This window comes from Medicago sativa, chromosome 5, assembly GCF_051527215.1.
Source record: "Medicago sativa cultivar Bolivia chromosome 5, Bolivia_mono, whole genome shotgun sequence".
In the NCBI taxonomy this organism is placed as follows: domain Eukaryota; kingdom Viridiplantae; phylum Streptophyta; class Magnoliopsida; order Fabales; family Fabaceae; genus Medicago; species Medicago sativa.
Window position 1 is genome coordinate 21,360,718 of NC_140753.1, and position 144,179 is coordinate 21,504,896.

Consider the following 144,179-nt stretch of genomic DNA (forward strand, 5'->3'; position numbering starts at 1 on the left):
ATGTGACAAAGGAGACGAGAAAGAAACTAGGAAGTTGTTAGTTATGTGATAATGTTAGTGTTTTTTCTTTTGAGTAAAATGTTAGTGATTTCATGATATATAAGGTTTTGATGTTTATGGTTCAGAAATTGTTGGATGCAGTGGTTTGAAATAAGCATGATTCGAAGTTATCATGATGTCTCATTTTTTTGAAATGGTTTTTGAAGAATTAGCAATTGATAGCAGAATTGAGGTTCTTAAATGTCTAATATTTTCCAGAAATTTGACCACTTGCTTTTATGGAAGTGGTTGCTGCAGATTGGTTGAGATCTGACAGAAGGGAAGATGATCTTGGTGGCCGTCCTGGGAGCATTGTGCAGGTTGACTTTGGTGTTTTGGTTCTTAATTTTGATTATATTTAGCCATCAAGTAATTACTTACATATATTTTTTTTATGTTATGAAGAAAAATCAATTTAATGAATTTTGATTAAATGTTAAATTCTGGTCAATAGATGGATGATTGGTTCTTGAAATGAGATGTGAAATGGCACATTATGTTTATCCTCACAATTTTGTTTTGCAGCTGATAGATGCTCATTTCGTTTCATATTTTTACAATACATTTTATGTTGCATTGTTGATCACACTTTCTGGTGGCTATCCAGGAAATTGTAATTCCTACCTTTGAGGCATCTGATCTAGAACAAGTATGTAAAGGATCAAATTTTTATTACTGTTTCAAAATATTTGAGTAAAAATGGTATATAGATATTTCGTAACAAAATATGCTGATTTCCATGTCATATATCCGTTGCAACTTTCGAGTCACAGACACTCTGGCATGCAATTGAAAAAAATGACCTTATCATCATTCATTCATTGCTTTGATTGCATTTTTAAGCTCAAAATGTCCTGTATCTTCCAGAATTTCCAATCCAAGATGAGTTTTGAATTTTCAAAATGGGGTTTTAAAAAATATTGAATTTGATAACAAATTAAGTGTGAATGAGATGAAAAAATATATAAAGTTAAAGCTTCTGAAAGTTGCTAAAGAATTTGTTGTTCTTGCTCTTCTTTTGTTCAATGTTTGAAATTTGGTGTCTCTTTTTCCATGGTTTCAATGTTTTCAGAACATGCTGCTGCTTGCAATCTATCAGCTGAATCAATATCTTTGTTACTTCTAAATTATGGGTTACTGATAATCATCCTGAGCTCATTGTTCCTGCTCTGCAGAAATCTCGAAGGTAATTAAAAAAAAACTTCAATAATTAGCTATATTTGTAGTTTTGTTCATGAATTATGAATATTGATTTGAATGTATACGTGTTTGTTTTTGCAGGACTCTTCAACTAAAATACTTAGACCTTATTTTGATCCATTGGCCAATTACTAAACCAGGTGAAGTTAAATACCCTATTGAAGTATCAGAGATTGTGGAATTTGATATGAAGGGTGTGTGGACATCATTGGAAGAATGTCAAAAACTTGGTATATATGAGATATGGATCATCCTGTAACAACATATATAAAAGAGAGCCTACAAAGTAACCTACTACAAATATAAGTTACACCTCAAGGTAACTTATATTTCATTAAAAAACTTATATATAATCACAGTTTAAATATTTTCCAATCATAACAGTATTTTTCTTTAAACGGCTTGAAATTTTATATCAGTTTGATGAATACCTTTGATAATTAGTGTCTATCGATGAGTATGGTTTATGTGTTTACGAATTGAGGTTCTAAGATAAATTGAAGAAATAATAGTTGTTAGCTTCTGTAACTATCAGAATAAGTATTCTATTTTATGCATCAGACCTCTCCTTATATGTGTAACATCCGGAAGCACATACATAAAGTATAGCATCTCTAACTACCATGATTAGTATTCATAAAGTAATCGTATCTTGGCAGATAGAATAGTATATCTCTCATGAAAAACATGAGCAATATTTGAGACCATGCACCTATATAATAAGCACATATAACTTTTTGAAAGCAGCAGCTTTGCTTTCCGGCGTCTCAAACGTGGTTGACTTCACTGCTGTCTCAGAATATATATCAACCTTTTTCTATAGCTACCTCTTCTGCAGGTTGTTTATAATTTTACATACAGTTCAGAGTCATTACTGTAATATGTGGCTCAGCTGCATCAGAATTCATAATAGCATGTTCTCTACCCCAGCCAACAACCAAGATAAATAAATTTATTTACTTTACCATTTTGTTGACCGATGCAAATTGCTTTGTTTTTGTTGTTTTACTTGACTTTTTTTACTCTCAAATATAAGCAATCTTCAATCACATGCACTGTATTTGTTGCTATTGTTTCTATAATGCCCTTCATCGGTGCTAGCAGACAATTGAAATTAGAATGACACTTAGTTTTGTAGACAATTGATATCCATTTTCACTGTATTTTCGGGAGTGTGCTTATAAAAATTCATTTGTCTAATGGCTAATTAGAGTAGTTAATGTAGTTAAGAGTTGTTATAGTCAGTCAGTTAGTTAGAGAGTATGTGTGTAAATAGGAGAACACATTATAAAAGTTCCGCATTGATCTCGGCGAAGAAAAAGATGTGGTAAACTTACCAGGCAATTTTTTAACTGTTGTCCATGATTATTATATTTTACATACTTATTCTGAAAGTATTTTCATTTTCATAGTGGATAAGGCTGTGCTGGAAGATGATTATCTTGATCATCGAACATTACCTCTTCGAGATATTAGTAGACATGCAGAATGTATGGAGCGATCGGCGGTGAGTATTCTCAACTATAATTAGCGTGTTACATTGCTAGCATTCAAGGGCTATTAATGAGTAGTTCTAATTTCCAAATTAATGTTTATAATTTGGATTTCTCTTCTGAAACACTATTGTCTTCTTTTAAATTTTCTTCTCCAGGTGCTCTTCTGGGCAGTTCATTATTTCCTCAATCCGTCTCTTTTAAGAAGAAAGCAGCTACCACCAAAACTGTTGGTAAGAAGGCAGCGGGTTTAGCTCTAAAAATAGCCATGCGATGACCTCCTTTATGCCTTCTCCGTTATTAGATTCCGGTAGTTCTATTCTATGATCCAAGAATCGATAATGTGCGGTTCTAATTTGCAAGTCAAATTTGATAATTTCTATCACTCTTATGAAACATTGTTGTTTTCTTTTAAATTATCTTCTACAGGTTCTCCTATCATGGGTAGTTCATTATTTTCTCAATCTATCTCTTTTATGAAGAAAGCAGATGCCCCTAAGAGGTTGGTACGCGCATCCAAGCCACCGTCTGCCTCCAAAACTGTAGGTGGCAAGAAGACAACAGACAATGGCTCTAAACATAGGCATGCCACGAGCTCATCTAAGCCTTCTTGGTCATTCGATTCCGATAACTCTAAAATCCAAGAATATATAGTGGGTAGTTCTAATTTGCAAATCCAAAGGATTTCCCTTTCTGTTTTCTTCTCATTCATTATATATTATATATGTGTCTAAACCAATTAGTAAATGTCACACAAGCATGTCCTGAACCAGGAAAGGTTAGTTGTAATGGAAATGTGATGTGAAGTGGTAGTCTTTTAGTGTCTATACCGTGAGTATGGCTCTCAATTGAGTCCTTGAAAAGTAATGTGTAAGATTTATGTGAGTTTATGTTAATTATTTTTGGTTTCTTATGAGTGAGGCAATCCAGTTTCGGAAGTTTTGTTACTATCAAAAAAATTGGGTTGAAGCTATGTGTTTATATATGTGCTGTTTGGAATGTGTTAAATTAATTCTTTTCCTCTTTCTTTTCCACTTCACCAACACTCACCAATTCTGCATGACATAATTTTTTTCTTAGCAGAGATGTGAGTCTAACTGAGTCTATTTGTTCTCCTGTTATCTCTATTTGATCCTTGCTATCTGCTTTTATAGCTGCACTTTCCACTCCTGAATATTTCTGCACATGATTAGTTTGGACTTTGGATAATTAAGCTATGGTTTTGAACTGATTTTGAATTGAAAATAATTAATGGTGACAAAATCAGTGAATTTTATTACCTAAAACTCCAACTGCAATCTTCATGGCTTTGGACCTTGATTTTTGGTTGTTCATTGACACCTTGATCACTATCTTTTGCTGCAAACATTTCACAATCAAAGATATATAATTAACTTTTGTTTTGAAAGTCATCACCAACTCTCTAGCTCATCAAGTCATAGAAACTAACATATCATGTGAACTAATAAAGAAGATTAATATACTAATCTTTTCTTCGAAAGTTTTGGTGGGCTTTGTTAAGTTTTTCAAATATTGTTCACTTATTATAATGATACAAATAAAAACAAAAATATCAATCATAAGCATTCTTCTCCCTCTTTCCCTACATTTTCCCTCTCAATTTTCAAGCAAAGGATATATAATAGAAGGTACGTTAATTGAATTTATATTATATATATGTAAGAAATGTACTAACTATATATTTTAAATAAAGGAGGTAACACTACTTAGCAGGAGTTAAATTATTCATTACCTTAGCCAAAATACTTATGAGATATAAATAAATGGATTAGAAGAAGCTTTGTTACCGTGCTATATGTGATTATTTGATTCATAGCAGGAAAATCAGAACAGTGTTTGGTTTACATTTTACGATCTTTTACCAATTATTCAGATTTACATTTCAAATTGTGCAGGTTGAGATTGTGATAGGACTTGAGGAGGAATTTGGCATTAGTGTGGAAGAAGAAAGTGCCCAGACCATCACCACCATTCAAGAAGCTGATGACATGATTGACAAGCTTCTTGAGACCAAGGCTTAAACTAGCAAAGAGGAGGCCTTACATGGGCTGGATATATGATTTTGAAATTCTTATATTCTAAGTTAATTAAACACTAAACAGTTACTTGAAGACATGGTCACACAAAAATTATTTAAGTGAGGGTGGTGGGTTGGATTGGCCATCCATCCTGTTTTGTAGTTTGTCTTTCTTGATCTTCATTTCATTAATAAAGGGAAGTTTAGACTAAGTGGATTCTTTGATAATCAAATATGTAAAGCAAATTGAAATTCATCTCAAGTTTTGAAAATAACAATGCATGTAAATGTAAGCACCCCTTTTAAGGTGTGAGTCATTGCATGACTTTCACTCTTAAAAACTCTAGCAAGGTGAGAGTAACCCTAATTTTTTTTTATCGACTCCTACTTGAATATCATTTTAGCTTGATTGTCCAATGTGTATCATATAGAAGGTTTAGGACTTCCAAATTCAAGGAACATGAGTACATGAGAGTGACCATCATATGTCTCTTGAGCTTAGGACTTTTACTCATCAAAATTATTGTGCAACAAGGGAAAATAAGAGAAAAGCTTAGGGTATGTTTGGTATCACGACAAGTGTGTCGGAATCAAGGCATCCGCCATGATTCTCTCACACACACACTGTAATACCAAATATATACTTCATGCTTTGCAAGTAGATTTTCACTACTTTATTTGATTGAATTAAAACGGTAAGTTTGAGGCACAAAACGAGACATTTGAGCTTAGTATTTGCATTCGGGTTTCCAAATTTTGACAATCTCAACTAATGATACTCAATACTCTTAGCAGTAGACCGGGAAACCATGACTTTGCCAATAAAAAATGCTGAAACCGTAGGTTTGAGCTTACATTTGCGGTGTTATTTTTTCCCACTTGCATGGCTACACATTAATTGTCGATCCTAATCTTCCAAGTTTAACAACCCTAAGGGTGTGTTTGGGAAGAGGGTTTAGGAGGGGAAGGGAGGGGAGGGCTTACATTCCTTTTTTAATTTAAAGACATTATAAAATGATTTTTAAAAAATTGAATTAACAACATGATAAATGATCATATAATACTTCAAAAACACTTAATTTATCTTAAAAAGACATTTTACATTGTTCGTAATTTAAAAAATAAAAGTGAGCCCTCCCCTCCCTTCCCCTCCTAAACCCTCTTCCCAAACACACTCTAACGTGCACTCCATCATGGGTGTAATTGCGAGAGCATATATTTAATTAATTCCGAGAGCATATCATAAACATTGACACCATAATTGCCTTGCCTTTATCATCCGCAGCCAATGAATTAATTCCTCCTTAATACAATAATTTATACTAAAAGTGCATAAATACTAATATCTCGAGTTTCCCTTCAAAAAAAAAAAAAACTAATATCTCGAGCTTGATAGAATTATAAAATACGATAAAAAAATTCCTCTCATGACTATATGGTTAAATGTGATCCCATAACCGGTTAAACTAGATGAGATCCGAACCATCTTAGACAATTGAAAATTAAATAATCTAACGTGCGTACACACACAAATATATATATATATATATATATATATATATATATATATATATATATATATATAGAGGATGTATACTATGAGAATGACATGTTTATATGAGAATGGTGAGAATAACTATGAACCTTTAGATCAAAATTAAATGATTGAGATTAAAAGATCTTATTTAAACAACCATGGGCCTTCACCTATTCTATCCACCATACCCATTAAGCAAGCGCTTCATCTTCTCCAAAATTTAACTCTCAATTTTCTGCAACTTTTTCTACCAGGAAATAAAATCAAACCCAAAACTCAATCCAAATTAAAGAAAACAAAATTCCACTCAGTTTATTCATTTTTGAATCTAGATCTAGAAATTATTATGAAATTATTAAAACTTGACAATCTTTTTTGAAATTAACCACGACTAATTCACGACTGGTTTGAGCAAATCCACCATTAAGGTTATTGTTTTGTGACCTTAAACTTCTGAGTTGTATGTATTTTATGAAATCGAAATTCTAGATTTAGATGATTTTGACAAAATTGTTCAATTTTGTATTGAAAAAGGAATCCACAACCAACTACTACCTAAGAAAGATAAGCTCTGTTTCTTGTTTGCTGTCAATAGAATCCATGGGATCTCACTGCCTATGTTAACGTGGTGAAGGTGGAAACAGGTAGGTTGGAGAAGAAAAGCAGTGACTGGTTTATGAAAATTGATATGCTAAGGAGACACACATGTGTTGTTTAAAATGATGTTTTTAATCTGATCCATTTATTTTTGATCTAAAGGTTCATAATTATTCTCACCATTCTCATATAAACATGTCATTCTCATAGTATACATCCTCTATATATATATATATATATATATAGTTTTATTTTTTCTCAAAAAATCCTTCAATTATTGATAATTTATTGAGATTTTAAATAATAAATCAGAAGTATTTATTTTTTAATAAACATCAAAGGTTTGATTTTAACAAAATCAAACCTTTGATGTTTGGCTGTTATATTGTCTAAAGTCTTAAAATAACTAAATTCCGTATATTTGCTATGTGCAGTAGGTGTTACTGAAATTTTGTGATATATGAGGTGAGATTTGATAGCAATCAAGCTTTCAAGAATTGGGAAATTGACCTACAATGCAAAGTGCCCAATTTGGGCTGCTATCTATAGTAAGAAAAAATAATGTAGACTGCAGGACCATATAGAAAAAGATTGGTCATGATATACGTATGTTGTGATGTGTGATTGTGTGTAACTTTATGCGGATGAAGTTTTGCATTTGTATTTTGGTTTTTCTTACCACAAAGTTTAAATAATTTTTTAAATATAACTCATTCAAACATATAACAAAGAATTTTAAAATACGGATAAATTTAAAAAAAAAATGCGACCGACCTCAACCATTTCTTTATAAGGTATATCTAAGTGATTCGATGGTTCATCCAAAACAAGTAGAGTTGATGGTTGATCATTGGTGTATTAAGAATACTCAAAGAATATGTTCTTGATAGGATTTAGTATTGAACCTCTAACATATGGCTACTTTCAGTATTTGCATCTGCTCGAATCAATATGGAGTATTCTTAAGTAACTAAACTCTTATCGATAAGTTACAACTGTGAGTGTAATCCAAATGCTAATGTCAAATGTCAAGATTGTAAATTTGCAATTGAAAATGCTAAACATGAGTAAATGCCAAAACTGCAGATGAAAGTGTTGATTATGAAGCATATGCCGAAACTGCAAAAGAAAATGCTGATCATGAAGCAAATGTTGAAATTGCACAAGATGTTTGAGAAAACAAGTTCGATGAAAGCTGAGAATGCAGACCATGACAAGACTTAAGACTATTTCGAAAGCGCAAGAAAATGAAATGACAATTTCGAAGACATCCGAAACCGAACATGTTAGAGCAACTGTGGTGGAAAATTTGGAAACTCAAAGTAATGTAAATTTTGTTGAAAAAATGATGGTGGATAGCTTGACAAATGTTGGTAACACATGCTCTGATAGTGAATTTAATCTTGAACCAAGGAGGAGATCTAATGTTTGTGCAATATTCCTGTAAGATGCTCATTTTTCCTTTGGAACAAATTTTTTAAAGGATACGTTATTCAAACCGTCGATTATATATGCTTTAATTTTCATTTAGCAACCATACTTCAAAAATTTAAATATTAATTAGTCACCACTTTATATACACAGGAATCGGTGAATAACTCATTAGCGAACCTGAATATCCATATGTTGATAGCGAAATAAGAAACAATAACTTAGCATTAGCATTATTGGGAGGTTATTATGATTTTGTGGAAGTATAAGATTCGTGTCACTAAACCCGTTACCATCCCTCTAAAAGGCCTTGACATGACTATCTAAATCCTCAAGGAATAAAGCTTTGAACCACTATCTTAACTCTCAAGTGACATGGAAAAACCATGGTCATCATATATCTTTGTTGCGATTAGTGATTGTGTGTAAATTATTACAGATAAGGTTTTTTATTTGTATTTTTGTTTCTCTTATCAAAAAGCATGAATAATTTTATGTAACCAATATTTAACAACTTAATATCTAATGGATTATATGAGATCAAATACTTAGTTTGTAATAGTATTTATTAGCGGATACTCGAACTATAAAGTTCGCTTCAACCATAAAAAAAATAAAAAAAATTGCGTAAGATCCATAAAGAGTGTTACAAAGAAACTTCTCTCCATTCCCCTTTATTTTAGGATTCAAATAAATTTAGATGTTCAAAATTGGCTATAGTAATTATCATCCATTATTTGACAATTTTCTTTTATTCTTGGTTTTTGACTTTAGAGGATGTGGAGACACACAAGACATATAATTGCAAGGTAACAACTGCTGACATGAGGAATGCTGAGAAATCTTTAGGTGATGAATGGTCTGACTTCGTCATAGACCGCGACTTACAAGAGGGTGACAAGTTGATCTTTGATTTGGAAGATCCACCAACCAAAATGTACGTCAGACACATCCGCGACTAGTAAACAACGAAAGGTAGCGGTTACTTTTGGAATTGAAGATGATGAGGCCATTTTGGAAATTTAACTTTGTAATCCATCAAACACAACTACTTTAGAATCTATGTTGTATAACTTCTGTTTTGGTTTCGTTTATGGTAGACCTATCTAGGATTTGATATGTTATGGATCATGATTTTTTAAACCAAGCCTAACAAGAATTTAATCTTTTGAATGAAACAATAAAACTTCCGGGCGAATGCTTGAGAGCTGTTGTTTGGCAAGTTTGAATTTTCCCCATTCAAAGGTAAGACAATTGTTGTAGTTGAAATGCACCTTCCAACTATAGCAATTTTCTTACCCTGAAATGGAAATTCAATTTGGCTAAACGCCAGTTCCCCAACATTCCTATTGTTTCTTTCAAAAAATTAAATTCTTGTTAGGCTGGTTTAAATTAAGGTATTGAAGTGTCAAGGAATGGACCTCATTCGTTTGACACTTGAATACCATTATTTAAACTAACCATAACAATAATTTATTCTTTTGAATGGAACAATAGAGATGCCGGGTGAATGTTGGAGTCGTGGTGTTTAGCCAGTTTGAATTTATCATTTCAGAGGTAAGATAATTGTTGTAGTTTGAAGGTGCAACCCGAATGTAATGTAATGATAGGACATATTTATGAACATATATAGTTGACATACATGTCGTTTATCTAATGTAATGTAACTTTTATTCGAATTTATTCAATACGTAACTTTATTCGAATTCACACTGAGTTTAATTTGGCCTTTTTTTCGATATTTTTTATTACGTAACTTTATTCGAATTTATTCAATACGCAATTTTTATTCTAATTCACGCTGAATTTATTGTAATTCATTTATTTACTTTATTTGAATTTATTAATTCAATACGCAATCGTAAAATAAATGCAACAATTAACAAAAATAAAGAAACAAAAATAATAGATATAAAATATCATTTTATTAATATAATTCTTATTACATTTACAATGGGGTAAAACTAAATCTGCGAAAAAATAAAAACCACAAGAAACCCGACTTCCCTGGCATAAAACTAAAAGAAATCCACAATAAAACCAACTTTTCTATGGTAAAACTAAAAGAAAACCACTAAAAACCGACCTTCCTAGGGTAAAACTATATCTGCACATTTAATTTTATCCAATCTGGTTCTTTTCCCCAAGAAAGCTGCTCATTACTTATCATTTTATCCCCATAATTGGCATCTTTCTCTTTTTACACCAAAATAAAGAAGGAAAAAAAGAAGGAAAGAAAGAAGATTCATAGGGGGAGAGAGTGAGGAGGAGAGTGAGAATCTGAGATGGTGTGAGGAAATGAGGAAGTTTAGAGGTGTATTTATAGGGGGAGATTGTAACATAGGTTATATCTACCATAAATATAGTCAAAAAACGTGAAAAAAAACTTAACAAAAACGTGCAAAACCAATTAAAATGCATTGAACAAAGTCCAAAAAACGTGTGTTCTTGAGCTCTAACCACCGGCCAACTTGCGTGAGTTAACTCGTGCACATGCCAGTGGTGCGTGAGTTAAGTCACGCAGCGTGACTTAACTAACACATGGGCATTATTGTCTTTTTAGTTGGGTGCGAGCGAAAAGTGCAGGGGAAAGAGCAGAATTCTAATACTTAAAAGGAACATAATCTAAAATGAACACTCAAAAGAAGGGAAATATGGCCCATTTATGCTAGAAGGTCATAATATTAGATTATTAGTTCTTTTTTGGTCAAGTAGTCTAATGACTAGAGACATTCACCTTACATGTGAATATGTGGCGTGTCTGGGGTTCGAATTCCGGCTCATCTATATATTATGTATTATCCCTTAGCAAGTGAGTTAAGCTCATGTGAGAGATCATTATATATACTAGTGGTTGACGGACACTCCATATATGTCTAAATGCTCTTTTTATTGCGATAATGCATGTAAATTTTAAATAAGAAAATTTAGATTTTGATTAAAATTATATGTATAGATTTTTTGACAGAAAAATTATATGTATAGATGTTTGTGACTGATTGTAGCAAACCATGTCTTTTTTTTAATTACACAACAATATTGCAAATATAAGATAAACTCTTATCTCATTCAATGACACCAACAATATAACATTATTATAGAAAAATTTGTTTAAGAATATAACTTGAATAATTAGTGTATGTGTGTGTATATATGTTCATTCATAGTTTTTTCTTAATTTTTTTCACTTCTAAACAATTGCTTTGGTTGTTCAAGTATTTTCACGTAGCGTCTTTTGAACATTGCATTTAACTATAGAGATTAGTCCGCTGAAACCAAAACTTTTGATTTATGTTAGATTATATTTTTCCTGCCTTAAATATGATTTTTACCGATGATGTATGAGGTAGTAGGTTACCTCGCAGGGGTTCATAATTTTTCCTTTCGGTTTCGTACAAAAAAAAGCTAATGGTTTACTTTATTAGAAAGAAGAACTAGTGATATTTTGTAAAAATAAAATAAAGAACTATGGCAAAAAAAAAAATTGTTAAATAAAATACCTTGACCACACATAGTAGTATACTATATATAAATAACTGGCGGAAGTTCATCAGAAGATCCACAGTAGCACAAAAGGCAAATTCAGTTGATTTGAATCAAATTCAGTAGTTGATTTGAATTCATGAATTCCGGGTTTTCGATTCCGGGTTCGATTCCCGGCTGTGGAATTATGCAATCTTTCCTTTGGTGAATTCCTTTTTGTGCAAATCGTTTGTTGAATTCCTTTGGTGAATTCCTTTTTGTGCAAATCGTTTGTTGAATTCCTTTGTTGAATTCCTTTTTGTGCAATCTTTACTTTTTCATCTTTTTAATACCAACTCTTCCGTTTTATTTTTACTGTAATTCTTTTTATGAGGAAGTGTACCTTATTTTTTTTCTTGTGCGGGTACAAATATCACTTCTTTTTTGGGCAATTATACCTCTTAATATTTCCAACCCATTTCTCATATTTGAAGTTATACAATTTTTTATATTATAATTATTATAATAGTTTTATTTAAAAAAAAAAGTTTAGATGAGTTGGATTTTGTGATTCACTATGTGTTAGGACAGACTTTATGGTACATTGACATGTGTGCTTAACGATCAACCACAAAAAAATGGTCACGCCAACATTGAAAGTATAACCTACGTCATGCAGAATATGAGTCAATTCCTTACAAAGTGAATTAACATTCACATTTTTCTATATCATCTATAAAAATATGTAAAAATGATACATGAATGGCATGAATTTAGGTTGGATTTTATTCATTTCATTTTTATGCTGCAATGTCTGTTGATATGTTGCTGAAGTGTGGGCTGGTCTTTTGTTTCTCTTTCTTTCTTTGTCCGTAATTCCACTCAATTGGTATGCTTGGTTACGGTTTAATTTCTATATATCTATTTTAGTTTCCCTCCCTATTACATGTTTAATTATTAGCATAGGTTACAGAGAAGGAAAACTGTATGCTTGATTTGTATGTAAACCTCGATGAAAATGTTCCTTTTGGTGCCAAATTTGCTCAGGAGAGAAAGCTTGATTTTAATTTCCCTCTCTATTATAAATACCAGTTTTTATGAAATTTTAATTTTGATTTAAATTATAAATATAAATATTTTATATTTTAATATTTTAACAAACTATACCTATATTTTTCAATGATACCAACAACATATAACAAATATGAGATAAAGATAAATGCTAAAGAGTGTCTTTAGAACACTGATTAAAAGGATAAAAATGGAAATATTGCATTGAGATATTGTAAAAAGAGATGAATTTAACTTCTTAAAAATTAAAATATTGTTGAATTTAATACAAACCTACTACATTTGATTTTCTTCACAAGTGCTCTTAAGTTAACAAGCGCTCTTAAACACTTGTTAGCATAACCCTAATATAAATTCTTATCTTTTTTAATGACACCAACAATATAACATTTTATAGACAAATTGGTTTAAAAATATGATTGAAAGTAAAAAAAAGTCACTCAAAAACCATATATTTTCTTTATATGTATATATGGTATAAATAATATAGGAAAATGTCCATAAATAAATTTTTGTTCTTGTAAAAAAATAGACTCGTCCTACACTAGACATGGGTTCAAATTTTGCCATGACCACTTTTTTTATTAAGGATCTATAAACACATCTATCAGTATTTCTTAGAGTCTATTATGAGCTATGATCAGAACCGGTCTTTGGAGGGTGCAGACAGCTCTATGAAGCTGAGCCTTCAAAATTTTGGAATCCAAAATATATTTTTTGATATATTATGCAACTAAAAAAGGCATATATAATAGTAACGTGGAAACTCTATCTGCTCCGTGTATGTGGCTGAGTTGTTTTATTTGGTTTTGAAACCCCATAATCTTGGGTTCAACTTCCCAAGGTATCAGCTCTTTGTTCTTTGATTATTTTTTTTTTATTTTTATAAATAACGGATATATTTTTAATAAAAACACAATATAACCTTTTTTTCCGTCTTATTTTTGTTAGAGTAGTTCTTGTAATTTTTTGTTCATACTTTTTGTATAAAATAGTAAAGTTCTAACAATAAACATTATAATTATTTTCTGTAAAAACACGGTAATTTTTTTTCCTCTATACAAACTAAGGAAAATAACAACCTAAAATTTTGATAAAGATGTTTGTTTGAAGTTGTATTTTTTTATTGACTAAAATATAAATCTTTTTTTTGTTAGTTACATGACTATTTTTTTTGTTTAGGGATGTTATTTTCAATTAAATAAAAGATTTTTCTGTGAAATAAAAAATTATTTGATTTTATTAAAGATCTATTTTTATTATAAGAGTTGAGTCTCGAATTTCATAGAAACGGCCCTAACTCTGATGAATCTAAAATCCAATATATCGAAACATTCTTCTATCAAAATTATTGTAATATAGAAAATTAAGATAATTGTATATCTTTTTTTTGAAATTGTAATATAGAAAATTAAGATAATTGTATATCTTTTTTTTTAAGGACGATAATTGTATATCCTATCATCGAGCAAATACGAGAAAGGGATGGGAAAGAAATATTAAGCAGTACACGACAATTTCATTGTACACAATCTTGTCAAAAAAAAATTACAAAAGATTGCAAAAATAATTCCACTAAATCCTCAAGGAATAAAGCTTTGAACCACTATCTTAACTCTCAAGTGACATGGAAAAACCATGGTCATCATATATCTTTGTTGCGATTTGTGATTGTGTGTAAATTATTACAGATAAGGTTTTTTATTTGTATTTTTGTTTCTCTTATCAAAAAGCATGAATAATTTTATGTAACCAATATTTAACAACTTAATATCTAATGGATTATATGAGATCAAATACTTAGTTTGTAACAGTATTTATTAGCGGATACTCGAACTATAAAGTTCGCTTCAACCATAAAAAAAATAAAAAAATTGCGTAAGATCCATAAAGAGTGTTACAAAGAAACTTCTCTCCATTCCCCTTTATTTTAGGATTCAAATAAATTTAGATGTTCAAAATTGGCTATAGTAATTATCATCCATTATTTGACAATTTTCTTTTATTCTTGGTTTTTGACTTTAGAGGATGTGGAGACACACAAGACATATAATTGCAAGGTAACAACTGCTGACATGAGGAATGCTGAGAAATCTTTAGGTGATGAATGGTCTGACTTCGTCATAGACCGCGACTTACAAGAGGGTGACAAGTTGATCTTTGATTTGGAAGATCCACCAACCAAAATGTACGTCAGACACATCCGCGACCAGTAAACAACGAAAGGTAGCGGTTACTTTTGGAATTGAAGATGATGAGGCCATTTTGGAAATTTAACTTTGTAATCCATCAAACACAACTACTTTAGAATCTATGTTGTATAACTTCTGTTTTGGTTTCGTTTATGGTAGACCTATCTAGGATTTGATATGTTATGGATCATGATTTTTTATATTTATATGCATGTAATATCTATATTTCGAATCAGTTTACTTTTAAGCGTATTAACAAATATGTGTTTGCCAACAAAATTATCCGAAAAAAAGCAATCCACCCCGTGCGAAGCACGGGTTTGTAACTAGTTTATAGATTAATAAATTAATATTTTATTTTTTGGTCAAAATACTTAATTTCTTTTTATTTTAAAAACAAAAAGAAAAATCGAATCCATATGTTAAAAAACAAAAATATTAAAAGTGAAGAGGAAGAACAACAACAAAAAATAAAAATAAAAATCAATTGGATAATTATTATATTCGTGTACTGTTTTTTGTTTAAGAAGTTTAATTCATATTACGATTCATATTGCGTAAAACTCATTCATTGCAAAGTGTCGTAAAAAAAAATTACTTATATTGCTAAATGAAAAAAAAAATCATGTGACAAAAAAATGGGATTGAAAATTGTTTCAGCATTAACGTAAAAATATTTCAGTTTGTAATAAATTATAAAGGGTAAAAAGGGATTTTAGATAAAATAGCAAGGGCAAAAGTGGAATAAAATACAATAAGCTATAAGCTATAAGCTCAAACGCTACTTGAAGTAGCTTCTGAAAAATAGCTTATAAGCTCCTGGAAATTCGTGAAATAAGCTATAAGCTCGTGGTAAAAGAACGTTACCAAACAGAGCTTTTTTTGTCAAACGAGCTTATAAGCTATAAGCTATAAGCTCATTTGGTGGGCCTACCAAACAGAGCCGGTCACCACTCGCCAAATTCAGTTTCAAAATTATTATTACACACATCCACTGCACATATATTCTTATATATATTTGCATTATTTCTGTCTCTTCTCATGAATTCAAATCAATCAAGAATTAATCATGGTAATTATAGGTATTCATTTGCAATCGAGAATTGATCATATTGATTATCTGAAACTTACGTTTTTCACAGTAACTTACAATTGCATCATAAGGCACCTACAACAACCAAAAAAAACCAGCCTGCAATGCATGATCAAAACTTCTTGTTTTAAAATAATTCATTCAGTATTCAGTAATTTCTCACATATAATGTGCAATTAAACCATCATGTGCAGTAGTAGTACACACCAGAAAGCTAAAACAGTTAAAACTAGAATTTACTGATATGTTGCAATTTGTTCCACAACTTCTGATCCCAATAGTGCACTAAACTAACAAAAGGTAACCAACAATGAATTATTCATCACTGCTGCAATCAAACAACCCCGGATCCACACCGCAAAACAATAACTAACATAAACACAAACTGTAAAGCCACTGAAAGTACTCAACTAAGCCGACCCCGAACTTCCAATCAGCACCAAAGCATGTTGTTTCTTCTACCATTGAAAGCTGTTGACAAACAATAGGCTACAACAATAGGCTACAACAATAACATGTTGAAGTCAATAGTCTAACGAAGTGCAGTAACAACCCACAGCGAAAGGGACCGAATGTGTGCAGTAGTAGCAAACAACAAGGTGGCCAAAGAAGTGCACACAAAATTTTCTATAAAATACTCGAATGCATTAAGAATGAATACGATAAAAGTACCTCAAATCGTGATTTTGATCCCCTCAAACTAAACAAGGAGGCTTGTATGATGGTCTGGCAAAAAATGTCCGTGAAAGGTGAGCCCAGAGTGCGGCACGTGGAAGTCACACACAGGAGTTACGATTGTGGGTGGTGGTCAAGCGCCAGGAAAGAAACAGTACTTCAAGGCGTGTCTAGTGTCAGATGACAACAGTTATTTTGGCGTCTGACTTAGAATTTGATGGTGTGGTCGGCGATTTGAGATGAGTCACGGTTTATGGTGATCTGAACCGAACATTGTTGAACGCTGCAAAAATAAAAGAAAAAATACAACAAAAATCTATACACGAGTGACATAATTGTTGTAGAACGGCAAATACAACAAGGAACAATGAGTATTAAAAAAAACAACTGAGGCTTGGCCGAAGGTTGCATTAAACTGTAAAGAACAACAGTTATGTTTGGACATTTAACCTGTCGTAAATTATGTACTTGATCCCAAAATGGAACTGTGAAAAGCGGAACTTGTTCTGTTTCCTCTCCATCACCCAAAGCACCCAAGATCAACATATGTTTGCATATCTAAGTGGTGAAAGAATTAGAAAATGAAGATGCTATAACTAGCTTCTTTGATTGCCACTTTCTTTACTGGAGTCCATACTCCTGCCATATGTTTCTTCATCATATAAGGTTATGACTGGCTCGTAACATGTAAGTGCTTTTTAAATGATTGAAACTTATTGTATAACCACTTCAAGTTATCTGCATAAAAGACAAGACACCAGAAAAAACAAACATTCTATTCAGAACGGATATATGAATTTATTAATTTCAAAGTGTTAAAGTATAAAACAAAAGAATAATACCTTAACTTTTCTATATGTCAAACTAAAAATTGAAAATGAACCAGAATCAATTTTTTGCTTTTAAAAAAGTAAAATTGATTAAACAAGTTGTGCAAGAGAATAGACCAAAAAGAGTACATCCATAATACATTCTCTGAAGGAATACAATCTCAGAATGCAAATAATTTATCTAAACACATGATTATTAAGACCACTCCTTAACAATATATGACACATCAACCATCACATAACTAATATACTAGGACTCCTACAGTTTTTAAAACATAGTTTCAATCCAGCAAGAACTTTTTACTAGGTTTCTCTTGAGAGTTCTCAAAACCAAGCGACCAAGCCTATTTACATACGGTCTGTGCATTGTTGCTTCCCCATTACCCTTTTGCTTTGACAAAATTCTAACAATTGCAGCATAAGGCACATACGTACAACCAAAAAACCAGCCTGCAATGCATGATCCAAACTTCATTCTTTAAAATAACTCCTCCAGTATTCATTAATTTGTCACCTATATGTACAATTAAACCATCATGTGAAGTAGTACACACCAGAAAGATAAAACAATTAGAACTAGAATTTACTAATATGTTGCAATTTGTTCCTCAACTTTGTTCTTAAAGATCTTCTCCACCAACCCTCTTTGTTCTCAAAGATCTTCTCCGTACGCCCTTTTCAAAGAACCCAAAATACAAGCGAACCAAATAACACTAAAGCTCTCTATTTAGACCCTACCACAACCTATAAGACCTGCAAACTGGTTAAGATTTATCGAGGCAATATTATGCAAAGTAGAAGATAAATTTTGCCACAATAAATTCTTAAACCACACAAAATTAGTTAATGAGCATTAAAAAAACAAGTGTTGTATTTTCCTCCGAACTCTACATCCGTTGAGCACCCAATTTGTGTAGCACATCTTTCCAAACGGTGGGAAAATGACCTGATCCGTTACTTGTCATCAGACCTTGACCAAAAAGTAAAAATTAGATTAATCATGGTGTTGCTCCTTGTCACTTGGATACTTATATTTAAAGTACTAGTCATGCTGCTATTTTCGAAGATGCATCAACATGACTAGCTCTCTAAAGACTTGAATCAGGGCCCTGTGAGGACATGCTACTCAAATTCTTTGGGCTCTAAAATTTTTATACTTATAGGGAAAATCTTTTTCCACCCTCGCTTCTCATGCGCACTCCAAAATCCCTTTAGAAGGTGCACGAGAAAAGGGTGACGAATTTTTTTTCCCTTATATTTATAACTATTACACTTGAGACAGGATCCAAGCTCAAATCATTAAAAGGACCGGTGCCAATTTTTCTTAAACGACAACAGCGCTTGTTTTGTTTATATACAGGCTTCAGCCTCATCTCATCTCTCATATTGGCGATGTGGGACTAATTATGAGTGACTTTTGAAACTTTAGTCACCACTCGCCAAATTCAGCTCAAAAATCTTTGTTATACACATCCATCCACTGCACACGTCTTATATATATTTGCATTCTTTCTGTCTTTTCTCTTGAATTCAAATCAATTCAGAATTGAACATTGTTTTTTTTTTTGGTGGTAGAATTGAACATTGTTATTATGGCTATTCGTTGGCAATCCAGAATTGATCATATTGATTGTGTGAAGCTTAGTTAGTAGATTACTATTGTTAGAAGAACGAATCCGAATTTGAGAAAATAAAAGGTGAACAATAATCACTTATGCAACAAAAACAAAGGAAATTGAGAAGAAATTTGAGGATAAAGATAACACTGTTAAATGCAGTTTACGTAGCGCGTGTCTGTTTTTCTAACATTTCAATTCAGTGTTACGTGTTTTGAGGATTTATTATTTGGAAAAATGATTTTTGGTGTTACAACGTGGAAATTATGAAATTGGATAATTAAGAAAAACGGGGTGGTCGTGACAGTAGGGATTGGAGTTTTTATTCAAGTGAATAGAGTCATTTAGTGAAGCAGACCACTTCATTTTGTTAAGCCATTTTTTAATCAAGTGAACAAAATTGACAGTTTTATTTTAAGCAACATTTTCAGTCCATGATTGTTCTGCTGAAACTTTGCTTGTTGCATCAAATTTGCCAATAGAACATTGGCTGTGATGTCTAAACTCAAGTAAAATGTTTGATTTGTTGCCAACAATTTGGTCTCTTGCAGATGATGTAAAAACCAATGCTGCTAAATCAATTAGATGAACTGAAATTGTAACCATCCTTAGAACTAAGAATGTATGAAATGATTCTACTAAAGCTTGTGCGGGAGATATCACGTGTTCACTTACAAACATTAGTATTCCCCAGAGGACCAAGAGATTTTAGCAGAGCCCTAGGCTAAGATTTGGGCCAAAAATGTTTTTTGTTTTCTGATAGGTCAAATTTAGACTTATCTTGGAGGTTGTACTATTGTAGTGATCCTTCTTTGAATGTAACCTGAATTAGTTCATGCTTTCTCTATCTATATAGCACCAAATCCTATTCTTTTCTTATGTGCAAAGTAAGTCTAAAAACTCCTAACATGAAAAAGACCATTAATTCATGCTCTCTCTATTCTCTCTATCTATGTAGAATAGAGATCTTCATTTTTTAAAAGAACTTGACATCGTGGTTACTATAGTTTTATTGTATAAATGTCAAATTAATGTCATAAATAAATTCTACGCTAAAATATGGTTTTAGTCCCTGCAAATATGTCTCGTTTTGGTTTTAGTCCCTGTAAAAAAACTGTAGTTTTTGGTCCCTGCAAATTTTTTTGTAGTTTTTTGTTTTTTTATTGGTCCTCTTACTTAAAAGGTATTCAACCTTTACTCTTTTATCCGATGTGAGACATATAACTCACACTTGTACACAACAATTGACAGGTGATGATATGATTTTTTTTTCTTTCAAATTATTGATATGATTTTTTTCTTTTCTTTTTCAGTTTCATAGTCTATTTAAAAACTTAAAAAACTAATTATAATTAATTTAAATTCGTTTGAAGAAATTTAAGAGCTCTCCATAGAGAACTACGTCTCTTTAATCTTTGATCAAAGAACAAATTGTTTGGTTGACAAGTAGAATTTAAATTTGGTTGGAGCGTATCCTTTGTTCACTAAACATTCTTTGTACCAGAAATTTGTTTAACTTAAGAATTTAAATTTGGTTGGAGCGTATCCTTTGTTCACTAAACATTCTTTGTACCAGAAATTTGTTTAACTTAATAAAGTTTCAAACATATCATATTTTATTTAGTCAAAGTATCTTTTATCTTTAGAAACCTTTACAACCTAGAGAGTAACTAATTAAAATTTAATATGTAATATATTTCATTCACAAGTACACAACCACCGTGCTTCGTGTGGGAAGCCCAGTCAAAAACCTACCTCTTAACACTCATTTAGTATTTGTAATAGTTTAGGAAGTACCTTTATTCTTGCAAATTAAAGCATAAGTTCAATTCAATGGTTTGAGATTCAAATTCAAAACTTGTGCAACAAGAAAGAAAAAAAATACACAAAATTTTAAAAATTGGGCAACTTTTATCCATTTAAACTTTTCTTCAATTTTCCATTTAAAAAAATAAAGTCACAAAAAAATTTAAATATAATTAATGATGGCAAGACTCAATTAATAATAGAACCCACCACATATTTTTTGTATCTATAGTTTTCATAATAACAATCTCCATTTAATTTTATAAATGAGAAAGATCTCAACTGTTATGTGAAGAGGAATAATCATGATGGATTTGTGATCCACGAGAAGAAACAAGAGTAACAAAACATTTGTTTATGTGTTTCTTCTCCGCTAGATCACAAATCAACGTGATTAGCTCTCCAAATATTTAAATAAGGGCTGCCCTGTGCAGATAGGGCTACTCAATTCTTTGCACTGATAAAAATAAATTATATTTTCAGCTATTACACATGAGATGGTGTGAGTAATAACTATGCATGTTTATATATAGCCTTAAGCTTCATCTCATCTCTCATACTAGCGATGTGGGACTAAACATGAGTGAGTTGTGAAACTTTAGTCACCACTCGCCAAATTCAATTCCAAAATCATTGTTACACACATCCACAGCACAAAGTAGAAGAAGTACATTGAGGAGCTCGCCGATGATTACAAGAATAAAGGTCTATGAACTAGGAATCAGCCCCAAACACCTCAAAACTACAGACAATAGGAGATAAATGCAAACCAATTCAGCTTTCTCGACAGACACAATACCTGCTACCTAAACATACACCAAAACACACCTATGACTAAATTAAAAACCATACCAATTTATACGAATCTACCAAGACTTTGCTCTGGACCGGAATTGTAATGTGATTTGTTGAATTTATAAAGTTCTCTATATAACAACTCTGTAAGTATGAAGCAGACCCGAATAAAATATCATTGACACAAACTTCCAATCAGCACCAAAGCATGATGTTTCTTCTGCTATCGAGAGCTGTTTAAAAAACAAGAGATCTTATGCAAGCGGCCGCCGACAACCTGAAGACATTCCTCACACCAAGCTCTGAAACAAACACCCTGCTGCTTCTTAAATTTTCGACTTCAGCTATTTCCCGAGTTAATTTGATTACATATCAGATGACCAGGTACCATTTTCTGACTTGAGATAAAAAAAGATACTGATCCACATTACTCGAATACTCTCTGGCTAAACTGAGCGATGCTCCACAACCCCAAAAAACGCCCCACATCAACAAGCCAACAGAACTGCTGCCTCTCCTTCTGATACACCACATCTGATCCGAAGATACTGCTAATATCGTAGAAACAGTAGGGACAGTGACATGACTATACTAGATAATAAATAAGCCACAACATTGAACATGATTCCAAAATCCAAAACCAAGATAACCTCAACTCAACTTCTTAATCCCACAACTGCTTAGTTCTTTATACATATACCAGTCAGCCTACACAGTCCAGTTGCTGCTAAACACTGCCAAACTGATCCCACAATACAAAATCCAATTACCTCAGACAATTATTCATCCTTCTAATTTACCACCCTGTCTGCCTATACCTTCTCCTAAGACTACCGATCAACCAAAACTAATTAATCTATCATCCCAAGAAAGCATTTTACCTCTTCCACTATTGAGAAATAGTGGAAGATTGATGCTATTTGATTTAATTTTCAATCAGTTCCAAGATAGCATTTTTACCTCTTCCACTAGATTTTCCACCCTCAATTCCTTTTTACAAAAAGCTTTGTCGTTTTGTGCCTTCCATATTACCGAAATGCTTGCGAACCAAATCACTTTGACACGACCCTAAAAAACTCTGCCACCCCGACAAGACCTCCAAAATTCTCAAAATGCTTCGCGCCCTCATGATGCATAACTGATCTGACTCCAATACAACCGCATAGTTCTAACATATCATAAACTAGCGAACACCAGACTCTCAAAGAATAGACGAGACACAGATCCGTCTACGTTACATGCTGCATCACATTGGCTCGAATTTTGATCAAGGACTCATCTTTTGCAAAGGTTTTACTTCATTGCAATTTTGTTTTGGAATAACCTCCAAGCTTTTGCAATCGCTGTGTTGGACATATCTTTAAGCGCACTGGTTTAGTACAAATATATGATGACCTCGGGGAAAAAGGCTATTAAGGAATTATTAGTGTTTGGTGCTTTTTCTTACTATTTGTCTTAAACGGTGTTGACATAGGGCTTATTTGTTTAATCTTTCGGAAAGGTGATTGTAATCACTATGTCTATATCATTGCCAATATACGGCAATATCATTCAAGCTTTTGGAAAGGTGATTTTAAAATTTGGACATATTTGGTTTATATTTAGAGTTTCTACATAAAGTAGAAGTTCATTTTTGCTTGATTAATATTATAAAAAGCACTTTTATATTAAAGTAATTATACCTATAGTTGTATTCTCTAATCACATCCAAGTAGCTGATTTGAATATTTGGCTTTGCCCATGTTATGGTTTCAGTGTCAGGTTCACAAATTTCTTTTGGTTATGGAGTAAAAGCAAATTCTCTCAAATCATATTCCTTTCTCAAAGGAGGGAGCCAGAGCAGAGGCGGTGAAAATTTAACATATTCATTCCTTCCACTAAATGTCCTATGCTGGCTGCATGATCGTTCCATTTATTAACCATATGTAGTGCTCGTTTGGAACCACAACACATGTGCTTTAAACGTGTGTCTGCCAAGAAGCTACATATCGTGGCATCTCCATTTTCACGTCTACTGTGCCTCAGAACGCGATATTAAAGATGAAGACGTGCATCCAAACACTCCATTAGTTGATGCTCTAATCAAAAGTGTGAAAGGGAAAGAATACAAAGAGTGGTTGAATGTCTATTAACTCTGCATTAGTAAAGGATATTTGAGATAAAGTTTTCATGCCTTGTTTCGTTTTTAATGTCTAATATCTCAGACATTAGGTCATGAAAGATAATAACTCCTTTACCTCCATCGGCCACTTTTCTTGATGATAAATTAAGAGTTCTATGCGTCGTTCGATTTGGTAATTTTTAATTTTATTTGACGTTTTTTTAACTAATAAAATTTGAGATGAACACACGGGATGATTGTGTTTATATGTTTATGAACACCTGGAATGATCAATTTCGAAGCAACATGGCGTCGCTCCTTGTCACTTGCATACTTATATTTAAAGTACTAGTCATGCTTCATGCTGCTATTTGTTAATCGAAGATGCATGAACACTAGCTTTCCAAAGACTTCTCAACATGACTAGCTTTCCAAAGTCTTTAATTATATACTGGCCCTATGAAGACATGCTACTCAAAATCTTTGGTCCTAAAACTTCTATATTTATATTTAGGGAAGAAAAAAAGGGCAAATTGCATTGACCTCCCCCGAGTTTTGCCTAAATGTCACTCACACCCCCTCTATTTTGTAAAGTGACACTAACCTCCCTTATTTTGTTTTGAAAGCTACACATACATCCCTTGGAGTTTAACAGTGTTAAATCTCTGTGAAAACAACAACAAAAATATCGTAATAGTGAGACTCATGTCTTATCCTAATTTTACTTAGCCGCTACTCTTCTCCTGCCTTTGCAGCTGTGGTGCTCCAAGGTTTCTGATGAAATAACTCCAATAGTGGTGAGCATGTGAGATCTCACAATCACATAGTTGTAGGAGTAGCCTGCAATTATTCTTGGAAGAACAACCAAACAAAACACATGCTTACTAATTGCTATAATGTGCCATTAATATAGGCGCTTCTTTCGATTTATCCGCTCAATTAGATAAATCAATTCAATTTGGTTGATTTTATTTTTCTTAGAAGATAACATACCAATCATTTTTAAATCAATAGAAGATATTCAATCAACTACACGCATATATAATATTTTTTTAGGTTAAACATGTATCTGGAATTTGAATCAACTTTCTTCAATGCCCTAAATAATAATTAGGGAAAATTACACTCACATCCCCCGAGGTTTATTAAAACAACACTGACACCCCCTCTAGTTTCAAAACTTACACTAACCTCCCTTAAGCTTTCATATAATAGACAAGCACATCCCTTCTTTGTTAACACTGTTAAATTTCTGTTAATTTCTTTAGAGAATTTTTCATTAATATTTAATGGAGGTTCTTCAATGTTGTTTTAGCTTACTGCCTCTCCGATCTTATTCATGTTTCTTCTTCTATGAAAGCTAATTTTGATATTTTTCTTTATGTTTTGGAGGCTTTTCACGTGGCAATTTTTTTTGACAAATTCCCATCGCTAGTTATGGCAATTGGGGAATTCCAAAGCCCAATTTATCCTTGTAATCTTCTTTTGTGGTGTCTGGTTCTTGTTATGGAAAATATGTTACATCTGGATCATAGGTTTCACATGCACAATATAGCGTCTTCATCATTGGCACAATCATACCATGTATGCTTTCCAAATTCCAACTGTTCGTTAGAAACAACTTTGTCCTTCAATGCATATTTTTAAGTGAATGACGACGAGATCAACAATGTGAAAGATGATGAGAGTCATGACATGAGCGATAGCATGGTAATACCAATGATGAGGAAGGACGAGTGAAGAAGATGGATCAATATGTGTGAAAATTAACGGAAAAGTAACGGTGTTAACAAGTAAGGGATGTGTTTGTATATTTCATGAGAGCTTGAGGGAGGAAAGTGTAAGTTTTAAAATTAGAGGGGGTGTTGGTGTCATTTTCATAAACCTTAAGGGAGGTGAATGCAATTTTCCCTAATAATTAGGAAAATCTCTGTTTTAGACATTTATGATTTATGGCTTTTAGTAAAACCGAAAGTGATCGGAGAGTAACCCAGCAAAAGCCAAGATACTAGTTGCCGAATGAAATTGGCAGAGCAGACTCACAATTCTTTGTTTTGTTTTTATCACATGGGGCTAACGGTGTTAACCTTGAATTGATGTAAAAGGAAATAAGGGAGGTTACTGTCATGTTGCAAAATAAAGGGGGTGTTAGTGACATTTTGGCAAAACTTAAGGGAGGTCAGTGCAATTTGCCCAAAAAAAATTGCACTATCCAAGATCCTTTTGGAAAGAACGGAAGGGCCTAAAACTTCTAAAATTTATATTTAGGGAAAATCTTTTTCCACCCTAGCTCTCACACACCCTCCAACCTCCAAGATCCTTTTGAAGAGCACTCAAGACAAAAGGTGGAAAAAAAATTCCCTTGTTCCCTTATATTTATAATATTACATCCGAGATTGGATCCAAACTTAAATATTTTGGATCCCAAATCATTGAAGGCACACTGCCACTTTTTCTTAAACAACAACAACGCTTGTTTTGTTATATACAGGCTTCAGACTCATCTCATCTCTCATACCGGCGATGTGGGACTAAGTGTGAGTAACTTGTTAAACTTTAGTCACCACCCGCCAAATTCAGTTCCAAAATCATTGTTACACATATCCACTGCACACATCTTCTTATATATATTTACATTCTTTCTGCCTCTTCTCTTGAATTCAAATCAATTCAAAATTGATCATAGTTATAATGGGTATTCGTTTTCAATCCAGAATTGATCATATTGTTTGTGTAAAAATTACGTTTTTACTGCTTTATTTGCAGGGTTGGTAGATTACTATTGTTAGAAGAAGGAATCAGAATTTGAGAAAATAAATGGTGAACAATAATCACTTATGCAACAAAAACAAAGGAAATTGAATGGTATGGAAATTGAGAAGAAATTTGAGGATAACGATAACATTGTTAAATGCAGTTCATGTAGTGCCTGTTTGTTTTTCTAACATTTCTATTCAGTGTTACGTGTTCTGAGGATTCACTATTTAAAAAAAATGATTTTTTGTGTTACAGCATGGAAATTATGAAATTGGATAATTAAGAAAAGCGGGGTGGTTGTGACAGTAGAGTCATCTAGTGAGACAGATCACTTCATTTTTTAAAGCCATTTTTTAATCAAATGAACAAAATTGCAGTTTTATTTTAAGCAACATCATGCAGTCCATGATTGTTCTGCTGAAACTTTGCTTCTTGCATCAAATTCTTGCAGATTGAGTCGCGCGTTAGTAAAATGCAAAGGTTTTCATGACAATACCTGTAGTCTTGCAGGGCTTCGAACTTCAAATGAGGAAGATACACTGAAAGACAGTGAGGCAAAAATCGGCTAAACAGTGTTGTAGAGTTTACAACAGTGATTCTTTGCACCCAAAATCAGTTTGACAATCATAGAGAAACAATCAGCACTTCAATTAAGACTCACTAATAGAACACATTTTGAGTTTGTTACATGAGTGTCAATAACCCTTTCCTTTCAAAGATACAAAATCCTCTTACGTTTTCAATGCAAAAAAAGTTGTAAACATTCCTAACATAAAAATAGCATTAGTTCATGCTTTCTCTATCTATATAGCACCAAATCCTCTTCTTTTTTTATGTGCAAAGTAAGTCTAAATACTCCTAACATGAAAAAGACTATTAATTCATGCTCTCTCTATCCATGTAGAGTAGATATCTTTTGTGCTGATTTTTTTTGTATTCCAATTATACATTTAAATAAATTTTCCTATAATGATATTATATTGTTATTGTTATTAAAAGATATAAGAATTTTTTTTGTATTCCAATTATACATTTAAATAAATTTTCCTATAATGATATTATATTGTTATTGTTATTAAAAGATATAAGAATTTTTGTCATAGTATTTTTTATATTATTGTCATCGTTGAAAAAAAATAAATATGATTTGTTGAATTTGTTACATTTGAAAGTCACAAATATCTATACTTATAATTTTAATTTATATAAAATATCGTTTTTAATTTACACGCAAAATTTCTATAAAATATCATTGATAATCTATATATGTTAACGCAATAAAAAGAGCGAAAAACGTTGCCCATCTGTTTTTCGCTAGTGCATATAATATATTTATAATTAAGAAAAATTATATATTTTTTTAAGCAAAAGATGGGTTGCAGAGGGGTCTCCTACTGCAACACCCTAATCGTATTAAAAGCAAAGAGAAAGAACAGAAAAGAGGGGGGACATAAACCAAAACCCTCAAGAAAAGAAAAAACAAAAAAGAGAAAAATCAAAGCTTAAATTGGACACTTTTGGGAGCACCTACCCTCAGCCTGGTAGCGTAGCTTCCTTTGTTAGATTCAGCCTGCGACTTCTGCCTATTCTTCTTTTTCTTATGAACTACTAGTTGAAATTGTTGATTATCAACCAGTTTTGAATCCTTCAGTTTAATACCTTCATCATTCTGAGCCATATTTGCCCAAGATTCCTTCAGAAATTCTATATCCCGCTGGACCACATCTGGAATTGATGAAACTACAAGTTGTTGGTCAATGTTCCCCGAAGAGGGTGAATATGTTATGGCTTCGTCACGATGCTCATCGCCAACGAGAGTGTCGACTGATTCTGAATCATCATCATGATTCTTTTCAAGGTTTCCTTGACCGGAGGGGGATTCTACATTACAAACATATGTACTTTGTGTTTCAGCAAGGCTAACACCTCCCTGTTTTGATGTTGTAGCTATATCCTTCTTTTGGTGCCCTGTTTTACCAGTCCCTGCATCATGCGGTATAGACTTCCCTATTTTCTTAGCAGCAACATTATCAACACAATTCAACTTTTTACAATTAGCAATGTAATGTCCAATATTTTGACAATGGTTGCAAAAATCTGGAATTTTTTCATAAACTACTCCAACATGAAATGCATAACCTACCCTCTCAACTAAAACACAGTCATGTAGCCTTTTCGATAAATCAACATCTACAAGAACTCTTGCAAATTGACCAAACGATCTGTTTCTAGCCATAACATCTAAATCAATGGGCATTCCAACACCACAAGCAATTTCAAATAAAGTTTGGGTACTCCAATATTCTTAAGGAAGATTGGTAAGACGGATCCATACTTGAGCATTAGTTTGTTTCTGGACTCCAGGGCAGAAATCTGGAACCCACTTAGACAAACGCAAGATGCCAACCTTGAGATTCCATGCACCAGCCGAACATATTGTGCGCAAGTCATCCTGAGATGAAAAGTCAAATTCAAAGAATCCTTTTCCAATTGACCTCACATCCCAATTTGCAATTGAACTCCATAGTAACTTTAGAGATTCTCTCAACTCTTTTGTAGTGGGTGGCTTCTGCCCTTTTTTTAAAATAAGCATTCCCTGGAGATGATTTATCTCTCAACAGTCTTTAGGTATGGTTCTTCTGAAATTTGAATGGAAACCTTACCTCCCTTCATACATGGTTGAGGAAGAGGGAAGTCAGATGATGTACCGAGAGCCTGGGCAAAGGATTTCACAGCTGATTTGCCTTGTGATTGTTGTGTGTGATGTTGTGACAGGTTAGGCTCTGTGTCAAGAAAACCCCAAGGACAGATTGGCTTGGCAACCGACATAACCAGGAACAAGACAAACAATAGCGACAAAGCGAACCACGGAAACCGCAACCCAAAACCAGGAACGAAAACAAATCGGAATCACAAGAGCGAGAACCCAAACCACCACCAATCTGGATCGGGTTTTGGTGAAGGCTCTGTGTCAAGAAAAATTATATATTTATATATAAGGAAAATCTTTTTCCACCCTAATTATATTTAAAGAAAATCTTTTTCTACCCTATCTTCCCATTTGCCCTCCAAAAAATTTTGGAAGGCGTGAGAGGAAAATGAGTGGGAAAAAAAAAACTCCTTAGGGGGTGTTTGTTTGAAGGTTAGAAATATAGTTCCCAGGAATCTAAGGTTGGAATCACACATTCCTTTGTTTGGTAGATGGGAACCAGGAAAATATGCCAAGGAATAAATTATGCCCAGAAAAAAAATAACAGCAGTTATACCCACGTTCTGCCCTGTTTTATTCCTGTCAAATGAGGATGGGTAAATCATGTTCCCAGGATTGAGAACCCCACTTTCATAGTAAAAAACCATTTATACCCCTATTTCTCTTGCGGTTGCCTATTCTTCTTCTTCTTCTCTGTCTACTATTTTCTTACCCACTTCGAACCAATTGATTGCTTTGAGATTAAGAGAAACACACAACAACAATTTTTATGTGTATCAGACTGAGTTATTTTTCCATGTTTCGCTGCTGCACTGATTGGAAGGAAAATGGAAATTTACGAACTGATTTTAACATTATATATAACTCAGTCTAGTATCCATGTTCCGCTTCCACCACTCTATTATACATATGTTCCGCCGCTGCACCGATTTACTAAAAAACTACAAAGAATTATATACATATCTTCACCAACAGATTGCAGATATATAATGGAGCACTGCATCTATTCTTCCATTGATTTTTCTTGTCTTTTTACAATTTACAGCTATATAATATAATAGGGGTGTTTTTAGAATTTTAACATTAATCCCAGGAATAAACATTGCAAGCCAAACATATTTTAACTATTCCTTGGTTACTTTTTAAAAAAATTCCCAGGAATTAAAATACTAACCAAACACTTTTTTCTATGTTATCCCAGGAACAGGATTTTCCCTTCTATATTCCCGGTAAAGTTAATTTCCAGGAATAATTTGCGTATCCGCAAAACAAACGCCCCCTTATATTTATAATATTTGGAATAATTATTACATTTGAGATTGGATATTCACCACACTGCTATTTTTATATAGAACACTCACTATCTCATCTCTCATGCTAGTGATGTGGGATTAATTATGAGTGACACATATCAACTACACACACATTCTTATATATATTTGCATTCGTTCTGTCTCTTCTCTTGAATTCAATCAATTCAGAATTGATCATAGTAATTATGGGTATTCCTTTGCAATCTAGAATTGATCATAATAATTGTGTGAGTAGATTACTATTGTTCGTAATATACTAACAACAAAAAAACAATGTTAAATGCAGTTCATGTAGTGCATCTGTGTTCTTCTAACATTCAAATTCAGTGTTACGTGTTTTGAGATTTTTTTTTTTTTGAAGGATGAGAATTTATTATTTTTTAAAATTTAATTTTTGTGTTACAACGTGGAAATTATGAAATTAGATACTCCATGATTGTTCTGGTGAAACTTTGTTATAACAAAATTATGCTTCCATGATTGTTCAGAAACTTTGATATAAGTGTTCAGAAACAGATAACAAAATTTTGCGGTCCATGATTGTTCTGGCGAAACTTTGCTTGTTGCAAACATTAGTATTTTTTTGGGTACATAGAAACATAAGTATTTGATTTTTAAGTTAATCTAATTGATTAACCTGCTACTACAAGCGATCAAATCTTTGACTAACCTGCTAACTATCAACAGATGCATTAACCTGAGATCTTATGCAAGCCTCCGATGACATCTTGATTAAGACATTCCTCACGCCAGGCTCTGAAACAAACACCCTGCTGCCTCTTCAATTCTCCACTTCCGCTCTTTGCTGAGTTAATTTGATTACATATCAGATGACCAGGTATCATTGGCTGACTTGAGATAAAAAAACATATTGATCCACATTACTCGACTACTCCATGGCTAGACTGAGAGATTCTACTAATATCGTAGAAACAGTACTGACAGTGACATTGACTATACAAGTACAGTCTCAGTATATCTGCAGCATTTGAAGTTCGCAGCCCTACAAGAATTGATCATATTGATTGTGTGTAACGTACGTTTCCTACTTATTGTTAAAAAAATGAATCGGAATTGAGAAACAAACGGAAATTGAATTGGTATGGAAATTGAGAAGAAATTTGAGGATAACGATAACGCTACAACAATGAAGACGCTACAACAATAAAGAGGCTACAACAATGACATGTTGATGTCAATAGGCTAACGAAGTGCAGTAGCCACCAACAATAAAAGGGGCCACAGGTGTGAAGTAGTAGCTAACAACAAGGTGGCCAAAGAAGTGCACACAAAACGTTTTCCGTAAAATACTCAAATGCCTTAAGAATTAAGGAATCCAAAATTAGAAGTTTTTCATAGAAAAGAACAAAATTTTGACTTTAAAAAGTTGAATAAAGTTGAATGCACAATTTTTTAAGACATTTATTTCTATTTTAAATTCCTTAGCATGTGCCCTTAGGGCACATGTTAGCATTTGCCTAAGAATAAATAAGATAGAAGTACCTCAAATTGTGATTTTGATCCCCTCAAACCAAACAAGGAGACTTAGATGATGGTTCTGGCAAAAAATGTCCATGAAAGGTGAGCCCAGAGTGTGGCACGTGGATGTCACACACATGAGTTACAATTGTGGGTGGTGGTCAAGCGCTAGGAAAGAAACAGCGCGTCAAGGGGCGTCTAGTGTCAGAGCAGATGACAATAGTTATTATGGTGTCCGATTTAGAATTTGATGGTGCGGTCGGGCAATTTGAGATGAGTCATGGTTTATGGTGATCTGAACGGAACATTATTGAACGCATAAAAAAGAAAGAAAAAAGATGACAAAAATATATACGCGGGTGACATAATTGTTGTAGAATGGCAAAGACAATAAGGAACAAAGATTGTTAAAACGGCAAAGACAACAAGGAACAAAGAGTGTTAAAAAAAACAATTGAGGCTTGACCGAAGGTTGCACTAAACTGTAAAGAAGACAGTATGGTGAAAAAAGGAAAACACGCAAAGGCGGTGACTAGGATTTGGATATCTAACGCAAATTATGTACTTGAACTCAAAATGGAACTGTGAAAATCGGAACTTGTTTTGTTTCCTCTCCATCACCCACAACACCCAAAATCAACATATGTTTGTTGAAGAACAAAACTTTTTGTATATCTAAGTGGTAAAAGAATTAGAAAATGAAGATGCTATAACTACATACTTCGATTGCCACCTTCTTTACTGGAGTTCATACTCCCACCATATGTTTCCTCATCATATCGTTCTGATTGGCTTGTTCGTAAGAAAACGACCAACAAGGCATATAGATGGATTGAAACCTCTCTCATCTTGTAATACTTTTTCTTCAGGAACTTCAAACTTATCATCCTCCAGGTTTAAGCGCTTCAGGAACTTCTTCCTATCCACTCATCCACCAGCCTCTCCCTGTTCTTAAAGATCTTTTCCTTAAGCTCTGTCCAAAGTGTAACGAAAATCGGGCCTAACTCATCCCCACAAAACCGGCTTGTACGGTGAGGAGTGTCTCCTCTTTATAAACTCTTCTCAAGAATCCTATCTATCCTATGTGAGACTAAATCCCCTCGAGTGTTGGCCGCTAACACACCCCCTCACGCTTCAGCCCGGCCCAATGGGCCTAAAGCGTGGATGATGCAAGCCCAACGATGGACCCGATAGGCTCTGATACCATGTTACGAATATTGAGGCCCAACTCATCCCCACAAAACCGGCTTGTACAGTGAGGAGTGCCTCCTCTTTATAAACTCTTCTCAAAAATCCTATCTATCCGATGTTGGACTAAATCCCCTCGAGTGTTGGCCGCTAACACAAAGAACCCAAATACACCCAAACTAAATAACGCTAAATCTCTCCATTTAGACTCTACCACAAACCTATAGGACCTGAAAACTGGTTAAGATTTATCGAAACAATATTATGCAAAGTAGTAGATAAATTTAGCCACAATAAAATCTTAAACCACACACAAAATTAGTTGATGTGCATTAAAAAAACAATTGTGAAGTGAAGTATTTTTCCTCCACTCCACATCCGTTGAACACCCAATTTGTGTAGCACCTCTTTCAAACGGTGGAAAAATTGAAGTACTCGTCATGCTACTATTTGTTATTCAAAGAAGCATCAACATGACCAGCTCTCCAAGGACTTGAATCATGGCCTGCCTTGTGAAGACATGCTATTCAAATTCTTTAATTAGGCCGAAAACTTTTATATTTATATTTAGGAAAGATCTTTTTCCACCTCTACTTGTAATGCATCCTTCAAAATATTTTGAAGGAATGATTACAAAGTTTTGGCGGGAAAAAACACAATCCCCTTGTATTTCCTTTAGGGCCCGTTTGATGGTCAGAATAGGATAGAGGCAAGATATGATATAAAGCTGGATAGAGATAGGATATGATAAGGACATGATAAACATTAATCATATCATGTGTTTGATGCGCACATGATAACAAACATGATATCATTATAATTAAATGAAAAAATTGCTCTCATAATTAATTAAATATTATAAAAATGGAATGTTATTAATTATAATAGAAAATACATGCTATCATTATTTTAAAAACGACAATATTTTAAAAATGGCAGAATATCAGGATAATAAATAAGGAATGATCATCTAATCTCATCGGATAATTTCTAACCTAACCTATACTCAGGATAGAAATTACAAAGGAAAGTCGGGATAGGATAGGAAATGGTTTATTTTATCCTATCCCTTTGGTGCATCAAACATAAGATTTAAGCAGGATATGATTAATGTATCATATCCTGTCTCCCTATCCTGACCATCAAACGCACCCTTATATTCTTAAACATCAACTAAATGCTTGTTTTTATATGGATTCAGCCTCATCTCATCTCTCATACCGGCGATGTGGTACTTTATCTCGCCGAATTCAGTTTCAAAATCATTGTTACACGCTTCCACTACACACAACTTCTCATATATATATATATATATATATATATGCATTTTTTTGTCTCTTCTCTTGAATTCAAATCAATCCAGAATTCATCATAGTAATTACAGGTATTGGTTTGCAATCCAGAATTGATCATATAGATTGTGTGAAATGCGCATTTCCTGCTTATTAATGTTGGAGAAATGAATCAGAATTTGAGAAAATCAAAGGCGAACAAACAAACGAAATTGAATGGTATGGAAATTGGGAAGAAATTTGAGGATAACGATAACACTGTTGAGTGCAGTTTATGTAGTGCATGTTTATTCTTCTAAGCTCTAACAATCGAATTCAGTATTATGTGTTTTGAGAAATTATTTTAAAAAATGATTTTTTGTGTTACAGGGTGCAACATGATCAGTAGATAAGATTTGTGTGTGATTAGAAAAATATTCATTGTACTGATAGTAGACTAAATGTTTTGACATCATTCTATAGCTACCAAGAAAAAAATTTGTTTGCGAGGCAAGTAAGTTCACCTCTAAGCCTTGATAATACCCATTTCCATTACATACTTGTGTTCATCATTTGTTAGCATCATCAAAATTTTCCTCATCACTTGCAACAGCAATGAATGACGGAAACTCGACAATATGACTAATAATAATAAGAGAAATGAAATTTGTACAACAATTTTGGGACAATTTTTTAGACAACTCTCTCTCGTACTTCTATTGTGTTCTTACTCTCTCTCTTTATCTCTATTGTTTTTGTCTCAAAAGAAGAGAGAAGAAGAATGGTGTCCCAATAATTGTCCTAAAGTGGTTGTACATTTATCATTTCTCTAATAAAAATGTAATTTAAATGAAGAATGATGACTTATGATCAATAACGACAGTTCCACAGACCCTACAAAATTTCTGTTTTTATTATTTCATATTACATTTTATCTAAGATACATTGATTGTTTGTACTCAATCATGAATTTGTTTACAATTTACATCATAGTGCATAAGGTTTCAAACATAGTACCTGTTCAACAAAATAAGAAAAGTTCATGGAATGTACTGTACAGTTCCATGATTTCAATAATTACATGATTTAAATAATTCACCACTTCATTGAAAACGTATGTACCTCTCTACCATGACCTGCATGAGATGTTCATGTCTTATACTCCCACGGGTCTGGCAAGATAAATAACACACCTAATTTCAAACACTGGCATGCTTTCATATTAACACACCTTGACTTTTTTAATCCTAGCTTTTATTTCCTTGGTGACTGCGCAACCGACTCATCTTCTCAATCTGCAACGGTACATGATATGTCGCTTTGAAAGATCAGTGACAAGCTTCAACACAACTTGGATCCGACCCATTGCAACGTTATTGTGAAGATTGCCACTGGATCTTCGAAAGCGACCCATCGGAGAATAACCCAGCTTCAATCAAGCATGTCTATTTGCCATTGCCATTGTAATTTCTGTTATGGTCTATAGGCCAATATAATCACCATCTCCAATTGCATTGTAATTTCTGTTATGGTTGAGGTCAATATGATCACCACCAAATGCTTGACCTAACAATTAGAAAAATCAGTGAACTAATGGTGTAGAGATGGTCAATGCAGAAAACGTAGGCAAGACCTGAAGAGCAAGCAATGATGCATAAGTTAGAGATATTTTGTGAAAATTTTGTATCAACAGGGACATCCTAAACAGAAATGAGTCAAGGTTATATTGATCAATCACACATGCACATTATAAGCTCTATCAAAATGTTCATCAGTACAAGCTCATTATAAAAACCAAGAGTGAAGCCCAAAAGGTTAACTTCTACCATGTCCTTATAAAAAGATAATGTTGAGAATGATATACCAGCAAAAATGTTGTGAATGATTCAGAATCATTTGAACAATTTGCAAATGCAGAATAATTTGACCATACAATCGCAGATACCAAGAGTGAGAAGACCAAATCACTGTGTCACGGATAGCTTGTTTCGAGAATCTAGCTTGGCAAACGCGCCGCTTCCACCGTGCAATTAGCAGCTGGCTTCGCAAAACTAACTTCTAGAAGCGAACTTTGCAAGTGAAGGGATATTTGTCTCTGGCCACCTCATCTCCAACGACAGTTACCTACATTGATGAAAACAAAACCCATTTTAGATATAATAATAGAAAACGTAAAAAACTGAAACTTTGAACAAAGGCAATGAAAAAACACAGATATGTTCCTACAACGATAGATAGGTGATAGAAAATTAGCAAGTGTACTAACTTATATCGAAGTAATAAAATAATTCGTTCCTCAGGGACTGTTTTTAATCTCTACTTAACAAGAACATTAACATTAAGATATAATTAAATCAGGGGTTGCCGTAGGCAAGTTGGTTTTTAAGTGCAATTATAATTGAAATAACGAAAGTAAAAGTGGTTTTAGAAATATTATAGAGAGATGACTAGGTCAATCGATTCATCTGCATTTCGCTTATTCACAACCTGTACCTTATGTCTACGAGTGTTACAAAGTAAAAGACGAATTAACAAATTAACTTAGGTCAATCCCTTGATCCTAAGTCCGCTTATCTAATCATAATTCCCTAATCCCTTAGGTGAACCTATAATCATCAAAGGCTATAAAGTCCGTTAATTCAAATATCACAACCTAACAACTTTCTATCCCTAGATCATTCGTTAAGTTGAACAGTATAAATAGGTCCGAGTTATAAGCTAGTGTCAGCAGTCCTATAATCTCTAAGATCAATTATATTGGGTCAGAATCATAAAAGCATTACACATATACTGAATAAACTAGATTAACATTCATAAAACGATAAGAGTTTCAGGTCACATTAGTTTAAGCTAATACAGAATCTATCTCTTTACCTAATCACATTAGATCTAGCTACTCATGGCTAAAGCATAAATAACTAAATACAAAGGAGAATCCATTACATGAAATTGATGACTGACTATGAGTTTTGGTGGTATGCCACCGTCTGCTCCTTGATTCAGTTCCAAAAGTCCGTTTTCCTCTCCAAAATTTCGAACCCTTCCTTCATAAATCGACTTCCCTTTTATAGAACATTTTTCAGAAACGCATAAATCGTACTCCGATGCTGCAGATCGGAGCACGATTGATCATTCAAGTCAGATTTAATGCCAGGAGCGTCTTCAAATCGTAGCCCGATTCCATGAAATCGTACTCCGATTTTTTACGAGACAACATGTCTCAATTCAGCTTCCATATCGTACTACGATGTGACTAAATCGGAGTACGATTTTTCTCATCTTCAGGATTACAAAACAGTCCTTTTTCAGCTTCCAACTCATGCATAATCACTTGAACTTGACCAAAACTACATAAAAACTGAGCTAAAAGTAACGTATGTCCTAGTGTCATCAGGAGGATAAATAGGTGACGGATAAAAGAAAGCTGAAAAGGTGTGTTGAAAATGTTGGTGTGGATTTGTTGAGTGGTAGTTGAAAATTATGTTTGGTTTGATTCTCACTCAATTTAACCGATTGTTGGTAATTGTCGATCCCTTAGGCACAATAACTTTTTGCATGAGTCTTTTATTTGGCATTTAATGGTTTGGTACTGCTTTCTCTTAATGTGCATCAAATAACTTAACACTCAAAATATATTGTATTGTTTTGTTGAAAAATTATGAGATTACGACGTTAGTATTAAATTATTTTTAGGTAGTATCGATCCAATCACAACTTTATTAAATTAAGCCACTCCATGAAGTACAAGAAGCACTTTGAGGAGCCAATGATTATAAAAATAAATGTCTATGAACTAGGAATCAGCCCCAAACACCTCAAAGCTACAGACAACAAAACAAATGCACCCTGCCAGCCTATACCTTCTGCTAAGACTACCGATCAACCACACTTGATTGATCTTTCATCCCAAGAAAGCTCTTGGATTCAGACACCATTGAGCAATAGGGTAATTGATGATATTTGATTTAACTTTCAACCAGTTCCAAGCATTTTTACCTCTTCCACTAGATTTTCCACCCTCAATTCCTTATTACGAAAAGCTTTGTTGTTTCTTGCCTTCCAAATTACTGATTCTTGCCTTCCATATTACTGAAATGCTTGCGAATCAAATCACTTTGACTCGACACTTGAAAACTCTTCCACCCTCGATAAGACCTCCAATGTGCTCAAAATGCTCCCCCTCCTCATGATACAAAACTGATCTGACTCCAATCCAACCGCATATTGCATAGTGAACACCTGACACTCAGAGTAGATGAGACACCGACTCCTCTACGCTACATGCCACATCACATTGGCTTGAATTTTGATCAAGGACTCCTCTAATTCGCAAAGGTTTTCATTCACTGCAATTTTGTTTTGGAATAAACCTCCAAACAAAAATTGCAACTTTTGGAGGTATATCTTTATGTGAATCATTTGCAATCTATGTGTTGGACATATTGGAAATTCCCGACAAAAGCACCTTATAAGCGCTTCTAACCGAATACTTATTTGATTCACCTTCTGCACAATACCATCTATAAACTACATTCTCCTAAGTTAATAATACTACACCACGTCCCTTCACAGAGAACCAACAACAATACAATCAGACACCACTTCCTAATTAATCAAATACCAGCCTTCACACTATAAATTAAAATTGAGAACTTTACAAGCACGGTTTTATGTATTAAAGTAACCATTCTTTGATGTTGCATGTGATGGTAGTGATGGTAGAAGTCCAACATAACATAAAACTGTACGTGTGTGGTCCCTTCTAACAAATACTATACCATGTGATGTGCAATTAAAGCTTCTATTTGAACAAGTTTGATTTTGCTATCTTCCATTACTAACTCCCGCTTCCATTACTACAAGCTCATGTTACAGAAGATTCAATGCTCCTTCCTATATGTAAAGCTATATTAATATTATCTATTCTCTCGTGGTTCTCGTGCACAATATACGTCAATATAATAGTAACTTGTGAGAAGCTTCTCCTTCAATTACCTCTCTCTATAATCGCCACCTAAATGCCGATATCTATATCATCCTATCTATAACATTTGAGAATCATGTTTTCTTGCGGTTGTCCTGGTCGATTGGAATTGAGTTAGCAGAGCGAAGACTGATGTGTATAGATTTAGAGGCTATTCAGCGGCTTGGAACGAGAGCATCTAAGGTAAGGGCTCTTGTCTTGACCATGGTTTAAATGAAAATAATAGTTCATGATATTAAATTGGATATACTTCTTGATTTCAAAGGATGAGCGTGAAAGTATTTATTATGTTTTTCTTAGTTGTCATGATTGAAAGAATTGACGATTTGCAATTTTGTGAAAGTATATAATTTGATGAATGTGTGAATCATGATGATTGTTTATTTGTGAAATGGGAAATGTTTCTGAGTAATTAAAGTGATTTCCTTTGCTATGTATGAGGTTGTGTGAAAGTTTATTAATTTTACGTGGTTTTAAAGTCTAAACAAAAAGAAAGAGGGCATAGCGTGCATTGCATGTAATTGTGTCTATGCATTTCAACAAATTGTACACTTTCACAAAGAGCAAGTCCCTCTCTCTCTATCAGTATTAATTTAGTTTTTTTTATGAGATGCCGTGTTTCTATTAAACATTTTTTATTTTATATGCAAATTAATGATTAAAAGATTAAAAAAGATGAGAATAAATTGTTTTTCAATATAATATTTATGGCATAAGAGGAGATAATAAACCATTTTCCTATATTTGAAGAGTTTTATCGAGGGCACTCTAGGCATTTTGGTGGATATTAATTTAAAAGTATCAATAATAGAAGTAGTAGATTCAAAACAATAATAGTGTGTGTGATAGAGAGAGAACTTCTATTTCAGCGTTGAGTTGAGACACACAACACACATATATACCATCTTCCCATTCATTTCTGTTTACTCAACAACACAACCACACCACCAAAGAAAGGGAAAGCAAGGATGCAGAAAAGGAATAACTTAGGTGAGTCAACAACCCAAGTTAACAACCATGTAATGTAAACTTTGATCCACTCTCTCTTCTAGTCGGTAACGTATGCATGTTTTAACTTCTAAGACTAGTTATGTATAATATGAAATTAGTTATAAACCTTGCTATGTTATTTCTCTGAATTTGGTCATGATTTTGCCTTATAGAAAACTAGAAATTATTTAAATGAGACATTTATATTGAAAAAGATTAGTTTAAGTCATTTTTCATTTAGTGATGGACCATAGAGTTTTAATTGGCCAATATTAATGACCAAAAAAAGTAATCTTATGTTTTTCTCTTGTGAAGCTGCAACAGGAGGTGGAATTACCATTGAAGCTCGGCAACACGTTTGTGGAGCAACCTTTGGGCATGGGTGGAATTGGTACATTCCCTACTAGCTTCTCTAGTTTTTTTTTTTTTTTTGTTGGTAATTTGCACAATCAAAACCAATTTTAATTCAAACAATGCATACAACATTTTTTATATAAATCACTTTTGTTGCAAAACATCCAAACACAATATGTTGACGTACTCTTTTAACCAAAATTAATTTTTTAAAATTAAATTTTGGTCACTGCAAAACCAAAGTCAATGTACACCCTCATTGACAATGACATGTAACCTCTGCATTAATTTTTGTTTTTGAAAAGACCTAGGAGTACACTACATTACTTACACACGTATAGTTATTAGTATTTTATAATGTGAAGTTCTCAAAATGGTAACAGAATGAGAAAGCTAGAATGATTTTTCCATTTACTAAATGAGAACACAGGGAGAAAATTAATAAGTTACAATTATCGGTCATTTGTAGGAAATAAAACCGGCTAAGGTTTTGTTTGCGAGTTTTGAGGGGAAGGAAAGGAAAGGCTAAGGAGGGGAAGGGAAGGAAAGGGAGGGAAGGGAGAAAGGAGGGAAAATCTGTTGGAACAAAATGTGTTTAACAATGAACCTTAAAGAGTTTTGATGATAACAAGGTATTAAAAATTGTAAATTGGACTAGCTAATATTTGTTCAAGTGTACAGGACCATAATTATAAAGTTACATCATCATTGGTTCTGAATGAGCAAATAAAGAGCTATGGAAACAACAAAAATTTGAAGCTTGGACGCTCCTGAAGGCAACTTGCTACTGAAGAGAAAAAGCGCTCCTGAAGTCAAGCTGCTCCTGAAGAAATAGCGCTCCTGAAGTAGGCTGCTCCTGAAGAATAGTGCTTCTGAAGACAAGAGGTCCAGAAGCCACATCATCAGAAGCTGCGTCATCAGAAGCTGCAGAAGTCATATCATCAGAAGCTGCATCATCAGAAGCTGCATCATCAGAAGCCATTTCACCAGAAGCTGAATATCAACTGGATTTGCAAAGAATCAAGAATTGAAGAATTATCAATGCAAAAGCTGTCTATTGGATTCGAAAACACAAACAAAGGATTAGTGGATTTTGCAACGGTCATTTCAAAGGTGTTTGAAGGCGTGTGTTTGCAATTTGGACGAAAGCGTTGACATTGTACTTTGTACGAATTGTACAACCACGTTCTCCACTACTCTGTTTTGTGTCCGCGCTACAGGACAAGAAAACAGCTCCAGAATACGGTTTCGCCTGCATAGATGTTCCTTTGGATAAGGAATGGATTTCAAATTTGTTCTTCATAGGACAACAGCCAAATCAGGCAAAAGATTATTGGTGAAAGATCAAGCTTCAACAACGACTCTTTGGTGTGCTGGCAATTTCACAACGTCTCTCTCACACCTCTATATAAAGGAGTGAAGACCTAGAGAATTGGTAATGCAAGAACGCTGAACGAAAGACTCACAAGATTTTCACAAGTACCAAACCTCTGCTGAAATTGTTCTGCATTCACTTAGAATTTCTGTGTCTCAAAGTCATATCTTAGAAATTCTTAAGTCCATTGAGTCTGTATCTGATTTGTATTGTGAGCACCTCTGATTGTATATCAAGTGTTCAACCTTAAACAATTTTCTGTGTAATTTTGTTTAGTTAGGAAGTCTCTTGCAGTTGTGCTTGAGCAGGAAGTCTCTTGATTGTGTTCTTGAGCAAAGGAAGTCTCTTGCTTGTGTGCTTGAGCATTGGAAGTCTCTTGCTTGTGTGCTTGAGCATTTGTAATCAGATATTACTCATAGTGAAATCTCCTTGGAAGTGCAAGGGGGACTGGACTACTTCCGGATTGTGGAAGGAACCAGTATAATTGCTTTGTGTCGTTCTTCTTCTCTCTCTCTGTTTTATTCCGCTGCATTTAGATTCTGATTATCACTTCAGAAGCTGTCTCGCTTAGCTTCTGATCAGTGTGTTCAGTTTTTTAGGAGAAACGAAGAATTTTTCTAAAACACAATTCAACCCCCCTTCTTGTGTTTTTTCTCACCTTCAATTGGTATCTAGAGCCTTGGTCTGTTGTGTATCACTTAACCGTGCAACAGTCAAAGATCTGAGAAAAACATGACTACTCCTCCTCCTGATGGTGATACTAGCTATAAAAATGTCTCACATGATTATAGTGATAGTAAGAAAACCAGTGTTGGAAAAGTTCCAAAGTTCAATGGAGATGCTGAAGAGTTCTCTTGGTGGAAGACCAATTTTTACAGTTACATCATGAGCCTAGATGAAGAATTGTGGGATATTCTGGAAGACGGCGTTGGTGGTTTAGTCCTTGATGAAGAAGGAGCTGCTGTGGATAGAAAGAAACATACTCCAGAACTGAGGAAACTCTACAAGAAGCATCATATTATCAGAGGAGCTCTTGTCACGGCCATACCCAAAGCAGAATACATGAAGATGAGTGACAAATCCACTGCTAAAGCTATGTTTGCTTCTCTCTGTTCAAATTATGAAGGGAGCAAGAAGGTCAAAGAAGCAAAGGCTCTCCTGCTTGTACATCAGTATGAGTTATTCAAGATGAAGGATGATGAAACTATTGAGGAGATGTACTCAAGGTTTCAAACTTTAGTTTCTGGGCTACAGATTCTAAAGAAGAGCTATGTTGCTTCTGATCATGTAAGCAAGATACTCAGAAGCTTACCTGCTAGATGGAGACCAAAGGTGACTGCCATTGAGGAAGCTAAAGATTTAAACACTTTAAGTGTCGAAGATCTTGTTAGTTCTCTCAAAGTTCATGAGTTAAGTCTTAATGAACATGAGTCTACTAAGAAGAGTAAATCAATAGCTCTTCCATCCAAAGGCAAGTCATCAAAAGCTCTCAAAGTGGTTGAATCTGAAGAGGAAGAACAGTCAAGTTCAGGTTCTGAACCAGATGCTGCTGAAATGGCCATGCTCTCAAACAGACTTCAATATCTGGCCAAGAAGAACAGAAAGTTTCTCTCCAGAAGGGGTAACTCCAGAAGCTCAAAGAAAGAAGATCAGAAGGGATGCTTCAACTGTAAGAAGCCTGGACACTTCATTGCTGAATGCCCTGATCTTCAAAGAGAAAAGTCAAAGGACAAGTCAAAGAGGTCTACATTCAAACCAAGCAAACTCAAGAAGCAGATTAAGCAGAGTTTAATGGCAACCTGGGATGATTTGGGTAGTGAATCTGGATCTGATAAAGAGGAAGCTGATGAAGATGCAAAGGTAGCTGTTGGGTTGGTAGCAACAGCAACTTCAGAAGCTGGATCAGATTCAGACTCAGAAGATGAAAACGAGGTATATTCCAAAATTCCCAGAGATGAACTTGTTGAGTCACTTAAAGAACTTCTTACACATTTTGAAGTAAGAACCAATGAGTTGAAGGATTTAAAAGAAAAATATGCTGATTTGGTACAACAGCAAAAATCAACTCTATTGGATCTGAAAGCTTCTGAACAAGGACTTAGGGGCTTTGATTTCATGTGTAAAACATATGAAGATCAGCTCAGGTTCTTATGTCAGAAGCTACAAGAAAAGTGTAATGAAAAACCTTTAAGTAATCATGAAATTGCTCTTGAAGATTTCATTATATCTGGCATTGACAGAAGCAGAGTAGCTTCTATGATTTATAGCATTTACAAGAACAATGGCAGAGGAATTGGTTTTCCAGAAGTGAAACTTGATAAAACCAATCTAAAGTCTTGTTGTGAATGCATCAAGGAAGGTCTGAAAACATTCTTTGTATCAGAAGGGGCTGAATTGGAAACTGTTGTTCAATCAGAACCTGAAGCTTCTAGTTCTAAGGCTAAGATTACTTCAAAGCCAAAGAACTCTAAGTCAAAGGCTATGATCAAATCTGATTCCAAGACTTCAAAGGTTAGGATCCTGAAAAGATCAGAACCTATTCCTCAGAGTCTGGTGAAACCAAAATCTGGGGTTCTGAAGTCTAAGTTTCAGAAGAAGACAGTTACTGCTTCTGAAGTACCAAAACCTAAGGTGATGGTTAATCAGAAGCAACCCAACTCACAGCACAAGGTACAAGAAGTGAAGAGTAAAGCCTTAAGTACTAACCTTCCAGGACCCATAGAACAATGGGTACCTAAATCTAAAAATGTCAATGATGCAGGTATGTCTAAGAGCAGCGCCAAAGCAAAGATCATGGTACCTAGACAGCGGTTGCTCAAGACACATGACAGGAGACAAGTCCATGTTCCTCAGCCTAACAATGAAAGAGGGAGGAAATGTGAAATTTGGAGGCAACCAGTCAGGCAAGATCATAGGTACAGGAACTATTGGTAATTCCTCTACCTCAATTAATAATGTATGGTTGGTAGATGGTCTTGAACATAACCTTTTGAGCATTAGTCAATTTTGTGATAATGGTTATGATGTGCTTTTTGAAAAACCCAACTGTACAGTAATCAACAAGGAAGACAAATCCATTGTGTTCAAGGGAAAGAGAGTTGACAATGTCTATAAAATCAATTTTTCTGAACTGGCTGATCAGAAGGTGATTTGCCTACTATCAGTGAATGATAAGAAATGGATGTGGCACAGAAGGTTGGGACATGCTAACTGGAGGTTAATCTCTAAGCTTAGTAAGTTACAACTTGTGAAAGGGCTACCAGACATTGACTATCATTCAGATGCACTCTGTGGTGCATGTCAGAGAGGGAAAATTGTGAAATCATCTTTTAAAACCAAAGACATTGTTTCAACCTCAAGACCTTTAGAATTACTCCATATTGATTTATTTGGACCAGTGAGTACTGCATCCTTATATGGAAGTAGATATGGATTAGTCATTGTTGATGATTACAGCAGATGGACTTGGGTGAAATTCATAAAGAGTAAAGATGTTGCGTGTGATGTATTCAGTAGCTTCTGCACTCAAATTCAATCTGAAAAAGAATCAAAAATTTTGAAAATCAGAAGTGATCATGGTGGAGAATTTGAAAATGAGCCATTTGAAGCTTTTTGTGAAAAACATGGAATTTTCCATGAATTCTCTTCTCCTAGAACACCACAACAAAATGGGGTTGTAGAGAGAAAGAATAGAACTTTACAAGAAATGGCCAGAACCATGATTCATGAAAACTATTTACCAAAACATTTTTGGGCAGAAGCAGTGAATACAGCATGCTATGTTCAAAACAGGATCTATATTAGACCTATTTTGGAGAAAACAGCATATGAACTCTTTAAAGGAAGAAAACCCAATATCTCTTACTTTCATCAATTTGGATGTACATGTTACATTCTGAACAACAAGCTCTACCTAAAGAAATTTGATGCCAAGGCCCAAAGAGGAATCTTTTTGGGTTACTCTGAAAGGTCAAAGGCATACAGAGTGTATAATTCAGAAACACTCTGTGTTGAAGAATCTATGCACGTTAAATTTGATGACAAGGAGCTTGAAGATAAAACTTCAAAGCAAGGTGAAAGTTCTGCAGAGATACAGGTTCCTGAAGCTACTCCAGAACCTGATCAGATAGCTGAGTCTGAAGATAGTCCAGAAGCTGAACCCACATCAGAAGCGCAAGATGAAGCTGCTTCTGATGAAGCACAAGATGACTCACATCAAGAAGATCCTCCCAGAAACACATTCAAACACAAGTCTTCACATCCTGAAGAGCTAATCATTGGAAACAAAGATAGTCCAAGAAGAACAAGATCACATTTCAGACAAGAAGAGTCAATGATTGGACTAATCTCAATGATTGAACCTACAACAGTTGATGAAGCACTTTCAGATGATGGATGGATCCTAGCTATGCAAGAAGAGTTGAATCAATTTCAAAGAAATGATGTGTGGGATCTGGTACCCAAACCTCAGCACAAGAACATTATTGGAACAAAATGGGTATTCAGAAACAAGCTGAATGAGCAAGGTGAAGTAACAAGAAACAAAGCCAGACTTGTTGCACAAGGGTATAGTCAACAAGAAGGCATTGATTACACTGAAACGTTTGCTCCAGTTGCAAGATTGGAAGCAATCAGGTTACTTCTTTCCTATGCAGTTAATCATGGCATAATATTATATCAGATGGATGTCAAGAGTGCATTTCTCAATGGTGTCATAGAAGAAGAAGTGTATGTTAAGCAACCTCCTGGATTTGAGGATATTAAATATCCTGACCATGTTTTTAAATTGAAGAAATCACTATATGGCTTGAAACAAGCTCCCAGAGCTTGGTATGATAGACTAAGTAATTTCTTAATCAAAAATAACTTTAAGAGAGGACAGGTTGACACTACACTCTTCAGAAGGACCCTTGGGAAAGATATTCTTGTTGTGCAAATATATGTTGATGATATAATATTTGGTTCTACTAATGCATCTCTTTGCAAGAAATTTTCTGAGTTAATGCAGGATGAATTTGAAATGAGCATGATGGGAGAGCTGAAGTTCTTCCTGGGCATTCAAATCAATCAATGCAAAGATGGAGTCTATGTTCATCAATCAAAGTACACAAAGGAGCTTCTAAAGAAGTTCAAACTTGAAGATTGTAAAGTGATGAACACTCCAATGCACCCTACGTGCACCTTAAGCAAAGAAGATGAAGGAGCTAAAGTAGATCAGAAGCTGTATAGAGGTATGATTGGTTCTTTGTTATACCTCACTGCATCTAGGCCAGATATTTTATTCAGTGTATGCTTGTGTGCAAGATTCCAATCAGATCCTAGAGAATCTCATATGACTGCTGTCAAGAGAATCTTCAGGTATTTGAAAGGAACAACCAATCTTGGACTCCTTTATAGGAAATCCTTAGATTATAAGCTAATTGGATTCTGTGATGCTGATTATGCTGGTGATAGGATTGAAAGAAAGTCAACCAGTGGCAATTGTCAATTTCTGGGTGATAATCTTATATCCTGGGCGAGCAAAAGACAAACAACTATTGCTATGTCTACAGCAGAAGCAGAATACATTTCAGCTGCAAGTTGTTGTACACAACTACTTTGGATGAAACATCAGTTGGAAGATTATCAGATAACTGCTAACAGTATTCCCATTTATTGTGATAATACTGCTGCTATTTGTTTGTCTAAAAATCCAATTTTGCATTCAAGAGCGAAGCACATTGAAATCAAACACCATTTTATCAGAGATTATGTTCAAAAAGGAATTTTAGATATACAATTCATTGATACTGAAAATCAATGGGCTGATATATTTACTAAGCCTTTAACTGTTGAAAGATTTGATTTTATAAAGAAAAATTTGAACATGCACTTTGTATCTGATTAAATGCTTGCTTGCTCCTGAATAGGATTTTAGGTTCTGAAGTTAGTTCAGAAGCGGTAGTCCATCAGAAGCTCTTTATTGAGGTTCTGAGGAAAACTCGCTTCTGATGATGACGTCAGCATCTGAAGTCCAGAAGCTGGATTTGTTGCTTTTGAATAGTTGAATTAGTGGAAACGTTGGAAGTTACCTTTTAAAAAGTAACTTCTGGCCCACTAACTTGGTAGTTACTCTGTGAACTTCTTACGTGGCCTGTATGTGTTGGTGTATAACTAAAAGGGCAATGATGATTTAATAGCTTTGAAAGTACTTTTCACGCGCCCCCAATTTTGTCATTAATGTTATGTTTGTTTGTCTCTTTTGAATTGCAATCGTTTTACTTCTAACACTTTGTCAATTCACACACTACTCACTCACAACAAACACATTTGCTCTCAAACCTCTTGCGAAGTAAGCGCATTCTCTCAAACTTAGAACCCTAAAATCTTCATCTTCTTCAAATCTTCGTCAATCATCAAATGGCATCATCAAGCTCAAAAGTTTCAGAATCTACATCAAACAAGCAAAGCGTATCAGAATCTGGATCCATCTACAAAGAGAAGACTATGGATATTCCATGGGAATCCTTAATAGTTCAAGTAGAGTCACCGGTGGATTTTGCTTCACTCAAGAAGTATGAAGTAAACATGGAAGGATTGATAGAGACTCAGATGCTGTCTGAGTATTTCAAGATGCTAAATGGGCCAACATATGTGAACTTGGTCAAGGACTTTTGGTTAAAAGCTGAAGTGTACAATGAAAAGCCTGCAAAAGTCGTAAGCAAACAAGCTGGGTCAAAGAAAGGGAAAATGGTCATGGATATGAATCCTACATCATTTGATAGCTTAGAAATAAGGTCTGAAGTGATGGGCATTCCTATAACCATCACTGAGGACGTTATAGCTAAAGCTTGTAGGATGGATGCAGAGGGAAGATTCCAAGAAATAGTCAGGAAGGAAGATGTCCTGCTACAAGGTTACTACAACACTCTTTTGGGTGGGAAGAAAGATGCAAAGCCTTCTGAAATGGAGATTCACAACAGGATGTTGGTGAAATTCAGTAATGATTGCTTCTTTCAAAGAGCAGGAGGATCTGACCAACCCAACAATCAACAGAAGCTAGCAATTTACTTCATGGCTATTCTGGAAAAGATAAACTTCCCAAGATATGTAATGGATCATCTCTGCTGGGCCATAAATGAAAGCACTATCAGAGGAAGAAAACAAGTACCCTATGGAAGATTGTTGTCTGAAATCTTTTATCAAGGAAGGGTGCTGGAGTTCTTAAAAAGGACAAGGAGTGCTTCTGATAGATGTTTCGAAGTCTCTACTGCTGAAAGGACTATCAGTAGCAGGAGCTTATGCTCTATGAAGTTCATCAAAGAAGCCCCTAAAGATGAAAAGTGGTTAGAGATGACAACTGCTGAAACTGAGATAATCAGGGACTTTCCTCCCATCTTTAAGGAAAGTGACTCTGATTTCCTAGTTCAATCAGTAGCTGAGTATGTCCTGGAAGAAGATGCAAGCACTCAGGAGGAAGCTGTTCCTGCTAAAGTAAAGAAGGTAAAGAGTGCCACTGCATCAGAAGCAATTACTGATAAGGGCAAGCAAAAGAAGGATGTCAAAAGAAAGAGGGGGAAAGCTGAAACAGTTTATCACAAGGAAAAACTGGATGAAGCTTTGGATGAAATAGAAAAGGAGGAAGTTGAGCCCAAGCTGAAGAAGAAAAAGGCACCTGTTGATATAAAAAGCTCTATGGTTGAGCTGACTCCTGCCAAGGCCAGAATGGCTAAGGAATTTGCTGCTTTTAAGTTATCAGAGTTACAGGAGAAGAAGAGAATAAGGGCTGCTTCTATTCCTGAGAAAAGAGTGACTTCTGATATGAAGAAAGAAGATGATGAGCAAGCTGTTCAGATGCTAGCTGAGATAAAGAGGAAAGAAGCTCAGCACAATCAGGAAAGGGATCAAAGGCTCAAGGCTTCAGGACTGGAGAATTGTGATAAATTTCTCAAGAAGAAGTCTGAAGAAGTCAAGGAAGTGGCTGTTAAAGCTTCAGAAGCGGTTCTGAAAGCACCTAGTGCTACCACTTCTGTAGCTGGCTCTTCAGTCAAGGTATGTCAGATTCCAGTCACCTCTACCCCCATTTCACCCCTTTCACCACAAGCAACTGAGCAAGAAGAAGACACTTCTGTCTTAGACAGTCTTGCTCTCCACTACTCAGGTGAATTACCCATAGACAAAACTCCAGAAGCAGCTGCTTCTGAAAATGTTGTTTCAGAAAACCCCCATCAACAAACACCTGAACCACAAAAACCCACAACACCCCCACAATCACCAATAGCCATCATTGACCCCCAACTCAACAATCAAACATCAACTTCACCACAACAACCATCAACTGAAACTGACTTTCAACCTTTACCTGAACAATCCCCAGAACCAACTCCCATGGATGTTGACATCTCTCTAGTCAATGTTCAAGCCTCAACCTCCACCACACACATTGACTCTGACCAGCCTTCATCTTCAAACACACAAACACACCTTACCTTTCCAATTCCTAACCCCATTCAAGATTTAGAAATCAGTGATTCTGATCTTGAAACCCTTGATCATCCACCCACAAACATCCTGGAATCTGGATATATCAATACTGAGCTTCTCACAATCCTGAGTCAGATGCATAATCTGGTGGATCAAAGAAGGACAATTGATCTCACAGGTGCATATGAAGACTCCTGGGCATCTCTTCAAAACCGGGCAGCTGCGGTTATTGAAGAAATCAAGGCCAAATGCATCAGAGTCAAGCAAGCTTCAGTCAGAAGGCTAATGGAGCAAGTGAATCAGAGTCTTAGAGTAAGAAGTTCTACACTGCTTCTGGCAAACCAGCCTTTCTTCTTTGAAACGGATTACTTGACCAGAGAAGCAAGGCTGTGTAAGCTTCTGAAGAAACAGATGGCACAGCAGCAGCAAGAAGCTAGAGAAAGGGAACAAGCTCTTCTTCAGAGGCAACAACAACTTGAAGAACTGTTGAAGAAGAAGATTGAAGAAATGGAAGAGATGAAGAAACAACAACAAACCAACCCTTAGTTGCACACCCTTGTGTTTTTCTTTGTTTGTTGTCTGTTTTAAAATTTCTTAGTCCTTGCTTCTGAAACCATCTTGTCTTATTTCTCTTGCTTCTGAATGCTTACTGATTCTGACTGTTTAGCTGCTTCTGACAATTGATATACATGTTCATATATTTTGCTCTGATTTATTTAGTTCACTTTCTTTTATACTCTCTCCTGTTTGAGTTTTTCTCATATCTTTTTGTCTTTTATGCTTAAATTTTTTTTGATAATGACAAAAGGGGGAGTATATGTGACAAGTATTTAAAGGCTCTGAGCCCCATTAATGGCATTTGAAATTTTTGAAAACCTTCTATCATTTTTTTTACCTTATTGGTATAAGCTATGAACGAACGAAGGAGTATCAAAATTCAAGTAAAATTAATTGAACCATTCTTCTTATCTATAAGTTAATTCTTTCAATGATTCAATTTTGTTTTTAAGCTCTGATAATTTTATTGCGCGAAAAATGAATTTAATTAACCTGGATAGAACTTAGGGGGAGCTTACAAACCTCACCTTAAAGACTATCAGACTCAGGGGGAGTTTGAGCTTACAAACCTCAGATTCTGAGCTTACAAACCTCAGAACCCCAAAGTCAACTTGTTAATTAGATTAACAACAATTGATCAATTTTAAATACTTTTGTTTGTCATCATCAAAAAGGGGGAGATTGTTGGAACAAAATGTGTTTAACAATGAACCTTAAAGAGTTTTGATGATAACAAGGTATTAAAAATTGTAAATTGGACTAGCTAATATTTGTTCAAGTGTACAGGACCATAATTATAAAGTTACATCATCATTGGTTCTGAATGAGCAAATAAAGAGCTATGGAAACAACAAAAATTTGAAGCTTGGACGCTCCTGAAGGCAACTTGCTACTGAAGAGAAAAAGCGCTCCTGAAGTCAAGCTGCTCCTGAAGAAATAGCGCTCCTGAAGTAGGCTGCTCCTGAAGAATAGTGCTTCTGAAGACAAGAGGTCCAGAAGCCACATCATCAGAAGCTGCGTCATCAGAAGCTGCAGAAGTCATATCATCAGAAGCTGCATCATCAGAAGCTGCATCATCAGAAGCCATTTCACCAGAAGCTGAATATCAACTGGATTTGCAAAGAATCAAGAATTGAAGAATTATCAATGCAAAAGCTGTCTATTGGATTCGAAAACACAAACAAAGGATTAGTGGATTTTGCAACGGTCATTTCAAAGGTGTTTGAAGGCGTGTGTTTGCAATTTGGACGAAAGCGTTGACATTGTACTTTGTACGAATTGTACAACCACGTTCTCCACTACTCTGTTTTGTGTCCGCGCTACAGGACAAGAAAACAGCTCCAGAATACGGTTTCGCCTGCATAGATGTTCCTTTGGATAAGGAATGGATTTCAAATTTGTTCTTCATAGGACAACAGCCAAATCAGGCAAAAGATTATTGGTGAAAGATCAAGCTTCAACAACGACTCTTTGGTGTGCTGGCAATTTCACAACGTCTCTCTCACACCTCTATATAAAGGAGTGAAGACCTAGAGAATTGGTAATGCAAGAACGTTGAACGAAAGACTCACAAGATTTTCACAAGTACCAAACCTCTGCTGAAATTGTTCTGCATTCACTTAGAATTTCTGTGTCTCAAAGTCATATCTTAGAAATTCTTAAGTCCATTGAGTCTGTATCTGATTTGTATTGTGAGCACCTCTGATTGTATATCAAGTGTTCAACCTTAAACAATTTTCTGTGTAATTTTGTTTAGTTAGGAAGTCTCTTGGAGTTGTGCTTGAGCAGGAAGTCTCTTGATTGTGTTCTTGAGCAAAGGAAGTCTCTTGCTTGTGTGCTTGAGCATTGGAAGTCTCTTGCTTGTGTGCTTGAGCATTTGTAATCAGATATTACTCATAGTGAAATCTCCTTGGAAGTGCAAGGGGGACTGGACTACTTCCGGATTGTGGAAGGAACCAGTATAATTGCTTTGTGTCGTTCTTCTTCTCTCTCTCTGTTTTATTCCGCTGCATTTAGATTCTGATTATCACTTCAGAAGCTGTCTCGCTTAGCTTCTGATCAGTGTGTTCAGTTTTTTAGGAGAAACGAAGAATTTTTCTAAAACACAATTCAACCCCCCCTTCTTGTGTTTTTTCTCACCTTCAATTGGTATCAGAGCCTTGGTCTGTTGTGTTTCACTTAACCGTGCAACAGTCAAAGATCTGAGAAAAACATGACTACTCCTCCTCCTGATGGTGATACTAGCTATAAAAATGTCTCACATGATTATAGTGATAGTAAGAAAACCAGTGTTGGAAAAGTTCCAAAGTTCAATGGAGATGCTGAAGAGTTCTCTTGGTGGAAGACCAATTTTTACAGTTACATCATGAGCCTAGATGAAGAATTGTGGGATATTCTGGAAGACGGCGTTGGTGGTTTAGTCCTTGATGAAGAAGGAGCTGCTGTGGATAGAAAGAAACATACTCCAGAACTGAGGAAACTCTACAAGAAGCATCATATTATCAGAGGAGCTCTTGTCACGGCCATACCCAAAGCAGAATACATGAAGATGAGTGACAAATCCACTGCTAAAGCTATGTTTGCTTCTCTCTGTTCAAATTATGAAGGGAGCAAGAAGGTCAAAGAAGCAAAGGCTCTCCTGCTTGTACATCAGTATGAGTTATTCAAGATGAAGGATGATGAAACTATTGAGGAGATGTACTCAAGGTTTCAAACTTTAGTTTCTGGGCTACAGATTCTAAAGAAGAGCTATGTTGCTTCTGATCATGTAAGCAAGATACTCAGAAGCTTACCTGCTAGATGGAGACCAAAGGTGACTGCCATTGAGGAAGCTAAAGATTTAAACACTTTAAGTGTCGAAGATCTTGTTAGTTCTCTCAAAGTTCATGAGTTAAGTCTTAATGAACATGAGTCTACTAAGAAGAGTAAATCAATAGCTCTTCCATCCAAAGGCAAGTCATCAAAAGCTCTCAAAGTGGTTGAATCTGAAGAGGAAGAACAGTCAAGTTCAGGTTCTGAACCAGATGCTGCTGAAATGGCCATGCTCTCAAACAGACTTCAATATCTGGCCAAGAAGAACAGAAAGTTTCTCTCCAGAAGGGGTAACTCCAGAAGCTCAAAGAAAGAAGATCAGAAGGGATGCTTCAACTGTAAGAAGCCTGGACACTTCATTGCTGAATGCCCTGATCTTCAAAGAGAAAAGTCAAAGGACAAGTCAAAGAGGTCTACATTCAAACCAAGCAAACTCAAGAAGCAGATTAAGCAGAGTTTAATGGCAACCTGGGATGATTTGGGTAGTGAATCTGGATCTGATAAAGAGGAAGCTGATGAAGATGCAAAGGTAGCTGTTGGGTTGGTAGCAACAGCAACTTCAGAAGCTGGATCAGATTCAGACTCAGAAGATGAAAACGAGGTATATTCCAAAATTCCCAGAGATGAACTTGTTGAGTCACTTAAAGAACTTCTTACACATTTTGAAGTAAGAACCAATGAGTTGAAGGATTTAAAAGAAAAATATGCTGATTTGGTACAACAGCAAAAATCAACTCTATTGGATCTGAAAGCTTCTGAACAAGGACTTAGGGGCTTTGATTTCATGTGTAAAACATATGAAGATCAGCTCAGGTTCTTATGTCAGAAGCTACAAGAAAAGTGTAATGAAAAACCTTTAAGTAATCATGAAATTGCTCTTGAAGATTTCATTATATCTGGCATTGACAGAAGCAGAGTAGCTTCTATGATTTATAGCATTTACAAGAACAATGGCAGAGGAATTGGTTTTCCAGAAGTGAAACTTGATAAAACCAATCTAAAGTCTTGTTGTGAATGCATCAAGGAAGGTCTGAAAACATTCTTTGTACCAGAAGGGGCTGAGTTGGAAACTGTTGTTCAATCAGAACCTGAAGCTTCTAGTTCTAAGGCTAAGATTACTTCAAAGCCAAAGAACTCTAAGTCAAAGGCTATGATCAAATCTGATTCCAAGACTTCAAAGGTTAGGATCCTGAAAAGATCAGAACCTATTCCTCAGAGTCTGGTGAAACCAAAATCTGGGGTTCTGAAGTCTAAGTTTCAGAAGAAGACAGTTACTGCTTCTGAAGTACCAAAACCTAAGGTGATGGTTAATCAGAAGCAACCCAACTCACAGTACAAGGTACAAGAAGTGAAGAGTAAAGCCTTAAGTACTAACCTTCCAGGACCCATAGAACAATGGGTACCTAAATCTAAAAATGTCAATGATGCAGGTATGTCTAAGAGCAGCGCCAAAGCAAAGATCATGGTACCTAGACAGCGGTTGCTCAAGACACATGACAGGAGACAAGTCCATGTTCCTCAGCCTAACAATGAAAGAGGGAGGAAATGTGAAATTTGGAGGCAACCAGTCAGGCAAGATCATAGGTACAGGAACTATTGGTAATTCCTCTACCTCAATTAATAATGTATGGTTGGTAGATGGTCTTGAACATAACCTTTTGAGCATTAGTCAATTTTGTGATAATGGTTATGATGTGCTTTTTGAAAAACCCAACTGTACAGTAATCAACAAGGAAGACAAATCCATTGTGTTCAAGGGATAGAGAGTTGACAATGTCTATAAAATCAATTTTTCTGAACTGGCTGATCAGAAGGTGATTTGCCTACTATCAGTGAATGATAAGAAATGGATGTGGCACAGAAGGTTGGGACATGCTAACTGGAGGTTAATCTCTAAGCTTAGTAAGTTACAACTTGTGAAAGGGCTACCAGACATTGACTATCATTCAGATGCACTCTGTGGTGCATGTCAGAGAGGGAAAATTGTGAAATCATCTTTTAAAACCAAAGACATTGTTTCAACCTCAAGACCTTTAGAATTACTCCATATTGATTTATTTGGACCAGTGAATACAGCATGCTATGTTCAAAACAGGATCTATATTAGACCTATTTTGGAGAAAACAGCATATGAACTCTTTAAAGGAAGAAAACCCAATATCTCTTACTTTCATCAATTTGGATGTACATGTTACATTCTGAACAACAAGCTCTACCTAAAGAAATTTGATGCCAAGGCCCAAAGAGGAATCTTTTTAGGTTACTCTGAAAGGTCAAAGGCATACAGAGTGTATAATTCAGAAACACTCTGTGTTGAAGAATCTATGCACGTTAAATTTGATGACAAGGAGCTTGAAGATAAAACTTCAAAGCAAGGTGAAAGTTCTGCAGAGATACAGGTTCCTGAAGCTACTCCAGAACCTGATCAGATAGCTGAGTCTGAAGATAGTCCAGAAGCTGAACCCACATCAGAAGCGCAAGATGAAGCTGCTTCTGATGAAGCACAAGATGACTCACATCAAGAAGATCCTCCCAGAAACACATTCAAACACAAGTCTTCACATCCTGAAGAGCTAATCATTGGAAACAAAGATAGTCCAAGAAGAACAAGATCACATTTCAGACAAGAAGAGTCAATGATTGGACTAATCTCAATGATTGAACCTACAACAGTTGATGAAGCACTTTCAGATGATGGATGGATCCTAGCTATGCAAGAAGAGTTGAATCAATTTCAAAGAAATGATGTGTGGGATCTGGTACCCAAACCTCAGCACAAGAACATTATTGGAACAAAATGGGTATTCAGAAACAAGCTGAATGAGCAAGGTGAAGTAACAAGAAACAAAGCCAGACTTGTTGCACAAGGGTATAGTCAACAAGAAGGCATTGATTACACTGAAACGTTTGCTCCAGTTGCAAGATTGGAAGCAATCGGGTTACTTCTTTCCTATGCAGTTAATCATGGCATAATATTATATCAGATGGATGTCAAGAGTGCATTTCTCAATGGTGTCATAGAAGAAGAAGTGTATGTTAAGCAACCTCCTGGATTTGAGGATATTAAATATCCTGACCATGTTTTTAAATTGAAGAAATCACTATATGGCTTGAAACAAGCTCCCAGAGCTTGGTATGATAGACTAAGTAATTTCTTAATCAAAAATAACTTTAAGAGAGGACAGGTTGACACTACACTCTTCAGAAGGACCCTTGGGAAAGATATTCTTGTTGTGCAAATATATGTTGATGATATAATATTTGGTTCTACTAATGCATCTCTTTGCAAGGAATTTTCTGAGTTAATGCAGGATGAATTTGAAATGAGCATGATGGGAGAGCTGAAGTTCTTCCTGGGCATTCAAATCAATCAATGCAAAGATGGAGTCTATGTTCATCAATCAAAGTACACAAAGGAGCTTCTGAAGAAGTTCAAACTTGAAGATTGTAAAGTGATGAACACTCCAATGCACCCTACGTGCACCTTAAGCAAAGAAGATGAAGGAGCTAAAGTAGATCAGAAGCTGTATAGAGGTATGATTGGTTCTTTGTTATACCTCACTGCATCTAGGCCAGATATTTTATTCAGTGTATGCTTGTGTGCAAGATTCCAATCAGATCCTAGAGAATCTCATATGACTGCTGTCAAGAGAATCTTCAGGCATTTGAAAGGAACAACCAATCTTGGACTCCTTTATAGGAAATCCTTAGATTATAAGCTAATTGGATTCTGTGATGCTGATTATGCTGGTGATAGGATTGAAAGAAAGTCAACCAGTGGCAATTGTCAATTTCTGGGTGATAATCTTATATCCTGGGCCAGCAAAAGACAAACAACTATTGCTATGTCTACAGCAGAAGCAGAATACATTTCAGCTGCAAGTTGTTGTACACAACTACTTTGGATGAAACATCAGCTGGAAGATTATCAGATAACTGCTAACAGTATTCCCATTTATTGTGATAATACTGCTGCTATTTGTTTGTCTAAAAATCCAATTTTGCATTCAAGAGCGAAGCACATTGAAATCAAACACCATTTTATCAGAGATTATGTTCAAAAAGGAATTTTAGATATACAATTCATTGATACTGAAAATCAATGGGCTGATATATTTACTAAGCCTTTAACTGTTGAAAGATTTGATTTTATAAAGAAAAATTTGAACATGCACTTTGTATCTGATTAAATGCTTGCTTGCTCCTGAATAGGATTTTAGGTTCTGAAGTTAGTTCAGAAGCGGTAGTCCATCAGAAGCTCTTTATTGAGGTTCTGAGGAAAACTCGCTTCTGATGATGACGTCAGCATCTGAAGTCCAGAAGCTGGATTTGTTGCTTCTGAATAGTTGAATTAGTGGAAACGTTGGAAGTTACCTTTTAAAAAAGTAACTTCTGGCCCACTAACTTGGTAGTTACTCTGTGAACTTCTTACGTGGCCTGTATGTGTTGGTGTATAACTAAAAGGGCAATGATGATTTAATAGCTTTGAAAGTACTTTTCACGCGCCCCCAATTTTGTCATTAATGTTATGTTTGTTTGTCTCTTTTGAATTGCAATCGTTTTACTTCTAACACTTTGTCAATTCACACACTACTCACTCACAACAAACACATTTGCTCTCAAACCTCTTGCGAAGTAAGCGCATTCTCTCAAACTTAGAACCCTAAAATCTTCATCTTCTTCAAATCTTCGTCAATCATCAAATGGCATCATCAAGCTCAAAAGTTTCAGAATCTACATCAAACAAGCAAAGCGTATCAGAATCTGGGTCCATCTACAAAGAGAAGACTATGGATATTCCATGGGAATCCTTAATAGTTCAAGTAGAGTCACCGGTGGATTTTGCTTCACTCAAGAAGTATGAAGTAAACATGGAAGGATTGATAGAGACTCAGATGCTGTCTGAGTATTTCAAGATGCTAAATGGGCCAACATATGTGAACTTGGTCAAGGACTTTTGGTTAAAAGCTGAAGTGTACAATGAAAAGCCTGCAAAAGTCGTAAGCAAACAAGCTGGGTCAAAGAAAGGGAAAATGGTCATGGATATGAATCCTACATCATTTGATAGCTTAGAAATAAGGTCTGAAGTGATGGGCATTCCTATAACCATCACTGAGGACGTTATAGCTAAAGCTTGTAGGATGGATGCAGAGGGAAGATTCCAAGAAATAGTCAGGAAGGAAGATGTCCTGCTACAAGGTTACTACAACACTCTTTTGGGTGGGAAGAAAGATGCAAAGCCTTCTGAAATGGAGATTCACAACAGGATGTTGGTGAAATTCAGTAATGATTGCTTCTTTCAAAGAGCAGGAGGATCTGACCAACCCAACAATCAACAGAAGCTAGCAATTTACTTCATGGCTATTCTGGAAAAGATAAACTTCCCAAGATATGTAATGGATCATCTCTGCTGGGCCATAAATGAAAGCACTATCAGAGGAAGAAAACAAGTACCCTATGGAAGATTGCTGTCTGAAATCTTTTATCAAGGAAGGGTGCTGGAGTTCTTAAAAAGGACAAGGAGTGCTTCTGATAGATGTTTCGAAGTCTCTACTGCTGAAAGGACTATCAGTAGCAGGAGCTTATGCTCTATGAAGTTCATCAAAGAAGCCCCTAAAGATGAAAAGTGGTTAGAGATGACAACTGCTGAAACTGAGATAATCAGGGACTTTCCTCCCATCTTTAAGGAAAGTGACTCTGATTTCCTAGTTCAATCAGTAGCTGAGTATGTCCTGGAAGAAGATGCAAGCACTCAGGAGGAAGCTGTTCCTGCTAAAGTAAAGAAGGTAAAGAGTGCCACTGCATCAGAAGCAATTACTGATAAGGGCAAGCAAAAGAAGGATGTCAAAAGAAAGAGGGGGAAAGCTGAAACAGTTTATCACAAGGAAAAACTGGATGAAGCTTTGGATGAAATAGAAAAGGAGGAAGTTGAGCCCAAGCTGAAGAAGAAAAAGGCACCTGTTGATATAAAAAGCTCTATGGTTGAGCTGACTCCTGCCAAGGCCAGAATGGCTAAGGAATTTGCTGCTTTTAAGTTATCAGAGTTACAGGAGAAGAAGAGAATAAGGGCTGCTTCTATTCCTGAGAAAAGAGTGACTTCTGATATGAAGAAAGAAGATGATGAGCAAGCTGTTCAGATGCTAGCTGAGATAAAGAGGAAAGAAGCTCAGCACAATCAGGAAAGGGATCAAAGGCTCAAGGCTTCAGGACTGGAGAATTGTGATAAATTTCTCAAGAAGAAGTCTGAAGAAGTCAAGGAAGTGGCTGTTAAAGCTTCAGAAGCGGTTCTGAAAGCACCTAGTGCTACCACTTCTGTAGCTGGCTCTTCAGTCAAGGTATGTCAGATTCCAGTCACCTCTACCCCCATTTCACCCCTTTCACCACAAGCAACTGAGCAAGAAGAAGACACTTCTGTCTTAGACAGTCTTGCTCTCCACTACTCAGGTGAATTACCCATAGACAAAACTCCAGAAGCAGCTGCTTCTGAAAATGTTGTTTCAGAAAACCCCCATCAACAAACACCTGAACCACAAAAACCCACAACACCCCCACAATCACCAATAGCCATCATTGACCCCCAACTCAACAATCAAACATCAACTTCACCACAACAACCATCAACTGAAACTGACTTTCAACCTTTACCTGAACAATCCCCAGAACCAACTCCCATGGATGTTGACATCTCTCTAGTCAATGTTCAAGCCTCAACCTCTACCACTCACATTGCCTCTGACCAGCCTTCATCTTCAAACACACAAACACACCTTACCTTTCCAATTCCTAACCCCATTCAAGATTTAGAAATCAGTGATTCTGATCTTGAAACCCTTGATCATCCACCCACAAACATCCTGGAATCTGGATATATCAATACTGAGCTTCTCACAATCCTGAGTCAGATGCATAATCTGGTGGATCAAAGAAGGACAATTGATCTCACAAGTGCATATGAAGACTCCTGGGCATCTCTTCAAAACCGGGCAGCTGCGGTTATTGAAGAAATCAAGGCCAAATGCATCAGAGTCAAGCAAGCTTCAGTCAGAAGGCTAATGGAGCAAGTGAATCAGAGTCTTAGAGTAAGAAGTTCTACACTGCTTCTGGCAAACCAGCCTTTCTTCTTTGAAACGGATTACTTGACCAGAGAAGCAAGGCTGTGTAAGCTTCTGAAGAAACAGATGGCACAGCAGCAGCAAGAAGCTAGAGAAAGGGAACAAGCTCTTCTTCAGAGGCAACAACAACTTGAAGAACTGTTGAAGAAGAAGATTGAAGAAATGGAAGAGATGAAGAAACAACAACAAACCAACCCTTAGTTGCACACCCTTGTGTTTTTTCTTTGTTTGTTGTCTGTTTTAAAATTTCTTAGTCCTTGCTTCTGAAACCATCTTGTCTTATTTCTCTTGCTTCTGAATGCTTACTGATTCTGACTGTTTAGCTGCTTCTGACAATTGATATACATGTTCATATATTTTGCTCTGATTTATTTAGTTCACTTTCTTTTATACTCTCTCCTGTTTGAGTTTTTCTCATATCTTTTTGTCTTTTATGCTTAAATTTTTTTTGATAATGACAAAAGGGGGAGTATATGTGACAAGTATTTAAAGGCTCTGAGCCCCATTAATGGCATTTGAAATTTTTGAAAAACTTTCTATCATTTTTTTTACCTTATTGGTATAAGCTATGAACGAACGAAGGAGTATCAAAATTCAAGTAAAATTAATTGAACCATTCTTCTTATCTATAAGTTAATTCTTTCAATGATTCAATTTTGTTTTTAAGCTCTGATAATTTTATTGCGCGAAAAATGAATTTAATTAACCTGGATAGAACTTAGGGGGAGCTTACAAACCTCACCTTAAAGACTATCAGACTCAGGGGGAGTTTGAGCTTACAAACCTCAGATTCTGAGCTTACAAACCTCAGAACCCCAAAGTCAACTTGTTAATTAGATTAACAACAATTGATCAATTTTAAATACTTTTGTTTGTCATCATCAAAAAGGGGGAGATTGTTGGAACAAAATGTGTTTAACAATGAACCTTAAAGGGTTTTGATGATAACAAGGTATTAAAAATTGTAAATTGGACTAGCTAATATTTGTTCAAGTGTACAGGACCATAATTATAAAGTTACATCATCATTGGTTCTGAATGAGCAAATAAAGAGCTATGGAAACAACCAAAATTTGAAGCTTGGACGCTCCTGAAGGCAACTTGCTACTGAAGAGAAAAAGCGCTCCTGAAGTCAAGCTGCTCCTGAAGAAATAGCGCTCCTGAAGTAGGCTGCTCCTGAAGAATAGTGCTTCTGAAGACAAGAGGTCCAGAAGCCACATCATCAGAAGCTGCGTCATCAGAAGCTGCGGAAGTCATATCATCAGAAGCTGCATCATCAGAAGCCATTTCACCAGAAGCTGAATATCAACTGGATTTGCAAAGAATCAAGAATTGAAGAATTATCAATGCAAAAGCTGTCTATTGGATTCGAAAACACAAACAAAGGATTAGTGGAGTTTGCAACGGTCATTTCAAAGGTGTTTGAAGGCGTGTGTTTGCAATTTGAACGAAAGCGTTGACATTGTACTTTGTACGAATTGTACAACCACGTTCTCCACTACTCTGTTTTGTGTCCGCGCTACAGGACAAGAAAACAGCTCCAGAATACGGTTTCGCCTGCATAGATGTTCCTTTGGATAAGGAATGGATTTCAAATTTGTTCTTCATAGGACAACAGCCAAATCAGGCAAAAGATTATTGGTGAAAGATCAAGCTTCAACAACGACTCTTTGGTGTGCTGGCAATTTCACAACGTCTCTCTCACACCTCTATATAAAGGAGTGAAGACCTAGAGAATTGGTAATGCAAGAACGCTGAACGAAAGACTCACAAGATTTTCACAAGTACCAAACCTCTGCTGAAATTGTTCTGCATTCACTTAGAATTTCTGTGTCTCAAAGTCATATCTTAGAAATTCTTAAGTCCATTGAGTCTGTATCTGATTTGTATTGTGAGCACCTCTGATTGTATATCAAGTGTTCAACCTTAAACAATTTTCTGTGTAATTTTGTTTAGTTAGGAAGTCTCTTGCAGTTGTGCTTGAGCAGGAAGTCTCTTGATTGTGTTCTTGAGCAAAGGAAGTCTCTTGCTTGTGTGCTTGAGCATTGGAAGTCTCTTGCTTGTGTGCTTGAGCATTTGTAATCAGATATTACTCATAGTGAAATCTCCTTGGAAGTGCAAGGGGGACTGGACTACTTCCGGATTGTGGAAGGAACCAGTATAATTGCTTTGTGTCGTTCTTCTTCTCTCTCTCTGTTTTATTCCGCTGCATTTAGATTCTGATTATCACTTCAGAAGCTGTCTCGCTTAGCTTCTGATCAGTGTGTTCAGTTTTTTAGGAGAAACGAAGAATTTTTCTAAAACACAATTCAACCCCCCCTTCTTGTGTTTTTTCTCACCTTCAGAATTATCAATGCAAAAGCTGTCTATTGGATTCGAAAACACAAACAAAGGATTAGTGGATTTTGCAACGGTCATTTCAAAGGTGTTTGAAGGCGTGTGTTTGCAATTTGGACGAAAGCGTTGACATTGTACTTTGTACGAATTGTACAACCACGTTCTCCACTACTCTGTTTTGTGTCCGCGCTACAGGACAAGAAAACAGCTCCAGAATACGGTTTCGCCTGCATAGATGTTCCTTTGGATAAGGAATGGATTTCAAATTTGTTCTTCATAGGACAACAGCCAAATCAGGCAAAAGATTATTGGTGAAAGATCAAGCTTCAACAACGACTCTTTGGTGTGCTGGCAATTTCACAACGTCTCTCTCACACCTCTATATAAAGGAGTGAAGACCTAGAGAATTGGTAATGCAAGAACGCTGAACGAAAGACTCACAAGATTTTCACAAGTACCAAACCTCTGCTGAAATTGTTCTGCATTCACTTAGAATTTCTGTGTCTCAAAGTCATATCTTAGAAATTCTTAAGTCCATTGAGTCTGTATCTGATTTGTATTGTGAGCACCTCTGATTGTATATCAAGTGTTCAACCTTAAACAATTTTCTGTGTAATTTTGTTTAGTTAGGAAGTCTCTTGCAGTTGTGCTTGAGCAGGAAGTCTCTTGATTGTGTTCTTGAGCAAAGGAAGTCTCTTGCTTGTGTGCTTGAGCATTGGAAGTCTCTTGCTTGTGTGCTTGAGCATTTGTAATCAGATATTACTCATAGTGAAATCTCCTTGGAAGTGCAAGGGGGACTGGACTACTTCCGGATTGTGGAAGGAACCAGTATAATTGCTTTGTGTCGTTCTTCTTCTCTCTCTCTGTTTTATTCCGCTGCATTTAGATTCTGATTATCACTTCAGAAGCTGTCTCGCTTAGCTTCTGATCAGTGTGTTCAGTTTTTTAGGAGAAACGAAGAATTTTTCTAAAACACAATTCAACCCCCCTTCTTGTGTTTTTTCTCACCTTCAAAATCTTCCCTTTGTTTGGGAGTTAAAGAAACCAACAAGGAAAGGAGATGGAGGACTTATGTGATAATTTTACTATTTTACCATCTTTTTCTCTTAAAATCAATACATTATATTATACTTTGTAATTTATCTTGTAAATTATAATTGGAATTTTGAATTATTATGAGGAAAAAATTGTCAATTTGTATGTTTAACCCTCAAAAACCCTCCAATTTGGGGGAACTTTAAAATTGGACAAATAAAGCCCTTCAAAACCCCCCAAAACCTTTCCATTGTTTTTGTAAAACTCCCAAACAAGGGTTTACCTCTCCATAAGTCTTTCCTTTCCCTCCCCTCCCCTCCAAAACCCAACTCGCAAACAAAGTCTAAGAAGAGATAAAATATCTTGCAAAGTTTGACTAGAACACTATTAATACTTATTAAGTAGTACGCATAAAGAGACACTTACCACAAAATATTAGATCATTTTTTTTATTGTAAAAAAATAATATCTCTATGTATGTGTCTAAACACTATATATTTTTAATCTTGTTGATTAGATCAAATCGACAAATTATTATAGAAAAATTTAAAACCATTTAATACGTACTTTATAATAACTTTAAATGAATGTATAATAAGCTTTTAAAAATATAAGCAAATGTCAAGTTGCAAAACCATTTTAACTTTATGGGCTGATTTGTGTGTATTAATCAATTCTCAAATGTGAGCTTCCCAACTTGAGACTCTAATGACGTGGCAATTGGAATTTTCAATGGCTATAAATACTCTCAATCATATACATACTTATTGTTCATTCATGCCAACAAAGAGAACAGAACATTGTGTAAATTTTACTTCCTCCAACTTTTAATCTCTATTGAACTTGTGTTTGTTTCTTTATATTAACACTCTTTATTAGTTTCTGACTTTCACTTAAAAATCTTTGTTTTACGTAATTTGTTTTTGTAAAGGTTGTTTCTTACTTCCTCCCATCACTAAACCTATATTATTTAACATTAAAAACGTTTCTGACTTTCACTTAAAATCTTTGTTTTACATGATTAGTTTTTTTAAAGGTTCTTTGTTACTTATTTCCATGCAGTTTTGAACCATGCACTAATTATTTTTTGTGGTTGATATTTGCAGGAAACAATCGTGAATTTTTCAGAGAGAGAATGTTGACAGAAGGTGTGATGATGCAAGTGGTTGATATCAGCGATAATCTACCAAAGATGTCGTTTTTACCGAAAAATATATTTGCAAAATTATCACCCTTTTCAACGTCAAACATTCATAAGATGAAGAAAGTGTTATTGAATGTTTCTGTTTCTGAATATGCTCGTGTTGAAAATATGATGAGGGAGTCTCTAGGAGAGTGTGAGGGTAGTACTAGTTGAAGTGAAGTAAAAAAAATGTGTCAAGTCCACGAAGGAAATGGTTGAGTTCGTAAAATCTGTTTTGGGTAACAATGTTGTGGTTCGCATAACTGGGTCAGGGAAGATTGTGGTGATTGGTAAGGTTTGTAAACTTAATGGTGGGAATGTGACAATGCCAATAACATGTCATAAACATTTGTTCCTATACATGCTTGTATACTACCATCATTCTAACCCTATGGTGCGTCTCTATCAAGTTGATTTACTAGAACCCAAGAATATAATATATCTTTGTGTGTGCGCGCGCGTGCGTGTGTGTGTATTACTTAATATTTCATATAGTTTCAGATTAGATAGATCACACACATTAGTAATGTTCATATAGTGGGGGGGGTGTACCTCTAAGGGGGTACATCATTATGTGAATGAAGTAAACACTAGCAAAAAAAAAAATTTATATTTTATTATTTGGAAATGTTAAATTAAATAATTAATTTAATCATTATTAGATTAGAAGTGTTTTCTTAGTCCCCAAGTTTTGCTAAGACATTTTGGAACACAATCTGAAATATTTTAGTATGCAATCTAACATATTTTGATATGTGATCTGAAATATAATTTGACACTCAATAATATATTTCTGTACTCAATAATATACACCCTCCGGTCACTATTATAAGCAAAAAACAATATTGTAGGTTCATTCATTTAATGATGTATGTGATCTTTATTATAGACCACATACATCATTAAATGAATGAATCCAAAATATTGATTTTTGCTTATAATAGTGACCGGAGGGTTGATAAGTGCTAGGAAGTGATATTTTCATGTTATATTTTAAGCACTTTTGTTACTTGTTTTGCAAGAAATTTAAGGAAAAGCCGAGATAAAAGTGATAATTGCCTTATTACGCTTTAATTGCCTTACTTTACCCAATTGTGCAGGATTTAACCTCAAGACACTAAGCAAGCATGAAAAAGCCAAGAAAAGAGCAAAAGGCCGCAAGCACTACACTGCTCGCGAGGCGAGCACAGCAGCTCGCAGTGGCGAGTTTCAAATCAAGCCACAAAGCCGTGAGCACCCCCTTGCTCGCGAGGCGAGCAGAGCTACTCGCCGTTGCGAGTAAGGGCGGTTTGACCCTCCCAGGGTGACGTGGCAGAATCTTAACGGTGCAGGAAACAGCACTCGCCATGGCGAGTAAGTCTGCTCGCGAGGCGAGCTCAAGCATAGTGGGAATTCTATAAATAGCCCACTTGTTATTCTTTGTAAATATCTTATCATATCTTAGCTTGATATTTTCTTAGCTTCTCTTAGGTTTTAGTTTAGATATTTTCATAGAGAGAAGTAAGGTAGTTCTTCATTGAGTAAGATTGGTTTTGGAAGTTGGATCTTAATACTTTGTTGAGACATCACAAGTGTAATGAATCCTTCCTTTTCAATCCATCCTTGCATGGCTTCCATGATGATGAGTAGCTAAATCCCCTTTGTTGGGATGAGAGGTACTTGATCTTTGCTTAACATGTAATCTTTTGATTTTGCAAAATATGATTCTAGCAATTTATATTCAATATTGTTGTTATTTTTGTGTTAATGCTTTCAATGAGATTCAAAGATGATTTGGACACAAACTCTTGAATCTTGAGCTAGAGTAGCAATATATCTTAGGTTAACTTACTTGACATCTTTGTTAATCTTGCGATAATCACCATAATCAAGAGCTAAATGCTTTCGTATAACTTAACCAGGCTGGACACGGTCGATTAGGTTATCCGATCGACTTTGTTATCGTTTAAGGAATTTGGACACGAATGTTTAAACGATAACTTAGAAATAATTATATCACTTTGGACACGAAGGATAGTTTAGAATTGATTGTGATAATGTTGCTTATGAAGCTAGAATTCATATGGATCAATTAGGTTACGTGTGACGCTTGGTTAAGGAACGCTACTCCTAACAAGTTTCAATCCTTATTTATCTCAACTTTTACTTTTTGCAATTAGTTTAGCTAGATACATTTCAATTAAAACAAACAAGTACTCTTAATACTTTGAATGATAATCGATGTTAAACTGTCATTGATAACGCACTATTCCCTGTGGAGACGATACACAAATACTTATCTTGTTTGATGCAAAATATACTTATATCAAAATGGCGCCGTTGCCGGGGAATGGTGTTTAGTTATTATAGATAGAACGATTGATTTATCATTTTAAGCATTCGTACATATCCGTAAATAGTTTTCATTTCTTGATAGTTGTTTGTACTAACCTCTTGTTGATAAACAAAGAAAAGTTTCTTGTAAGTTGTTTCCGTTTTAGGATCACCACCTAGCCAAAATCATGGCTGATCATGGTTACTTCAACTTCTATACTCCACCCGAGTATGAATCCTATCCGCAGTATCAGCAACATTCTTATGAAGATGAGAGATACAAGGTGATAGAAAATACTTTGAATACCTTCATGCAACAATCCATGATAAACATGCAAGATACCAACCAAAGATTGAAGACTTTATCACTTCAAATTGGGTTGATTCAAGCACAAATCATGGATAACCAAGCCAACAATCAATCCACTCTTAGAGAACAAGAAAATAATCCAAACATGTTAGAGAGAGTCGGAGAGATTGTTGAAGAAATTGTTGTTCACAATGAGGTAGTTACAACTGTTGATGTTGAAGAAGCAACGGTGGTTGAGAAAAAGGAACGGTTACTAATCAAGGAAGATTTAATGGTAACAAGAGGGAAGAAGATGAACAAGGTAGAAATCGATCGATTCATTGATGAAATTTGCACCTTGTTCAAACCAATGTTAAGGAGGTCATGGACTCCACATCATCTGTTCTTAAAGTTCATGGAATTCCTCCCAAAGCAAAGGAGTACAAAGGATGATGTATTGTCCGTTTCATTTTGGCCGCCCTAACGAAAAAGGCGTCGAGCTAACGACGTTAAACAAGCGCTTGTTGGGAGGCAACCCAACTTTGTAAGTCTATTTATTGTTTTAAGGCATATTAGGTATTAGAGTCATGTGCATGCATCAAAACATCCAAACCAGGAGCCAAAAAGAAAGCACAAATTCAAAAATTGTCATCACTCGCGAGGCGAGTAAAACTGCTCGCCACTGCGAGCAAACTGTTAGTCAACACAGTCAACGACCAATTCACTCGCTGCTGCGAGTACAATTGCTCGCGAGGCGAGTAAGTGCAGTTTTGGGGCAGTTACGCATTCCTAGGCCACTAACTCACATTAACTCCCCTTTATTTTCCTTAACCACCCATTACCACCTTTTCCTTAATCATTTTCGTTTTACTTCTCTCTCTAAAAGAAAAAAATCACTAAACCTTCTTCTCTCAAAAACAACAACACAACTCTAACCCTAAAACAAACCCTCAACACAAATCAAGTGGCATTCAAGTCAAGCCATAATTCAGAACATCATCTCTGCATTTTGCATCTTATTCTAGCAAACAGGTTTGTACTTTACTTCTTTTAATCAAAGATGATTATGTATGAAACCCTAGGATAGTGGATTTGGTAATTTCTGATTATTTTTCTAAACTAAAGCCCAAATGATTGAGATGAGACCAAATCATGCAGAGATTCATTTTCTTTTCCATTTGCATCCACAATTTTGGGATTACCCTTTTGTTTAAAATTTTTTTTCATAAAATTAGGGTTTGTGGATCAAATTCGAATTTCAAGCATAGCACATGATTTAACTCATCTCTTTGGCACTATAAGGGGCGCAATTGCTTTATTTAGGGTTAGGATACTTTTTAAACTGAACCACTGTTGTAAAAATTCGATTTTGGCCAAATTCTGGGTAACTCGCCGTGGCGAGCTTCATCACTCGCGAGGCGAGTGTTCTTCTTGAACCCAGAAATTTGTCTGGTTGCTCGCCACTGCGAGTAGAGCTGCTCGCGAGGCGAGTAGCTTCAGAACCTGAAATTTTTGTTCTGGTTTGAAGTTCTAGTGATGCCAATTGTGCTGATTTGTTTCCATACAGATTTTTGACTGTTATATTGTATTGTGTATGGATTTCCTGGCTGTTTTGCAGGTATGGCTCCTAAGAATCCTCAAAAGAGAAAGAAGGGTGAAGCCTCTGCACCCCAACCCTCCCGAAACCGAAGTTTTGATATGGGTAGATTTAAATCCCGCTTTCATCAGGAGAGGTATGTCGAGTTGCTCGACCAAAACATGTGGGCTGAGAGAGTGTTTAACATTAGCCCTAACGGACCTTATGGGGAAATTGCTAAACTTTTGAAAGACCAAGGGTGGGATAGACTTTGTAACCCCATCACCAACCTAAATGCTGAGCTTGTGCGTGAGTTTTACGCCAATGCTCTTCCTGAAAACCCCCTCACTGATATCTTTCCGTATGAGACGGTTGTCCGGGGTCACACCATTAAATTTGATAGGGCAGCCATCAACAAATACCTTGGCAATCCCTTCGAACTAACCCATGACCATGAGTATGATGAATTTCACACCAAACAAAACTTGGGGCACTTTAAGGTTGATGAAACTCATGAAGAAATCAAACGATTTCTTTTGCTTGAGGGTTTCAACTATGTCAAGAGTGAAGCCGGGAGAGAACACCGCTGCCAATACAAATTCATGACTAACCCGGCCAAAATAATCCAAAAGTTTATCCTCTACAATGTCATGCCAAGTAGCCACATGTCCGATTGTGTTGTGGAAGTGTGCCCCCTCATTTACTATATCCTTAATGGCAAACCAGTGGACATAGCTCGAACCATTGCTTGGGAATTGAGGAAAGTCGCTTTACAAGGGAAGGGTGAGCCAGCAGCCCGCCTATTCTTCCCTGGTCTCATCATGGGACTCATTAAGGATACCGGTATGAAGCTTCCTTCCGCCGTTCATGAGAAAATTCGCAACCCCATCAATGATATTTTCATCACCCGTTTCATCATGGGTGAATCTAAGAAAGATAAAGGTAAGGGGAAGCAAGCTTCATCTTCTCGGGCACCTCCCCCACAAGAAGAACCCATGCCATTCCAACCCACTGCTGCCTTTGATTTTGCTAGCTACGTTCAGTGGCAACATCAAAGCAATATGCACACTTGGAATATGCTGACAGCTCAAAACCGTGCAAACACCTACTTCCAACAATCTCAGTATGTCATGTAGCAGCAAGTAGGCTACCCACAGGAGGTGATGGATCAGTTCATGACACCACAGGCTTTTCAGAACTATGTTAATTGGCCTGAGGGCATGCCAGGTCCATATGGAGGGGTTGGAGACTTTGCAGGGCATGAGAATGCAACCATGGGAGAAGATATAGGTGGTGATGAGGATGATGATAGAGATGATCCAGCAAATGTACCGAGTGCTACATCTTCTCACGATGGCTCGGATGATGATATGCAATCTTAAGGAGGAGGAAAAGTCTTGAAAGCCAGTTCTTCATAGAGTGATTTTATCAAGCTTTCATTCATTTCTTGCTGTCTTCCTTATATTTCATTTGCTTTCTCTTTTGATACTTTTTGAACAATGTTACTTCTTTTGTGTTTTGATTTAGCACTAATGACTCAGTTTATTTTTGTATTAGTACAATCGTATTGTGTTATGTTGTATTGTGTTTCGTTGGCACATTTAATTTAATTAGTATTGTGATGTTTTTATTTATCTTAGTATTATTTATTTTCGTATTATGATTAGTTAAATTCATGTTTAGCATATATTTTTTTTTGTATGATCAAGTACCTTGTGGTTTTAATAGCCAAAGCTTAAATTTCAATTCTCAGATGATTGATATTGATTCATAGTTACGATTAAAAGCGCAAAGCCAAGGTACAAGTTTCCAGTTTTTCTAGGTTTTTACTCGAATATGGAACGAGTACTTTGTGCAAATTTCATTTCATTTAGTTCTTTATAATAATTTATTTGTTTGTGAACCACTTAGTACTAGCTAAAAGTGAGGAAACCTCAAATGTTTGTACATATGCAAGGAGACCGGCTTTCATTGTTTAACTCGGTTGTTTTATGTTAAATCCAATAATTGTTTTAAATTGTGTGAAGGCATGGAAGTGATCAAGGCACATTTTTTGTTATTGAGTGAAACTTACTTGACCACAAATAGCCTACCTTGTGAGAAGAGCGAGTATTTGCTAACCCATTTGAGCCAAATGAATCGGAGTCATCAATTATGAACTGTCAATTCATAAGCACAATGCTTGATGAAGTTGCCTTTAAATTTTTCAAAATTCAGTTCATTCTTGACGCACTTTAGGACTCTGATATGTTTTTAATTGTTGAACCCTAAAATCTCAATGTTATTTGTCCCTTTTGCCTTAGAGTAGAGGAACATTCAATTAGGGTATTTGTTGATTCAAGTTGGGGAGAGAAGGTAGATGTAAATCTTATGTCAAGTACTATGGTGTAAATTTATCTTTGATCAAGACAACATGTTGTTGTAAATACAAAAGAAAAGAAAAACAATGTGTACATGAAAAGAAAAAGAAAAAGAGAAAAAGAAAGAAAAATCCAAAAAGAAAATAAGTTGTCAAGATCAAAGTGCTTCATGTTTAAGCACCAAGGGTTTGTAATGATTGGTAGGAAAGGTTGTGAAATTTAATGGTTGATACAAGGAATGTTCCTAATTGTTAGGCTTTTTGATTTCAATTGCCCCACATATGACATTTCTTTTGTAGCCAAGCCAAGTTATAACCCTCAAAGACCTTTTGATCCATGTTCTTTATGCCTTTTGAAATAATATTTGGATGGACACATAACTTGATTGGAATGTTAACTTGATTGCCGGATGTGTGTTCATAACCCTCATTCATTTGATTTCAATTGTTTATTTACTTTCATAGAAGTGTGTTAGGTGTGGTTCGTAAATAAATATATTATTGTTTTGAAATGTTTGACATGAACTTTGTACTTAGGACTCATCTCATGTTAGTAGTAGAATTCTAAATTAGTTGGAAACTTAGCCTTGCACGCACATTCATTTTGAATCATTATCTGAGAAAGTTTTCAAAACCTTTTGTACTTGTGTCTTGTTCTATTAACTTGTTTGATTTTCAATCTTTTGTTTGAGGACAAACAAAGAGTTAAGTTGGGGAGAGTTTGATAAGTGCTAGGAAGTGATATTTTCATGTTATATTTTAAGCACTTTTGTTACTTGTTTTGCAAGAAATTTAAGGAAAAGCCGAGATAAAAGTGATAATTGCCTTATTACGCTTTAATTGCCTTACTTTACCCAATTGTGCAGGATTTAACCTCAAGACACTAAGCAAGCATGAAAAAGCCAAGAAAAGAGCAAAAGGCCGCAAGCACTACACTGCTCGCGAGGCGAGCACAGCAGCTCGCAGTGGCGAGTTTCAAATCAAGCCACAAAGCCGTGAGCACCCCCTTGCTCGCGAGGCGAGCAGAGCTACTCGCCGTTGCGAGTAAGGGCGGTTTGACCCTCCCAGGGTGACGTGGCAGAATCTTAACGGTGCAGGAAACAGCACTCGCCATGGCGAGTAAGTCTGCTCGCGAGGCGAGCTCAAGCATAGTGGGAATTCTATAAATAGCCCACTTGTTATTCTTTGTAAATATCTTATCATATCTTAGCTTGATATTTTCTTAGCTTCTCTTAGGTTTTAGTTTAGATATTTTCATAGAGAGAAGTAAGGTAGTTCTTCATTGAGTAAGATTGGTTTTGGAAGTTGGATCTTAATACTTTGTTGAGACATCACAAGTGTAATGAATCCTTCCTTTTCAATCCATCCTTGCATGGCTTCCATGATGATGAGTAGCTAAATCCCCTTTGTTGGGATGAGAGGTACTTGATCTTTGCTTAACATGTAATCTTTTGATTTTGCAAAATATGATTCTAGCAATTTATATTCAATATTGTTGTTATTTTTGTGTTAATGCTTTCAATGAGATTCAAAGATGATTTGGACACAAACTCTTGAATCTTGAGCTAGAGTAGCAATATATCTTAGGTTAACTTACTTGACATCTTTGTTAATCTTGCGATAATCACCATAATCAAGAGCTAAATGCTTTCGTATAACTTAACCAGGCTGGACACGGTCGATTAGGTTATCCGATCGACTTTGTTATCGTTTAAGGAATTTGGACACGAATGTTTAAACGATAACTTAGAAATAATTATATCACTTTGGACACGAAGGATAGTTTAGAATTGATTGTGATAATGTTGCTTATGAAGCTAGAATTCATATGGATCAATTAGGTTACGTGTGACGCTTGGTTAAGGAACGCTACTCCTAACAAGTTTCAATCCTTATTTATCTCAACTTTTACTTTTTGCAATTAGTTTAGCTAGATACATTTCAATTAAAACAAACAAGTACTCTTAATACTTTGAATGATAATCGATGTTAAACTGTCATTGATAACGCACTATTCCCTGTGGAGACGATACACAAATACTTATCTTGTTTGATGCAAAATATACTTACATCAAGGGTGTATATAATTTGACACTCCATAATATATTTCTGTATTCAATAATATATTTTTGTTACTCAATGTTATAATGTGTGGTTCGCAAGATTCTGAATATAATAGGGTCAGGTGAGTGTGTTATGATAGGTCGTGTGAGCACAATTCATAAGCCAATTTCTATCTAGAGCATGAACTTTAAAAATCAATTGACCGCAAAATGAAAGAAATCAGGATCAAAAACATATTCAAAAGTCCCACAATAGGGAGAACAAATTTCAGCTTCCTGCAAGTTACGTATTATTATGAAACTAGAAAACTGAATCTTATTATTGAATAGAGCAAAGAGTACAAGGGTATTTATACTAAAAAGCAGTTGCACCATAACATACAATGGTGATGCAATAGCGTATAATACAAGAACCCTAACTAACTTGCTTGGATCCCAAGATATCCTTATTTATACTATTATCATGTAATAGCCCCCCACAAGTTAGAGGTTGGTATAAATCTAACAACCCTAACTTGGATAAGAGGAGAGTAAAAGGCTGAGGCAATAAGGACTTGGTGAAGAAATCAGCAAGTTGATTTTGAGATGAAACTGGTAAAAGCTTCATGATTCCAGATTGAAGTTTCTCTCTGACAAGGTGACAGTCAATCTCCAAGTGTTTGGTGCGCTCGTGAAAAACTGGGTTAGCAGCTATATGGAGGGCACTCTGATTGTCACAAAACAAAACAGGAAGCTTGGAGCATTGAATCTGAAGATCCTTGAGAAGATAGAGAATCCATTGAAGCTCACATGTTGCTGATGCTAGAGCACGATACTCAGCTTCAGAAGAAGATCTAGAGACAGTGGTTTGTTTCTTAGTTCTCCATGATATCAAAGATGAACCTATGAAGAAACATTGCCCAGAAATGGAACGTCTGCTATCCAAACAACCAGCCCAGTCAGCATCTGAAAAACCTTGAAGATGAAGAGAAGAGTTCCTGGGAAAGAATAAACCTTTGCCTGGGCATCCCTTAAGATATTTGAGAACTCTCAGAGCTGCATGATGATGGGATTGAGTAAGTTTAGATAGAAATTGACTTAACTGCTGTGTTATGAAGGTAATGTCTGGCCTGGTGGAATTAAGATAGAGCAGTCTCCCAACCAATCTTCTATAAGAAGGTATGTCTTCATATGGTGGAGAAGAATCATTATGAAGCTTTAAAGATGCATCAGAAGGAGTGGAGACAGGTTTGGAGCTGATTGCATGTGAATCAGACAGTAAATCTAAGCAATATTTCCTTTGACATAGTGAAATACCTTGCTTGGAGTGAGCAACTTCAAGACCAAGAAAATACTTCAATTGTCCCAAATCTTTAATCTTGAAAGAAGCATGCAGAATGGATTTGATATGTTGAAACTCAGTGAGAGAGTTGCCTGCCAATATGATATCATCCACATAGACAAGTAAAATTGTGAAGGAAGAATCAGTCTTTTTGGTAAAAAGTGAATGATCTGCAGATGCTTGAGTGTAATGTTGTTGAAGCAGGATTGAAGTTAATTTCTCATACCACTTTCTACTAGCTTGCTTTAATCCATATAAAGATTTGAATAATTTGCAAACTTGATTTGGTTTGGAAGATGTGACACCAGGAGGAAGCATCATATAAACATCCTCTTGTAGCTCTCCATGAAGAAAGGCATTGTTGACATCTAATTGATGAAGATGCCAATTGTGTATGGAGGCCAAAGCAATCACAAGCCTGATAGTGGTCATTTTGGCAACTGGAGAATAAGTATCAAAATAGTCAAGGCCTTGAATTTGAGTGTAGCCCTTGGCAACCAATCTAGCCTTGTACCTTTCAACTGAACCATCAGCATGATACTTAATTTTATAAATCCATCTGCAACCAATAGGTTTGATATGATCTGGTAAATCAACAATCTGCCAGGTACCAGTTTGCTCAAGAGCTGACAATTCAACTTGCATGGCTTTATTCCAACATTCATGCTTGCTTGCCTCAGCATAGGTTTTAGGTTCAGTGTGTGAATGTAAAGACATGACAAAATGAGAATGAGAGTTAGATAAATTTGCATGAGACAAATAATTGGAAATGGGATATGGAGAAATATGCAAATGGTTACAGACATAGTCTTGCAGATAAGCAGGTGCATTTCTAGTTCTAGTTGAGTGTCTGGGTGAAGAAGGTGTATCTGGAGATGGAACAGATGAGGAAGGAATGTTAGGGGATGGATCAGGTGAAGAAGCAGAAGGTGAAAGAGGAGGAGATGATGAATGATAATCATCATCATCAACAATGGGAGTTGGTGAAATGGTTTCCACATGATCAGAAGTGGAAATGGGAGATGAAGGAGAGGAAAAATATTCCCATTGAGTAGTGATAGAGTCTTTATTTGATGGATAAGGTAAATAATGTTCATGAAAAACAACATGTCTTGAAACAAAGACTTCTCTAGTATGAATATCCAAAAGAAGAAATCCTTTATATCCTGACTTATAGCCCAAGAAAACAGTTTTCCTGGCTCTAGCTTGGAGTTTGGTTCTATGAGATTGAAGGGAAGATGCATGACAAAGACAACCAAAAACTTTAAAAGTATTGATGTCAGGTAGTTTTTGATAAAGCATGTAATATGGAGACTGACCTTGAAGTAAAGGAGTGGGCACTCTATTAATAAGAAACACAGCATGCAATAAAGCATATGGCCAATAAGAAGCAGGAAGTTTTGATTGATACAAAAGGGCTCTTCCTACATTCAAAATATGTTGGTGTTTTCTTTCTACCCTACCATTCTGTTGGGGGGTCTCCACACATGATCTTTGATGTAAAATACCATGAGATTCATAAAATGAAGGAATGGAGAATTCAGGTCCATTGTCAGACCTAATACATTTGGGAGTGACATTAAATTGATTTTGGATCATAGTAATGAATGATTTAACATGTTGAGACACTTCAGATTTATTTTTGAGCAAGATTATCCACAAAAATCTACTATGATCATCAACAATAGTGAGGAAATATTTATGACCATGTATAGATGAAACAGATAAGGGACCCCAAATGTCTAAATGTAACAGTTCAAAGTTAAATGAAGCATTAGAGGTACTTAATGAAAAAGGTAAATGTCTTTGTTTAGCAAATTGACAAATATCACACACAGAGTTTTTATTATCTGAAACAATATCTGAATACAAAGAAGACATCATAGTCAATCTCTGATGAGAAAGATGTCCAAGCCTAAAGTGCCAAATGGCTTTATTAGGAATGATAGTACTAGAGTTACAAGAAACAGATGAAGCTAAAATAGCTTGCACTTTATTAGTAGTAACAGATGGAGCATGAAACTTGTATAATCCATCCTGCTGACTAGCCAAACCAATCATCTTCAGGGATTTGGAGTCCTGTATGATGCATTGGTCAGGTGAGAATTTAAAGAAACAAGACAATGATTCACACACTTTGGCTACAGACATGAGAATCGAAAAATGACATGGGAGCGCGAAAGATGCATAAGTGCATTTTCTTGAAGAGTATGGTAGCTGTCTTATAACCAACTGTAACAAGTAACAATGATCTAACAAGAATACAAAAAGAACTTCCAATGGCCAAACTAACATAGACTTTAATAAGAGTCTTTCCTTCAACAGGTGGCTCCACATCTGCTGAGATGGGAGTTGCCCAAGCCATCCAGTAGTTGCTTCCAATTTGAAGAGCTTGAAAAAGAATCTGAGCCAATAATATGAACGGTACGAGAGATCCTCCATATGCAGTTGTGATATACTTCCAATAGACTGAAAACCCAACTTTACCTTTCTCCCTTTCCTCTTCTTGAACAAGATGGCCTTTCAGTTCGCTTTTATCATCTGCTTTACCATTTTGCACATCTTTGTTTGCATCTTCATGAGTGCCAGGGATATTTATTTCTTGTTCTAATGTTATTATTTCATTAGATGCTTTTCCTCTATCCAATGATTCAAGTGTAGACAAAGCTTCTCTGTGTGCACCAACAAGTTCCATAAAATCGGTTCCAATGTTAAGAAGATCGACATACTTTCCACTTTGAGTAATTTTTCCATCTTTCATGACCTATAACAATGTCACGACCTAAAAAAACAATCATCGTGACCGGCGCATGAACTAGATCCTTCTAGCCCGGCAAGCCTACTAATCAAACTTGACAACTATAATAAATAAATAAAAATTCCAATTTGAATTTCATTTAAAAAAATATTCACTGAAATTTCGACAGAGTTTCCTCTGTATTTTCAACATTTCCAAGATGTAAATCCTGTTTTAAAAACCTGTTCTATCAACCAGAATCTCCAAATAACATCTTTATTTTCATACTATTTGTACAACTCAAAATAAAACATCCTAGACATCCAAATAGCTGCAGATACATCAATTGACAATAGAGTATACATAAATAAAAGAGTCGGCCATCAAGGACGAAACACCCTTACTAGAAATCACCTAGGATATCTAGCATGTGTGATAAACTTGGCGTCAGATACATTGAAATTATAAAATAAATAAATATTCTCTGAACAAATCATATAATAAATATAGTCATACTCATAACTTTAATCATAAACATAATACTAACCATAAACATATATCCGATCTATCGTATCCTGGTATAACTTATAATTTGACATACTTAATTGAGTATGTCTCTGATTCTTTTCCGATAACAACTAGTTTCGGCTAACCAAGCCGGAGCTCCATAACTAAAATTCCTCATTTCCAACGATTAGTAAAATTCCCATAAAATATTGCTTCGTAGCTAATTCATTCCAAACATAATTTTCATATTGAAACACTTCTCGTATACTTTGTCATCGCATCTCATGATGTGAATTTACTATCAATAAAATATATAAATTATTTTCTCATTTATACAACTCAATATAAATTATCCCATCAATATAAAATATTTTCTCAATTGTACCACTCAATATAAATTATTTCATCATTTTTCTCTTTCCATTATTTGTACATAAACCACATTATCTCTTCGTTGTGGCGAACGGAAATATACCACATTATCTCTTCGTTGTGGCGAACGGAATATACCACATTATCTCTTCGTTGTGGCGAACGGAAATAAAGTTCATTACTATGACCCGTACGTCATAGGCTACATTATCTCTCGTTGTAGCAAACGGATAAAAATTCATTACTATGACCCGTACGTCATAGGCTACATTATCTCTCGTTGTAGCAAACGGATAAAAATTCATTACTATGACCCGTACGTCATAGGCTACATTATCTCTCGTTGTAGCAAACGGATGTCAGTTTTAAAATACTATGAACAATTTGTTCATAGGCTGCATTATCTCTTCGTTGCAGCAAACGGAGTTTTTCTTAATATTCTCATTTTTTCTTTTTCTTTTTTTTTTCTTTCTTTTCTATGAGCATGTTACTCATTTAAATTTTCTTTCAAATCATTACTATAATTATATAAATCATTCGCGTTGATAGAATTTTCCCTCCAACCTTTATACTAACGTCAACATACTTATTAACATAAAAGATATTTTATGCATAACAAATATATCATAGAAAGATAAAATAAAATTCCTAACATAAAACAACAAAGAGATAATAGACACTTTGGTCTTTGAATGTGCAAGAGCTATATTTGGACTTATCCTCTCCTTTTGATATAAAAACTATCATTCCTACATCACTAACCACTACAAAATTGTTGAAATAAAGTAGAAAACCATACCTGACATTGGTATAATGTTCAAGAGTTCATATGTGATATGCACTATATAGCTAGTGGCAATTATTAGTTTTTATAACTCAAATTCAGGAAACATAAAACGAGGTCACTATAGAGACCAAACATCATTCATTATCTCATGACTTATTCATATTTATGAAACTTTCACATTAAGTCAATCAAATCAATATGCAAACTCAATGACACAAATAAATCCTTCACATTATTAAATAAGGTTTATATGAGAAAGACTAATCTAGCAATGAGATATCTTACACTTACAAAGACCTAACCCCGAATAACATTGACAAGCAAAACTTATGTTCTAAGAATACCACACCAACATCATTTGTCATACTTATTTGCAAGTCAGTAGCAAAATAATAGAGGGAACCAATACCTTAATAACTTAAGCTAACCAAAATTTAAAATTCTACTCATACAACTTGACATCAACCAGATTTGATGATCTAGTTCATAATTTCAAAATTAAATCCTCTTGAAATTCATTTAATACTTCAACTCTTACACTATGTTAGACACAACAATTATGAACCAAAGTTCAGTCCTTCAAAATCTTCCACTATAAAAATACAAACAAGTAGGAGAAGAAAGTAGCACATAACACTAGACAGTGATACAAAGTGTTATCTAACTCCTTCAGCAACCATAAGTAAATAAATCTAAATTCTATGCTATACGAATTTTGACTCAATTCCAGCATCAACACCAAATTCAAACTTGATAAATAACTCACCAAAGATTTATGGATTATGCCAAAACTCCAAATCCAAATACAACTCATATTCAAGTTTAACCTCAAAATCCTTGCAGCCAAAACAACTTTTGCTTTCCTTCACTTTCTTGCGTCTACACATCACAAGGTAATCTTATGCAAGGCTTCAATTAAAATTACACATGCAAAAACCACATGAATCAATTCTTGTAAAACTTCCAAAGAACAAAGGAAAGGGGAGAGCTCGGCTGGGAGTGAGAAGAGGGTAAATTGAACTTGTTTAATGAGCTTAATTGTGACAATACACAAGATAGTACCATTACTTGTGGAGTACATTAGATAGAAGGGATGAATTGGTGAAAATTAAGTGAGATGAGGGTGAGGTCGAGAGTTGCAGAGGGAGAAGTGGAGAGAAGACCAATCTAGAAATTGTTAGAAAAGAAGGTGAAAGAATGAGTGGGTAAGGTTCCACCTAAAAAAATCTTAAGCCCCAAATGACCAAAATGCCCTTTTCTACACTCTTCCTCAACTAAAATATCCGATAAAATATCGTAAAAGTTTTAAGCGAAAAATTTTCATTCCCCATAGTCCGTTGAAATAATATGAATCGGTCCTAAAAAATCTTATGCACAATTACCATTTTGTCCTTCTCTTAAATTTTCCAATGATAAAATAACTGATACTGAATTTTTTCATGCGGGGTATTACACTCTACCCCCCTTAAAAAAAATTTCGTCCTCGAAATTTTAGAAATTTAATTGCTAGTAAGCATAAACAATTTCTCCATAATTTCAACTTTAGATTCCAACATACGTCCATTACGAACTGATTCTTTCTGGCTGACTAATTTAAACTGTATAGGTACCAGCCACCACGCTTCCGCTGCGCCACTCTGAATTATTTCTTCACACCTTACATCATACTCCTTATACTGCGTCTTCTGTTAAGGTTTCATTCATCTCTCAGACATTTGTTCTAACTGTCATATACTAGTCTGAGTTGATTAGGCTCAGCCAGATATGACATTTGGAATAAATATCTGGAACACAATAGTCACACTACATCTTATTGAATTCCATTGACCCAAAGCATGATCTGAATCGACCTGCTCTGATACCAACTTTGTCACGACCTAAAAAAACAATCATCGTGACCGGCGCATGAACTAGATCCTTCTAGCCCGGCAAGCCTACTAATCAAACTTGACAACTATAATAAATAAATAAAAATTCCAATTTGAATTTCATTTAAAAAAATATTCACTGAAATTTCGACAGAGTTTCCTCTGTATTTTCAACATTTCCAAGATGTAAATCCTGTTTTAAAAACCTGTTCTATCAACCAGAATCTCCAAATAACATCTTTATTTTCATACTATTTGTACAACTCAAAATAAAACATCCTAGACATCCAAATAGCTGCAGATACATCAATTGACAATAGAGTATACATAAATAAAAGAGTCGGCCATCAAGGACGAAACACCCTTACTAGAAATCACCTAGGATATCTAGCATGTGTGATAAACTTGGCGTCAGATACATTGAAATTATAAAATAAATAAATATTCTCTGAACAAATCATATAATAAATATAGTCATACTCATAACTTTAATCATAAACATAATACTAACCATAAACATATATCCGATCTATCGTATCCTGGTATAACTTATAATTTGACATACTTAATTGAGTATGTCTCTGATTCTTTTCCGATAACAACTAGTTTCGGCTAACCAAGCCGGAGCTCCATAACTAAAATTCCTCATTTCCAACGATTAGTAAAATTCCCATAAAATATTGCTTCGTAGCTAATTCATTCCAAACATAATTTTCATATTGAAACACTTCTCGTATACTTTGTCATCGCATCTCATGATGTGAATTTACTATCAATAAAATATATAAATTATTTTCTCATTTATACAACTCAATATAAATTATCCCATCAATATAAAATATTTTCTCAATTGTACCACTCAATATAAATTATTTCATCATTTTTCTCTTTCCATTATTTGTACATAAACCACATTATCTCTTCGTTGTGGCGAACGGAAATATACCACATTATCTCTTCGTTGTGGCGAACGGAATATACCACATTATCTCTTCGTTGTGGCGAACGGAAATAAAGTTCATTACTATGACCCGTACGTCATAGGCTACATTATCTCTCGTTGTAGCAAACGGATAAAAATTCATTACTATGACCCGTACGTCATAGGCTACATTATCTCTCGTTGTAGCAAACGGATAAAAATTCATTACTATGACCCGTACGTCATAGGCTACATTATCTCTCGTTGTAGCAAACGGATGTCAGTTTTAAAATACTATGAACAATTTGTTCATAGGCTGCATTATCTCTTCGTTGCAGCAAACGGAGTTTTTCTTAATATTCTCATTTTTTCTTTTTCTTTTTTTTTTCTTTCTTTTCTATGAGCATGTTACTCATTTAAATTTTCTTTCAAATCATTACTATAATTATATAAATCATTCGCGTTGATAGAATTTTCCCTCCAACCTTTATACTAACGTCAACATACTTATTAACATAAAAGATATTTTATGCATAACAAATATATCATAGAAAGATAAAATAAAATTCCTAACATAAAACAACAAAGAGATAATAGACACTTTGGTCTTTGAATGTGCAAGAGCTATATTTGGACTTATCCTCTCCTTTTGATATAAAAACTATCATTCCTACATCACTAACCACTACAAAATTGTTGAAATAAAGTAGAAAACCATACCTGACATTGGTATAATGTTCAAGAGTTCATATGTGATATGCACTATATAGCTAGTGGCAATTATTAGTTTTTATAACTCAAATTCAGGAAACATAAAACGAGGTCACTATAGAGACCAAACATCATTCATTATCTCATGACTTATTCATATTTATGAAACTTTCACATTAAGTCAATCAAATCAATATGCAAACTCAATGACACAAATAAATCCTTCACATTATTAAATAAGGTTTATATGAGAAAGACTAATCTAGCAATGAGATATCTTACACTTACAAAGACCTAACCCCGAATAACATTGACAAGCAAAACTTATGTTCTAAGAATACCACACCAACATCATTTGTCATACTTATTTGCAAGTCAGTAGCAAAATAATAGAGGGAACCAATACCTTAATAACTTAAGCTAACCAAAATTTAAAATTCTACTCATACAACTTGACATCAACCAGATTTGATGATCTAGTTCATAATTTCAAAATTAAATCCTCTTGAAATTCATTTAATACTTCAACTCTTACACTATGTTAGACACAACAATTATGAACCAAAGTTCAGTCCTTCAAAATCTTCCACTATAAAAATACAAACAAGTAGGAGAAGAAAGTAGCACATAACACTAGACAGTGATACAAAGTGTTATCTAACTCCTTCAGCAACCATAAGTAAATAAATCTAAATTCTATGCTATACGAATTTTGACTCAATTCCAGCATCAACACCAAATTCAAACTTGATAAATAACTCACCAAAGATTTATGGATTATGCCAAAACTCCAAATCCAAATACAACTCATATTCAAGTTTAACCTCAAAATCCTTGCAGCCAAAACAACTTTTGCTTTCCTTCACTTTCTTGCGTCTACACATCACAAGGTAATCTTATGCAAGGCTTCAATTAAAATTACACATGCAAAAACCACATGAATCAATTCTTGTAAAACTTCCAAAGAACAAAGGAAAGGGGAGAGCTCGGCTGGGAGTGAGAAGAGGGTAAATTGAACTTGTTTAATGAGCTTAATTGTGACAATACACAAGATAGTACCATTACTTGTGGAGTACATTAGATAGAAGGGATGAATTGGTGAAAATTAAGTGAGATGAGGGTGAGGTCGAGAGTTGCAGAGGGAGAAGTGGAGAGAAGACCAATCTAGAAATTGTTAGAAAAGAAGGTGAAAGAATGAGTGGGTAAGGTTCCACCTAAAAAAATCTTAAGCCCCAAATGACCAAAATGCCCTTTTCTACACTCTTCCTCAACTAAAATATCCGATAAAATATCGTAAAAGTTTTAAGCGAAAAATTTTCATTCCCCATAGTCCGTTGAAATAATATGAATCGGTCCTAAAAAATCTTATGCACAATTACCATTTTGTCCTTCTCTTAAATTTTCCAATGATAAAATAACTGATACTGAATTTTTTCATGCGGGGTATTACACTCTACCCCCCTTAAAAAAAATTTCGTCCTCGAAATTTTAGAAATTTAATTGCTAGTAAGCATAAACAATTTCTCCATAATTTCAACTTTAGATTCCAACATACGTCCATTACGAACTGATTCTTTCTGGCTGACTAATTTAAACTGTATAGGTACCAGCCACCACGCTTCCGCTGCGCCACTCTGAATTATTTCTTCACACCTTACATCATACTCCTTATACTGCGTCTTCTGTTAAGGTTTCATTCATCTCTCAGACATTTGTTCTAACTGTCATATACTAGTCTGAGTTGATTAGGCTCAGCCAGATATGACATTTGGAATAAATATCTGGAACACAATAGTCACACTACATCTTATTGAATTCCATTGACCCAAAGCATGATCTGAATCGACCTGCTCTGATACCAACTTTGTCACGACCTAAAAAAACAATCATCGTGACCGGCGCATGAACTAGATCCTTCTAGCCCGGCAAGCCTACTAATCAAACTTGACAACTATAATAAATAAATAAAAATTCCAATTTGAATTTCATTTAAAAAAATATTCACTGAAATTTCGACAGAGTTTCCTCTGTATTTTCAACATTTCCAAGATGTAAATCCTGTTTTAAAAACCTGTTCTATCAACCAGAATCTCCAAATAACATCTTTATTTTCATACTATTTGTACAACTCAAAATAAAACATCCTAGACATCCAAATAGCTGCAGATACATCAATTGACAATAGAGTATACATAAATAAAAGAGTCGGCCATCAAGGACGAAACACCCTTACTAGAAATCACCTAGGATATCTAGCATGTGTGATAAACTTGGCGTCAGATACATTGAAATTATAAAATAAATAAATATTCTCTGAACAAATCATATAATAAATATAGTCATACTCATAACTTTAATCATAAACATAATACTAACCATAAACATATATCCGATCTATCGTATCCTGGTATAACTTATAATTTGACATACTTAATTGAGTATGTCTCTGATTCTTTTCCGATAACAACTAGTTTCGGCTAACCAAGCCGGAGCTCCATAACTAAAATTCCTCATTTCCAACGATTAGTAAAATTCCCATAAAATATTGCTTCGTAGCTAATTCATTCCAAACATAATTTTCATATTGAAACACTTCTCGTATACTTTGTCATCGCATCTCATGATGTGAATTTACTATCAATAAAATATATAAATTATTTTCTCATTTATACAACTCAATATAAATTATCCCATCAATATAAAATATTTTCTCAATTGTACCACATTATCTCTTCGTTGTGGCGAACGGAAATAAAGTTCATTACTATGACCCGTACGTCATAGGCTACATTATCTCTCGTTGTAGCAAACGGATAAAAATTCATTACTATGACCCGTACGTCATAGGCTACATTATCTCTCGTTGTAGCAAACGGATAAAAATTCATTACTATGACCCGTACGTCATAGGCTACATTATCTCTCGTTGTAGCAAACGGATGTCAGTTTTAAAATACTATGAACAATTTGTTCATAGGCTGCATTATCTCTTCGTTGCAGCAAACGGAGTTTTTCTTAATATTCTCATTTTTTCTTTTTCTTTTTTTTTTCTTTCTTTTCTATGAGCATGTTACTCATTTAAATTTTCTTTCAAATCATTACTATAATTATATAAATCATTCGCGTTGATAGAATTTTCCCTCCAACCTTTATACTAACGTCAACATACTTATTAACATAAAAGATATTTTATGCATAACAAATATATCATAGAAAGATAAAATAAAATTCCTAACATAAAACAACAAAGAGATAATAGACACTTTGGTCTTTGAATGTGCAAGAGCTATATTTGGACTTATCCTCTCCTTTTGATATAAAAACTATCATTCCTACATCACTAACCACTACAAAATTGTTGAAATAAAGTAGAAAACCATACCTGACATTGGTATAATGTTCAAGAGTTCATATGTGATATGCACTATATAGCTAGTGGCAATTATTAGTTTTTATAACTCAAATTCAGGAAACATAAAACGAGGTCACTATAGAGACCAAACATCATTCATTATCTCATGACTTATTCATATTTATGAAACTTTCACATTAAGTCAATCAAATCAATATGCAAACTCAATGACACAAATAAATCCTTCACATTATTAAATAAGGTTTATATGAGAAAGACTAATCTAGCAATGAGATATCTTACACTTACAAAGACCTAACCCCGAATAACATTGACAAGCAAAACTTATGTTCTAAGAATACCACACCAACATCATTTGTCATACTTATTTGCAAGTCAGTAGCAAAATAATAGAGGGAACCAATACCTTAATAACTTAAGCTAACCAAAATTTAAAATTCTACTCATACAACTTGACATCAACCAGATTTGATGATCTAGTTCATAATTTCAAAATTAAATCCTCTTGAAATTCATTTAATACTTCAACTCTTACACTATGTTAGACACAACAATTATGAACCAAAGTTCAGTCCTTCAAAATCTTCCACTATAAAAATACAAACAAGTAGGAGAAGAAAGTAGCACATAACACTAGACAGTGATACAAAGTGTTATCTAACTCCTTCAGCAACCATAAGTAAATAAATCTAAATTCTATGCTATACGAATTTTGACTCAATTCCAGCATCAACACCAAATTCAAACTTGATAAATAACTCACCAAAGATTTATGGATTATGCCAAAACTCCAAATCCAAATACAACTCATATTCAAGTTTAACCTCAAAATCCTTGCAGCCAAAACAACTTTTGCTTTCCTTCACTTTCTTGCGTCTACACATCACAAGGTAATCTTATGCAAGGCTTCAATTAAAATTACACATGCAAAAACCACATGAATCAATTCTTGTAAAACTTCCAAAGAACAAAGGAAAGGGGAGAGCTCGGCTGGGAGTGAGAAGAGGGTAAATTGAACTTGTTTAATGAGCTTAATTGTGACAATACACAAGATAGTACCATTACTTGTGGAGTACATTAGATAGAAGGGATGAATTGGTGAAAATTAAGTGAGATGAGGGTGAGGTCGAGAGTTGCAGAGGGAGAAGTGGAGAGAAGACCAATCTAGAAATTGTTAGAAAAGAAGGTGAAAGAATGAGTGGGTAAGGTTCCACCTAAAAAAATCTTAAGCCCCAAATGACCAAAATGCCCTTTTCTACACTCTTCCTCAACTAAAATATCCGATAAAATATCGTAAAAGTTTTAAGCGAAAAATTTTCATTCCCCATAGTCCGTTGAAATAATATGAATCGGTCCTAAAAAATCTTATGCACAATTACCATTTTGTCCTTCTCTTAAATTTTCCAATGATAAAATAACTGATACTGAATTTTTTCATGCGGGGTATTACAAACAAGGGCCGAAAAAGAGGTCAGTTTTAAAAGAAAATCCATCAGTTTTAAATTAATGACAATAGAATAAGAATAAATACTCACCAATATAAGGTCTGCAGTAGGTAAGAACTCGACTTGATGAGTAACGTAAACAACTGTTTTTGAACTTAAAACACCCAGCAAGCATTCCTGCCACACAATTTGAACAAACGATTTCACTGACTAAAATACTTATACAAGTGTCATCCTGTTGGAAGTAACTACATTCCAAAAGACTTAAACCAAAAATTAGTTGTACATCATGGTTATCGTATCGAGATTCAAATCCTGAATCAGAAGACATTTTTTCTTAATCGAGAATCGAATCTTATTATAAATATAAAGATACGTTGCCAAAAAAAAACATGTCATTTTTAAGTAAAAAAAATAAGTGACATAACAAAATTATAAGCTGATATTAATTATATCATATATGACTCCAAAATTCAAGTCATGGATCAAATGACATAAGAAAAATGGTGGGCTATATAAAATAGACAAAAAAAACAGGTGGTTAGCTACACTAAGTTTAGGTAGTGATTCATTAAATTAATCAGGATTCATCACAGTGAATTGGGATTCAAAATGAAATTCATGTTAGTCCATACAGAACTTTGCTCTGGCTTTAAATGGGCCCCCCGCTAGTGGACCGTAGGATTGGTCCCCTGAATTAGTCAGTCCTTTGGGCCGGATACCGAGTTTTAACAAAAAATTGGAATTCATGTCCAAGTAGATACACATTACATATTTGTATCTATTGAGTTCAATTTAAGTATCGAGTTGAGAAAATAGCCAGTTTATATTGACATAATAAACAAAACACATAAAATAAGTTACCTTAAAAAGGTCAGATCCTGTATGAGCATCCAGAGCACTAAAAGGATCATCAAATAGATATATATCAGCATCTTGGTAAAGAGCACGAGCAATTTGAATTCTTTGTTTCTGCCCACCGCTCAAATTTATTCCACGCTCGCCTATAACTGTCTGATCACCAAATGACAAGATTTCCAGATCCTTCTTCAGGGAACACGCTTCAAGTACCTTCTCATATCTTTCCCTAATGATGTGTTCACCAAACAATATATTATCCTCTATCTTCCCACTTTGAATCCATGGTGATTGAGCAACATAGGCCTTTGTTCCACAAACTTTAAGGATGCCTGATATTTTTGGTACTTCTCCCAATACACATGAAAGTAAAGTAGACTTGCCCGATCCAACAGTACCACAAACAGCAACCTTCATGCCATGAAAAACCTTCAGGTTTATGTTTTGCAAAGTTGGATTAGGTGAAGATAAATCACAAGAAAAATTCCCATCAACCACTTCAATTGCAGTATCAGAACTACCAGGAGGAAGCTTTTCGACAACATCAGACTGCAAGTCATCAAGACGAAGAAACGACCCGATCCTATCAAGAGAAACTTTAGTTTGTGCTATCATTGAAATTACATCTGGAAGACTATAAATAGGCCTTTGAAGCATCCTGAATGTTGCAAGTGCTGACAGAATCTTCCCTGATTCAAGCGGGATCCCTAAGAGCGTACAAGTGCCAAAAGAAACCACAGATGAAAGTATAGGTGTACCCCAAAGGACAAATGTAGTCGCGGCTGAAGTATATAGAAATTTTATCAGCCAACCTTGTTCGGCCTCTCTGAGCTCAGTTACTTTAGACAAAAACTTCATTTCCCATCCTTGTAGTTTGAGGACCCTCATGTTTCTTAAAATTTCAGATGTGGTCTTCATTCTAGTATCCTTTGACTCCATCAACTTGTTTTGTAACTTCTCTTGCAATGATCCCGATGGAAGAGTTGCCAACATAACGATGATGGTTGTAGCAAAAGCAGCAACTGAAGCAAGTCCAAGGTTTTTATACAAAATCAACAATGCCAATGTAACTTGCAAAGCTACTATCCACAAATCATGCATGTACCAACTGAAACTACCAACTCTTTCAGCATCAACGGTCATGAAATTGATTATTTCTCCGGAAGTCTGACACTGCCTTGATTGAGATGAAAGTGTTAAGGCTTTGTTATATATCAAAGTCACAAGCAGTGCTTGGATTCGAAGTCCGAGTTGCTGCAACCTAAAGAACTGATGCCTATTTGTTAAGCTTTCTACAAGCTTTGCAAAGAAAAAAGCAGAAACCAACACATAGCCTTGATTCTCATATAGCCTTTTTCCATTAAGGTATTGAACAAAAGAATCAATAAGATAAGGACCAACATAAGTAGAAAGAGTGTTTACCAATGCAAGAAAAGCAGTGATAAGAATCACTTTCCACCCTGAGATTATCAAAGACTTAACCAATTTAAGTGTGGTTACTTTATTGATTGCACCACAATCAGCTTCAAGTTTGTCTCTGAAAATTGGAAAAGCTCCAACTACACTATCTCTACTATCTAGCTGAGGAACATCCTCAAGGTCTAAGGTCTTCTTATTGCCAAATGTTATAAGTGGACCCACCCAAGTGAAGGTGAGAAGACTCCAAATTCCAGCATTTGAAAAAGGAGTAACAGTGTCACTCCCTTTAGTCTCTTTTAACTCTAAAGCATTACCATTATCATTACCATTACCACCATGTGTATCACCATTCAAAAGATGCTCTTGAAGAGTTCTATCACCTTCTTCACTCTCATTTTTCACACAATACCCCACATAACAGAAGAACAAACCAACACAAAAGGATACCACATCAGAAACCATGCATTGAGGTGTTAACTCAATATGATTTTCATACAAAACGAGTATGTCAATAACAAAGCACCAACAAGAAACAAACAGATAGAAAACACACCAAGCTCTAAAGAAGAATGGAAACTTTCTTTTTCTTTGACCTGAGCTCAAGAAAAAGAAGAACCCTTTGTGGAAACAAGCATATACAACACACCAAGTAACTGTTTTGAGAGCTAAATCAAAAAGGGTAACAACTTTTTCTTCTGACCAACCACTTCTATACCAGTAAAGGTAATTGAACAGAAACAGAACAAAATTGAAAGAAGAGAAACCAATAGAACAAAACTCTGTGACTTTAAACCAAGTGCTGGCAGGTGTCTCCTTAGGCTCATTGACAACACTAGTTGTGATTTTTTTCCAAACCCATGAGACTAAAACCGCAACAAGCAACAGTACATGAATTAAGCTAGATAACCCATGAAGGAAAATGGGTTCCAGAAGAAAATTGGTTCCAAGGTTCATGAGTAAAGAGGAAGACAAAATAAACAGCATAGTTATAAGATGAAACAGAAAAAATAAAAATTGAATTTTTTTTTCAGATGGAGATGAAGATGGTATTGGATGGTTTTTAATAATGTGATATACTTTCACAAGTCCTACTCAACCGGCAAAAATGCTGAAATTGCTGGGCCAGACGCTGTGACGAACGCTGCTCCACCACTTTAGTGTGTAAATTCTCAAGTGGCTATTGTCATTTCGTCTATCTAACAAAAAAATAAAATAATAGTGATGTGAGATTATTAGGCTGAAATCTTGCATACTGTAATTGCAAATTAATGTTATGGAGATATGTATGATATCAACATGATATGCTACATGATATACATTCCTTTATTATATGATTCATGGTGGCATTCATGATGTAATTGAAGGAAGATTAATGTTATGGAGATATGTATGATATGAACATATGATAGCATAGCAGCTGTACATACTTTTATTATATGATTCATACAGAGTCTCAATGAAAGGTGATGATGACACCCTGTATAATTTCTAGAATTTTATACCATATATTACAATCTGATATCGGAAAATAAAAAATTTGAGTCGAATTATGAATGTAAATAAAAATCTTGACCTAAAATAAGGATAATTAGGTACAATAATACGGAATTACATGAAAACAAGTTTCATTTGTGAGCGGTATAGAATGACATCTACTGCAGCCACTGGCATCCAGGTCTCGTTACCTTTTTATCCGAAGAAAACAATAACGTGGGATAAGATCTACTTATCTCAGTGAGTTCCTACACCTGTACAACCTTATGATTTCATGCATGTCAATAATACATATATGTTCCAACATGTATACATTCATATACATATATGTTATCAATTTAGAAAGATATGAATGTGAATCGAACAATGCATGTTGGTAAATTTTATTACATACGTGAATATTGTCGAGTGTGAGGGTTCCCAACAATATTGATCGCTGGCAAAGCGTTAGATATAATAAAACGATACTTTTGCCGGCTACGTGACCTCCCAATTTAAACTGTCAATCAATTCACACCGTACCTATCAATACCATCATGATCATCTAAACTCCAAACTAACCACTTAATTTATCTTTTTTGTTTTGCTTTGGCATACAGTACTTGATACAAAATTCAGCCTATTAAGTAAATAAGGGAAACACTAACAAAGTAATGATCAACTAATTTTCATCTAATTCATGAATTAAGTAAACTTACTTGCTCAAGTATGGTTGTGAATCGTGAATCGTGAATGTGAGTTGATGAGGAAAGGGGACGATTTGCTCTGTCTATTACTTGCTCTGTCTTTTTGGTTGCTTTGCTTGAGGAACAAGGGGACGATTTTTCTCGTATGACAGGAAGAGGAAAGATGAGGGAATGAAATTTTAGGTGCTAAATTTAAACAATTTTAGGGACAAAAAAGTCATTACAAAAGAAAAGATTCTAGATTTTTTTTTAATATCTATTATATACATTTTTTTAAGAATATAATAGCAATACGTGGTTTTTCAGTTACGATTAAACCCTTAAACAAATTTATTTATAAAAATATTATGTTATTTGTGTCATTCAAAAAATAAAAATGTAGATTATATTTGTTATATTGTTGGTGTATTTGAAAAAGATAAATATAATTTGTTACAATCCTTCAAAAAAAATATTGTTTGTTACAAATTAAGTGTTAATTTTTGAAATAGTCTCGTAGACAAAGATTCGTAATTTGAGATTCTTTCTATTTTATTCCTCAAACACTTCGGTCACACATGAAGCGATGACGTGGCAGTCGTGGATTATTTATAAGAGGAATTCTAGGGAAACTCTTTTTCCAACACTTTAAGGGAACCAATTTCTAAAGTGTGAGAGTCACTTTACTTTAAACCAATAAGAAAATGAGTGTTTGAGAGAGTGTTGAAAAGATAGTGTTGCTAGCACTACTCTTATTTATAAAGTTGCAAAAAAAGAATTGGCCCTAAAATATTTTTCCAATTTTTTTCTAACATTAATTAACAAGCTGAAATTAAAAAAAAAAAAAAGACTATTTTTTTCCCTCATAAACATAGAGTCCGTAAAAGTGATCAAGATGTTGAATTTTTTTAATGATTTTTTGTAGACATAATTAGAAAAAAATGTTTAAGAAGCTAAAGGGGTTTTTTTTTCCTTAAACGTTTTATTTTTTACTAAAATGAAATTATATTAACCAACTTTCATGACTAACTTCACACAAGAAGTGCTAGAGAGAAACAAAGAGAAAAACAATGTTACATCACACACAAATATGGTACACCAATAAAAAAACAAAGAGAACCATTACACGAAATAAAAAGGATTTAGCCACCGCATGTGGTGGTCAAAAGCAAGGTTATTTTATTGTACTTCACTTTCAACCGGCCAAAAGATTGTACATTGATGTTGTCGAGCAAGTGGTGGATATTATCGATTTTATTTTTGAATATTCTTGCATTTCTTTCTTTTCATAACACCGAAACTTTAGAAAACCAAATTAAGTGAATAATGTGCATTTAGAGAAACCGCTGAATGACTCGAATTGGTCTAAATTATCTGAAATACGAAACGGAGTAACCATGACGAGCCTAACCAATCGGAAACAATGATCCATATTTGACAGAAAAAGTCGTAGTGAAACCAAAAAAAAAAGGGATAAGCTTTGTTCTCTAAATTACCACATCCTCCCACACAAGATTGAGAAGTAGTCGGAATCACCCTCTCTAGAACATATTGTCATTCATTTGAAGACAAGTGAAGGAGATGCCACACAAATAGATTGACTTTTAGAGGAACGTCTTTATGTCAAAATACAAGATTGTCATCTGCAATGATATGTTGATTTGCTTATTGTTAAAGAAAATTATAAACATTGTTGAATTGTGAATTTTTAAGCGCCAAAAACTCAAAAACCAAAGCAACACAAATTTCGATCTAGAAATTAATTTTTGAGATAATATTTTTCACAAACCTCTATTAAGATACATATAAAGGATCTGGAAAATTTCATAGTATTGCGAATACGCATATATTTATTTTAATTTTTCAATAAAACGTGTAAAATTGCAATTTTATTCCGAGTAATCACATACTCACGGGTCAAATTTTGTTTCTCAATTTTGCAAGAAATTTTATAACATCATAAGACCATTGACCATAAAGTTTTGGCATTTTTAAAGGAGACATTAATTATGAAATTTTTCAGAAATTCATAATTATGGACAAAAAAAATTCATAATTATTCCGTCTCTCGTTTAAAAACTTCAAAATTTCATGGTGGAGGTTCTTATAATATTCTAAATAAACCTTCAAAATTAGGAAACAAAGTTTGACTCGTGAGTATATACTTACACGGAAAAAAAAATACAATTTTGTACATTTTGGTCAAAATAATTAAAATAAGCAAAGCTTCTTCATAATGCTATAAAACTTTGCAAATCCTTTGTATATATTTGTATAGAGTTCTTTGCAAAAAAATTCGCTCAAAATTCGATTTTTAGTTTGAGGTATCTGTTGTTTGTGTTTGAGTTTTTGACAATTTAAAAATTTATAGTTAATGTCCCTGTTCGAAAAATTTTGATTTTATATTTATGGTGAAGGCCTTATTTTAACGTCTTAAACATTCACAAAAAAAAAATGAAAAATGTGACTTGTAGGTCAATTTTTTGGACTTTATGTCTGCATGATTCATTTTTTCCATATCAACGCCTCTTGTGTGATTGGACTGTTGCAAGGTCAAAATGGAAAGAATCTCAAATTACAAGTAAAATCTTTGTTTCTATTTTTACAAAGGCTAATTTCAGACTTCGTGTATATTCAACAAATTCATTTTTTATGCTCTATTTCTTTGTTCTCATAGTATTACTATATAGTATATCACAGATTGTGTTCTTTAGATTTTTACTACTACTTTTATTTGCTAATTTTCTTTGTTTAAATAATAATAGCCATGATGACTAAAATCAATACTCTTCTCCATAAACACTCTTGGGTTGGTGTGGTGGTGTTGGTTTGGAGCTTTAGAGTGTGTTTCTTTTAAGTTTTCAGATTCGATTTCACCCGATGTCAATTTTGTGGGCTAATTAACTTTTTTTAAAAAATACTCTTCCACATAATAGTTTCATTTGATGCATTAAGTGTAGTTTACTTTTGGATATGCCAATGAATATTAATTTGAAATAAAAGAGTAAAAAGTTACGCAAGGTCCGCTACACATTTGCGGTCCCTTTGTCCCATGTTAATCGATATAGTTTGACCATATGCATTATTCATATAATCTACTTGACAAATATATAATATAAGTGCTACAACTCAATTTTTTTTTTTTTAAGAACTCAATTGTTAGTTTCTTTAAAGCGTGATGTGTTCCTTAAAAACGAAAAAATACATTGGGACTTTTTTCCTGATACTAACGTCCTAATATTAACAATTCTTTAGAAAGAAAAAAAAGTCCTAATATTAACAAGAGGACAATAATCTTTTGTAACTTCAAGAAACTGAAAAAAAAAAAATTATATCAACATACAAATAACAATCTCTTGTGCTACCTACGTCAATATGCATGATCTCTTACATTTATGGACAACAATCCTCGATCGTTCAATTTGAACTACTTTTCATCTATCTCATGGTTGCCTATTTTTTATGACACTGCCCCTTAAAGGTAGCACAAGAGGTTAAGATATCATGGATTAAATGCCAATTTTTTATGACATTGTCCTATAAGGATACATTAAACATATCAACACTAGATAAACAAGTGACGATCTAGACTAAAAGAAGTCATTTTAGAAATATCATGGATTAATAAGCAAAAATAGATTTCCAGATAGTAAAAATGAAAAACTCCAGCATATTTAGGCCGAAAATATAAAACTCTCTTGACTAAATATATGTTATTTTTGAGAAACATCAAAGAATTTGTTTCATGGGTTGTATGAATTGTACACAAGAAAATGCAAGTTGATTTCCCTATATTGTAATAGACTGATAATTCTTATGCAGGACTTGCTTACTACTGGTAGCGAAACATCGTCAGGGATTGTGTTATGAGTGATGTCTGAGATGGTAAAAAACCCTAGGGGTGATGGAAGAAGCACAAGCTGAGGTAAGAAAGGAGTTTTATAGAAAGGGATATGTTACATATTGTAATATCCCATGAGATTTTTTTTTAAGCCAAGGGCAATTTAGACATTTTGGTGGCCAAGTATATTTTTATTTAGGAAAACACCATAATTTTCTATACACTTCTTTTCACTTCTCTCTTTCCAACACATTTTTCACAAATTTTCTCTCCTCCTTTCTTGGTATACCTCACGCCTCTCACACACAAACATTCATTACCACCCTTTCTTGAATTTAAGTACTCAAAATTAACATACAATGGAACCCACATGATCCTCACCCCATTTAAGCCATAAGACAAGTTTAAATCACCCTTTTATATCCAAAACCGAGCCACACCACCATCTATTGCAATTCTGGAATCTTGTGGTTTTAAGCTTCAAAAAAACTCATGAATGTTTGGCTTAGCACTGGTTATGGGTATTTTTGGTGAAGTAGAAACAAGAAGTGAAGGAAAGAATCAGATTTGAAGCTTGGGTGTTGGGCTTGGAATTGGCAGCACTGAAAGTACTCAAAAGATCTTATGTGAGTTCCTTTAGTTGGTAAAATCCTCCTTTTTGGTAATTTAATTATGTCATTAGAATGATAATATATGATTTTGATACATTAGGACATAATTAGTGATGTTATAACATTAGATTAATTCCCTTTGATAGTATACTCTAGAAAATTTGAAATGTGGTATATTCCGTTCGCCACAACGAAGAGATAATGTGGTATATTCCGTTCGCCACAACGAAGAGATAATGTGGTATATTCCGTTCGCCACAACGAAGAGATAATGTGGTATATTTCCGTTCGCCACAACGAAGAGATAATGTGGTTTATGTACAAATAATGGAAAGAGAAAAATGATGAAATAATTTATAGAGTGGTACCAATGAGAACATATTTTATATGGATGAGATAATGTATATTGAGTTGTATAAATGAGGAATTTTAGTTATGGAACTCCGGCTTAGCCGAAATTAGTTATTATCGAAAAAGGATCAGAGACATACTCAGATAAGTATGTCAAAGTATAAGTTATATCAGAATACGATATTGGATATATGATTGTGATTGATATGATTGTGGTGATTATGATTATATTTGTTATATGATTTGTTTATTGTTGCTAAAATGAATTTTAGGATTTGTGCCGAGCGGAGCATTGCTTCCTCTGAGGAAATGGGGAGGAAGGACTCACTTTATCATTGCCATTGTTAATGGAATTCATGAGGTTCCATTCTATTATGTGGATATTGCCATTAGTTTAGATTATTGAATTGATTGACGTTAATATTGACGCATTTTGATGACATAGGAAATGATTATAGATTAATGTCAAAATTTATATATATGAAATTTATGATAGAAATTTTGAATCAGAAGTATTTATCTGATAGGATGTTTTATTTTGAGGTGTACGTAGTATGAAAATAAAGATGTTATTTGGAGATTCTGGCTGATATAACAGGTTTTTTTAAAAACAGGATTTACATCTTGGGAATGTTGAAAATACAGAGGAAACTCTGTCGAAATTTCAGTGAATATTTTTTTTAAATGAAAGTTTAAAAATTTAAATTTTTATGTATTATAGTTGTCAAGTTTGATTAATAGGCTTGCCGGGCTAGAATGATCTAGTTCGTGCGCCGGTCACGATGATTGTTTTTGGGTCGTGACAAAGTTGGTATCAGAGCAGGTAGATTCAGATCGTGCCTTGGGTCAACGGATTTCAATAAGATGTAGTGTGATTATTGGGTTCCAGATATTTATTCCAAATGTCATGTCTGGCTGAGCCTGATCAACTCAGACTAGTATATGACAGTTAGAACAAATGTCTGAGAGCTGAATAGGACCTTGGAGGAATGAAGTACGAGAAGAAGAAAGGTCTGGAAGCTTACAATGAATTTTGTTAAGGAAGTAATCAACGCCACCAGTGTCTGGTGATTTATGAAGATGAATTTTTTTTTTTTTTCAAGAAGGGATATAAATTGTTATGGGTAAGACGGAGTACTTTAATATTATTGAACGTTACATCGTATGTGGATACAAGAAAAGTAAGAAATTTAGGAATGAATGAAACCTTAACAGAAGACGCGGTATAAGGAGTATGATGTAAGGTGTGAAGAAATAAATCAGAGTGACGCAGCGGAAGCGTGGTGGCTGGTACCTATGCAGTTTAAATTAGTTAGTCAGAAAGAATCAGTTCGTAATGGACGTATGTTGGAATCTAAAGTTGAAATTATGGAGAAATTGTTTATGCTTATTAGCAAATAAATTTCTAAAATTTCGAGGACGAAATTTCTTTAAGGGGGGTAGAATGTAATATCCCATGAGATTTTTTTTTAAGCCAAGGGCAATTTAGACATTTTGGTGGCCAAGTATATTTTTATTTAGGAAAACACCATAATTTTCTATACACTTCTTTTCACTTCTCTCTTTCCAACACATTTTTCACAAATTTTCTCTCCTCCTTTCTTGGTATACCTCACGCCTCTCACACACAAACATTCATTACCACCCTTTCTTGAATTTAAGTACTCAAAATTAACATACAATGGAACCCACATGATCCTCACCCCATTTAAGCCATAAGACAAGTTTAAATCACCCTTTTATATCCAAAACCGAGCCACACCACCATCTATTGCAATTCTGGAATCTTGTGGTTTTAAGCTTCAAAAAAACTCATGAATGTTTGGCTTAGCACTGGTTATGGGTATTTTTGGTGAAGTAGAAACAAGAAGTGAAGGAAAGAATCAGATTTGAAGCTTGGGTGTTGGGCTTGGAATTGGCAGCACTGAAAGTACTCAAAAGATCTTATGTGAGTTCCTTTAGTTGGTAAAATCCTCCTTTTTGGTAATTTAATTATGTCATTAGAATGATAATATATGATTTTGATACATTAGGACATAATTAGTGATGTTATAACATTAGATTAATTCCCTTTGATAGTATACTCTAAAAAATAGCTCTTACGAGGTTAAACATGTTTATGGTAGTGTTGAAATTGGAGTAAAGATAATTTAATAAGTTTTAGTGTATGTCTGCACAATTTCGGCTAGTGCTCTGGAAAGTAAATTTGTTAGATTTTTATAGCTTTGACACAATTCTTTGATAGTGTAAATGAAGCTTTTATGGAAATAAATGGCTTTAGCTTGGTTAAGAATTTTAACACTCATTTTATCGAATTTGTAGCCGAAATGTGTATAATGTCCTATGTGAGTATTGGGGTGTAGATTAGATGGATTATTAGAGTTTATTAGTAGTAATGATATCGTTACTTGTGTATTGACATTGATAGTTCGTGGATTTAAAGAAGTATATGGATGATTAGTAATAAAAAGAACATATAAAGTTATACGATATGTGTATAGATAATGTAAGAACTTGTTTGGAATTGGATTAAGATGGTGATTGATGGAATGTCTATAAATTATTAGAATAAGTTGGCATAATTATAGCATGACTATTATGCCATATGAACGGTACATTTGGAACAGAATAAATATGAGATAGTAGAATGGTTATTTCTGAATTAGTGTATCCAAAAATCTCTTTTATGTTAATAAGTATGTTTATGCTAGTATAAATGTTGGAGGGAAATTCTATCAAGACAATTGATGTATAAAATTATAGAAATGATTTTAAAGAAAATTTGAAATGTAATCTATGAGTAATATGCTCACAGTGAATTATAGAAAGTCACAGAAAAATGGAAATGATGAGAAAAATTGAAATGAGTAATATGCTCATAGAAAAAGAAAGAAAGAAAGAAAAAAATAAAAATGAGAAAATTGATGAAAACTCCGTTTGCTGCAACGAAGAGATAATGCAGCCTATGAACAAGTTGTTCATAGTATTTTAAAACTGACATCCGTTTGCTGCAACGAAGAGATAATGCAGCCTATGAGTTAAGTGCTCATAGTATTTTAAAATTTATATTTCCGTTCGCCACAACGAAGAGATAATGTGGTATATTCCGTTCGCCACAACGAAGAGATAATGTGGTATATTTCCGTTCGCCACAACGAAGAGATAATGTGGTATATTCCGTTCGCCACAACGAAGAGATAATGTGGTATATTCCGTTCGCCACAACGAAGAGATAATGTGGTATATTTCCGTTCGCCACAACGAAGAGATAATGTGGTTTATGTACAAATAATGGAAAGAGAAAAATGATGAAATAATTTATAGAGTGGTACCAATGAGAACATATTTTATATGGATGAGATAATGTATATTGAGTTGTATAAATGAGGAATTTTAGTTATGGAACTCCGGCTTAGCCGAAATTAGTTATTATCGAAAAAGGATCAGAGACATACTCAGATAAGTATGTCAAAGTATAAGTTATATCAGAATACGATATTGGATATATGATTGTGATTGATATGATTGTGGTGATTATGATTATATTTGTTATATGATTTGTTTATTGTTGCTAAAATGAATTTTAGGATTTGTGCCGAGCGGAGCATTGCTTCCTCTGAGGAAATGGGGAGGAAGGACTCACTTTATCATTGCCATTGTTAATGGAATTCATGAGGTTCCATTCTATTATGTGGATATTGCCATTAGTTTAGATTATTGAATTGATTGACGTTAATATTGACGCATTTTGATGACATAGGAAATGATTATAGATTAATGTCAAAATTTATATATATGAAATTTATGATAGAAATTATGAATCAGAAGTATTTATCTGATAGGATGTTTTATTTTGAGGTGTACGTAGTATGAAAATAAAGATGTTATTTGGAGATTCTGGCTGATATAACAGGTTTTTTTAAAAACAGGATTTACATCTTGGGAATGTTGAAAATACAGAGGAAACTCTGTCGAAATTTCAGTGAATATTTTTTTTAAATGAAAGTTTAAAAATTTAAATTTTTATGTATTATAGTTGTCAAGTTTGATTAATAGGCTTGCCGGGCTAGAATGATCTAGTTCGTGCGCCGGTCACGATGATTGTTTTTGGGTCGTGACAAAGTTGGTATCAGAGCAGGTAGATTCAGATCGTGCCTTGGGTCAATGGATTTCAATAAGATGTAGTGTGATTATTGGGTTCCAGATATTTATTCCAAATGTCATATCTGGCTGAGCCTGATCAACTCAGACTAGTATATGACAGTTAGAACAAATGTCTGAGAGCTGAATAGGACCTTGGAGGAATGAAGTACGAGAAGAAGAAAGGTCTGGAAGCTTACAATGAATTTTGTTAAGGAAGTAATCAACGCCACCAGTGTCTGGTGATTTATGAAGATGAATTTTTTTTTTTTTTCAAGAAGGGATATAAATTGTTATGGGTAAGACGGAGTACTTTAATATTATTGAACGTTACATCGTATGTGGATACAAGAAAAGTAAGAAATTTAGGAATGAATGAAACCTTAACAGAAGACGCGGTATAAGGAGTATGATGTAAGGTGTGAAGAAATAAATCAGAGTGACGCAGCGGAAGCGTGGTGGCTGGTACCTATGCAGTTTAAATTAGTTAGTCAGAAAGAATCAGTTCGTAATGGACGTATGTTGGAATCTAAAGTTGAAATTATGGAGAAATTGTTTATGCTTATTAGCAAATAAATTTCTAAAATTTCGAGGACGAAATTTCTTTAAGGGGGGTAGAATGTAATATCCCATGAGATTTTTTTTTAAGCCAAGGGCAATTTAGACATTTTGGTGGCCAAGTATATTTTTATTTAGGAAAACACCATAATTTTCTATACACTTCTTTTCACTTCTCTCTTTCCAACACATTTTTCACAAATTTTCTCTCCTCCTTTCTTGGTATACCTCACGCCTCTCACACACAAACATTCATTACCACCCTTTCTTGAATTTAAGTACTCAAAATTAACATACAATGGAACCCACATGATCCTCACCCCATTTAAGCCATAAGACAAGTTTAAATCACCCTTTTATATCCAAAACCGAGCCACACCACCATCTATTGCAATTCTGGAATCTTGTGGTTTTAAGCTTCAAAAAAACTCATGAATGTTTGGCTTAGCACTGGTTATGGGTATTTTTGGTGAAGTAGAAACAAGAAGTGAAGGAAAGAATCAGATTTGAAGCTTGGGTGTTGGGCTTGGAATTGGCAGCACTGAAAGTACTCAAAAGATCTTATGTGAGTTCCTTTAGTTGGTAAAATCCTCCTTTTTGGTAATTTAATTATGTCATTAGAATGATAATATATGATTTTGATACATTAGGACATAATTAGTGATGTTATAACATTAGATTAATTCCCTTTGATAGTATACTCTAAAAAATAGCTCTTACGAGGTTAAACATGTTTATGGTAGTGTTGAAATTGGAGTAAAGATAATTTAATAAGTTTTAGTGTATGTCTGCACAATTTCGGCTAGTGCTCTGGAAAGTAAATTTGTTAGATTTTTATAGCTTTGACACAATTCTTTGATAGTGTAAATGAAGCTTTTATGGAAATAAATGGCTTTAGCTTGGTTAAGAATTTTAACACTCATTTTATCGAATTTGTAGCCGAAATGTGTATAATGTCCTATGTGAGTATTGGGGTGTAGATTAGATGGATTATTAGAGTTTATTAGTAGTAATGATATCGTTACTTGTGTATTGACATTGATAGTTCGTGGATTTAAAGAAGTATATGGATGATTAGTAATAAAAAGAACATATAAAGTTATACGATATGTGTATAGATAATGTAAGAACTTGTTTGGAATTGGATTAAGATGGTGATTGATGGAATGTCTATAAATTATTAGAATAAGTTGGCATAATTATAGCATGACTATTATGCCATATGAACGGTACATTTGGAACAGAATAAATATGAGATAGTAGAATGGTTATTTCTGAATTAGTGTATCCAAAAATCTCTTTTATGTTAATAAGTATGTTTATGCTAGTATAAATGTTGGAGGGAAATTCTATCAAGACAATTGATGTATAAAATTATAGAAATGATTTTAAAGAAAATTTGAAATGTAATCTATGAGTAATATGCTCACAGTGAATTATAGAAAGTCACAGAAAAATGGAAATGATGAGAAAAATTGAAATGAGTAATATGCTCATAGAAAAAGAAAGAAAGAAAGAAAAAAATAAAAATGAGAAAATTGATGAAAACTCCGTTTGCTGCAACGAAGAGATAATGCAGCCTATGAACAAGTTGTTCATAGTATTTTAAAACTGACATCCGTTTGCTGCAACGAAGAGATAATGCAGCCTATGAGTTAAGTGCTCATAGTATTTTAAAATTTATATTTCCGTTCGCCACAACGAAGAGATAATGTGGTATATTCCGTTCGCCACAACGAAGAGATAATGTGGTATATTTCCGTTCGCCACAACGAAGAGATAATGTGGTATATTCCGTTCGCCACAACGAAGAGATAATGTGGTATATTCCGTTCGCCACAACGAAGAGATAATGTGGTATATTTCCGTTCGCCACAACGAAGAGATAATGTGGTTTATGTACAAATAATGGAAAGAGAAAAATGATGAAATAATTTATAGAGTGGTACCAATGAGAACATATTTTATATGGATGAGATAATGTATATTGAGTTGTATAAATGAGGAATTTTAGTTATGGAACTCCGGCTTAGCCGAAATTAGTTATTATCGAAAAAGGATCAGAGACATACTCAGATAAGTATGTCAAAGTATAAGTTATATCAGAATACGATATTGGATATATGATTGTGATTGATATGATTGTGGTGATTATGATTATATTTGTTATATGATTTGTTTATTGTTGCTAAAATGAATTTTAGGATTTGTGCCGAGCGGAGCATTGCTTCCTCTGAGGAAATGGGGAGGAAGGACTCACTTTATCATTGCCATTGTTAATGGAATTCATGAGGTTCCATTCTATTATGTGGATATTGCCATTAGTTTAGATTATTGAATTGATTGACGTTAATATTGACGCATTTTGATGACATAGGAAATGATTATAGATTAATGTCAAAATTTATATATATGAAATTTATGATAGAAATTTTGAATCAGAAGTATTTATCTGATAGGATGTTTTATTTTGAGGTGTACGTAGTATGAAAATAAAGATGTTATTTGGAGATTCTGGCTGATATAACAGGTTTTTTTAAAAACAGGATTTACATCTTGGGAATGTTGAAAATACAGAGGAAACTCTGTCGAAATTTCAGTGAATATTTTTTTTAAATGAAAGTTTAAAAATTTAAATTTTTATGTATTATAGTTGTCAAGTTTGATTAATAGGCTTGCCGGGCTAGAATGATCTAGTTCGTGCGCCGGTCACGATGATTGTTTTTGGGTCGTGACAAAGTTGGTATCAGAGCAGGTAGATTCAGATCGTGCCTTGGGTCAACGGATTTCAATAAGATGTAGTGTGATTATTGGGTTCCAGATATTTATTCCAAATGTCATGTCTGGCTGAGCCTGATCAACTCAGACTAGTATATGACAGTTAGAACAAATGTCTGAGAGCTGAATAGGACCTTGGAGGAATGAAGTACGAGAAGAAGAAAGGTCTGGAAGCTTACAATGAATTTTGTTAAGGAAGTAATCAACGCCACCAGTGTCTGGTGATTTATGAAGATGAATTTTTTTTTTTTTTCAAGAAGGGATATAAATTGTTATGGGTAAGACGGAGTACTTTAATATTATTGAACGTTACATCGTATGTGGATACAAGAAAAGTAAGAAATTTAGGAATGAATGAAACCTTAACAGAAGACGCGGTATAAGGAGTATGATGTAAGGTGTGAAGAAATAAATCAGAGTGACGCAGCGGAAGCGTGGTGGCTGGTACCTATGCAGTTTAAATTAGTTAGTCAGAAAGAATCAGTTCGTAATGGACGTATGTTGGAATCTAAAGTTGAAATTATGGAGAAATTGTTTATGCTTATTAGCAAATAAATTTCTAAAATTTCGAGGACGAAATTTCTTTAAGGGGGGTAGAATGTAATATCCCATGAGATTTTTTTTTAAGCCAAGGGCAATTTAGACATTTTGGTGGCCAAGTATATTTTTATTTAGGAAAACACCATAATTTTCTATACACTTCTTTTCACTTCTCTCTTTCCAACACATTTTTCACAAATTTTCTCTCCTCCTTTCTTGGTATACCTCACGCCTCTCACACACAAACATTCATTACCACCCTTTCTTGAATTTAAGTACTCAAAATTAACATACAATGGAACCCACATGATCCTCACCCCATTTAAGCCATAAGACAAGTTTAAATCACCCTTTTATATCCAAAACCGAGCCACACCACCATCTATTGCAATTCTGGAATCTTGTGGTTTTAAGCTTCAAAAAAACTCATGAATGTTTGGCTTAGCACTGGTTATGGGTATTTTTGGTGAAGTAGAAACAAGAAGTGAAGGAAAGAATCAGATTTGAAGCTTGGGTGTTGGGCTTGGAATTGGCAGCACTGAAAGTACTCAAAAGATCTTATGTGAGTTCCTTTAGTTGGTAAAATCCTCCTTTTTGGTAATTTAATTATGTCATTAGAATGATAATATATGATTTTGATACATTAGGACATAATTAGTGATGTTATAACATTAGATTAATTCCCTTTGATAGTATACTCTAAAAAATAGCTCTTACGAGGTTAAACATGTTTATGGTAGTGTTGAAATTGGAGTAAAGATAATTTAATAAGTTTTAGTGTATGTCTGCACAATTTCGGCTAGTGCTCTGGAAAGTAAATTTGTTAGATTTTTATAGCTTTGACACAATTCTTTGATAGTGTAAATGAAGCTTTTATGGAAATAAATGGCTTTAGCTTGGTTAAGAATTTTAACACTCATTTTATCGAATTTGTAGCCGAAATGTGTATAATGTCCTATGTGAGTATTGGGGTGTAGATTAGATGGATTATTAGAGTTTATTAGTAGTAATGATATCGTTACTTGTGTATTGACATTGATAGTTCGTGGATTTAAAGAAGTATATGGATGATTAGTAATAAAAAGAACATATAAAGTTATACGATATGTGTATAGATAATGTAAGAACTTGTTTGGAATTGGATTAAGATGGTGATTGATGGAATGTCTATAAATTATTAGAATAAGTTGGCATAATTATAGCATGACTATTATGCCATATGAACGGTACATTTGGAACAGAATAAATATGAGATAGTAGAATGGTTATTTCTGAATTAGTGTATCCAAAAATCTCTTTTATGTTAATAAGTATGTTTATGCTAGTATAAATGTTGGAGGGAAATTCTATCAAGACAATTGATGTATAAAATTATAGAAATGATTTTAAAGAAAATTTGAAATGTAATCTATGAGTAATATGCTCACAGTGAATTATAGAAAGTCACAGAAAAATGGAAATGATGAGAAAAATTGAAATGAGTAATATGCTCATAGAAAAAGAAAGAAAGAAAGAAAAAAATAAAAATGAGAAAATTGATGAAAACTCCGTTTGCTGCAACGAAGAGATAATGCAGCCTATGAACAAGTTGTTCATAGTATTTTAAAACTGACATCCGTTTGCTGCAACGAAGAGATAATGCAGCCTATGAGTTAAGTGCTCATAGTATTTTAAAATTTATATTTCCGTTCGCCACAACGAAGAGATAATGTGGTATATTCCGTTCGCCACAACGAAGAGATAATGTGGTATATTTCCGTTCGCCACAACGAAGAGATAATGTGGTATATTCCGTTCGCCACAACGAAGAGATAATGTGGTATATTCCGTTCGCCACAACGAAGAGATAATGTGGTATATTTCCGTTCGCCACAACGAAGAGATAATGTGGTTTATGTACAAATAATGGAAAGAGAAAAATGATGAAATAATTTATAGAGTGGTACCAATGAGAACATATTTTATATGGATGAGATAATGTATATTGAGTTGTATAAATGAGGAATTTTAGTTATGGAACTCCGGCTTAGCCGAAATTAGTTATTATCGAAAAAGGATCAGAGACATACTCAGATAAGTATGTCAAAGTATAAGTTATATCAGAATACGATATTGGATATATGATTGTGATTGATATGATTGTGGTGATTATGATTATATTTGTTATATGATTTGTTTATTGTTGCTAAAATGAATTTTAGGATTTGTGCCGAGCGGAGCATTGCTTCCTCTGAGGAAATGGGGAGGAAGGACTCACTTTATCATTGCCATTGTTAATGGAATTCATGAGGTTCCATTCTATTATGTGGATATTGCCATTAGTTTAGATTATTGAATTGATTGACGTTAATATTGACGCATTTTGATGACATAGGAAATGATTATAGATTAATGTCAAAATTTATATATATGAAATTTATGATAGAAATTTTGAATCAGAAGTATTTATCTGATAGGATGTTTTATTTTGAGGTGTACGTAGTATGAAAATAAAGATGTTATTTGGAGATTCTGGCTGATATAACAGGTTTTTTTAAAAACAGGATTTACATCTTGGGAATGTTGAAAATACAGAGGAAACTCTGTCGAAATTTCAGTGAATATTTTTTTTAAATGAAAGTTTAAAAATTTAAATTTTTATGTATTATAGTTGTCAAGTTTGATTAATAGGCTTGCCGGGCTAGAATGATCTAGTTCGTGCGCCGGTCACGATGATTGTTTTTGGGTCGTGACAAAGTTGGTATCAGAGCAGGTAGATTCAGATCGTGCCTTGGGTCAATGGATTTCAATAAGATGTAGTGTGATTATTGGGTTCCAGATATTTATTCCAAATGTCATGTCTGGCTGAGCCTGATCAACTCAGACTAGTATATGACAGTTAGAACAAATGTCTGAGAGCTGAATAGGACCTTGGAGGAATGAAGTACGAGAAGAAGAAAGGTCTGGAAGCTTACAATGAATTTTGTTAAGGAAGTAATCAACGCCACCAGTGTCTGGTGATTTATGAAGATGAATTTTTTTTTTCTTTTCAAGAAGGGATATAAATTGTTATGGGTAAGACGGAGTACTTTAATATTATTGAACGTTACATCGTATGTGGATACAAGAAAAGTAAGAAATTTAGGAATGAATGAAACCTTAACAGAAGACGCGGTATAAGGAGTATGATGTAAGGTGTGAAGAAATAAATCAGAGTGACGCAGCGGAAGCGTGGTGGCTGGTACCTATGCAGTTTAAATTAGTTAGTCAGAAAGAATCAGTTCGTAATGGACGTATGTTGGAATCTAAAGTTGAAATTATGGAGAAATTGTTTATGCTTATTAGCAAATAAATTTCTAAAATTTCGAGGACGAAATTTCTTTAAGGGGGGTAGAATGTAATATCCCATGAGATTTTTTTTTAAGCCAAGGGCAATTTAGACATTTTGGTGGCCAAGTATATTTTTATTTAGGAAAACACCATAATTTTCTATACACTTCTTTTCACTTCTCTCTTTCCAACACATTTTTCACAAATTTTCTCTCCTCCTTTCTTGGTATACCTCACGCCTCTCACACACAAACATTCATTACCACCCTTTCTTGAATTTAAGTACTCAAAATTAACATACAATGGAACCCACATGATCCTCACCCCATTTAAGCCATAAGACAAGTTTAAATCACCCTTTTATATCCAAAACCGAGCCACACCACCATCTATTGCAATTCTGGAATCTTGTGGTTTTAAGCTTCAAAAAAACTCATGAATGTTTGGCTTAGCACTGGTTATGGGTATTTTTGGTGAAGTAGAAACAAGAAGTGAAGGAAAGAATCAGATTTGAAGCTTGGGTGTTGGGCTTGGAATTGGCAGCACTGAAAGTACTCAAAAGATCTTATGTGAGTTCCTTTAGTTGGTAAAATCCTCCTTTTTGGTAATTTAATTATGTCATTAGAATGATAATATATGATTTTGATACATTAGGACATAATTAGTGATGTTATAACATTAGATTAATTCCCTTTGATAGTATACTCTAAAAAATAGCTCTTACGAGGTTAAACATGTTTATGGTAGTGTTGAAATTGGAGTAAAGATAATTTAATAAGTTTTAGTGTATGTCTGCACAATTTCGGCTAGTGCTCTGGAAAGTAAATTTGTTAGATTTTTATAGCTTTGACACAATTCTTTGATAGTGTAAATGAAGCTTTTATGGAAATAAATGGCTTTAGCTTGGTTAAGAATTTTAACACTCATTTTATCGAATTTGTAGCCGAAATGTGTATAATGTCCTATGTGAGTATTGGGGTGTAGATTAGATGGATTATTAGAGTTTATTAGTAGTAATGATATCGTTACTTGTGTATTGACATTGATAGTTCGTGGATTTAAAGAAGTATATGGATGATTAGTAATAAAAAGAACATATAAAGTTATACGATATGTGTATAGATAATGTAAGAACTTGTTTGGAATTGGATTAAGATGGTGATTGATGGAATGTCTATAAATTATTAGAATAAGTTGGCATAATTATAGCATGACTATTATGCCATATGAACGGTACATTTGGAACAGAATAAATATGAGATAGTAGAATGGTTATTTCTGAATTAGTGTATCCAAAAATCTCTTTTATGTTAATAAGTATGTTTATGCTAGTATAAATGTTGGAGGGAAATTCTATCAAGACAATTGATGTATAAAATTATAGAAATGATTTTAAAGAAAATTTGAAATGTAATCTATGAGTAATATGCTCACAGTGAATTATAGAAAGTCACAGAAAAATGGAAATGATGAGAAAAATTGAAATGAGTAATATGCTCATAGAAAAAGAAAGAAAGAAAGAAAAAAATAAAAATGAGAAAATTGATGAAAACTCCGTTTGCTGCAACGAAGAGATAATGCAGCCTATGAACAAGTTGTTCATAGTATTTTAAAACTGACATCCGTTTGCTGCAACGAAGAGATAATGCAGCCTATGAGTTAAGTGCTCATAGTATTTTAAAATTTATATTTCCGTTCGCCACAACGAAGAGATAATGTGGTATATTCCGTTCGCCACAACGAAGAGATAATGTGGTATATTTCCGTTCGCCACAACGAAGAGATAATGTGGTATATTCCGTTCGCCACAACGAAGAGATAATGTGGTATATTCCGTTCGCCACAACGAAGAGATAATGTGGTATATTTCCGTTCGCCACAACGAAGAGATAATGTGGTTTATGTACAAATAATGGAAAGAGAAAAATGATGAAATAATTTATAGAGTGGTACCAATGAGAACATATTTTATATGGATGAGATAATGTATATTGAGTTGTATAAATGAGGAATTTTAGTTATGGAACTCCGGCTTAGCCGAAATTAGTTATTATCGAAAAAGGATCAGAGACATACTCAGATAAGTATGTCAAAGTATAAGTTATATCAGAATACGATATTGGATATATGATTGTGATTGATATGATTGTGGTGATTATGATTATATTTGTTATATGATTTGTTTATTGTTGCTAAAATGAATTTTAGGATTTGTGCCGAGCGGAGCATTGCTTCCTCTGAGGAAATGGGGAGGAAGGACTCACTTTATCATTGCCATTGTTAATGGAATTCATGAGGTTCCATTCTATTATGTGGATATTGCCATTAGTTTAGATTATTGAATTGATTGACGTTAATATTGACGCATTTTGATGACATAGGAAATGATTATAGATTAATGTCAAAATTTATATATATGAAATTTATGATAGAAATTTTGAATCAGAAGTATTTATCTGATAGGATGTTTTATTTTGAGGTGTACGTAGTATGAAAATAAAGATGTTATTTGGAGATTCTGGCTGATATAACAGGTTTTTTTAAAAACAGGATTTACATCTTGGGAATGTTGAAAATACAGAGGAAACTCTGTCGAAATTTCAGTGAATATTTTTTTTAAATGAAAGTTTAAAAATTTAAATTTTTATGTATTATAGTTGTCAAGTTTGATTAATAGGCTTGCCGGGCTAGAATGATCTAGTTCGTGCGCCGGTCACGATGATTGTTTTTGGGTCGTGACAAAGTTGGTATCAGAGCAGGTAGATTCAGATCGTGCCTTGGGTCAACGGATTTCAATAAGATGTAGTGTGATTATTGGGTTCCAGATATTTATTCCAAATGTCATGTCTGGCTGAGCCTGATCAACTCAGACTAGTATATGACAGTTAGAACAAATGTCTGAGAGCTGAATAGGACCTTGGAGGAATGAAGTACGAGAAGAAGAAAGGTCTGGAAGCTTACAATGAATTTTGTTAAGGAAGTAATCAACGCCACCAGTGTCTGGTGATTTATGAAGATGAATTTTTTTTTTTTTTCAAGAAGGGATATAAATTGTTATGGGTAAGACGGAGTACTTTAATATTATTGAACGTTACATCGTATGTGGATACAAGAAAAGTAAGAAATTTAGGAATGAATGAAACCTTAACAGAAGACGCGGTATAAGGAGTATGATGTAAGGTGTGAAGAAATAAATCAGAGTGACGCAGCGGAAGCGTGGTGGCTGGTACCTATGCAGTTTAAATTAGTTAGTCAGAAAGAATCAGTTCGTAATGGACGTATGTTGGAATCTAAAGTTGAAATTATGGAGAAATTGTTTATGCTTATTAGCAAATAAATTTCTAAAATTTCGAGGACGAAATTTCTTTAAGGGGGGTAGAATGTAATATCCCATGAGATTTTTTTTTAAGCCAAGGGCAATTTAGACATTTTGGTGGCCAAGTATATTTTTATTTAGGAAAACACCATAATTTTCTATACACTTCTTTTCACTTCTCTCTTTCCAACACATTTTTCACAAATTTTCTCTCCTCCTTTCTTGGTATACCTCACGCCTCTCACACACAAACATTCATTACCACCCTTTCTTGAATTTAAGTACTCAAAATTAACATACAATGGAACCCACATGATCCTCACCCCATTTAAGCCATAAGACAAGTTTAAATCACCCTTTTATATCCAAAACCGAGCCACACCACCATCTATTGCAATTCTGGAATCTTGTGGTTTTAAGCTTCAAAAAAACTCATGAATGTTTGGCTTAGCACTGGTTATGGGTATTTTTGGTGAAGTAGAAACAAGAAGTGAAGGAAAGAATCAGATTTGAAGCTTGGGTGTTGGGCTTGGAATTGGCAGCACTGAAAGTACTCAAAAGATCTTATGTGAGTTCCTTTAGTTGGTAAAATCCTCCTTTTTGGTAATTTAATTATGTCATTAGAATGATAATATATGATTTTGATACATTAGGACATAATTAGTGATGTTATAACATTAGATTAATTCCCTTTGATAGTATACTCTAAAAAATAGCTCTTACGAGGTTAAACATGTTTATGGTAGTGTTGAAATTGGAGTAAAGATAATTTAATAAGTTTTAGTGTATGTCTGCACAATTTCGGCTAGTGCTCTGGAAAGTAAATTTGTTAGATTTTTATAGCTTTGACACAATTCTTTGATAGTGTAAATGAAGCTTTTATGGAAATAAATGGCTTTAGCTTGGTTAAGAATTTTAACACTCATTTTATCGAATTTGTAGCCGAAATGTGTATAATGTCCTATGTGAGTATTGGGGTGTAGATTAGATGGATTATTAGAGTTTATTAGTAGTAATGATATCGTTACTTGTGTATTGACATTGATAGTTCGTGGATTTAAAGAAGTATATGGATGATTAGTAATAAAAAGAACATATAAAGTTATACGATATGTGTATAGATAATGTAAGAACTTGTTTGGAATTGGATTAAGATGGTGATTGATGGAATGTCTATAAATTATTAGAATAAGTTGGCATAATTATAGCATGACTATTATGCCATATGAACGGTACATTTGGAACAGAATAAATATGAGATAGTAGAATGGTTATTTCTGAATTAGTGTATCCAAAAATCTCTTTTATGTTAATAAGTATGTTTATGCTAGTATAAATGTTGGAGGGAAATTCTATCAAGACAATTGATGTATAAAATTATAGAAATGATTTTAAAGAAAATTTGAAATGTAATCTATGAGTAATATGCTCACAGTGAATTATAGAAAGTCACAGAAAAATGGAAATGATGAGAAAAATTGAAATGAGTAATATGCTCATAGAAAAAGAAAGAAAGAAAGAAAAAAATAAAAATGAGAAAATTGATGAAAACTCCGTTTGCTGCAACGAAGAGATAATGCAGCCTATGAACAAGTTGTTCATAGTATTTTAAAACTGACATCCGTTTGCTGCAACGAAGAGATAATGCAGCCTATGAGTTAAGTGCTCATAGTATTTTAAAATTTATATTTCCGTTCGCCACAACGAAGAGATAATGTGGTATATTCCGTTCGCCACAACGAAGAGATAATGTGGTATATTTCCGTTCGCCACAACGAAGAGATAATGTGGTATATTCCGTTCGCCACAACGAAGAGATAATGTGGTATATTCCGTTCGCCACAACGAAGAGATAATGTGGTATATTTCCGTTCGCCACAACGAAGAGATAATGTGGTTTATGTACAAATAATGGAAAGAGAAAAATGATGAAATAATTTATAGAGTGGTACCAATGAGAACATATTTTATATGGATGAGATAATGTATATTGAGTTGTATAAATGAGGAATTTTAGTTATGGAACTCCGGCTTAGCCGAAATTAGTTATTATCGAAAAAGGATCAGAGACATACTCAGATAAGTATGTCAAAGTATAAGTTATATCAGAATACGATATTGGATATATGATTGTGATTGATATGATTGTGGTGATTATGATTATATTTGTTATATGATTTGTTTATTGTTGCTAAAATGAATTTTAGGATTTGTGCCGAGCGGAGCATTGCTTCCTCTGAGGAAATGGGGAGGAAGGACTCACTTTATCATTGCCATTGTTAATGGAATTCATGAGGTTCCATTCTATTATGTGGATATTGCCATTAGTTTAGATTATTGAATTGATTGACGTTAATATTGACGCATTTTGATGACATAGGAAATGATTATAGATTAATGTCAAAATTTATATATATGAAATTTATGATAGAAATTTTGAATCAGAAGTATTTATCTGATAGGATGTTTTATTTTGAGGTGTACGTAGTATGAAAATAAAGATGTTATTTGGAGATTCTGGCTGATATAACAGGTTTTTTTAAAAACAGGATTTACATCTTGGGAATGTTGAAAATACAGAGGAAACTCTGTCGAAATTTCAGTGAATATTTTTTTTAAATGAAAGTTTAAAAATTTAAATTTTTATGTATTATAGTTGTCAAGTTTGATTAATAGGCTTGCCGGGCTAGAATGATCTAGTTCGTGCGCCGGTCACGATGATTGTTTTTGGGTCGTGACAAAGTTGGTATCAGAGCAGGTAGATTCAGATCGTGCCTTGGGTCAACGGATTTCAATAAGATGTAGTGTGATTATTGGGTTCCAGATATTTATTCCAAATGTCATGTCTGGCTGAGCCTGATCAACTCAGACTAGTATATGACAGTTAGAACAAATGTCTGAGAGCTGAATAGGACCTTGGAGGAATGAAGTACGAGAAGAAGAAAGGTCTGGAAGCTTACAATGAATTTTGTTAAGGAAGTAATCAACGCCACCAGTGTCTGGTGATTTATGAAGATGAATTTTTTTTTTTTTTCAAGAAGGGATATAAATTGTTATGGGTAAGACGGAGTACTTTAATATTATTGAACGTTACATCGTATGTGGATACAAGAAAAGTAAGAAATTTAGGAATGAATGAAACCTTAACAGAAGACGCGGTATAAGGAGTATGATGTAAGGTGTGAAGAAATAAATCAGAGTGACGCAGCGGAAGCGTGGTGGCTGGTACCTATGCAGTTTAAATTAGTTAGTCAGAAAGAATCAGTTCGTAATGGACGTATGTTGGAATCTAAAGTTGAAATTATGGAGAAATTGTTTATGCTTATTAGCAAATAAATTTCTAAAATTTCGAGGACGAAATTTCTTTAAGGGGGGTAGAATGTAATATCCCATGAGATTTTTTTTTAAGCCAAGGGCAATTTAGACATTTTGGTGGCCAAGTATATTTTTATTTAGGAAAACACCATAATTTTCTATACACTTCTTTTCACTTCTCTCTTTCCAACACATTTTTCACAAATTTTCTCTCCTCCTTTCTTGGTATACCTCACGCCTCTCACACACAAACATTCATTACCACCCTTTCTTGAATTTAAGTACTCAAAATTAACATACAATGGAACCCACATGATCCTCACCCCATTTAAGCCATAAGACAAGTTTAAATCACCCTTTTATATCCAAAACCGAGCCACACCACCATCTATTGCAATTCTGGAATCTTGTGGTTTTAAGCTTCAAAAAAACTCATGAATGTTTGGCTTAGCACTGGTTATGGGTATTTTTGGTGAAGTAGAAACAAGAAGTGAAGGAAAGAATCAGATTTGAAGCTTGGGTGTTGGGCTTGGAATTGGCAGCACTGAAAGTACTCAAAAGATCTTATGTGAGTTCCTTTAGTTGGTAAAATCCTCCTTTTTGGTAATTTAATTATGTCATTAGAATGATAATATATGATTTTGATACATTAGGACATAATTAGTGATGTTATAACATTAGATTAATTCCCTTTGATAGTATACTCTAAAAAATAGCTCTTACGAGGTTAAACATGTTTATGGTAGTGTTGAAATTGGAGTAAAGATAATTTAATAAGTTTTAGTGTATGTCTGCACAATTTCGGCTAGTGCTCTGGAAAGTAAATTTGTTAGATTTTTATAGCTTTGACACAATTCTTTGATAGTGTAAATGAAGCTTTTATGGAAATAAATGGCTTTAGCTTGGTTAAGAATTTTAACACTCATTTTATCGAATTTGTAGCCGAAATGTGTATAATGTCCTATGTGAGTATTAGGGTGTAGATTAGATGGATTATTAGAGTTTATTAGTAGTAATGATATCGTTACTTGTGTATTGACATTGATAGTTCGTGGATTTAAAGAAGTATATGGATGATTAGTAATAAAAAGAACATATAAAGTTATACGATATGTGTATAGATAATGTAAGAACTTGTTTGGAATTGGATTAAGATGGTGATTGATGGAATGTCTATAAATTATTAGAATAAGTTGGCATAATTATAGCATGACTATTATGCCATATGAACGGTACATTTGGAACAGAATAAATATGAGATAGTAGAATGGTTATTTCTGAATTAGTGTATCCAAAAATCTCTTTTATGTTAATAAGTATGTTTATGCTAGTATAAATGTTGGAGGGAAATTCTATCAAGACAATTGATGTATAAAATTATAGAAATGATTTTAAAGAAAATTTGAAATGTAATCTATGAGTAATATGCTCACAGTGAATTATAGAAAGTCACAGAAAAATGGAAATGATGAGAAAAATTGAAATGAGTAATATGCTCATAGAAAAAGAAAGAAAGAAAGAAAAAAATAAAAATGAGAAAATTGATGAAAACTCCGTTTGCTGCAACGAAGAGATAATGCAGCCTATGAACAAGTTGTTCATAGTATTTTAAAACTGACATCCGTTTGCTGCAACGAAGAGATAATGCAGCCTATGAGTTAAGTGCTCATAGTATTTTAAAATTTATATTTCCGTTCGCCACAACGAAGAGATAATGTGGTATATTTCCGTTCGCCACAACGAAGAGATAATGTGGTATATTCCGTTCGCCACAACGAAGAGATAATGTGGTATATTTCCGTTCGCCACAACGAAGAGATAATGTGGTTTATGTACAAATAATGGAAAGAGAAAAATGATGAAATAATTTATAGAGTGGTACCAATGAGAACATATTTTATATGGATGAGATAATGTATATTGAGTTGTATAAATGAGGAATTTTAGTTATGGAACTCCGGCTTAGCCGAAATTAGTTATTATCGAAAAAGGATCAGAGACATTCTCAGATAAGTATGTCAAAGTATAAGTTATATCAGAATACGATATTGGATATATGATTGTGATTGATATGATTGTGGTGATTATGATTATATTTGTTATATGATTTGTTTATTGTTGCTAAAATGAATTTTAGGATTTGTGCCGAGCGGAGCATTGCTTCCTCTGAGGAAATGGGGAGGAAGGACTCACTTTATCATTGCCATTGTTAATGGAATTCATGAGGTTCCATTCTATTATGTGGATATTGCCATTAGTTTAGATTATTGAATTGATTGACGTTAATATTGACGCATTTTGATGACATAGGAAATGATTATAGATTAATGTCAAAATTTATATATATGAAATTTATGATAGAAATTTTGAATCAGAAGTATTTATCTGATAGGATGTTTTATTTTGAGGTGTACGTAGTATGAAAATAAAGATGTTATTTGGAGATTCTGGCTGATATAACAGGTTTTTTTAAAAACAGGATTTACATCTTGGGAATGTTGAAAATACAGAGGAAACTCTGTCGAAATTTCAGTGAATATTTTTTTTAAATGAAAGTTTAAAAATTTAAATTTTTATGTATTATAGTTGTCAAGTTTGATTAATAGGCTTGCCGGGCTAGAATGATCTAGTTCGTGCGCCGGTCACGATGATTGTTTTTGGGTCGTGACAAAGTTGGTATCAGAGCAGGTAGATTCAGATCGTGCCTTGGGTCAATGGATTTCAATAAGATGTAGTGTGATTATTGGGTTCCAGATATTTATTCCAAATGTCATGTCTGGCTGAGCCTGATCAACTCAGACTAGTATATGACAGTTAGAACAAATGTCTGAGAGCTGAATAGGACCTTGGAGGAATGAAGTACGAGAAGAAGAAAGGTCTGGAAGCTTACAATGAATTTTGTTAAGGAAGTAATCAACGCCACCAGTGTCTGGTGATTTATGAAGATGAATTTTTTTTTTCTTTTCAAGAAGGGATATAAATTGTTATGGGTAAGACGGAGTACTTTAATATTATTGAACGTTACATCGTATGTGGATACAAGAAAAGTAAGAAATTTAGGAATGAATGAAACCTTAACAGAAGACGCGGTATAAGGAGTATGATGTAAGGTGTGAAGAAATAAATCAGAGTGACGCAGCGGAAGCGTGGTGGCTGGTACCTATGCAGTTTAAATTAGTTAGTCAGAAAGAATCAGTTCGTAATGGACGTATGTTGGAATCTAAAGTTGAAATTATGGAGAAATTGTTTATGCTTATTAGCAAATAAATTTCTAAAATTTCGAGGACGAAATTTCTTTAAGGGGGGTAGAATGTAATATCCCATGAGATTTTTTTTTAAGCCAAGGGCAATTTAGACATTTTGGTGGCCAAGTATATTTTTATTTAGGAAAACACCATAATTTTCTATACACTTCTTTTCACTTCTCTCTTTCCAACACATTTTTCACAAATTTTCTCTCCTCCTTTCTTGGTATACCTCACGCCTCTCACACACAAACATTCATTACCACCCTTTCTTGAATTTAAGTACTCAAAATTAACATACAATGGAACCCACATGATCCTCACCCCATTTAAGCCATAAGACAAGTTTAAATCACCCTTTTATATCCAAAACCGAGCCACACCACCATCTATTGCAATTCTGGAATCTTGTGGTTTTAAGCTTCAAAAAAACTCATGAATGTTTGGCTTAGCACTGGTTATGGGTATTTTTGGTGAAGTAGAAACAAGAAGTGAAGGAAAGAATCAGATTTGAAGCTTGGGTGTTGGGCTTGGAATTGGCAGCACTGAAAGTACTCAAAAGATCTTATGTGAGTTCCTTTAGTTGGTAAAATCCTCCTTTTTGGTAATTTAATTATGTCATTAGAATGATAATATATGATTTTGATACATTAGGACATAATTAGTGATGTTATAACATTAGATTAATTCCCTTTGATAGTATACTCTAAAAAATAGCTCTTACGAGGTTAAACATGTTTATGGTAGTGTTGAAATTGGAGTAAAGATAATTTAATAAGTTTTAGTGTATGTCTGCACAATTTCGGCTAGTGCTCTGGAAAGTAAATTTGTTAGATTTTTATAGCTTTGACACAATTCTTTGATAGTGTAAATGAAGCTTTTATGGAAATAAATGGCTTTAGCTTGGTTAAGAATTTTAACACTCATTTTATCGAATTTGTAGCCGAAATGTGTATAATGTCCTATGTGAGTATTGGGGTGTAGATTAGATGGATTATTAGAGTTTATTAGTAGTAATGATATCGTTACTTGTGTATTGACATTGATAGTTCGTGGATTTAAAGAAGTATATGGATGATTAGTAATAAAAAGAACATATAAAGTTATACGATATGTGTATAGATAATGTAAGAACTTGTTTGGAATTGGATTAAGATGGTGATTGATGGAATGTCTATAAATTATTAGAATAAGTTGGCATAATTATAGCATGACTATTATGCCATATGAACGGTACATTTGGAACAGAATAAATATGAGATAGTAGAATGGTTATTTCTGAATTAGTGTATCCAAAAATCTCTTTTATGTTAATAAGTATGTTTATGCTAGTATAAATGTTGGAGGGAAATTCTATCAAGACAATTGATGTATAAAATTATAGAAATGATTTTAAAGAAAATTTGAAATGTAATCTATGAGTAATATGCTCACAGTGAATTATAGAAAGTCACAGAAAAATGGAAATGATGAGAAAAATTGAAATGAGTAATATGCTCATAGAAAAAGAAAGAAAGAAAGAAAAAAATAAAAATGAGAAAATTGATGAAAACTCCGTTTGCTGCAACGAAGAGATAATGCAGCCTATGAACAAGTTGTTCATAGTATTTTAAAACTGACATCCGTTTGCTGCAACGAAGAGATAATGCAGCCTATGAGTTAAGTGCTCATAGTATTTTAAAATTTATATTTCCGTTCGCCACAACGAAGAGATAATGTGGTATATTCCGTTCGCCACAACGAAGAGATAATGTGGTATATTTCCGTTCGCCACAACGAAGAGATAATGTGGTATATTCCGTTCGCCACAACGAAGAGATAATGTGGTATATTCCGTTCGCCACAACGAAGAGATAATGTGGTATATTTCCGTTCGCCACAACGAAGAGATAATGTGGTTTATGTACAAATAATGGAAAGAGAAAAATGATGAAATAATTTATAGAGTGGTACCAATGAGAACATATTTTATATGGATGAGATAATGTATATTGAGTTGTATAAATGAGGAATTTTAGTTATGGAACTCCGGCTTAGCCGAAATTAGTTATTATCGAAAAAGGATCAGAGACATACTCAGATAAGTATGTCAAAGTATAAGTTATATCAGAATACGATATTGGATATATGATTGTGATTGATATGATTGTGGTGATTATGATTATATTTGTTATATGATTTGTTTATTGTTGCTAAAATGAATTTTAGGATTTGTGCCGAGCGGAGCATTGCTTCCTCTGAGGAAATGGGGAGGAAGGACTCACTTTATCATTGCCATTGTTAATGGAATTCATGAGGTTCCATTCTATTATGTGGATATTGCCATTAGTTTAGATTATTGAATTGATTGACGTTAATATTGACGCATTTTGATGACATAGGAAATGATTATAGATTAATGTCAAAATTTATATATATGAAATTTATGATAGAAATTTTGAATCAGAAGTATTTATCTGATAGGATGTTTTATTTTGAGGTGTACGTAGTATGAAAATAAAGATGTTATTTGGAGATTCTGGCTGATATAACAGGTTTTTTTAAAAACAGGATTTACATCTTGGGAATGTTGAAAATACAGAGGAAACTCTGTCGAAATTTCAGTGAATATTTTTTTTAAATGAAAGTTTAAAAATTTAAATTTTTATGTATTATAGTTGTCAAGTTTGATTAATAGGCTTGCCGGGCTAGAATGATCTAGTTCGTGCGCCGGTCACGATGATTGTTTTTGGGTCGTGACACATATGCAGGACTTGTTTATCTCGTATGTCAAGATATTCTATATATGGTGTCATTGGTGTGTGTTATATTTCAGTTTATTTCTCTACACTTGAGAATAGTCAATACGAATCACGATTCAGTTTTCTTGACTCTTGTTGTCACTCTTACACAGGTTGTCCATGGCTTAAATATAGTTTGTGTTACACTGTTCTCATACCAGGGCAAATACCAACATATCCTGGTATATGTTGTATGGTATCCCTCTCATTCAATTTTGTCAAATGAAGTTGTATCAGCTACTGCTCCGTGATACTTATTAAGTTCTGTCAAATTTCGGCTATAATGGCACCATAGAATTGGGGCATAGTGAAATTTGAACAAACCATTGTTTTACATGATTGACATATCTGCTCCAATCTTTATAGAATGTCCCTTTTTGTGCACTCAATTGGTTTTAGCTCAATATATGTTTTTATATTAACTACATATGTTGTTATAGGTTTTGAAGGGGTTCCCACTATATTTCTCTTGAATATAATTGCAGAAATTCATTACAAAACAGTATTAATGCAATTGTTCACATGATTTGAGTAACCATAGCTCCATGATACCATTAATCATTCAAAGTAATTAGATTTTGTTTCATTTTGTAATTCTACCCTCTAGTAGAGTTTCTTCAACCTTGGAAAAAAGGTGAAGTTGGACATTCATAGCCTAATTCTTGTATATATATTACATTTTTCTATCAAACATGCTTAACAGAAAAGAATTACAAAACCCTAATGATAATTCATCCTCAACAGATTTCTCAAAAGTTGGAGTTGGACCTCGAGGTATACTCTGCAACAAGCTTAGCAAAAGATGATGACTTATCCTCTAGCAATGTAATTGGGGAGTCATACTCCTCAATAAGTCCTACAGCATTAGACAAAAAAATTCAGAAAACGAAACAAGGAACTAAAGATACTGAAAGTTCAATGACGAATAAAAGTTTTTTTTACTAACCTTGACTAAGAAGTAGAACCATATCACTGTCAAGAACAGAAGTTATTCGATGCGCAATGGTAATGACCGTGGAGTCAGTAAAATGCTTCCTAAGAGTTTGCTGAATCAAATTATCTGTAGCTGTGTCAACCGAAGCAGTTGCTTCATCAAGGACCAAAATCTTGCTCTTCTTAAGCAGAACCCTACCAAGGCAAACCAACTGCCTCTGACCCATGCTCCAATTCTCACCATTCTCACTAACTATAAATCATCAACTTCCACATTAGCAAAGTAGAAATACTGTATAATCCATCTGAACATGAATACTATACATCAGCTGGCCAAAATTTACTACATACTCCCTCTGGACGTAAATACTATATACTATATTTGGGCTGAATAGATGTACCTTTTTGCTTATATTAAAGTCTGCAAGGAGTATTATGTTCAATAAAATTAGAAGACAAACCTGAAGAGTCAAGCTTTCCTTCTTTCTTTCTAACTTCATCTCCCAGTTGGCACTTATCCAATGCCTATTTTAAAGAATGTAAATCAGTATTTGAAGAACAATTACAAGTATAAAATTTTGCTCAAAACCAAGTGTCACTGTTATTGCATTTTTTTTTCAACAAATAAAAAAACACAAACACACCTCCCATATTTGTTCATCGGTGTACTCTTCAAGGGGGTCCAAATTAGTTCTCACTGTCCCCTCAAACATTGTTGGATCTTGCGGAATAATGCTTAGTCTAGACCTCAAATCATGCAGTCCAATTGTAGAGATGTTGATGCCGTCAATGATAATTTCCCCAGCAGTAGGTTCAACGAGACGGAAAAGTGTTTGTATAAGAGTTGATTTGCCGCTACCTGTTCTACCAACAATGCCAGTTTTCAATCCTCCACGAAACGTGCATGTCAGGCCACGCAACACGAGCGGAAGATGTGGAGCATATCGAACCTTCATCATGGACAACAAATCATTACAAATGGTGAAATGGAGCACAAACATCTTGTAAATTTTATGAAGTATGGTGTATCCAAAGGACAATTCATAAGCCAATTTAAAACCATTTAGGAAAAGAGAACCTTAGCATGAATTTCAAAAATCAATTGGCCACAAAATTAAGGAAAAAGAAACCAAAAACATATTTAAAAGGAAGCAAGAGGGAGAAAAAATTCCAGCTACCTGCAAGTTCCGTATATCAACCTCGCCATATGCAGGCCAGGAAGGATCTGGCCTGTTTTCTTCTTCTGAAACAAGGGGAGGCTCACTAGGAATGGTTGTATACTGAACTATCCTTTCTACCGATATAATTTTGTTCTCCAAGTTGCAAAGAATCCATATCGCCCAAGCTTGTATCATGTTTAAAGTTAGACCATAGGTAACAGCTAGACCAGCAATGCCTTAATAAATCAGAAAAATGAAACAAAAGAGAAAAAATTATGCTCAACTTCTGATTATACAAGCAGAGTAAATATTTATTGATATACGATACCGGACATGAATTATGTACCTGGATTTATGATTCCAGGTGGAATCGATATCAAGAATACCAAGGAAAAGGCAAATACGATGGAAGACAGCATATCTAAGCGTAAAGATAACCATTCCATAGCAGCAGAAATGTTGAAATTTGGCCGAGAACACCCATCAGTCAGTTTCATATTTGTTTCATGAAATCTTGACTGTTGATCAAAGCTTCTAATGGTTGAAATACCGGAAATTGTTTCCGCAAAGTGTTGAATGATTGGGGCTTCACATACTCCACCCAAACGCGACAGTTCACGGGCTGATGGTGAATAATATCGCTGCAGATTACAAGTTCCATAGTTGCTAAGCTTCATATAATATTATAGAATGGAGTTCGAATTTGTAAAAGAAGAAATGGTATATAATCTGTGATGGTAAAGCCATGATGGTCCAAATAATACCTGATACCAAATGCTGACTGCTATTACGGGTATAAAGACAATGAAAACTTGCCATGCAACCTGAGACATCACGGCTATAATTCCAAAAAGCTGGATCATGGAAAAGGCAAATGAGCTAACTTGATAAGGAAGGCCTGTATCCACTTCACTTTGGTCAGTAGAAGCCTGCAAGACAACATAGATGAATAAGAGATAAAAAGAAAAGAAAAACAAGAGACAAAGAATTCTAAAGGATAAAGCAACTGAAGATGCAAAAATCATATCTATGAAATTCAAATGAGTGAGAAATACAAAAAAATGCCAGTATGACATACTCTATTGAGGATTCGTCCACTTGGAGTAGAATCAAAAAATGACATCGGGGCACGGAAAATGCACAAGTGCATTTTATTGAAGAGTATAGTAGCTGTCTTATAACCAGCTGTAACAAGTAACAACCCTTTAACAAGAATGCATAGAGAACTTCCAATTGCCAAACCAACATAGACTTTCATAAGAGTTGTTCCTTCAATCGGTGGCTTGACATCGGCTGAGATGGGAGTTGCCAAAGCCATCCAATAGTTGCTTCCAATTTGAAGAGCTTGAAGAAGAATATGAGCCAATAATATGAATGGTACAAGAGCTCCCCCGTATGCAGTTGTGATATACTTCCAATACACTGAAAATCCAACTTTACCTTTCTCCCTTTCTTCTTCTTGAACGAGTTGGCCTTGTGGTTCGCCTTTATCACCTGATTTACCATTTTGCTCATCTTTGTTTGCCTCTTCGTGTGTGCCAGAGATATTTTCTTCTTGTTCTAATGTACTTATTTCATTAGATGCTTTTCCTCCATCCAATGATTCAAGTGTGGACAAAGCTTTTCTGTGTGCACCGACAAGTTCCATAAAATCAGTCCCAATGTTAAGCAGATCGGCATACTTTCCACTTTGAGTAATTTTTCCATCTTTCATGACCTAGAACAAGGGCCAAAAAAGAGGTTAAAAGAAAATCCATCATTATAAATTAATGACTATAGAATTATGATAAGTACTCGCCAATATAAGGTCAGCAGTAGGTAAGAACTCCACTTGATGAGTAACATAAACAACTGTTTTTGAGCTTAAAACACCCAGCAAGCATTCCTGCAACACAATTAAACAAACTATTTCACTTTTTTAAATGATTATACAAGTGTAATACTGTTGGAAATAATTGCATACACTTCAAAACAGTCAAGAACTATAAATTATCAAATAAAGATTCAAATCATGAACCAGAACACATTTTTTCCGAATTGTGAATTGAATCTTATTATGAATTGTAAAATACATTGCCAATAAAATTATGTCGCTATATAAGCTAGTATATCATATATATGAACCTCAAAATAATTCAAGTCATATATCAAATGACAGGAGAAAATGTTTGGTTATACAAAATTGACAATAAAAATAGTGGTTAGCTACACTAAGTTTAGGCAGTGGTTCACCAATTGAATCAGGATTCATCATAGTGAATCGGGATTCAAGATGAGATTTGTGTCTAAAGAGATGCACATAAGAGATTTGTATTGAGTGAGTCCAATTTAGTATCGATTCAAGATGTGACTCGTGTGTATCTAAGATCATGATAACTATTTTGTATTATGCACAAAAAATAGAATAGCCAGATTATATTTCACATAATAATAAACAAAACACAGAAAATGAGTTACCTTAAAAAGGTGAGATCCTGTATGAGCATCCACAGCACTGAAAGGATCATCAAATAGATAGATATCAGCATCTTGGTAAAGAGCGCGGGCAATTTGTATTCTTTGTTTCTGTCCACCACTCAAATTTATTCCGCGCTCGCCTATAACCGTCTGATCACCAAATGACAAGATTTCAAGATCCTTCTTTAAGGAGCATGCTTCGAGCACCTTTTCATACCTTTCCCTAACCATTTGTTCGCCAAACAATATATTATCCTCTATCTTGCCACTTTGAATCCATGGTGATTGAGCAACATAGGCCTTTTCTCCACAAACCTTAACAACACCTGATATCTTTGGTACTTCTCCCAGTACACAAGAAAGTAAAGTAGACTTTCCTGATCCAACAGTACCACAAACAGCAACCTTCATGCCATGAAAAACTTTGAGATTTATGTTCTGCAAAGTTGGACTAGGAAAAGATAAATCCCAAGAAAAATTCCCATCAACCACTTCAATTGCTGTATCAGAACTACCAGGAGGAAGCTTTTCGACAATATCGGACTGCAAGTCATCAAGGCGAAGGAACGATGCAATCCTATCAAGAGAAACTTTAGTTTGTGCTATCACTGAAATTACATCTGGAAGATTATAAATAGGCTCTTGAAGAATCTTGAATGTTGCAAGTGTTGACAAAATCTTCCCTGATTCAAGTGGGACCCCTATGAGCATACAAGTACCAAAAGTAACCACAGATACGAAGGTAGGTGCACAGACAAATGTAGTCATGGCTGAAGTGTAAAGATATTTTTTCAACCAGCCTTGTTCAGCATCCCTGAGTGCAGTTATTTTAGATAGAAACTTCATTTCCCATCCTTGTAGTTTAAGGATCCTCATGTTCCTTAAAATTTCAGACGTGGTCTTCATTCTAGAATCCTTTGACTCCATCAACTTATCTTGAAACTTCTCTTGCAATGATCCCAATGGAATATTTGCCAACATAACAAGGACGGTTGAAACAAAAGTAGCAATTGAAGCAAGTCCAATGTTTTTATACAAAATTAACAATGCCAATGTAACTTTCAAAGCTACTAACCACAAATCATGCATGTACCAACCAAAAGTACCAACTCTTTCGGCATCAACAGTTATGAAATTGATAATTTCTCCAGAAGTGTGACACTGCTTTGATTGACATGAAAGTGTTAAGGCTTTATTATATATCATTGTCACAAGCAGTGCACGGATTCGAAGTCCGAGTTGCTGCAACCTAAAGTACAAATGTCTTTCTGTTAAGCACTCCACAAGCTTTGCAAACAAAAAGGCAGAAACCAACACATAGCCTTGATTCTCATATAACCTTTTTCCATCAAGGTATTGAACAAATGAATCAATAAGATAAGGACCAACATAAGTAGAAAAAGTGTTTACCAATGCAAGAAAAGCAGTGGTAAGAATCTCTTTCCACCCTGAGATTATCAATGACTTAACCAACTTAAATGTGGTTACTCTATTGATTGCACCACAATCAGCTTCAAGTTTGTCCTTGAAAATTGGAAAAGCTCCAACCACACTATCTCTACTATCTAGCTGAGGAACATCCACAAGGTCTAACGTCTTCTTATTTCCAAATGCTATAAGTGGACTCACCCAAGTGAAGGTGAGAAGACTCCAAAGTCCAGCATTTGAAAAAGGAGTAACAGTGTCACTCCCTTTAGTCTCTTTTACCTCTAAAGCATTACCATTATCATTATCGTTACCAACTTGTGTATCGCCGTTCAATAAAGGCTCATGAATAGTTCTATCACTTTCTTCACTCTCATTTTTGACACAATACTCCACAAAGCAAAAGAACAAACCAACACAAAATGATACCGCATCAGAAACCATGCATTGAACCGTTAACTCAATGTGATTTTGATAAAGAACAACAATGTCAACCACAAAACAATAACATGAAACAAAGAGAAAGAAAACACACCAAGCTCCAAAGAAGAATGAAAGTTGTCTTTTTCTTTGACCTAAACTGAAGAAAAACAAGAACCCTCTTTGGATACAAACAAAAAGAACAAACCAAGTAACTGTTTTGAGAGCTAAATCAAAAAGGGTAACAACTTTTTCTTCTGACCAATCACTTGTATACCAGTAAAAGTAATTGAACAGAAACAGAACAAAATTGAAAGAAGAAAAACCAATAGAACAAAACTTTGTCACTTTAAACAAAGTGTTATTAGGCGTTTCTTTAGACTCATTGACAACACAAATTGTGATTTTTTTCCAAACCCATGAGACTAAAACCGAAACAAGCAACAGTGCATGAATTAAAGTGGATAACCCATGAAGGAAAATGGGTTTTGGAAGAAAAACAGTATCAAGGTTCATGAGTGTAACGAAAGACAAAATAAAAAATTGGACTTTTTTTGGTTGTGAATGTTCGGTTGTTTTATGAAGAGAAGGGTAACGTATGTAATTGAAAATTGATGTTTTGGAGATATGTATGAAAGTGGACTAATATTGTCATAATTAGTGTTTTTTTCTGTTGAGCAAAATTCTCATAATTAGTTATTATATGATGATAATTAATTCATAATTAGTTTTTATTTTGTGTTTGGTCCTTAATAGTCATTTTATATTCATGCGAATGTCAAAATTAAAACTCTTTTATGTTCAAATTGTATGTAAGTTATGTCCGTTTATTATGTTCAATATTTATATTATGTACAAAAAATGTCAAAATTATAACCATAAAAGACCAAAGTAGAGCAGTCCAATATAACTCATCGGGCTTGACACCAACGAGGCAGAGAGATTCTTCAAACTTGACATTGTTTCTGTTAAATGCATTATTACCATAACAAATAATCATCATATAACAGAAACAATGTCAAATTCAAAGAATCTCTCTCCCTCATTGGTTTGATTTGCTTCAGGAAGAAGGAAGACGATTTTTCTGGGTTTAATTTACAGGAGGTGAGAGGAAAAGGAAAGGGGTCCACTTACTTTTCACTTCTGTAGTGTCCACGTATGCGAAGAATGTGGCTAAACACCGTTAATTCCACAGTGCAAGTGATGTATGGCGAATTTGGTGTCAAGCCTGATGAGTTATATTGGACTGCTCTATTTTGGTCTTTTATGGTTATAATATTGACATTTTTTGTACATAATATAAATATTGAACATAATAAACGGACATAACTTACATACAATTTGAACATAAAAGAGTTTTAATTTTGACATTCGCATGAACATAAAATGACTATTAGGGGCCAAACACAAAATAAAAAAAATTGTGAGGATGAAAACATTCAATTTAATTTTTTAGGGACTAAAATCAAAATTTGTTATATTTATAGGGACAAAAATCTTATTTAACCCTATTTTTATATGGTTTATAACTCAAAATTTGTATTTGTCACAAAACAATATTTTACAACTCAAGAGTTTACTTCAACTCGTTTTGCCAAGGTAAACTCGACTCGTAAACTCGACTCGATAACTCGTACGAGTTTACATAAAATTAAAATTATATAAAATCTATTATATGCAAGACATATATAAGTTAATATAATATTGTAAATAGGTCAATAGTGCAAAATATGACTTAATTACAAAGGAAACTTATACCAAACTACCATAATAAAATGTTATGCTCAACTTAGCATAAAAATACAAAAATTAACGCAAAAAATCATAAGTTTCATAAGTATTCCATCCAAAAAAAAACAAGTTTCACAAGTTTCTAAAGTTGTTAATAAATGGGCCAGAAAAAAGGGCCAATTTTTTTTTTATTTTTTTTAGATGTAAACTCGTAAAACTCGGTAAACTCGATCGAGTTTACACGAGTTTACCGAGTGTTAACTCGGTCAAACTCGTCAAACCTTTCAATTTTACCAGAAACTGAGTTTACCTCAGAGTTAACACGATTTTGGTACCTAAACACGTAAACTCGGAGTGTTAACACTCGATTTGCGAAACATTGCCACAAAATGTGTATGCTTAAACATCATTTTGGTCCTTTCTATATTCTTCAGGGTTCACATTAGTCCCTTGCTAAAAAAAAGTGCATATAAATCCCTTAATAATTTTATAAATGGTACCACGTTAATCTTTTCTATCCAAAACTAGGCATAATGAGAGCCCTGCTCAACCAGATTAAGCAGCAACTCACTCAGTCAACCCAAACTGTAACTTAACAAAGTCAGACACCATAAAAAAAGCCTAGCAATAGGAGCACGTCACCTATTGGACCCACAAAGAGTTTGATTTGGATGGAAAGGAAAGGACTAATGTGGTATCATTATTTTATTTTTTTAATTAGAGACCAATATAAAACTTAAGGAGATATACGGGACCAAAATGTGATTTAAGTCAAAAGTGTATCTTTAGTTATAAATCATATAGAAAGCACATACATTTTGTCCTACAAGTTAGAGCATCTCCACTGTTGTTGTTTGTAATGATATTTATATGCTCCTGCTATCGAGTTGTTGTTTGTTTATGAATCTGATTTAGGTATTAAGTGTTTTTGTTATGCTATTAGTTTTATTAATTATGCAATGTGTTAGGATTGTTGGGAAAAAACATGTCTTTTAGGATCGATTTTTTTTATTTAAGGTATAATGTGTAATAGGGTGAAATGAAATGTGATAGGTTGGTTAGATCTCAAAAAAAATGAACCTTGTCTCGTTTCATTTCACTTTGTTTCGCACTATTGGCCTGCTTGGATTGACTTACTTTTGAGATTATGCAAAACAGCTTATGTAAATAAATAAGCTTCTATGTATTATTCATAAGTTCTTTAAGGTAGTTTATGAAAAAAAACAGCTTATGAAAATACGATTTTTCATAAGTGAGAACTTATGAATTAACTTATTTATTTGCATAAGCTATTTTTCATAAGCTCAAAAATAAGTCAATCCAAACGGACCATATACCTATAATTTGTATCTTTTGGATCATGTTTTCAAAGGTGGATACTTCCCAAATTGCTCGATGGAGGCTTCGCTTGGGTACCAAGCAAGCTACGACTAGAGGAGTATTTTATCAGCTAGAGAACTGGTTTAGAGAGGTTCCAGGTGGGCTGGCCGTGGGGAATGGAAGAAAAGTCAAAATCTGGAAGGACAACAGGCTTCTGGGACAATCCAACCCCAAAAGTTGTTGCCCGGAGAACACCCTCTTTGGGGAAGCTACTGTGAGTGAGTTAATTGATGAGGATTTGAAGAGATGGAATGTGAACTAAATCCGCCAGGTTTTCTCTCCTTATGAAGCCGGTATCATTTCCCAGCATGCCGTTGTCGAGTAAGCTTCCAGAGGACAAACTGATCATCTTTTCATGCAATGTTCTCTGGTTCATCAGGCTTGGTTCATGTCACCCCTTGGGGCTCACCCTCCCCCGGAAGTGGATTTAATCAAGTGGTTGCAAACTTGGCTAGAGTGCAAAGAAGGCTTGGCAGCTCAGTTGTACTGCACTTTATTATGGAAGATTTGGTTTTTTAGAACTTAGCATTTCACCCAATGACTGTGTTTACGTCTGCTCAATCTTTCGTCAACGAATTTAATTCTGCTCAACCTTTGAAAGCTAGTCTCACTAACAGTGCAATCCAGCTCTCTTGGGAAGCCCCTCCAGAGAATTTCCTCAAGGTGAACATTGATGCAGGCCACGGACCCGACAGACATGTGTTTTGGGGCCTGGTTATTAGAAATCATAGAGCAGAAGTGGTATATGCAGCCTCTAAGAGAACTGAGATGGCTGAAGCGGTAGTTGCTGATGTTTTGGGTTTCATGTGGGGACTCCAGGTGGCTGCGGAACTTAATCTTAACAAGGTCATCTTTGAACTGGATGCGCAGGTGGTGATTAATTGCTTCAAAGGGCTGTCAGTCTTATCTAGTTTATCCCGTTATATTTGGGACTATCATGAGTTGTATGCCAATATGGTTGATGTTTCGGTTTTTTACATTAGTTGTGTCTGTAACGGGGCTGCGCATGAGCTAGCTCTGGCTGCCAAAACTTTGGGGTCGTGTACTTGGGAGGGGAATACCCTAAACCCTATGGTATATGGTCCTTGTTTTCTTCTGTATTGTCTTCTTAATTGAATGAAGTTGAATGTCAGAAAAGAAAAAAAAAATTATAATTTGTATCTGTTACGATGTAGGAATCCACGATTGTTAGCCTTGGCCTAGGAAAATAAATTTGGAAAACTACATATTTCAGGTTATAATGATATTTTATGCTTCTGCTTATCTGCTACATAGTTGTTTGTTGATGATACTGAATTTGTTATTAATTTTTTTTGTCATGTCACTGGTTTTATCAATTATGCAATGTGTGTTGGAAAATCATGTCTTTTAGGATATGTTTGGACTGGTTGTGTAGGGTGGATTGTATGATATGAAATGAAATGGAATAGGTTTTTTAGATTTGAAAAATGGATATTATCTCGCTTCATTTCACTAATTCCACACTATACCATCAGTTTAAACATACTCTTGAGTCTTAGATAATGGGTTGTGAGATTACACAATTATTATGTCACGACCCAAAAACAATCATCGTGACCGGCGCGCGAACTAGATCATTCTAGCCCGGCAAGCCTATTAATCAAACTTGACAACTATAATACATAAAAATTTCAATTTAAATTTCATTTCAAAATAAATATCCACTGAAATTTCGACAGAGTTTCGTCTATATTTTTAACATTTTCCAAGATGTAAATCCTGTTTTAAAAACCTGTTATCAGCCAGAATCTCCAAATAACATCTTTATTTTTAAACTACTTGTACAACTCAAAATAAACATCCTAGATATTTGTTGTTTTTGGATTTCCAAACTATTGTATTTGGATTTCCAAATTCTATTATCTACCGAAGTTGTTACTAGGTTAAGTCACGACCAGGTCGCTCTCTTTAAGACGTTTCGTGGCACTACCCAAAGTTGTGCAAGGTAGACTATCAACCACGCCGCCTCCAGGATAAAACAAGCCCAGCTACAACTGTGTGGTTAACTACTGCACCGTAGAAAACCGTTCGAGAATTACAACCTCAAATATGGTATTAAGACCACTCTTTAATACTGAAACCACTTTAATATGGTATTATTACCACTCTATTATGGTGCTGAGACCACTCAAATATGGTGTTACCACCATTCTAACTTTAATTTCTCCAAAGTATCAATATGGCACTACGACCACTCAAATATGGTGTTACCACCATTCTAATTAAATAGAAAATTATTGAAATAATTTATATACTGTTAAGATCATTCTTAATTCCGACGGGACATTAGTATTACGAAAAGGGACTATGATCTTAATTGTACTCTATATTCCGAAGGGACTATGAACTTAAGACCACTCTTAATTCCGAAGGGACATTAAACCGAAGAAGGGACTATGGTCTTAAGAACACTCTTAAAATATGGTTCAATCGATTGATCGAAGCCACTCGATACGGTACGTAACCGCTCTATTTGAAACCGAAAGGGACAGAAAGGAGTAGAAGCAGAAGAAACTTGTTAACACAAGTCGGAGGGAGAAGAAAGACTCGTCAACACAAGTCAAAAAGGGGAGAAGAGAGAAAGAGTTCCCGACAACTCAATGAAACTCTTTAGTGTGTGGAATGCACTATGTGAGTTCTCTATTTATAGGGAAAATTCACAACTAATAAGTGAGAAACTTTGGGAACAAGTAATATGAGAAACTTTGGGAACAAGTAACATATTACTTTGCGATTAAGTAATTCACATATTAGATCTAGTACAAAAATATCTTAATTGAGTACTAAAATATATTAAATTTAGTACAAAAATATATTATATTATGTACCAAAATATTTTAGCAAAACTTGGGGACTAAAAAAGCACTTTCTAATAATGATTAAATTAATTATTTAATTTATCATTTCCAAATAATAAAATATATATCAATATATATTTTTTCTCTAGTGCTTATGTACCCCCATTAATTAGAGGTACACCCCCACTATATAAACACTACTAATGTGTGTGTTCCATCCGATGTGGGACTTCCACTTTTTTCAATTCACACAACAATAGTTCTACCCAACATGGGAATTTGTGTTTAGTCTTTTTACTCAATTTTCACAAATGTTCCAACAATCCCCCACTTGAATTTAAAAAATGGTTTCATAAATAACGTCAAAAACATCTCCATAAGATTTGCTAGTAAACAAAGGTGTCGCCTACAACTTGAACCTCTGCATAGCGAGTAAAATTCTGATTAACAAGAGTTGCTTACAACATTGAACTCTATCTCAGACATAGAACCCACACACAAACCTTTTCATAAGGTGTATTCTAAAAGCCCGTGCGTTTATGGCCTTGCACGTGTATCCCGGTTTTAACGAACGCTCTAGGTATTCTGCCCCGAATCCCATAGGAACCGGCCCTTAGTTCCACATTCATATAGGTGAGTCTATCAAGAGTACTCCTGTAGCTATGTACTCCACTCCAAATAGAGTATAGATCTCATTAAGAGTTTCTATTATCTCATCCTTCTATCGCTGCAGGAATCATGCTTTCTTACTTTTATCATAGCATGTTCTATCACTTGTGACTTGTTATTACCCATTGAACCTATTTCTTGGGATCTCCAGTCATGTAGGTCGGGTTACCATCACTTGTGACCTTTGGGCATTAGTCCCATCCTATTGGATGTGTTTAGGACTTTCTTTCTAGTAACTCCTTTCGTCAAAGGATTAACTAATTCTTTATCAGTACGTACATGATCTACTTTAACCGTTCCTTTTGAGAGTAGCTAGCTCTCTAATCCTTTATGTGTTCATGCCTTAATTATCGTCTCTAACGATTCTCAATTTTTGTAATAGCTGCAGACTATCACAATGATTTAACACTTCTGGAAATGGTTTTACCCACTAAGGGTTCTCAATTAGCAAGCATCTTGTCAACTTGCTTCTCCACTAGTTTTCTCTAGTGTTCTCATCTCAGATTCATTCCATAGTGGACTGAGTCAATATCATTTGTTTTAACAAACAACTCCTCTAGTGATGCTCAATATGCAAACACTAGTCGCTAAATATTCATCTGAAAGATGTTCTATTTTATATCTTGTACCATTTAAGTACAATAGGTTACTCCTAGTGATGTAATCTTAGAGTCATAATCTTCTTAAGGCACCTCATGACTCTTTCTATAGCATGGCAATGCTTCTCATCCGTCTACTAGTAAACTTGCACATGAGTTTCACGACATCGACAATGTCGGGTCTAATACATTCAGTGGCTTACCTAAGGACTGCCAATGATGCTCGCATATTTTATTTGTTTAACTCCATCTCAATTGTTCTTACACTTGGATCATAATATATGATTGCAAGTTTACGGTGAAATAATAATATTTCCTTAAGAACTTCAACTTTGTCTAGGTCTTTCTTATCAATGTTATTGATAAACAATGATTTCCCATAATTCATAACATGAATCTTTAAATCAAATATGAGCAAGTCGTCTTAATAGAGACTTATGATCGTGCAAATATTATTTCACTTTCATTCACTTTATACTCATTCGATAGCATTAGAATGTCAAATTTTTTATGTCATTCCTTAAGAGTTTATTTTAGACCATACAAATAATTATCTAACTTACAGACCTTGTTTTCTTGTCCATGAATCACAAAAATTTTCAGGTTGTTCTATATAGATTTCTTCTTCTAGTTCACCATAAAAAGAGGCAACTTTCACATCCATTTGGAGTTATGAACGGCGGCTAAAGGGACTAGTACTCTTATGGATATGATTTTCGTGACTGATGAATGAATGTCGAAGAAGTCTATATTTTTCTCTGTCTAAACCTTTGACTACAAGGAGAACCTTGTATTCATCAACCGTACCATTAGGTTTTTGTTCCTTTTTCCAAAATCCAAATACAACCGATTGATTTTGCAACTATGATACAAGTCAACCAAGTGTCATGTTTTGTTAGACTCTAGAAAATTCATTTCATCGTTTATTGCTTTTTGCCATAATTCAGCATCCAATGAGGATATAACTTCTTTAAGGCTTAATGAATCTTCTTCCAATGTATAGACCAAGTTCATACTCTTTAGCAATTTTAGCTTTCTTACCTCCTTGAGGTTCTATAACATCTCGTATGATGTTTTCATAACTATTTCTAATTACATAAATGTGATTAGATATAGTGCCCCCACTAGTTCTTAATTTTTAGAAGGGAATTTAGTTTATCCCCACTAGTGCCCCCACTATCCTTTAATTTACAGGGGTACTTACTTCATAGAAATCAGCATCTTTTAATTCTATGATCACTTTAACATTTAGGTCCTAAAACCTATATGTTTCGTTATTTATCGCATACCCGATGAATACACATTCATAGGCTCTACTAGTGAGTTTAACTCTCTTGGGGTCCAGAATCCAAATATAGTCTAGACAATCCCAAGTTCAAAAATAAGACAAGTTGGATTGTCTTTTCTTCAAAAATTTCTTAATTAGAATTTTTGTTCTTAGACTTGGGTACTCTATAAATTTCAATTTTCGTTATAAAAATTGAACATATCAAACATATCAATTTTATTTTCCAAAATTCGCAGTCATCAATAAATATGATAAAAATATCAATTTATCATTTCTAATTTATGTGCCATCAAATTCGCACATATCATAATTTATTAAGTTTAGAGATTCATATTCTCTAAATTCTGATTTATATGAACTTTTGGTTCATATATCTTGACTGCAATAAATAAAATTGTCTAATCATATAACGTTGGAATTAAGTCCAAGTTACTCAAGTTTAAAATTAAACACTTGTTCTTGATCAATTTTGATATGTCAAATATTAAAATCACACAACTAATAAAATAGAAAGAGAGTTTTAATTTTGAACATGCCTTCTTTTTCCAACAAGAGTGCATAGCACACAAGTCTCTCATTAAGTCTGAGTCAACTCAGTCTTATTCAATAGAAATCTGAAACTCAGATTCTTTCTTATTTTTATAGCATGCAACAAGTTCAAACTTTAGCATTAGCATCAAGGGAAAATGGAAATCCTATATTCTTACAGTTTAGTATGCCAACTTGGGTCTATGTATACCCAATGTGCCATAAATTCTTACGGCAATTCCATTTCCTGTTCGAAAGACACTATCACGTAAGGGACTTAAGTTTTTTTTCTTTTTAAAAAAAACTTATCATTATCAATTCTTGTTACAGTACTAGTAACAACCGAAGCCAAATTATTTTCTTGTTACTGTTTTGTAACAAAAGTATGCGACAGCTCTCATTATTTTCCTTTTTTTAGCTCCGATCATTTTCTTATGTTTTGTAACAAGCAAAACTTGTTTGGTTCTATAACAAATAATTTGTTTTGTAACAAATTATTGTTTCACTATATGGCTTTGATTTCGAAACCATATTTCAAAAAAATTCAACGTATTTGAATTTTTTTAGTGTTGTTATTTAAAACAACAATCACTTCATCGTTTCAGTCAAAAGATGTATTTCAATAGCTTGATTTATCCTTCTTGTATTTAGGGACAACTTAACCTTAATAAGTAACTTCTTCGGTAGACATAGCAGATCGAAACGTCTTAAAATTGTTGTTTTTGGATTTCCAAACTATTGTATTTGGATTTCCAAATTCTATTATCTACCGAAGTTGTTACTAGGTTAAGTCACGACCAGGTCGCTCTCTTTAAGACGTTTCGTGGCACTACCCAAAGTTGTGCAAGGTAGACTATCAACCACGCCGCCTCCAGGATAAAACAAGCCCAGCTACAACTGTGTGGTTAACTACTGCACCGTAGAAAATCGTTCGAGAATTACAACCTCAAATATGGTACTAAGACCACTCTTTAATACTGAAACCACTTTAATATGGTATTATTACCACTCTATTATGGTGCTGAGACCACTCAAATATGGTGTTACCACCATTCTAACTTTAATTTCTCCAAAGTATCAATATGGCACTACGACCACTCAAATATGGTGTTACCACCATTCTAATTAAATAGAAAATTATTGAAATAATTTATATACTGTTAAGATCATTCTTAATTCCGACGGGACATTAGTATTACGAAAAGGGACTATGATCTTAATTGTACTCTATATTCCGAAGGGACTATGAACTTAAGACCACTCTTAATTCCGAAGGGACATTAAACCGAAGAAGGGACTATGGTCTTAAGAACACTCTTAAAATATGGTTCAATCGATTGATCGAAGCCACTCGATACGGTACGTAACCGCTCTATTTGAAACCGAAAGGGACAGAAAGGAGTAGAAGCAGAAGAAACTTGTTAACACAAGTCGGAGGGAGAAGAAAGACTCGTCAACACAAGTCAAAAAGGGGAGAAGAGAGAAAGAGTTCCCGACAACTCAATGAAACTCTTTAGTGTGTGGAATGCACTATGTGAGTTCTCTATTTATAGGGAAAATTCACAACTAATAAGTGAGAAACTTTGGGAACAAGTAATATGAGAAACTTTGGGAACAAGTAACATATTACTTTGCGATTAAGTAATTCACATATTAGATCTAGTACAAAAATATCTTAATTGAGTACTAAAATATATTAAATTTAGTACAAAAATATATTATATTATGTACCAAAATATTTTAGCAAAACTTGGGGACTAAGAAAGCACTTTCTAATAATGATTAAATTAATTATTTAATTTATCATTTCCAAATAATAAAATATATATCAATATATATTTTTTCTCTAGTGCTTATGTACCCCCATTAATTAGAGGTACACCCCCACTATATAAACACTACTAATGTGTGTGTTCCATCCGATGTGGGACTTCCACTTTTTTCAATTCACACAACAATAGTTCTACCCAACATGGGAATTTGTGTTTAGTCTTTTTACTCAATTTTCACAAATGTTCCAACAATATTATATTAAATCATGCCCCTTTCTAGCTAGTCTAAATCTACAATTTAGCTCATTTCACAAAAATCATGACAAAACCCGTAAGCCTTTTTCCAGCAGAATTATCCAACTTCAAACGCACTTTCCGAGTTCATTACTAATCGGAATCACATGAAATTTAGGTCCAAACTGTAGGGAATTGAATGAGGAATCCAAAAATCTAATTATTACTTTATTCCAGGTTACACAACAAGATATATCACGAATATACTACGAATATGTCATACGAAGCTTTTACCCAATTTTCATAAGGTTCAAGTACGACCACTTTTAACAATAATACTCCATTTTGATCACCAACTCATCTCAATTACATTAGCAATAAACCTTCAACAATGATCATCAAACAAAATTCTCTAATTATCTCCTTTCATGAACCAAGCTACTCTAAAATGAAATTATCATGGAAATCATAGCTTTCACATACAATTCACATACCCATAAAGCTTAATCATAAACATAATCACCATAATCATAATAATCATAAACATACATCCAATATATCATATTCTAAAATAGCTTATACTTTGACATACTTATTTGAGTATGTCTCTGATTCTTTATGATAGCAACTAGCTCGGCTAACTAAGTCGTAGATCCATAACTAAAATTCCTCATTTCCAATGATTGGCCAAGTGCTCATAAGATATTGCTTCGTAGCTAATTCATTCTAAACATAATTTTCATGTTAATATGCGTATGCTATGTTAGTATTCAAGTTGGAGGGTCCTTAGAGTTTTTTTCCTTGATTTTATAAATTTTAATTTTTGTTCTCTTTCAATAATATTAGAATAATTCTTGACTTAAAATTTCATATCATTAATTATACATTTCATTCGTTACTATGAGCCGTACCTCATAGGCTACATTATCTCTCGTTGTAGCAAACGGAATACTATGACCCGTACGTCATAGGCTACATTATATCTCGTTGTAGCAAACGGTATACTATGACCCGTACGTCATAGGCTACATTATCTCTCGTTGTAGCAAACGGTATACTATGACCCGTACGTCATAGGCTACATTATATCTCGTTGTAGCAAACGGTATACTATGACCCGTACGTCATAGGCTACATTATCTCTCGTTGTAGCAAACGGTATACTATGACCCGTACGTCATAGGCTACATTATCTCTCGTTGTAGCAAACGGTATACTATGACCCGTACGTCATAGGCTACATTATCTCTCGTTGTAGCAAACGGTTTTTCCATATATTCTTTTTTTTTTCTTTTTCTATGAGCATGTTACTCATTTCAATTTTTCTCCTCATTTCCATTTCTCTGCAATTTTCAATAATTCACTGTGAGCATGTTACTCACAGGCTGCATTTCAAATTTTCTTTCAAATCATTTCTATAAGTATATATATGCATCAATTGCGTTGTTAATTTCCCTCCAACATTTATACTAACATCACATACTAACATCAATTAACTATGCACAATTAACATTACTATCCAATCACTTATTCTTAAAATCATCACTTATAAATAATATAAGAAATCCTCTTACAATTATCACTTATAAATAATATAAACAATCCTCTAGGTTATCAAACGTGGGAAAACCTCGATAACCTAAACTAACCGACTTGTGAACAAAAGTAATCGTTACATCAATTGTCTTGCTTAGCATTTTCCTCCAATATTCATACTAACATAAGCACACATATTAACATACAAGAGATTTTAGAATAAACACACATATAATTATGAAATAATCATACTATCTCATAATTTCTATTCAAATGAATCATTCATAGGGCACAATTCTACTACTCAAAATGGAAGGTTTACTAAGGAACTCACCAATAAACATCTGACAACTCTTATTTCTCCGTGATACTTCAACTTAATTCCCAATAGCCACTTGTGCCTTCATCTTTGTTACCTTAGCTTCTTACTAATCCAACCGTGAAATTTTTCCCAAAATTGCCACATCCAATTGTTGAAGGAAGACATCAATGTGATGTTTTTGAGGATTTGAAAGACAAAAAATCTCTTTTCCTTATATTGATGTACGGTTAGAGAGGAAAGGAAAATAGAATTTGATGCATATTTCTCATTTCAAGTTGCTAGAAAAACACTAATCCAAACATGTGAGTTGAATTGCTAAGGATTTGGTTGAGAAAAATGAAGATTGAGGGGGAAAGGGTGAGTGACGAGAGAGAGAAGTGAGAGAGGAGAAGAAGAGGAAAATTTGGAATGATGTGGAAGAATGTAGAAAATTGTGGATTTTCCACTTAAAAAAAAAATCTTGAGTGGCAAAATTACAATTCTGCCCCTTCCTTAAAAAAATCTTATGGAGGGATATTACATATTAGCCCTTGCTTAGGAAATTAATATTGAGTTATTTGTCTCTGATTCCGGTGTTTTTTTGCAGCCTTGTCCACATATAGGATTTACGCATTTATGATGTTTTATATTACTCATAACCTCTTGCCAGAGCTCAATTGTGACTGATGAATCAATTGTCAATGCTATTTGGGGGAATCATGAACCTCTAGTGAGTTGAGTTTTCTTACTCACCTTGAATACGACAATTACGAGGTTTTCCCCATTTATGTTTGTGCATCAGTGTCATTCTTGTTGCATATTTCTCCTAGCAAAGAGCAGGTAATGTCATGTTTGGTTATGAGGGTTGATTGTATTTTTCGTGTGCCAATGTCCGCTGAGCCGTAAATTCTCCAAAACTCTAATCAGTAGTAGGTCAAATAGCTGCTGACACAAACAAGCACTATGTTGTCTATCTCCTCTGCATCATGAGTGTTGCAGTGATGAGATGAGCGCCTCATGGTGAAAAATTTGTTTTATTGAATCACAAAATTGTTGTTGGTTCATAACTTCTACAAATTGTGACACTCCATTTGCCTGTTTGCGAGACAACAACCTTACTCGGATGGAGCAAAATTGTTTTATTGAATTCACAAGAATATTTGTAAATAAAATCAGCAATTGTACTGGGAAAAATCATATGCATATAAATCTGTTACGAGAATTATTATAATCATTTAAATGTTTCTTGACCACTGTCTACAATTCACTTCACAATCTTTACATCCGCCTCACTTCTGTACCGTATCTTTCCAAGAGAGGCTTGCCATTTATGCACCAAATTAGCATATAAAGAACATGTTTATTTAACTTTTACCCCCTTAATCAGCTCACTATATAAACTACTACTTGCATGCAACATATATTTATGTATACAATAATCTAACTTCTTCACTCCAGTATGTATAAAATTCACAATACTACATATTCCAGGTTATATGATATCATATGCTTCTGGTACCTAGTTGTTTGTTTATGATTCTGATTTTGTTTTGTTATGTGTTTTTTTTATGACATTTGTTGCAAGAGTTGGGAAAATCAATTCTTTTAGGAATGTTTGGATTGGTTGGCTGTGTAGGGTGGAATATAGTGAAATGAAATAGAATAGGCTAATTATATTTCAAGAAATGGATGTTATCTCATTCCATTTCACTTTGTTTCACCCTACACGGATAAATATAATGGTTATCTGTTTTCATTTTGGGATTACACAATTGTTTTCCCTGGCCTAGGATAATAATATTGAGCTATTTCTCTTTGATGCTGGTATTTTTAGCAGCTTTGTTCCCTGATATGATTTTCACTGCTATAATGTTTATATTTCCCATTGTCTATTAACAGAGTTCAATTGTGAGAGTTGCGATTCAATCGTCAATGTTGTTTGTGGGAGGTATGAACCCTTTAGTTTACTTACCACCTTGAATACGACACAATTATGAGGTTTCCTTCCTTTTAGATTTGTGCAATTGTGTGGTTCTTGTTGTAGGTTCACCATCAGTAAAGAGTAGATAATGTCATGTTTGTTTATGTGTGTAATAGTAAGTCTTGTGTCTCATCTTTGCACAACATGGATTTTCTAAAGCACCAAACAGTAGTCGTGTGAGAATGTGTGTTGATATTGTTATATTTTTAATGCTGCAACGCTGAGATGAGTCTGTTGGTTAGGTAGGTAGGTTCATGTCTTATACTAAGTGTTGCACCCCATTTGCTCAGATAGGCTCCAACATGACCTTTCCAAGGTCAACACCCTTAGTGGGATGGAGCAAGATGAAGTCTAAGATAGGAACTCAACATGCATGCTTAGCAGTCATGAGCAAATGGTTGAGCAACTATCAACATCAACCCCTCGTCCCAAATTCTATGCTATCAAGACTACTTTTTGAGACGTCCCGAATTGTTTGAATTAGCTACCTAGGAAAATTTTGTTGGGTGGTGCGATGAATGCACAAAGCCAATAATATTCAATTCAGTAGAATTTACTCAATGTCTTTTGTTGATGTTCTGCTCAATATAGTCAATAATAGAGCTTATTGTTATAGAAAATAAAAAGGAAGTTGTCATTGAATTCTGACTGATATCCGTGATATATTACCATTTTATCCCGGAGTATACTTGCCAAATTACTGTTTTCTACTTCAAAGATTGATGAAATGAAATGGTTATTCAAGGTTTCGGTCGGATTATGGTCTAATGGAGAAAATGATTAGAGTTTCACTGGGAGAGTGTGAGAGAGCTCCTAGCAGAAGCTCACTAGAGTTCATTGAGAACATGATCGACTTTTAATTAGGGTTCAATGTGGGATTCATTTGTTCTGGTTCTTTTTCAATTTTTAGTTTAAGTTGTGGTTCTTATTATGTTTTACATTTATATCGTAAGTTCGAACAATGATTAAATACTGCAGTGAATCAATCAAGTTGAATTATAAGTTAAATACTTTACAGTCATGATTTCACTTTGGTTCAATTACTAGTGATTTATAGAAAAATTAAGGTATTGTTTTTATTTTTGTTCAATTATTATAAGTAAATATGAGTCTTATACTCAACATTAAGAAATGTTAAACCTGCATAAAACATCCTATATGACAAGACTGTAAAAGAAAAAACATGA

At 34.2% G+C, this 144,179-nt stretch overlaps 3 protein-coding genes, 4 long non-coding RNA genes and 1 pseudogene across 13 annotated transcripts in view; 3 read left to right on the forward strand and 5 right to left on the reverse strand.

The window, feature by feature from the left end:
* Positions 1-3,740: 3,740 nt before the first annotated feature.
* Positions 3,741-4,145, reverse strand: LOC146920969 (heavy metal-associated isoprenylated plant protein 16-like). The gene is made up of 2 exons (XM_085714379.1): positions 4,013-4,145; positions 3,741-3,901 (listed from the first exon to the last, which is right to left on the reverse strand). The coding sequence occupies exons 1-2, from the start codon at positions 4,143-4,145 to the stop codon at positions 3,741-3,743; spliced, it is 294 nt and encodes a 97-aa protein (XP_085570505.1).
* Positions 4,146-28,097: 23,952 nt separating this feature from the next.
* On the reverse strand, positions 28,098-29,678 carry LOC146920970 (uncharacterized). Its single transcript, XM_085710751.1, has one exon. The coding sequence runs from the start codon at positions 28,988-28,990 to the stop codon at positions 28,229-28,231; it is 762 nt and encodes a 253-aa protein (XP_085566877.1). The 5' UTR covers positions 28,991-29,678; the 3' UTR covers positions 28,098-28,228.
* An 8,799-nt stretch (positions 29,679-38,477) lies between these two features.
* Positions 38,478-66,333, forward strand: LOC146920971 (uncharacterized). The gene is made up of 3 exons (XR_015011957.1): positions 38,478-40,668; positions 40,984-41,059; positions 65,820-66,333. It is a non-coding gene; the product is annotated as an uncharacterized LOC146920971 (long non-coding RNA).
* An 11,264-nt stretch (positions 66,334-77,597) lies between these two features.
* On the reverse strand, positions 77,598-91,989 carry LOC146920972 (ABC transporter C family member 3-like). Its single transcript, XM_085714384.1, has 3 exons — positions 89,404-91,989; positions 88,630-88,716; positions 77,598-78,581 (listed from the first exon to the last, which is right to left on the reverse strand). Exons 1-3 carry the CDS (start codon positions 91,798-91,800, stop codon positions 77,946-77,948), a joined length of 3,120 nt encoding a protein of 1,039 aa, XP_085570510.1. The 5' UTR covers positions 91,801-91,989; the 3' UTR covers positions 77,598-77,945.
* Positions 91,990-97,036: 5,047 nt separating this feature from the next.
* Positions 97,037-121,587, forward strand: LOC146920973 (uncharacterized). 6 transcript variants are annotated; one of them, XR_015011965.1, is made up of 3 exons: positions 97,037-97,442; positions 98,051-117,960; positions 121,188-121,587. It is a non-coding gene; the product is annotated as an uncharacterized LOC146920973 (long non-coding RNA). The 6 variants fall into 6 exon arrangements; XR_015011961.1 differs by having other exon boundaries at positions 98,051-116,302; positions 117,872-121,537; XR_015011963.1 differs by having other exon boundaries at positions 98,051-111,400; positions 114,627-121,463.
* A 698-nt stretch (positions 121,588-122,285) lies between these two features.
* On the reverse strand, positions 122,286-128,751 carry LOC146920974 (ABC transporter C family member 3-like; annotated as a pseudogene). Its single transcript, XR_015011959.1, has 10 exons — positions 126,310-128,751; positions 125,651-125,737; positions 124,931-125,569; positions 124,617-124,781; positions 124,199-124,493; positions 123,871-124,088; positions 123,337-123,642; positions 123,154-123,217; positions 122,706-122,945; positions 122,286-122,615 (listed from the first exon to the last, which is right to left on the reverse strand). The product of XR_015011959.1 is annotated as an ABC transporter C family member 3-like (transcript).
* Positions 128,752-132,762: 4,011 nt separating this feature from the next.
* LOC146920975 (uncharacterized) overlaps positions 132,763-144,179 on the forward strand; it is an 11,981-nt gene continuing 564 nt past the window's right edge. Inside the window, exons 1-2 of the long non-coding RNA XR_015011967.1 lie at positions 132,763-132,816; positions 141,560-144,179. The exon at positions 141,560-144,179 is cut by the window's right edge and continues 564 nt beyond it. This is a non-coding gene — a long non-coding RNA (uncharacterized LOC146920975). The remainder of the gene's footprint in view (positions 132,817-141,559) is intronic.
* On the reverse strand, positions 139,293-141,547 carry LOC146920976 (uncharacterized). The gene is made up of 2 exons (XR_015011966.1): positions 141,045-141,547; positions 139,293-139,557 (listed from the first exon to the last, which is right to left on the reverse strand). It is a non-coding gene; the product is annotated as an uncharacterized LOC146920976 (long non-coding RNA).

Excerpts from the sequence above, each read along its gene's own strand:
- LOC146920970 (XM_085710751.1), bottom strand. The coding sequence starts at position 28,990 with ATGCCCATTGATTTAGATGTTATGGCTAGAAACAGATCGTTTGGTCAA.
- LOC146920972 (XM_085714384.1), bottom strand. The coding sequence starts at position 91,800 with ATGCTGTTTATTTTGTCTTCCTCTTTACTCATGAACCTTGGAACCAAT. Across the intron at positions 88,717-89,403 it reads CAGGATCTGACCTTTTTAAG|GAATGCTTGCTGGGTGTTTT; the intron begins GTAACTTATTTT and ends ATTGTGTGGCAG. Across the intron at positions 78,582-88,629 it reads CTACTGCAGACCTTATATTG|GTCATGAAAGATGGAAAAAT; the intron begins GTGAGTATTTAT and ends ACATTGTTATAG.
- LOC146920969 (XM_085714379.1), bottom strand. The coding sequence starts at position 4,145 with ATGACTTTCAAAACAAAAGTTAATTATATATCTTTGATTGTGAAATGT. Across the intron at positions 3,902-4,012 it reads GATTGCAGTTGGAGTTTTAG|GAGTGGAAAGTGCAGCTATA; the intron begins GTAATAAAATTC and ends AGAAATATTCAG.